General features: G+C 44.0%; 44 non-coding genes across 44 annotated transcripts; 18 read left to right on the top strand and 26 right to left on the bottom strand.

Moving 5' to 3' along the window:
* The first annotated feature begins 538 nt into the window (after positions 1-538).
* trnam-cau (transfer RNA methionine (anticodon CAU)) lies at positions 539-610 on the top strand. Its single transcript has one exon. It is a non-coding gene; the product is annotated as a tRNA-Met (tRNA).
* Positions 611-2,424: 1,814 nt separating this feature from the next.
* Positions 2,425-2,506, bottom strand: trnal-aag (transfer RNA leucine (anticodon AAG)). Its single transcript has one exon. It is a non-coding gene; the product is annotated as a tRNA-Leu (tRNA).
* A 1,923-nt stretch (positions 2,507-4,429) lies between these two features.
* trnam-cau (transfer RNA methionine (anticodon CAU)) lies at positions 4,430-4,501 on the top strand. Its single transcript has one exon. It is a non-coding gene; the product is annotated as a tRNA-Met (tRNA).
* A 1,814-nt stretch (positions 4,502-6,315) lies between these two features.
* Positions 6,316-6,397, bottom strand: trnal-uag (transfer RNA leucine (anticodon UAG)). The gene has a single exon. It is a non-coding gene; the product is annotated as a tRNA-Leu (tRNA).
* A 3,431-nt stretch (positions 6,398-9,828) lies between these two features.
* trnal-uag (transfer RNA leucine (anticodon UAG)) lies at positions 9,829-9,910 on the bottom strand. The gene has a single exon. It is a non-coding gene; the product is annotated as a tRNA-Leu (tRNA).
* Positions 9,911-13,540: 3,630 nt separating this feature from the next.
* Positions 13,541-13,612, top strand: trnam-cau (transfer RNA methionine (anticodon CAU)). Its single transcript has one exon. It is a non-coding gene; the product is annotated as a tRNA-Met (tRNA).
* Positions 13,613-15,426: 1,814 nt separating this feature from the next.
* On the bottom strand, positions 15,427-15,508 carry trnal-uag (transfer RNA leucine (anticodon UAG)). Its single transcript has one exon. It is a non-coding gene; the product is annotated as a tRNA-Leu (tRNA).
* Positions 15,509-17,074: 1,566 nt separating this feature from the next.
* On the top strand, positions 17,075-17,146 carry trnam-cau (transfer RNA methionine (anticodon CAU)). The gene has a single exon. It is a non-coding gene; the product is annotated as a tRNA-Met (tRNA).
* Positions 17,147-18,960: 1,814 nt separating this feature from the next.
* trnal-uag (transfer RNA leucine (anticodon UAG)) lies at positions 18,961-19,042 on the bottom strand. The gene has a single exon. It is a non-coding gene; the product is annotated as a tRNA-Leu (tRNA).
* Positions 19,043-22,473: 3,431 nt separating this feature from the next.
* Positions 22,474-22,555, bottom strand: trnal-uag (transfer RNA leucine (anticodon UAG)). Its single transcript has one exon. It is a non-coding gene; the product is annotated as a tRNA-Leu (tRNA).
* Positions 22,556-24,121: 1,566 nt separating this feature from the next.
* Positions 24,122-24,193, top strand: trnam-cau (transfer RNA methionine (anticodon CAU)). Its single transcript has one exon. It is a non-coding gene; the product is annotated as a tRNA-Met (tRNA).
* A 3,479-nt stretch (positions 24,194-27,672) lies between these two features.
* trnal-uag (transfer RNA leucine (anticodon UAG)) lies at positions 27,673-27,754 on the bottom strand. The gene has a single exon. It is a non-coding gene; the product is annotated as a tRNA-Leu (tRNA).
* A 2,799-nt stretch (positions 27,755-30,553) lies between these two features.
* On the bottom strand, positions 30,554-30,635 carry trnal-aag (transfer RNA leucine (anticodon AAG)). Its single transcript has one exon. It is a non-coding gene; the product is annotated as a tRNA-Leu (tRNA).
* A 28,490-nt stretch (positions 30,636-59,125) lies between these two features.
* Positions 59,126-59,207, bottom strand: trnal-aag (transfer RNA leucine (anticodon AAG)). The gene has a single exon. It is a non-coding gene; the product is annotated as a tRNA-Leu (tRNA).
* A 1,922-nt stretch (positions 59,208-61,129) lies between these two features.
* On the top strand, positions 61,130-61,201 carry trnam-cau (transfer RNA methionine (anticodon CAU)). The gene has a single exon. It is a non-coding gene; the product is annotated as a tRNA-Met (tRNA).
* A 1,814-nt stretch (positions 61,202-63,015) lies between these two features.
* Positions 63,016-63,097, bottom strand: trnal-aag (transfer RNA leucine (anticodon AAG)). The gene has a single exon. It is a non-coding gene; the product is annotated as a tRNA-Leu (tRNA).
* Positions 63,098-65,020: 1,923 nt separating this feature from the next.
* Positions 65,021-65,092, top strand: trnam-cau (transfer RNA methionine (anticodon CAU)). Its single transcript has one exon. It is a non-coding gene; the product is annotated as a tRNA-Met (tRNA).
* Positions 65,093-66,906: 1,814 nt separating this feature from the next.
* On the bottom strand, positions 66,907-66,988 carry trnal-uag (transfer RNA leucine (anticodon UAG)). The gene has a single exon. It is a non-coding gene; the product is annotated as a tRNA-Leu (tRNA).
* A 1,566-nt stretch (positions 66,989-68,554) lies between these two features.
* Positions 68,555-68,626, top strand: trnam-cau (transfer RNA methionine (anticodon CAU)). Its single transcript has one exon. It is a non-coding gene; the product is annotated as a tRNA-Met (tRNA).
* Positions 68,627-69,775: 1,149 nt separating this feature from the next.
* On the bottom strand, positions 69,776-69,857 carry trnal-aag (transfer RNA leucine (anticodon AAG)). Its single transcript has one exon. It is a non-coding gene; the product is annotated as a tRNA-Leu (tRNA).
* Positions 69,858-71,779: 1,922 nt separating this feature from the next.
* trnam-cau (transfer RNA methionine (anticodon CAU)) lies at positions 71,780-71,851 on the top strand. The gene has a single exon. It is a non-coding gene; the product is annotated as a tRNA-Met (tRNA).
* A 1,814-nt stretch (positions 71,852-73,665) lies between these two features.
* On the bottom strand, positions 73,666-73,747 carry trnal-uag (transfer RNA leucine (anticodon UAG)). Its single transcript has one exon. It is a non-coding gene; the product is annotated as a tRNA-Leu (tRNA).
* Positions 73,748-75,313: 1,566 nt separating this feature from the next.
* On the top strand, positions 75,314-75,385 carry trnam-cau (transfer RNA methionine (anticodon CAU)). Its single transcript has one exon. It is a non-coding gene; the product is annotated as a tRNA-Met (tRNA).
* Positions 75,386-78,538: 3,153 nt separating this feature from the next.
* On the top strand, positions 78,539-78,610 carry trnam-cau (transfer RNA methionine (anticodon CAU)). Its single transcript has one exon. It is a non-coding gene; the product is annotated as a tRNA-Met (tRNA).
* A 1,812-nt stretch (positions 78,611-80,422) lies between these two features.
* trnal-uag (transfer RNA leucine (anticodon UAG)) lies at positions 80,423-80,504 on the bottom strand. The gene has a single exon. It is a non-coding gene; the product is annotated as a tRNA-Leu (tRNA).
* Positions 80,505-83,299: 2,795 nt separating this feature from the next.
* trnal-aag (transfer RNA leucine (anticodon AAG)) lies at positions 83,300-83,381 on the bottom strand. Its single transcript has one exon. It is a non-coding gene; the product is annotated as a tRNA-Leu (tRNA).
* A 15,261-nt stretch (positions 83,382-98,642) lies between these two features.
* trnal-uag (transfer RNA leucine (anticodon UAG)) lies at positions 98,643-98,724 on the bottom strand. Its single transcript has one exon. It is a non-coding gene; the product is annotated as a tRNA-Leu (tRNA).
* Positions 98,725-100,301: 1,577 nt separating this feature from the next.
* Positions 100,302-100,373, top strand: trnam-cau (transfer RNA methionine (anticodon CAU)). The gene has a single exon. It is a non-coding gene; the product is annotated as a tRNA-Met (tRNA).
* Positions 100,374-101,522: 1,149 nt separating this feature from the next.
* On the bottom strand, positions 101,523-101,604 carry trnal-aag (transfer RNA leucine (anticodon AAG)). Its single transcript has one exon. It is a non-coding gene; the product is annotated as a tRNA-Leu (tRNA).
* A 1,923-nt stretch (positions 101,605-103,527) lies between these two features.
* On the top strand, positions 103,528-103,599 carry trnam-cau (transfer RNA methionine (anticodon CAU)). The gene has a single exon. It is a non-coding gene; the product is annotated as a tRNA-Met (tRNA).
* A 1,814-nt stretch (positions 103,600-105,413) lies between these two features.
* On the bottom strand, positions 105,414-105,495 carry trnal-aag (transfer RNA leucine (anticodon AAG)). The gene has a single exon. It is a non-coding gene; the product is annotated as a tRNA-Leu (tRNA).
* Positions 105,496-107,418: 1,923 nt separating this feature from the next.
* Positions 107,419-107,490, top strand: trnam-cau (transfer RNA methionine (anticodon CAU)). The gene has a single exon. It is a non-coding gene; the product is annotated as a tRNA-Met (tRNA).
* A 1,814-nt stretch (positions 107,491-109,304) lies between these two features.
* On the bottom strand, positions 109,305-109,386 carry trnal-uag (transfer RNA leucine (anticodon UAG)). Its single transcript has one exon. It is a non-coding gene; the product is annotated as a tRNA-Leu (tRNA).
* A 3,431-nt stretch (positions 109,387-112,817) lies between these two features.
* Positions 112,818-112,899, bottom strand: trnal-uag (transfer RNA leucine (anticodon UAG)). The gene has a single exon. It is a non-coding gene; the product is annotated as a tRNA-Leu (tRNA).
* A 1,577-nt stretch (positions 112,900-114,476) lies between these two features.
* Positions 114,477-114,548, top strand: trnam-cau (transfer RNA methionine (anticodon CAU)). The gene has a single exon. It is a non-coding gene; the product is annotated as a tRNA-Met (tRNA).
* A 1,814-nt stretch (positions 114,549-116,362) lies between these two features.
* On the bottom strand, positions 116,363-116,444 carry trnal-uag (transfer RNA leucine (anticodon UAG)). The gene has a single exon. It is a non-coding gene; the product is annotated as a tRNA-Leu (tRNA).
* A 1,566-nt stretch (positions 116,445-118,010) lies between these two features.
* Positions 118,011-118,082, top strand: trnam-cau (transfer RNA methionine (anticodon CAU)). Its single transcript has one exon. It is a non-coding gene; the product is annotated as a tRNA-Met (tRNA).
* A 1,814-nt stretch (positions 118,083-119,896) lies between these two features.
* On the bottom strand, positions 119,897-119,978 carry trnal-uag (transfer RNA leucine (anticodon UAG)). Its single transcript has one exon. It is a non-coding gene; the product is annotated as a tRNA-Leu (tRNA).
* Positions 119,979-123,409: 3,431 nt separating this feature from the next.
* Positions 123,410-123,491, bottom strand: trnal-uag (transfer RNA leucine (anticodon UAG)). Its single transcript has one exon. It is a non-coding gene; the product is annotated as a tRNA-Leu (tRNA).
* Positions 123,492-125,057: 1,566 nt separating this feature from the next.
* trnam-cau (transfer RNA methionine (anticodon CAU)) lies at positions 125,058-125,129 on the top strand. The gene has a single exon. It is a non-coding gene; the product is annotated as a tRNA-Met (tRNA).
* A 3,479-nt stretch (positions 125,130-128,608) lies between these two features.
* Positions 128,609-128,690, bottom strand: trnal-uag (transfer RNA leucine (anticodon UAG)). Its single transcript has one exon. It is a non-coding gene; the product is annotated as a tRNA-Leu (tRNA).
* A 1,577-nt stretch (positions 128,691-130,267) lies between these two features.
* On the top strand, positions 130,268-130,339 carry trnam-cau (transfer RNA methionine (anticodon CAU)). The gene has a single exon. It is a non-coding gene; the product is annotated as a tRNA-Met (tRNA).
* Positions 130,340-132,153: 1,814 nt separating this feature from the next.
* trnal-uag (transfer RNA leucine (anticodon UAG)) lies at positions 132,154-132,235 on the bottom strand. Its single transcript has one exon. It is a non-coding gene; the product is annotated as a tRNA-Leu (tRNA).
* A 2,799-nt stretch (positions 132,236-135,034) lies between these two features.
* On the bottom strand, positions 135,035-135,116 carry trnal-aag (transfer RNA leucine (anticodon AAG)). The gene has a single exon. It is a non-coding gene; the product is annotated as a tRNA-Leu (tRNA).
* Positions 135,117-141,470: the final 6,354 nt, after the last annotated feature.

Raw genomic sequence — 141,470 nt, 5'->3', positions numbered from 1 at the left:
CACAGAAGTGTCTAGTAGGGTCACCCATGGCAAAAGGGTCCTAGGTGAGAGGCCAGATAAAGCACGGCTCACAAAAAACCCTAATGATAAGAAACAAAATTGGATTTGGTTTTCCCTCGCCTGGACGCGGATCACCGGGGCCCCCCTCAATCCGTATTTGAGACTCACAATGGCTTGATCCTTCAAAAATCTCTTCAGAAACATTTTACAGTCAACTCAATCTTAAAAACATAATATATTTATACATGTTTAATATTTTTATATTTTAATCCATTATATAATATATTAGACTCATCTTTAAAATGGGAGCTTAAGATCAGGGGATGCTTTTGAGAATAATTGTCAATTTGTTTTGTATGTGTGAAGCCCTTTGAGACTGCTTAATTGTTAGATCAGGGACTAGTTGTTTTTTAAACCATAGCATATGATCGCATCCACGTTAGTGCTGCCCGACTGAGCTTTGATCATAAACTAATGAAGCCTGGAACCGAATGCTTGTTTGCCAATTGGAGGACATCATGAGTAACCAGTGTTATGCAGCAGAGTGGCGCAGCGGAAGCGTGCTGGGCCCATAACCCAGAGGTCGATGGATCGAAACCATCCTCTGCTATTTGGACCTTAGTGAAGTTTGCAAAGCTTTGGACATTCTCTTAAGTCATACTTTTGAGAAGAAGTGCTGTGGGGATAATATTTTCCACACGTTGGCTGTGCTGCGTGGAGGTTGATCCATCCTCAATGCATACAGATTGCGAGGCATGTATGTGACTTCTTTCACCATTCTCAGTCCAAATACACAATGTCCTTACCTATTACAGTGATCCCTCGCTACTTCGCATTTCGTTTATCGCGGGTTCACTATATCGCGGAGTTTTTTTTCCAAATTAAAAAATCATTTAAAAGACCTTCTGCAGTTTCTACATCTGTGTCAGGTTTATTTCGCTGACTGAATAACTATTAAGAAGAGCAACAGCAAACAAACCACAAGTGAGACAGTATATTAAGTCTTTTCTCGCGAGGAGTGCAGTACAGATAGCTTAATACAATCTCTACACACACTGAATATCTGTAGGCACTCCCGCTCTTTTTATTTGGATTTGCCCTACCCACAGTGTGAGACATAAGCCACTAAAAGGGGAGGAGGAAAGCATGTGGGCTTTGTCTTGTAAGCAAAAATCACTAGGTGTTTACATACTGATAAGAACATCTGGGAAGAGTTTGAGTGGACTGGATACAGAAGAAAAACCCTTTGACCTCTAGTTAAAACATAGCAAGGGAAGTTTTACGACATTGTGTAGGATGCAACAAGCTAAGTTATTTATTACTGGTTATATACATTCCAACCTAATCCTACGATCAAGATAGTTGGGAAACCCTGACTTTAATGGTCACTTGGAGGTTCATCTGGGGTGCAGGACAGCAATGAGGCATGTTGTCTAACAAAGTGGTCTTTGTTAGAAAGGAACTGTCCTTCTGTGGTACATCATAAAAACAGCAAGGCCAAACAGCAAGCATATATTGCAGTAATATTGCGGTAAGGCATTGATTAGAAAACGCATGATAACATATATATACATTTTTCTAACAATCTGTTAAAATAAGATAAGAGGAACTTTATTAATCTCACGTGTGAGAAACTGCATGTAACAACAGCTCGATTTACAGGAAGGTACAAGTTAGGGGATAAAGGTGCAAAAAGAGACTTCTGGACCGTAGTCCTCCGGCATAAAAAATAGAATACAATATAAAAAGAAAAATATGGAAAAATAACAGCAATTGTAGTAAAACTAGAAATATAAGCTATGAATATTTACAAAAAGAAGATAAAATAGTGGTAAAGTGTCGTAAAGTGTATGAAGAGTATGAAGTTTAGTAATGCTAATAACAAAAAGAAATAGTGCACGGGTTATCGAAGTGAAATAGATCCATGCATTGTGTGGCAGAGGATATTGCACATTGGGCTTAGATTGCACATTGGGGTTAAGAATTGCACGTTACGTGGAAAAGTATTGCACAGAAGGATGTGTTTACAGGTTGTCATTGTACAGCCTAATTGCGGTGGGGATGAAGGAGCTGCGGTAGCGTTCCTTCTTACACGGGGGGAGTCTGAGTCTCTGACTGAAGGGGCTGCTCAAGTTCTCAAAGGTCAGATGCAGTGGGTGAGAGGGGTTGTTCCTGATGGATGCTAGCCTGGCTAGCACCCTCCTCTCGCCCACCTCCTCAACAGTGTCAAGAGGGCAGCCCACCACAGAGCTCGCCCTCTTAACCAGTTTGTTGAGCCTCTTCCTATCCCTCTCTGTGCTGCTCGGAGCACAACAGACCACAGCGTAGAGGATAGCAGAGGCTACCACTTCTGAGTCCTGATACTTTACACAGCTGCACTGACAGGAGTTGGGCAAGAAGAAAACACCTGAATTGATGCACAAGTGGCAGTGGTGGGATTTGAACCCACGCCTCATGAGAGACTGGAGCCTTAATCCAGCGCCTTAGACCGCTCGGCCACACTACCGACCTTCTGCGTTTCTCCATTTGTTGATCATTCTATTAAGACGTGAAATTGGAGGATACCTAGTTGGTTTCTTCACCAGCATCCAGGTTAGTGCTGGCCGACGGAGCTTTGTTCATAATGTAATGAAGCCTGTACACAACAGATGCGAAAAAATATGAGTGACAATCAGAAGATTAAAACTTTGAAATCGGAAGACACATAGCTAGTTTCCCCACACAGCACCCAAATTAGTGCTGTCCTACACCGCCTTGTTGATAATGTAACAAAGAAGAAACATTCCATCCTCAACAACGAACAGGCTGGACATACTAAGCCAACTCCTACATTCGGAAACGGCTCGGTTTACCGAAAGGCTTCTCTGAAACGGGCTTGTTCGAGGCAACCGCGCTGCAACTGCCGATCCAGTCCATAATCTTGAGCTACAAGCAGGAGAAGGTCAGGTTCGTTCTTGAGTTAAAAGAATCCTCAGATCTTACTGTGAGAATTGCACTTGTGGTGCTATCGGCAGGCTTCAACATCAGGAAATAATTGGCAAGGTGCAAGAAAGGAGAGTGGGGCTTGGCTGGGAAGAGCCTCCACGACTCTGGTCCAAGGCCACAAAGAGGGAACGAAAAGCTTGGTTGTGGAAGAGGTTTCAAGATCAAAGCAGGAGCAGTCCACCATCAAGGCCGTGTCACAGGGTGGCCAAAGGAGATGGACCACTTGGGAAGGGGAGTCCTCTCAGCTGGGCTTACCTGTGGAAGATCCCGCAAGCCAGACAGCTTTCTGATCAGGTCAACTTATCCACAGAAAGCTCCGCCAGTGATTTGACAAGGAAGGGAGCTGTCCCTCTTGCAGCGCACCAAACGCAAGCCTACAGCACCTACTGTCAGGCTGCAAAAGAGCACTGACACAGGCACGCTATAGACGGCGCCAGTCCTGACGAAGCTGGCCGAAGTTCTCGAGACCAGCAGAAAAGAGTTCCAACAACCAGTCTGCAGCCAAACAGCTCCCTGTTAGGTTTGTGAGGAAAGGGGAGAGAAGCGGAGACACCAGCCCTCCTGTTCCAGTTTCAGGCAAGGGACTGGAACATGAGGGCTGGTGTCTCCACTGCACAGCTGAACTTTCCCCATGAAATCACCACCACTCCACGTCAATTAGGTTTCACATGGAATATGTCTCCTCATGAGAGACTGAAGGCTTAATTCAGTGCTTTAAACCGCTCGGCCACACTACCTACCTAGAATCCTCAACTTCAATTTAAAATGCAGAAGCCATAGTCATATAAACACCAAGGATCAGGAACAACACTTTTTTTCAATCTTTGTTGAACTTAAGTGTCGGTCGTTGCCTGTACAGATAGACTTCTCACCTCATGGTGTTCAGTATGGACAATCCGTGTCGAGCACAGAAGTGTCTAGTAGGGTCACCCATGGCAAAAGGGTCCTAGGTGAGAGGCCAGATAAAGCACGGCTCACAAAAACCCCTAATGATAAGAAACAAAATTGGATTTGGTTTTCCCTCGCCTGGACGCGGATCACCGGGGCCCCCCTCAATCCGTATTTGAGACTCACAATGGCTTGATCCTTCAAAAATCTCTTCAGAAACATTTTACAGTGAACTCAATCTTAAAAACATAATATATTTATACATGTTTAATATTTTTATATTTTAATCCATTATATAATATATTAGACTCATCTTTAAAATGGGAGCTTAAGATCAGGGGATGCTTTTGAGAATAATTGTCAATTTGTTTTGTATGTGTGAAGCCCTTTGAGACTGCTTAATTGTTAGATCAGGGACTAGTTGTTTTTTAAACCATAGCATATGATCGCATCCACGTTAGTGCTGCCCGACTGAGCTTTGATCATAAACTAATGAAGCCTGGAACCGAATGCTTGTTTGCCAATTGGAGGACATCATGAGTAACCAGTGTTGTGCAGCAGAGTGGCGCAGCGGAAGCGTGCTGGGCCCATAACCCAGAGGTCGATGGATCGAAACCATCCTCTGCTATTTGGACCTTAGTGAAGTTTGCAAAGCTTTGGACATTCTCTTAAGTCATACTTTTGAGAAGAAGTGCTGTGGGGATAATATTTTCCACACGTTGGCTGTGCTGCGTGGAGGTTGATCCATCCTCAATGCATACAGATTGCGAGGCATGTATGTGACTTCTTTCACCATTCTCAGTCCAAATACACAATGTCCTTACCTATTACAGTGATCCCTCGCTACTTCGCATTTCGTTTATCGCGGGTTCACTATATCGCGGAGTTTTTTTTCCAAATTAAAAAATCATTTAAAAGACCTTCTGCAGTTTCTACATCTGTGTCAGGTTTATTTCGCTGACTGAATAACTATTAAGAAGAGCAACAGCAAACAAACCACAAGTGAGACAGTATATTAAGTCTTTTCTCGCGAGGAGTGCAGTACAGATAGCTTAATACAATCTCTACACACACTGAATATCTGTAGGCACTCCCGCTCTTTTTATTTGGATTTGCCCTACCCACAGTGTGAGACATAAGCCACTAAAAGGGGAGGAGGAAAGCATGTGGGCTTTGTCTCGTAAGCAAAAATCACTAGGTGTTTACATACTGATAAGAACATCTGGGAAGAGTTTGAGTGGACTGGATACAGAAGAAAAAACCTTTGACCTCTAGTTAAAACATAGCAAGGGAAGTTTTACGACATTGTGTAGGATGCAACAAGCTAAGTTATTTATTACTGGTTATATACATTCCAACCTAATCCTACGATCAAGATAGTTGGGAAACCCTGACTTTAATGGTCACTTGGAGGTTCATCTGGGGTGCAGGACAGCAATGAGGCATGTTGTCTAACAAAGTGGTCTTTGTTAGAAAGGAACTGTCCTTCTGTGGTACATCATAAAAACAGCAAGGCCAAACAGCAAGCATATATTGCAGTAATATTGCGGTAAGGCATTGATTAGAAAACGCATGATAACATATATATAAATTTTTCTAACAATCTGTTAAAATAAGATAAGAGGAACTTTATTAATCTCACGTGTGAGAAACTGCATGTAACAACAGCTCGATTTACAGGAAGGTACAAGTTAGGGGATAAAGGTGCAAAAAGAGACTTCTGGACCGTAGTCCTCCGGCATAAAAAATAGAATACAATATAAAAAGAAAAATATGGAAAAATAACAGCAATTGTAGTAAAACTAGAAATATAAGCTATGAATATTTACAAAAAGAAGATAAAATAGTGGTAAAGTGTCGTAAAGTGTATGAAGAGTATGAAGTTTAGTAATGCTAATAACAAAAAGAAATAGTGCACGGGTTATCGAAGTGAAATAGATCCATGCATTGTGTGGCAGAGGATATTGCACATTGGGCTTAGATTGCACATTGGGGTTAAGAATTGCACGTTACGGGGAAAAGTATTGCACAGAAGGATGTGTTTAGAGGTTGTCATTGTACAGCCTAATTGCGGTGGGGATGAAGGAGCTGCGGTAGCGTTCCTTCTTACACGGGGGGAGTCTGAGTCTCTGACTGAAGGGGCTGCTCAAGTTCTCCAAGGTCAGATGCAGTGGGTGAGAGGGGTTGTTCCTGATGGATGTTAGCCTGGCTAGCACCCTCCTCTCGCCCACCTCCTCAACAGTGTCAAGAGGGCAGCCTACCACAGAGCTGGCCCTCTTAACCAGTTTCTTGAGCCTCTTCCTATCCCTCTCTGTGCTGCTCGGAGCCCAACAGACCACAGCGTAGAGGATAGCAGAGGCTACCACTTCTGAGTCCTGATACTTTACACAGCTGCACTGACAGGAGTTGGGCAAGAAGAAAACACCTGAATTGATGCATAAGTGGCAGTGGTGGGATTTGAACCCACGCCTCAGGAGAGACTGGAGCCTAAATCCAGCGCCTTAGACCGCTCGGCCACACTACCGACCTTCTGCAGTTTCTACATTTATTGATCATTCTATTAAGACGTGAAATTGGAGGATACCTAGTTGGTTTCTTCACCAGCATCCAGGTTAGTGCTGGCCGACGGAGCTTTGTTCATTATGTAATGAAGCCTGTACACAACAGATGCGAAACAATATGAGTGACAATCAGAAGATTAAAACTTTGAAATCGGAAGACACATAGCTAGTTTCCCCACACAGCACCCAAATTAGTGCTGTCCTAAACCGCCTTGTTGATAATGTAACAAAGAAGAAACATTCCATCCTCAACAACGAACAGGCTGGACATACTAAGCCAACTCCTACATTCGGAAATGCCTCGGTTTACCGAAAGGCTTCTCTGACACGGGCTTGTTCGGGGCAACCGCGCTGCAACTGCCGATCCAGTCCATAACCTTGGACTACAAGCAGGAGAAGGCAGGAAGGGAGCTGTCCCTCTTGCAGCGCACCAAATGCAAGCCTACAGCACCTACTGTCAGGCTGCAAAAGAGCACTGACACAGGCACGCTATAGACGGCGCCAGTCCTGACGAAGCTGGCCGAAGTTCTCGAGACCAGCAGAAAAGAGTTCCAACAACCAGTCTGCAGCCAAACAGCTCCCTGTTAGGTTTGTGAGGAAAGGGGAGAGAAGCGGAGACACCAGCCCTCCTGTTCCAGTTTCAGGCAAGGGACTGGAACATGAGGGCTGGTGTCTCCGCTGCACAGCTGAACTTTCCCCATGAAATCACCACCACTCCACGTCAATTAGGTTTCACATGGAATATGTCTCCTCATGAGAGACTGAAGGCTTAATTCAGTGCTTTACCGCTCGGCCACACTACCTACCTAGAATCCTCAACTTCAATTTAAAATGCAGAAGCCATAGTCATATAAACACCAAGGATCAGGAACAACACTTTTTTTCAATCTTTGTTGAACTTAAGTGTCGGTCGTTGCCTGTACAGATAGACTTCTCACCTCATGGTGTTCATTATGGACAATCCGTGTCGAGCACAGAAGTGTCTAGTAGGGTCACCCATGGCAAAAGGGTCCTAGGTGAGAGGCCAGATAAAGCACGGCTCACAAAAACCCCTAATGATAAGAAACAAAATTGGATTTGGTTTTCCCTCGCCTGGACGCGGATCACCGGGGCCCCCCTCAATCCGTATTTGAGACTCACAATGGCTTGATCCTTCAAAAATCTCTTCAGAAACATTTTACAGTGAACTCAATCTTAAAAACATAATATATTTATACATGTTTAATATTTTTATATTTTAATCCATTATATAATATATTAGACTCATCTTTAAAATGGGAGCTTAAGATCAGGGGATGCTTTTGAGAATAATTGTCAATTTGTTTTGTATGTGTGAAGCCCTTTGAGACTGCTTAATTGTTAGATCAGGGACTAGTTGTTTTTTAAACCATAGCATATGATCGCATCCACGTTAGTGCTGCCCGACTGAGCTTTGATCATAAACTAATGAAGCCTGGAACCGAATGCTTGTTTGCCAATTGGAGGACATCATGAGTAACCAGTGTTATGCAGCAGAGTGGCGCAGCGGAAGCGTGCTGGGCCCATAACCCAGAGGTCGATGGATCAAAACCATTCTCTGCTATTTTGACCTTAGTGAAGTTTGCAAAGCTTCGGACATTCTCTTAAGTCATACTTTTGAGAAGAAGTGCTGTGGGGATAATATTTTCCACACGTTGGCTGTGCTGCGTGGAGGTTGATCCATCCTCAATGCATACAGATTGCGAGGCATGTATGTGACTTCTTTCACCATTCTCAGTCCAAATACACAATGTCCTTACCTATTACAGTGATCCCTCGCTACTTCGCATTTCGTTTATCGCGGGTTCACTATATCGCGGAGTTTTTTTTCCAAATTAAAAAATCATTTAAAAGACCTTCTGCAGTTTCTACATCTGTGTCAGGTTTATTTTGCTGACTGAATAACTATTAAGAAGAGCAACAGCAAACAAACCACAAGTGAGACAGTATATTAAGTCTTTTCTCGCGAGGAGTGCAGTACAGATAGCTTAATACAATCTCTACACACACTGAATATCTGTAGGCACTCCCGCTCTTTTTATTTGGATTTGCCCTACCCACAGTGTGAGACATAAGCCACTAAAAGGGGAGGAGGAAAGCATGTGGGCTTTGTCTCGTAAGCAAAAATCACTAGGTGTTTACATACTGATAAGAACATCTGGGAAGAGTTTGAGTGGACTGGATACAGAAGAAAAAACCTTTGACCTCTAGTTAAAACATAGCAAGGGAAGTTTTACGACATTGTGTAGGATGCAACAAGCTAAGTTATTTATTACTGGTTATATACATTCCAACCTAATCCTACGATCAAGATAGTTGCGAAACCCTGACTTTAATGGTCACTTGGAGGTTCATCTGGGGTGCAGGACAGCAATGAGGCATGTTGTCTAACAAAGTGGTCTTTGTTAGAAAGGAACTGTCCTTCTGTGGTACATCATAAAAACAGCAAGGCCAAACAGCAAGCATATATTGCAGTAATATTGCGGTAAGGCATTGATTAGAAAACGCATGATAACATATATATACATTTTTCTAACAATCTCTTAAAATAAGATAAGAGGAACTTTATTAATCTCACGTGTGAGAAACTGCATGTAACAACAGCTCGATTTACAGGAAGGTACAAGTTAGGGGATAAAGGTGCAAAAAGAGACTTCTGGACCGTAGTCCTCCGGCATAAAAAATAGAATACAATATAAAAAGAAAAATATGGAAAAATAACAGCAATTGTAGTAAAACTAAAAATATAAGCTATGAATATTTACAAAAAGAAGATAAAATAGTGGTAAAGTGTCGTAAAGTGTATGAAGAGTATGAAGTTTAGTAATGCTAATAACAAAAAGAAATAGTGCACGGGTTATCGAAGTGAAATAGATCCATGCATTGTGTGGCAGAGGATATTGCACATTGGGCTTAAATTGCACATTGGGGTTAAGAATTGCACGTTACGGGGAAAAGTATTTCACAGAAGGATGTGTTTAGAGGTTGTCATTGTACAGCCTAATTGCGGTGGGGATGAAGGAGCTGCGGTAGCGTTCCTTCTTACACGGGGGGAGTCTGAGTCTCTGACTGAAGGGGCTGCTCAAGTTCTCCAAGGTCAGATGCAGTGGGTGAGAGGGGTTGTTCCTGATGGATGTTAGCCTGGCTAGCACCCTCCTCTCGCCCACCTCCTCAACAGTGTCAAAAGGGCAGCCTACCACAGAGCTGGCCCTCTTAACCAGTTTCTTGAGCCTCTTCCTATCCCTCTGTGCTGCTCGGAGCCCAACAGACCACAGCGTAGAGGATAGCAGAGGCTACCACTTCTGAGTCCTGATACTTTACACAGCTGCACTGACAGGAGTTGGGCAAGAAGAAAACACCTGAATTGATGCATAAGTGGCAGTGGTGGGATTTGAACCCACGCCTTAGGAGAGACTGGAGCCTAAATCCAGCGCCTTAGACCGCTCGGCCACACTACCGACCTTCTGCAGTTTCTACATTTATTGATCATTCTATTAAGACGTGAAATTGGAGGATACCTAGTTGGTTTCTTCACCAGCATCCAGGTTAGTGCTGGCCGACGGAGCTTTGTTCATTATGTAATGAAGCCTGTACACAACAGATGCGAAACAATATGAGTGACAATCAGAAGATTAAAACTTTGAAATCGGAAGACACATAGCTAGTTTCCCCACACAGCACCCAAATTAGTGCTGTCCTAAACCGCCTTGTTGATAATGTAACAAAGAAGAAACATTCCATCCTCAACAACGAACAGGCTGGACATACTAAGCCAACTCCTACATTCGGAAATGCCTCGGTTTACCGAAAGGCTTCTCTGACACGGGCTTGTTCGGGGCAACCGCGCTGCAACTGCCGATCCAGTCCATAACCTTGGACTACAAGCAGGAGAAGGCAGGAAGGGAGCTGTCCCTTGTGCAGCGCACCTAACGCAAGCCTACAGCACCTACTGTCAGGCTGCAAAAGAGCACTGACACAGGCACGCTATAGACGACGCCAGTCCTGACGAAGCTTGCCGAAGTTCTCAAGACCAGCAGAAAATAGTTCCAACAACCAGTCTGCAGCCAAACAGCTCCCTGTTAGGTTTGTGAGGAAAGGGGAGAGAAGCAGAGACACCAGCCCTTCTGTTCCAGTTCCAGGCAAGGGACTCAAACATGAGGGCTGGTGTCTCCGCTGCACAGCTGAACTTTCCCCATGAAATCACCACCACTCCACATCAATTAGGTTTCACATGGAATATGTCTCCTCATGAGAGACTGAAGGCTTAATTCAGTGCTTTAAACCGCTCGGCCATTCTACCTTAGGCTTACACAAATTGTTAGTGCGGCTAAACAAACAACATGTTTACTCGACCCTCTTCCAGCCAAACTACTTAAAGAATTATTTCAAATTTTAGGACCGTCCGTCTTAAATATAATCAATCTGTCTGTCTCCTCTGGGATAGTGCCAACAGCCTTTAAAACCGCTATCATTAAACCGTTACTTAAGCGACCAAATCTTGACCCGGACTGTCTCAGTAATTATAGGCCAGTTTCAAACCTCCCATTCATAGCAAAACTTCTTGAAAAAGTAGTAGCGCAGCAGCTTATTGATTACATGGTCGCCAATAATCGATACGACACTTTTCAGTCTGGTTTTAGAGCTAATCATTCCACTGAGACAGCACTTGCGAAAGTGACTAATGATCTCCTCGTAGCTATGGATTCAAACATTTCGTCTGTACTGTTACTACTCGATCTTAGTGCTGCCTTCGACACTGTAGACTTCGATATTTTATTAGGGCGTCTTAAAAGTTGTGTTGGTATTTCAGGGTCAGCACTAGGCTGGTTCCATTCCTATCTATCAAACAGGACGCACCGAGTGGTCCATGGCAATGCGTCCTCGGAGCTCTATAATGTTACATGTGGTGTCCCACAGGGATCGGTTCTCGGACCAATTCTTTTTAATATTTATATGATTCCGCTTGGGGACATAATACGTAAATATAATATTAGTTTTCAATGCTATGCGGATGACACCCAATTATATATGCCGTTATCGATGACAGATCCGCGGGATTGTTGTAATCTTGAGAAGTGCCTTGCGGAGATCAAGCAATGGATGTCTCTCAACTTCCTTCGTCTTAACCCAGATAAAACTGAGATGTTGATAATTGGTCCAGCTCGTTATCAACACTTATTCAAGGAAACCGCTATAACTATAGATAACCGTACTATCACTCAAAGCGATACTGTAACTAATCTCGGGGTAATATTTGACCAAACTCTCTCCTTTCAAAAGCACATTAAGAATATAACCAGAATTGCGTTTTTTCACCTTCGTAATATTGCAAAGATTCGTCCGATCCTCTCGACCGGTGATGCGGAAACTATTATACATGCGTTCGTCACGTCGCGCCTGGACTACTGTAATGTACTATTTTCGGGTCTTCCTAAGTCCCGCATCAAAAGTCTACAGTTAGTACAAAATGCCGCTGCAAGGCTGCTCTCTCGGACAAGAAAATTTGATCACATTACCCCAATACTAGCCAACTTACATTGGCTTCCGGTCCATTTAAGATGTGACTTCAAGGTTCTTCTATTAACCTATAAATCGCTGCATGGCTTAGCGCCTTCATATCTCGTCGACCTAGTTGTTCCTTATGTTCCGTCTCGTAACCTTCGTTCGCAAAACGCTACCCTTTTAGCGACACCGAGGGCTAAGAAAATGTCTGCAGGCTCTAGAGCATTTTCTATTCGGGCTCCAGAGCTTTGGAATGCCCTACCAATGGATATTAGGACTGCTACCTCAGTAGAAACATTTAAGACACGTTTAAAGACACATTTCTATGACATGGCCTTTAACTAACCTGTAGTGGCCGATTCGGCTGGAGTTTGTTTTCTCTCCCTCTACACCCCCTCCCTCCCCCCTCCCCGGCCGGGGAGGTGGTTAGGTGGTACCCATGCTGACAGCGGCTATCTGGATTCTCGTGGCCAATTCAGGATAGGGGAACTGCAGCTCAACCTCCTCGAAGAGCACTGCCAGGACAATTGAGGGCTCCTTTCGGCAGCCCTCTGCTGTGACATGGACATCCACTTTTTATTTAATTGATTTTCATGTTGTATCATTTGTGCCCTCTCTGCATCCATTTCAACCTGGTGATCCTGAAAGGGGGATCCTTCCATCTGTGGTCCCTTCTCAAGGTTTCTCATTTTCCCCCTGCTAGGGGTTTTTAAGTTTTTCCTTGCCCTTTTGGGAGCTTAAGATCAGGGGATGCTTTGAGAATAATTGTCAATTTCTGTCTATGTGAAGCCCTTTGAGACTGCTTGTGATTTAGGGCTATACAAATAAACTTGACTTGACTTGACTTGACCTACCTAGAATCCTCAACTTCAATTTAAAATGCAGAAGCCATAGTCATATAAACACCAAGGATCAAGAACAACACTTTTTTTCAATCTTTGTTGAACTTAAGTGTCGGTCGTTGCCCGTACAGATAGACTTCTCACCTCATGGTGTTCAGTATGGACAATCCGTGTCGAGCACAGAAGTGTCTAGTAGGGTCACCCATGGCAAATGGGTCCTAGGTGAGGGGCCAGATAAAGCACGGCTCACAAAAACTCCTAATGATAAGAAACAAAATTGGATTTGGTTTTCCCTCGCCTGGACGCGGATCACCGGGGCCCCCCTCAATCCGTATTTGAGACTCACAATGGCTTGATCCTTCAAAAATCTCTTCAGAAACATTTTACAGTGAACTCAATCTTAAAAACATAATATATTTATACAATTTTTATATTTTAACCCATTATATATTATATTAGACTCAACTTTAAAATGGGAGCTTAAGATCAGGGGATGCTTTGAGAATAATTGTCAATTTGTTTTGTATGTGTGAAGCCCTTTGAGACTGCTTGTGATTTAGGGCTATATAAATAAACTTGACTTGACTTAATTGTTAGATCAGGGACTAGTTGTTTTTTAAACCATAGCATATGATAGCATCCAGGTTAGTGCTGCCCGACTGAGCTTTGATCATAAACTAATGAAGCCTGGAACCGAATGCTTGTTTGCCAATTGGAGGACATCATCAGTAACCTGTGTTATGCAGCAGAGTGGCGCAGCGGAAGCGTGCTGGGCCCATAACCCAGAGGTCGATGGATCGAAACCATCCTCTGCTATTTGGACCTTAGTGAAGTTTGCAAAGCTTTGGACATTCTCTTAAGTCATACTTTTGAGAAGAAGTGCTGTGGGGATAATATTTTCCACACGTTGGCTGTGCTGCGTGGAGGTTGATCCATCCTCAATGCATACAGATTGCGAGGCATGTATGTGACTTCTTTCACCATTCTCAGTCCAAATACACAATGTCCTTACCTATTACAGTGATCCCTCGCTACTTCGCATTTCGTTTATCGCGGGTTCACTATATCGCGGAGTTTTTTTTCCAAATTAAAAAATCATTTAAAAGACCTTCTGCAGTTTCTACATCTGTGTCAGGTTTATTTCGCTGACTGAATAACTATTAAGAAGAGCAACAGCAAACAAACCACAAGTGAGACAGTATATTAAGTCTTTTCTCGCGAGGAGTGCAGTACAGATAGCTTAATACAATCTCTACACACACTGAATATCTGTAGGCACTCCCGCTCTTTTTATTTGGATTTGCCCTACCCACAGTGTGAGACATAAGCCACTAAAAGGGGAGGAGGAAAGCATGTGGGCTTTGTCTCGTAAGCAAAAATCACTAGGTGTTTACATACTGATAAGAACATCTGGGAAGAGTTTGAGTGGACTGGATACAGAAGAAAAAACCTTTGACCTCTAGTTAAAACATAGCAAGGGAAGTTTTACGACATTGTGTAGGATGCAACAAGCTAAGTTATTTATTACTGGTTATATACATTCCAACCTAATCCTACGATCAAGATAGTTGGGAAACCCTGACTTTAATGGTCACTTGGAGGTTCATCTGGGGTGCAGGACAGCAATGAGGCATGTTGTCTAACAAAGTGGTCTTTGTTAGAAAGGAACTGTCCTTCTGTGGTACATCATAAAAACAGCAAGGCCAAACAGCAAGCATATATTGCAGTAATATTGCGGTAAGGCATTGATTAGACAACGCATGATAACATATATATACATTTTTCTAACAATCTGTTAAAATAAGATAAGAGGAATTTTATTAATCTCACGTGTGAGAAACTGCATGTAACAACAGCTCGATTTACAGGAAGGTACAAGTTAGGGGATAAAGGTGCAAAAAGAGACTTCTGGACCGTAGTCCTCCGGCATAAAAAATAGAATACAATATAAAAAGAAAAATATGGAAAAATAACAGCAATTGTAGTAAAACTAAAAATATAAGCTATGAATATTTACAAAAAGAAGATAAAATAGTGGTAAAGTGTCGTAAAGTGTATGAAGAGTATGAAGTTTAGTAATGCTAATAACAAAAAGAAATAGTGCACGGGTTATCGAAGTGAAATAGATCCATGCATTGTGTGGCAGAGGATATTGCACATTGGGCTTAAATTGCACATTGGGGTTAAGAATTGCACGTTACGGGGAAAAGTATTGCACAGAAGGATGTGTTTAGAGGTTGTCATTGTACAGCCTAATTGCGGTGGGGATGAAGGAGCTGCGGTAGCGTTCCTTCTTACACGGGGGGAGTCTGAGTCTCTGACTGAAGGGGCTGCTCAAGTTCTCCAAGGTCAGATGCAGTGGGTGAGAGGGGTTGTTCCTGATGGATGTTAGCCTGGCTAGCACCCTCCTCTCGCCCACCTCCTCAACAGTGTCAAGAGGGCAGCCTACCACAGAGCTGGCCCTCTTAACCAGTTTCTTGAGCCTCTTCCTATCCCTCTCTGTGCTGCTCGGAGCCCAACAGACCACAGCGTAGAGGATAGCAGAGGCTACCACTTCTGAGTCCTGATACTTTACACAGCTGCACTGACAGGAGTTGGGCAAGAAGAAAACACCTGAATTGATGCATAAGTGGCAGTGGTGGGATTTGAACCCACGCCTCAGGAGAGACTGGAGCCTAAATCCAGCGCCTTAGACCGCTCGGCCACACTACCGACCTTCTGCAGTTTCTACATTTATTGATCATTCTATTAAGACGTGAAATTGGAGGATACCTAGTTGGTTTCTTCACCAGCATCCAGGTTAGTGCTGGCCGACGGAGCTTTGTTCATTATGTAATGAAGCCTGTACACAACAGATGCGAAACAATATGAGTGACAATCAGAAGATTAAAACTTTGAAATCGGAAGACACATAGCTAGTTTCCCCACACAGCACCCAAATTAGTGCTGTCCTAAACCGCCTTGTTGATAATGTAACAAAGAAGAAACATTCCATCCTCAACAACGAACAGGCTGGACATACTAAGCCAACTCCTACATTCGGAAATGCCTCGGTTTACCGAAAGGCTTCTCTGACACGGGCTTGTTCGGGGCAACCGCGCTGCAACTGCCGATCCAGTCCATAACCTTGGACTACAAGCAGGAGAAGGCAGGAAGGGAGCTGTCCCTTGTGCAGCGCACCTAACGCAAGCCTACAGCACCTACTGTCAGGCTGCAAAAGAGCACTGACACAGGCACGCTATAGACGACGCCAGTCCTGACGAAGCTTGCCGAAGTTCTCAAGACCAGCAGAAAAGAGTTCCAACAACCAGTCTGCAGCCAAACAGCTCCCTGTTAGGTTTGTGAGGAAAGGGGAGAGAAGCAGAGACACCAGCCCTCCTGTTCCAGTTCCAGGCAAGGGACTGGAACATGAGGGCTGGTGTCTCCGCTGCACAGCTGAACTTTCCCCATGAAATCACCACCACTCCACATCAATTAGGTTTCACATGGAATATGTCTCCTCATGAGAGACTGAAGGCTTAATTCAGTGCTTTAAACCGCTCGGCCACACTACCTACCTAGAATCCTCAACTTCAATTTAAAATGCAGAAGCCATAGTCAAGGATCAAGAACAACACTTTTTTTCAATCTTTGTTGAACTTAAGTGTCGGTCGTTGCCCGTACAGATAGACTTCTCACCTCATGGTGTTCAGTATGGACAATCCGTGTCGAGCACAGAAGTGTCTAGTAGGGTCACCCATGGCAAATGGGTCCTAGGTGAGGGGCCAGATAAAGCACGGCTCACAAAAACTCCTAATGATAAGAAACAAAATTGGATTTGGTTTTCCCTCGCCTGGACGCGGATCACCGGGGCCCCCCTCAATCCGTATTTGAGACTCACAATGGCTTGATCCTTCAAAAATCTCTTCAGAAACATTTTACAGTGAACTCAATCTTAAAAACATAATATATTTATACAATTTTTATATTTTAACCCATTATATATTATATTAGACTCAACTTTAAAATGGGAGCTTAAGATCAGGGGATGCTTTGAGAATAATTGTCAATTTGTTTTGTATGTGTGAAGCCCTTTGAGACTGCTTGTGATTTAGGGCTATATAAATAAACTTGACTTGACTTAATTGTTAGATCAGGGACTAGTTGTTTTTTAAACCATAGCATATGATAGCATCCAGGTTAGTGCTGCCCGACTGAGCTTTGATCATAAACTAATGAAGCCTGGAACCGAATGCTTGTTTGCCAATTGGAGGACATCATGAGTAACCTGTGTTATGCAGCAGAGTGGCGCAGCGGAAGCGTGCTGGGCCCATAACCCAGAGGTCGATGGATCGAAACCATCCTCTGCTATTCGGACCTTAGTGAAGTTTGCAAAGCTTTGGACATTCTCTTAAGTCATACTTTTGAGAAGAAGTGCTGTGGGGATAATATTTTCCACACGTTGGCTGTGCTGCGTGGAGGTTGATCCATCCTCAATGCATACAGATTGCGAGGCATGTATGTGACTTCTTTCACCATTCTCAGTCCAAATACACAATGTCCTTACCTATTACAGTGATCCCTCGCTACTTCGCATTTCGTTTATCGCGGGTTCACTATATCGCGGAGTTTTTTTTCCAAATTAAAAAATCATTTAAAAGACCTTCTGCAGTTTCTACATCTGTGTCAGGTTTATTTCGCTGACTGAATAACTATTAAGAAGAGCAACAGCAAACAAACCACAAGTGAGACAGTATATTAAGTCTTTTCTCGCGAGGAGTGCAGTACAGATAGCTTAATACAATCTCTACACACACTGAATATCTGTAGGCACTCCCGCTCTTTTTATTTGGATTTGCCCTACCCACAGTGTGAGACATAAGCCACTAAAAGGGGAGGAGGAAAGCATGTGGGCTTTGTCTCGTAAGCAAAAATCACTAGGTGTTTACATACTGATAAGAACATCTGGGAAGAGTTTGAGTGGACTGGATACAGAAGAAAAAACCTTTGACCTCTAGTTAAAACATAGCAAGGGAAGTTTTACGACATTGTGTAGGATGCAACAAGCTAAGTTATTTATTACTGGTTATATACATTCCAACCTAATCCTACGATCAAGATAGTTGGGAAACCCTGACTTTAATGGTCACTTGGAGGTTCATCTGGGGTGCAGGACAGCAATGAGGCATGTTGTCTAACAAAGTGGTCTTTGTTAGAAAGGAACTGTCCTTCTGTGGTACATCATAAAAACAGCAAGGCCAAACAGCAAGCATATATTGCAGTAATATTGCGGTACGGCATTGATTAGAAAACGCATGATAACATATATATACATTTTTCTAACAATCTGTTAAAATAAGATAAGAGGAACTTTATTAATCTCACGTGTGAGAAACTGCATGTAACAACAGCTCGATTTACAGGAAGGTACAAGTTAGGGGATAAAGGTGCAAAAAGAGACTTCTGGACCGTAGTCCTCCGGCATAAAAAATAGAATACAATATAAAAAGAAAAATATGGAAAAATAACAGCAATTGTAGTAAAACTAAAAATATAAGCTATGAATATTTACAAAAAGAAGATAAAATAGTGGTAAAGTGTCGTAAAGTGTATGAAGAGTATGAAGTTTAGTAATGCTAATAACAAAAAGAAATAGTGCACGGGTTATCGAAGTGAAATAGATCCATGCATTGTGTGGCAGAGGATATTGCACATTGGGCTTAAATTGCACATTGGGGTTAAGAATTGCACGTTACGGGGAAAAGTATTGCACAGAAGGATGTGTTTAGAGGTTGTCATTGTACAGCCTAATTGCGGTGGGGATGAAGGAGCTGCGGTAGCGTTCCTTCTTACACGGGGGGAGTCTGAGTCTCTGACTGAAGGGGCTGCTCAAGTTCTCCAAGGTCAGATGCAGTGGGTGAGAGGGGTTGTTCCTGATGGATGTTAGCCTGGCTAGCACCCTCCTCTCGCCCACCTCCTCAACAGTGTCAAGAGGGCAGCCTACCACAGAGCTGGCCCTCTTAACCAGTTTCTTGAGCCTCTTCCTATCCCTCTCTGTGCTGCTCGGAGCCCAACAGACCACAGCGTAGAGGATAGCAGAGGCTACCACTTCTGAGTCCTGATACTTTACACAGCTGCACTGACAGGAGTTGGGCAAGAAGAAAACACCTGAATTGATGCATAAGTGGCAGTGGTGGGATTTGAACCCACGCCTCAGGAGAGACTGGAGCCTAAATCCAGCGCCTTAGACCGCTCGGCCACACTACCGACCTTCTGCAGTTTCTACATTTATTGATCATTCTATTAAGACGTGAAATTGGAGGATACCTAGTTGGTTTCTTCACCAGCATCCAGGTTAGTGCTGGCCGACGGAGCTTTGTTCATTATGTAATGAAGCCTGTACACAACAGATGCGAAACAATATGAGTGACAATCAGAAGATTAAAACTTTGAAATCGGAAGACACATAGCTAGTTTCCCCACACAGCACCCAAATTAGTGCTGTGCTAAACCGCCTTGTTGATAATGTAACAAAGAAGAAACATTCCATCCTCAACAACGAACAGGCTGGACATACTAAGCCAACTCCTACATTCGGAAATGCCTCGGTTTACCGAAAGGCTTCTCTGACACGGGCTTGTTCGGGGCAACCGCGCTGCAACTGCCGATCCAGTCCATAACCTTGGACTACAAGCAGGAGAAGGCAGGAAGGGAGCTGTCCCTCTTGCAGCGCACCAAACGCAAGCCTACAGCACCTACTGTCAGGCTGCAAAAGAGCACTGACACAGGCACGCTATAGACGGCGCCAGTCCTGACGAAGCTGGCCGAAGTTCTCGAGACCAGCAGAAAAGAGTTCCAACAACCAGTCTGCAGCCAAACAGCTCCCTGTTAGGTTTGTGAGGAAAGGGGAGAGAAGCGGAGACACCAGCCCTCTTGTTCCAGTTTCAGGCAAGGGACTGGAACATGAGGGCTGGTGTCTCCGCTGCACAGCTGAACTTTCCCCATGAAATCGCCACCACTCCACGTCAATTACGTTTCACATGGAATATGTCTCCTCATGAGAGACTGAAGGCTTAATTCAGTGCTTTACTGCTCTGCCACACTACCTACCTAGAATCCTCAACTTCAATTTAAAATGCAGAAGCCATAGTCATACAAACACCAAGGATCAGGAACAACACTTTTTTTCAATCTTTGTTGAACTTAAGTGTCGGTCGTTGCCTGTACAGATAGACTTCTCACCTCATGGTGTTCAGTATGGACAATCCGTGTCGAGCACAGAAGTGTCTAGTAGGGTCACCCATGGCAAAAGGGTCCTAGGTGAGAGGCCAGATAAAGCACGGCTCACAAAAACCCCTAATGATAAGAAACAAAATTGGATTTGGTTTTCCCTCGCCTGGACGCGGATCACCGGGGCCCCCCTCAATCCGTATTTGAGACTCACAATGGCTTGATCCTTCAAAAATCTCTTCAGAAACATTTTACAGTGAACTCAAGCTTAAAAACATAATATATTTATACATGTTTAATATTTTTATATTTTAATCCATTATATAATATATTAGACTCATCTTTAAAATGGGAGCTTAAGATCAGGGGATGCTTTTGAGAATAATTGTCAATTTGTTTTGTATGTGTGAAGCCCTTTGAGACTGCTTAATTGTTAGATCAGGGACTAGTTGTTTTTTAAACCATAGCATATGATCGCATCCACGTTAGTGCTGCCCGACTGAGCTTTGATCATAAACTAATGAAGCCTGGAACCGAATGCTTGTTTGCCAATTTGAGGACATCATGAGTAACCAGTGTTATGCAGCAGAGTGGCGCAACGGAAGTGTGCTGGGCCCATAACCCAGAGGTCGATGGATCGAAACCATCCTCTGCTATTTGGACCTTAGTGAAGTTTGCAAAGCTTTGGACATTCTCTTAAGTCATACTTTTGAGAAGAAGTGCCGTGGGGATAATATTTTCCACACGTTGGCTGTGCTGCGTGGAGGTTGATCCATCCTCAATGCATACAGATTGCGAGGCATGTATGTGACTTCTTTCACCATTCTCAGTCCAAATACACAATGTCCTTACCTATTACAGTGATCCCTCGCTACTTCGCATTTCGTTTATCGCGGGTTCACTATATCGCGGAGTTTTTTTTCCAAATTAAAAAATCATTTAAAAGACCTTCTGCAGTTTCTACATCTGTGTCAGGTTTATTTCGCTGACTGAATAACTATTAAGAAGAGCAACAGCAAACAAACCACAAGTGAGACAGTATATTAAGTCTTTTCTCGCGAGGAGTGCAGTACAGATAGCTTAATACAATCTCTACACACACTGAATATCTGTAGGCACTCCCGCTCTTTTTATTTGGATTTGCCCTACCTACAGTGTGAGACATAAGCCACTAAAAGGGGAGGAGGAAAGCATGTGGGCTTTGTCTCGTAAGCAAAAATCACTAGGTGTTTACATACTGATAAGAACATCTGGGAAGAGTTTGAGTGGACTGGATACAGAAGAAAAAACCTTTGACCTCTAGTTAAAACATAGCAAGGGAAGTTTTACGACATTGTGTAGGATGCAACAAGCTAAGTTACTTATTACTGGTTATATACATTCCAACCTAATCCTACGATCAAGATAGTTGGGAAACCCTGACTTTAATGGTCACTTGGAGGTTCATCTGGGGTGCAGGACAGCAATGAGGCATGTTGTCTAACAAAGTGGTCTTTGTTAGAAAGGAACTGTCCTTCTGTGGTACATCATAAAAACAGCAAGGCCAAACAGCAAGCATATATTGCAGTAATATTGCGGTAAGGCATTGATTAGAAAACGCATGATAACATATATATACATTTTTCTAACAATCTGTTAAAATAAGATAAGAGGAACTTTATTAATCTCACGTGTGAGAAACTGCATGTAACAACAGCTCGATTTACAGGAAGGTACAAGTTAGGGGATAAAGGTGCAAAAAGAGACTTCTGGACCGTAGTCCTCCGGCATAAAAAATAGAATACAATATAAAAAGAAAAATATGGAAAAATAACAGCAATTGTAGTAAAACTAAAAATATAAGCTATGAATATTTACAAAAAGAAGATAAAATAGTGGTAAAGTGTCGTAAAGTGTATGAAGAGTATGAAGTTTAGTAATGCTAATAACAAAGAGAAATAGTGCACGGGTTATCGAAGTGAAATAGATCCATGCATTGTGTGGCAGAGGATATTGCACATTGGGCTTAAATTGCACATTGGGGTTAAGAATTGCACGTTACGGGGAAAAGTATTGCACAGAAGGATGTGTTTAGAGGTTGTCATTGTACAGCCTAATTGCGGTGGGGATGAAGGAGCTGCGGTAGCGTTCCTTCTTACACGGGGGGAGTCTGAGTCTCTGACTGAAGGGGCTGCTCAAGTTCTCCAAGGTCAGATGCAGTGGGTGAGAGGGGTTGTTCCTGATGGATGTTAGCCTGGCTAGCACCCTCCTCTCGCCCACCTCCTCAACAGTGTCAAGAGGGCAGCCTACCACAGAGATGGACCTCTTAACCAGTTTCTTGAGCCTCTTCCTATCCCTCTGTGCTGCTCGGAGCCCAACAGACCACAGCGTAGAGGATAGCAGAGGCTACCACTTCTGAGTCCTGATACTTTACACAGCTGCACTGACAGGAGTTGGGCAAGAAGAAAACACCTGAATTGATGCATAAGTGGCAGTGGTGGGATTTGAACCCACGCCTCAGGAGAGACTGGAGCCTAAATCCAGCGCCTTAGACCGCTCGGCCACACTACCGACCTTCTGCAGTTTCTACATTTATTGATCATTCTATTAAGACGTGAAATTGGAGGATACCTAGTTGGTTTCTTCACCAGCATCCAGGTTAGTGCTGGCCGACGGAGCTTTGTTCATTATGTAATGAAGCCTGTACACAACAGATGCGAAACAATATGAGTGACAATCAGAAGATTAAAACTTTGAAATCGGAAGACACATAGCTAGTTTCCCCACACAGCACCCAAATTAGTGCTGTCCTAAACCGCCTTGTTGATAATGTAACAAAGAAGAAACATTCCATCCTCAACAACGAACAGGCTGGACATACTAAGCCAACTCCTACATTCGGAAATGCCTCGGTTTACCGAAAGGCTTCTCTGACACGGGCTTGTTCGGGGCAACCGCGCTGCAACTGCCGATCCAGTCCATAACCTTGGACTACAAGCAGGAGAAGGCAGGAAGGGAGCTGTCCCTTGTGCAGCGCACCTAACGCAAGCCTACAGCACCTACTGTCAGGCTGCAAAAGAGCACTGACACAGGCACACTATAGACGACGCCAGTCCTGACGAAGCTTGCCGAAGTTTTCAAGACCAGCAGAAAAGAGTTCCAACAACCAGTCTGCAGCCAAACAACTCCCTGTTAGGTTTGTGAGGAAAGGGGAGAGAAGCAGAGACACCAGCCCTCCTGTTCCAGTTCCAGGCAAGGGACTGGAACATGAGGGCTGGTGTCTCCGCTGCACAGCTGAACTTTCCCCATGAAATCACCACCACTCCACATCAATTAGGTTTCACATGGAATATGTCTCCTCATGAGAGACTGAAGGCTTAATTCAGTGCTTTAAACCGCTCGGCCACACTACCTACCTAGAATCCTCAACTTCAATTTAAAATGCAGAAGCCATAGTCAAGGATCAAGATCAACACTTTTTTTCAATCTTTGTTGAACTTAAGTGTCGGTCGTTGCCCGTACAGATAGACTTCTCACCTCATGGTGTTCAGTATGGACAATCCGTGTCGAGCACAGAAGTGTCTAGTAGGGTCACCCATGGCAAATGGGTCCTAGGTGAGGGGCCAGATAAAGCACGGCTCACAAAAACTCCTAATGATAAGAAACAAAATTGGATTTGGTTTTCCCTCGCCTGGACGCGGATCACCGGGGCCCCCCTCAATCCGTATTTGAGACTCACAATGGCTTGATCCTTCAAAAATCTCTTCAGAAACATTTTACAGTGAACTCAATCTTAAAAACATAATATATTTATACAATTTTTATATTTTAACCCATTATATATTATATTAGACTCAACTTTAAAATGGGAGCTTAAGATCAGGGGATGCTTTGAGAATAATTGTCAATTTGTTTTGTATGTGTGAAGCCCTTTGAGACTGCTTGTGATTTAGGGCTATATAAATAAACTTGACTTGACTTAATTGTTAGATCAGGGACTAGTTGTTTTTTAAACCATAGCATATGATAGCATCCAGGTTAGTGCTGCCCGACTGAGCTTTGATCATAAACTAATGAAGCCTGGAACCGAATGCTTGTTTGCCAATTGGAGGACATCATGAGTAACCAGTGTTATGCAGCAGAGTGGCGCAGCGGAAGCGTGCTGGGCCCATAACCCAGAGGTCGATGGATCGAAACCATCCTCTGCTATTTGGACCTTAGTGAAGTTTGCAAAGCTTTGGACATTCTCTTAAGTCATACTTTTGAGAAGAAGTGCCGTGGGGATAATATTTTCCACACGTTGGCTGTGCTGCGTGGAGGTTGATCCATCCTCAATGCATACAGATTGCGAGGCATGTATGTGACTTCTTTCACCATTCTCAGTCCAAATACACAATGTCCTTACCTATTACAGTGATCCCTCGCTACTTCGCATTTCGTTTATCGCGGGTTCACTATATCGCGGAGTTTTTTTTCCAAATTAAAAAATCATTTAAAAGACCTTCTGCAGTTTCTACATCTGTGTCAGGTTTATTTCGCTGACTGAATAACTATTAAGAAGAGCAACAGCAAACAAACCACAAGTGAGACAGTATATTAAGTCTTTTCTCGCGAGGAGTGCAGTACAGATAGCTTAATACAATCTCTACACACACTGAATATCTGTAGGCACTCCCGCTCTTTTTATTTGGATTTGCCCTACCCACAGTGTGAGACATAAGCCACTAAAAGGGGAGGAGGAAAGCATGTGGGCTTTGTCTCGTAAGCAAAAATCACTAGGTGTTTACATACTGATAAGAACATCTGGGAAGAGTTTGAGTGGACTGGATACAGAAGAAAAAACCTTTGACCTCTAGTTAAAACATAGCAAGGGAAGTTTTACGACATTGTGTAGGATGCAACAAGCTAAGTTATTTATTACTGGTTATATACATTCCAACCTAATCCTACGATCAAGATAGTTGGGAAACCCTGACTTTAATGGTCACTTGGAGGTTCATCTGGGGTGCAGGACAGCAATGAGGCATGTTGTCTAACAAAGTGGTCTTTGTTAGAAAGGAACTGTCCTTCTGTGGTACATCATAAAAACAGCAAGGCCAAACAGCAAGCATATATTGCAGTAATATTGCGGTAAGGCATTGATTAGAAAACGCATGATAACTGTCATGCCTCGTCTCCAGTTTTGGTTATGTGTCTGTGTGCTCGCCCCTCCCTTCCTGTGTGCCCATGATTATTGTAACCACACGCACCTGCCTCTCGTTACCTGTCGCGTATTTAAGTTCTGTTTGTGTGTTAGTCCCTGTCGGAGCATTGCATGCCGTTGCTGCTGTCATGGAATGCCACCCTGTCCGTTTCGTCTCACGTCGCTGTTTGGTCAGTCCTGTTGTTAGTTTGTTAGTTAAGTCACGTCAGGTTGCCGAGTCTGTGTTTTGAGTTCCTGCAATAAACCCTGGTCCAAGCTGCACTTGGTCTCCCTGCTCCATTCCACACTCCGCCCGTGACAGAATGCTCCGACCATCACAGCGACCAGCGCTTGGACCTTCCAGGATCAGCTCCCGTCCGCGACGCGCAATCCACGCCCGTCGTTCGAGCAGGTTCCAGCGCCATCGGACTTCGCCCATCTGCGACGCCAGACTCGCGGCCGCCGTCAGACTTTGCTCCAGCGACGCCGGATCAGCAGCCGCCATCAGGGTTCCTCCCGGCGCCATCGGACTTTGCTCCAGCGACGCTGGACCCACGGCCGCCGTTGGTCCTTGTGCCAGCAGCGCCCGAACTTGCGATCATCACCCGACCCCACATCTAGGAAGGCAACATGCTCGACTCCTGCTGCTGCGCACAACTCCGCCTCCCAGAATGCCGATTGCGGCATGGACTCCCCGAATGCCGCCGATTGCGGTTCTGTTTCCCCGGGTGTCCGCCGATTGCGGCTTTGTTTCCCCGGGTGTCCGCCGATTGCGGTTCTGTTTCCCCGGGTGTCCGCCAATTGCGGCTCTGTTTGCCCAAGTCGCCGCCCGAGTGCGGTGCGATTCGGTGCCCCCCAAGTCGCCGCCCGAGTGCGGTGCGATTCGGTTCCCCCCAAGTCGCCGCCCGAGTGCGGTGCGATTCGGTTCCCCCCAAGTCGCCGCCCGAGTGCGGTGCGATTCGGTTCCCCCAAGTCGCAGCCCGAGTGCGGTTCTCTGCCCCTAGTCGCCGCCCCAGTGCGGTTCTCTGCCCCTAGTCGCCGCCCCAGTGCGGCTCTCTGCCCCTAGTCGCCGCCCCCCGAGTGCGGCTCTCTGCCCCTAGTCGCCGCCCCCGAGTGCGACTCTCTGCCCCTAGTCGCCCCCCCTGTGCGGCTCTCTGCCCCTAGTCGCCGCCCAAGTGCGGTTCTCTGCCCCTAGTCGTCGCCCGAGTGCGGCTCTCTGCCCCCCCGCCCCCCCGCGTGCCGTCGTGGGGGATTGGATTTTTGGGACGTCGGGAGCCGTCCCTTGTGGGGGGGGTTCTGTCATGCCTCGTCTCCAGTTTTGGTTATGTGTCTGTGTGCTCGCCCCTCCCTTCCTGTGTGCCCATGATTATTGTAACCACACGCACCTGCCTCTCGTTACCTGTCGCGTATTTAAGTTCTGTTTGTGTGTTAGTCCCTGTCGGAGCATTGCATGCCGTTGCTGCTGTCATGGAATGCCACCCTGTCCGTTTCGTCTCACGTCGCTGTTTGGTCAGTCCTGTTGTTAGTTTGTTAGTTAAGTCACGTCAGGTTGCCGAGTCTGTGTTTTGAGTTCCTGCAATAAACCCTGGTCCAAGCTGCACTTGGTCGCCCTGCTCCATTCCACACTCCGCCCGTGACAATAACATATATATAGATTTTTCTAACAATCTGTTAAAATAAGATAAGAGGAACTTTATTAATCTCACGTGTGAGAAACTGCATGTAACAACAGCTCGATTTACAGGAAGGTACAAGTTAGGGGATAAAGGTGCAAAAAGAGACTTCTGGACCGTAGTCCTCCGGCATAAAAAATAGAATACAATATAAAAAGAAAAATATGGAAAAATAACAGCAATTGTAGTAAAACTAGAAATATAAGCTATGAATATTTACAAAAAGAAGATAAAATAGTGGTAAAGTGTCGTAAAGTGTATGAAGAGTATGAAGTTTAGTAATGCTAATAACAAAAAGAAATAGTGCACGGGTTATCGAAGTGAAATAGATCCATGCATTGTGTGGCAGAGGATATTGCACATTGGGCTTAGATTGCACATTGGGGTTAAGAATTGCACGTTACGGGGAAAAGTATTGCACAGAAGGATGTGTTTAGAGGTTGTCATTGCACAGCCTAATTGCGGTGGGGATGAAGGAGCTGCGGTAGCGTTCCTTCTTACACGGGGGGAGTCTGAGTCTCTGACTGAAGGGGCTGCTCAAGTTCTCCAAGGTCAGATGCAGTGGGTGAGAGGGGTTGTTCCTGATGGATGTTAGCCTGGCTAGCACCCTCCTCTCGCCCACCTCCTCAACAGTGTCAAGAGGGCAGCCTACCACAGAGCTGGCCCTCTTAACCAGTTTCTTGAGCCTCTTCCTATCCCTCTCTGTGCTGCTCGGAGCCCAACAGACCACAGCGTAGAGGATAGCAGAGGCTACCACTTCTGAGTCCTGATACTTTACACAGCTGCACTGACAGGAGTTGGGCAAGAAGAAAACACCTGAATTGATGCATAAGTGGCAGTGGTGGGATTTGAACCCACGCCTCAGGAGAGACTGGAGCCTAAATCCAGCGCCTTAGACCGCTCGGCCACACTACCGACCTTCTGCAGTTTCTACATTTATTGATCATTCTATTAAGACGTGAAATTGGAGGATACCTAGTTGGTTTCTTCACCAGCATCCAGGTTAGTGCTGGCCGACGGAGCTTTGTTCATTATGTAATGAAGCCTGTACACAACAGATGCGAAACAATATGAGTGACAATCAGAAGATTAAAACTTTGAAATCGGAAGACACATAGCTAGTTTCCCCACACAGCACCCAAATTAGTGCTGTCCTAAACCGCCTTGTTGATAATGTAACAAAGAAGAAACATTCCATCCTCAACAACGAACAGGCTGGACATACTAAGCCAACTCCTACATTCGGAAATGCCTCGGTTTACCGAAAGGCTTCTCTGACACGGGCTTGTTCGGGGCAACCGCGCTGCAACTGCCGATCCAGTCCATAACCTTGGACTACAAGCAGGAGAAGGCAGGAAGGGAGCTGTCCCTTGTGCAGCGCACCTAACGCAAGCCTACAGCACCTACTGTCAGGCTGCAAAAGAGCACTGACACAGGCACGCTATAGACGACGCCAGTCCTGACGAAGCTTGCCGAAGTTCTCAAGACCAGCAGAAAATAGTTCCAACAACCAGTCTGCAGCCAAACAGCTCCCTGTTAGGTTTGTGAGGAAAGGGGAGAGAAGCAGAGACACCAGCCCTCCTGTTCCAGTTCCAGGCAAGGGACTCGAACATGAGGGCTGGTGTCTCCGCTGCACAGCTGAACTTTCCCCACGAAATCACCACCACTCCACATCAATTAGGTTTCACATGGAATATGTCTCCTCATGAGAGACTGAAGGCTTAATTCAGTGCTTTAAACCGCTCGGCCATTCTACCTACCTAGAATCCTCAACTTCAATTTAAAATGCAGAAGCCATAGTCATATAAACACCAAGGATCAAGAACAACACTTTTTTTCAATCTTTGTTGAACTTAAGTGTCGGTCGTTGCCCGTACAGATAGACTTCTCACCTCATGGTGTTCAGTATGGACAATCCGTGTCGAGCACAGAAGTGTCTAGTAGGGTCACCCATGGCAAATGGGTCCTAGGTGAGGGGCCAGATAAAGCACGGCTCACAAAAACTCCTAATGATAAGAAACAAAATTGGATTTGGTTTTCCCTCGCCTGGACGCGGATCACCGGGGCCCCCCTCAATCCGTATTTGAGACTCACAATGGCTTGATCCTTCAAAAATCTCTTCAGAAACATTTTACAGTGAACTCAATCTTAAAAACATAATATATTTATACAATTTTTATATTTTAACCCATTATATATTATATTAGACTCAACTTTAAAATGGGAGCTTAAGATCAGGGGATGCTTTGAGAATAATTGTCAATTTGTTTTGTATGTGTGAAGCCCTTTGAGACTGCTTGTGATTTAGGGCTATATAAATAAACTTGACTTGACTTAATTGTTAGATCAGGGACTAGTTGTTTTTTAAACCATAGCATATGATAGCATCCAGGTTAGTGCTGCCCGACTGAGCTTTGATCATAAACTAATGAAGCCTGGAACCGAATGCTTGTTTGCCAATTGGAGGACATCATGAGTAACCTGTGTTATGCAGCAGAGTGGCACAGCGGAAGCGTGCTGGGCCCATAACCCAGAGGTCGATGGATCGAAACCATCCTCTGCTATTTGGACCTTAGTGAAGTTTGCAAAGCTTTGGACATTCTCTTAAGTCATACTTTTGAGAAGAAGTGCTGTGGGGATAATATTTTCCACACGTTGGCTGTGCTGCGTGGAGGTTGATCCATCCTCAATGCATACAGATTGCGAGGCATGTATGTGACTTCTTTCACCATTCTCAGTCCAAATACACAATGTCCTTACCTATTACATTGATCCCTCGCTACTTAGCATTTCGTTTATCGCGGGTTCACTATATCGCAGAGTTTTTTTTCCAAATTAAAAAATCATTTAATGGACCTTCTGCAGTTTCTACATCTGTTAAGATAAGATAAGAGGAACTTTATTAATCTCACGTGTGAGAAACTGCATGTAACAACAGCTCGATTCACAGGAAGGTACAAGTTGGGGGATAAAGGTGCAAAAAGAGACTTCTGGACCGTAGTCCTCCTTTCATAAAAAAATAGAATACAATATAAAAAGAAAAATATGGAAAAATAACAGCAATTGTAGTAAAACTAAAAATATAAGCTATGAATATTTGCAAAAAGAAGATAAAATAGTGGTAAAGTGTCGTAAAGTGTATGAAGAGTATGAAGTTTAGTAATGCTAATAACAAAAATAAATAGTGCACGGGTTATCGAAGTGAAATAGATCCATGCATTGTGTGGCAGAGGATATTGCACATCGGGCTTAAATTGCACATTGGGGTTAAGAATTGCACGTTACGGGGAAAAGTATTGCACAGAAGGATGTGTTTACAGGTTGTCATTGTACAGCCTAATTGTGGTGGGGATGAAGGAGCTGCGGTAGCGTTCCTTCTTACACGGGGGGAGTCTGAGTCTCTGACTGAAGGGGCTGCTCAAGTTCTCCAAGGTCAGATGCAGTGGGTGAGAGGGGTTGTTCCTGATGGATGCTAGCCTGGCTAGCACCCTCCTCTCGCCCACCTCCTCAACAGTGTCAAGAGGGCAGCCCACCACAGAGCTCGCCCTCGTAACCAGTTTGTTGAGCCTCTTCCTATCCCTCTCTGTGCTGCTCGGAGCACAACAGACCACAGCGTAGAGGATAGCAGAGGCTACCACTTCTGAGTCCTGATACTTTACACAGCTGCACTGACAGGAGTTGGGCAAGAAGAAAACACCTGAATTGATGCATAAGTGGCAGTGGTGGGATTTGAACCCACGCCTCATGAGAGACTGGAGCCTTAATCCAGCGCCTTAGACCGCTCGGCCACACTACCGACCTTCTGCAGTTTCTCCATTTGTTGATCATTCTATTAAGACGTGAAATTGGAGGATACCTAGTTGGTTTCTTCACCAGCATCCAGGTTAGTGCTGGCCGACGGAGCTTTGTTCATAATGTAATGAAGCCTGTACACAACAGATGCGAAACAATATGAGTGACCTCAGCAACCGCCGAAGCCGCGTTCCGTTTGGCCATCCCGTACCTGTCGGCTGCCTCTGGAGTCCCACAGGCCAAAATGGCCCGATAGGACTCCTTCTTCAGCTTGACGTCATCCCCTACCACCTGTGTCCCCCAGCGGGTTCGGGGGTTGCCGCCACGACAGGCACTGACCACCTCACGGCCACAGCTCTGGTCGGCTGCCTCAACAATGGAGGCACGGAACATGGTCCACTCGAACTCAATGACCCCCGCCTCCACCGGGACGTGGGAAAAGCTCTGCCGGAGGTGGGAGTTGAAGCTCTTCCTGACAGGGGATTCTGCCAGACATTCCCAGCAGACCCTCACAGTACATTTGGGTCTGCTAGGTCGGACCGGCATCTTCCCCCACTGTAAATGATGTAAGTTTGTGCATGAAGCGTTCGCTGATTCCAGTGGATGGCGCTCTTGCGATCGATGTAGGTTTACACTAATTATTTTGATTTATTTTGTTTGTACATTGTTTAAGTTGTGTACATTGTTTATGGCACTATTATCTCCATATTAGTAAATATATTCTATTTTTTGTAGAGAATTAGTCTAAAATTTGGTGAGTTTTGGCTCGAACTTCCGATTCCCGTCCTGTAGCGATCAGTATAAGTGTATGGCGGACTCCGACGCTTGCGTTTAAATCCATATAAAGACTCATGTTTCAAGAAGATTAACCCCGGCCCTAGCCACAAGCAGGCAAAGTGGTGTGTTCGTTACTCTTTATTCGTGTGTAATGTGTTTATTTGCGTAATATGTATGTATGTACGAACTAATGGTTTTGTTGTTTCTATTTCTGTTAGTTCTACGGTGATATCAAGTCAAGTCAAGTTTATTTGTATAGCCCTAAATCACAAGCAGTCTCAAAGGGCTTCACATAGACAGAAATTGACAATTATTCTCAAAGCATCCCCTGATCTTAAGCTCCCAAAAGGGCAAGGAAAAACTTAAAAACCCCTACCAGGGGAAAATGAGAAACCTTGAGAAGGGACCACAGATGGAAGGATCCCCCTTTCAGGATCACCAGGTTGAAATGGATGCAGAGAGGGCACAAATGATACAACATGAAAATCAATTAAATAAAAAGTGGATGTCTATGTCATAGCAGAGGGCTGCCGAAGGAGCCCTCAATTGTCCTGGCAGTGTCTTCGAGGAGGTTGAGCTGCAGTTCCCCCATCCTGAATTGGCCCACGAGAATCCAGATAGCCGCTGTCAGCATGGGTGCCACCTAACCACCTCCCCGGCCGGGGAGGGGGGAGGGAGGGGGTGGAGAGGGAGAGAAAACAAACTCCAGCCGAATCGGCCACTACAGGTTAGTTAAAGGCCATGTCATAGAAATGTGTCTTTAAACGTGTCTTAAATGTTTCTACTGAGGTAGCAGTCCTAATATCCATTGGTAGGGCATTCCAAAGCTCTGGAGCCCGAATAGAAAATGCTCTAGAGCCTGCAGACATTTTCTTGGCCCTCGGTGTCGCTAAAAGGGTAGCGTTTTGCGAACGAAGGTTACGAGACGGAACATAAGGAACAACTAGGTCGACGAGATATGAAGGCGCTAAGCCATGCAGCGATTTATAGGTTAGTAGAAGAACCTTGAAGTCACATCTTAAATGGACCGGGAGCCAATGTAAGTTGGCTAGTATTGGGGTAATGTGATCAAATTTTCTTGTCCGAGAAAGCAGCCTTGCAGCAGCATTTTGTACTAACTGTAGACTTTTGATGCGGGACTTAGGAAGACCCGAAAATAGTACATTACAGTAGTCCAGGCGCGACGTGACGAACGCATGTACAATAGTTTCCGCATCACCAGTCGAGAGGATCGGACGAATCTTTGCAATATTACGAAGGTGAAAAAACGCAATTCTGGTTATATTCTTAATGTGCTTTTGAAAGGAGAGAGTTTGGTCAAATATTACCCCGAGATTAGTTACAGTATCGCTTTGAGTAATAGTACGGTTATCTATAGTTATAGCGGTTTCCTTGAATAAGTGTTGATAACGAGTTGGACCAATTATCAACATCTCAGTTTTATCTGGGTTAAGACGAAGGAAGTTGAGAGACATCCATTGCTTGATCTCCGCAAGGCACTTCTCAAGATTACAACAATCCCGCGGATCTGTCATCGATAACGGCATATATAATTGGGTGTCATCCGCATAGCATTGAAAACTAATATTATATTTACGTATTATGCCCCCAAGCGGAATCATATAAATATTAAAAAGAATTGGTCCGAGAACCGATCCCTGTGGGACACCACATGTAACATTATAGAGCTCGGAGGACGCATTGCCATGGACCACTCGGTGCGTCCTGTTTGATAGATAGGAATGGAACCAGCCTAGTGCTGACCCTGAAATACCAACACAACTTTTAAGACGCCCTAATAAAATATCGAAGTCTACAGTGTCGAAGGCAGCACTAAGATCGAGTAGTAACAGTACAGACGAAATATTTGAATCCATAGCTATGAGGAGATCGTTAGTCACTTTAACAAGTGCTGTCTCAGTGGAATGATTAGCTCTAAAACCAGACTGAAAAGTGTCATATCGATTATTGGCGACCATGTAATCAATAAGCTGCTGCGCTACTACTTTTTCAAGAAGTTTTGCTATGAATGGGAGGTTTGAAACTGGCCTATAATTACTGAGACAGTCCGGGTCAAGATTTGGTCGCTTAAGTAACGGTTTAATGATAGCGGTTTTAAAGGCTGTTGGCACTATCCCAGAGGAGACAGACAGATTGATTATATTTAAGACGGATGGTCCTAAAATTTGAAATAATTCTTTAAGTAGTTTGGCTGGAAGAGGGTCGAGTAAACATGTTGTTTTTTTAGCCGCACTAACCAATTGTGTAAGCCTTTCAAGAGACACGCTTTTAAAAGTTGAGAGGGTTGTTGCATGATCATCAGCGTTGGTAAAGGGCGGGCTCGACCGAGCGATTGGAATGGTATTCTTGATCTCATCCCTAATGGATTCAATCTTTTGACCAAAAAATTTCATGAACTCGTCAGCTGAGTGGAAGGAACTATCGGGGGTCGGCTGGCGCAGAGTCAGCTTTGCCACTGTATCAAATAGGTGTTTCGGATTGTTTTTATTGAGATTAATAACTTGCGAAAAATATCGAGTTTTTGCTAAGATAAGCGCATCTTTATATTTCAGGAGGCTATCCTGCCATGCCTGATGGAAAACCTCAAGTTTGGTTAGACGCCATCTGCGCTCATGCTTTCTACATAATTGCTTAAGCGTACGCGTTTCATCTGTGAACCACGGAGTAGGCACTCTACGGCGAGTTTTCAGACGTAACGGCGCCACAGAGTCAATGGCATTTAACAATGTCGCATTGAATTCATTTGTAAGATTATCAATAGAGCCGGCGTACGTGAGAAAATTAGTGGTTGCCGGCGACAGTATTTCAGATAGCGCAGTTGCAGTCATGGAGTTGAAATGACGGCTCCTATAATGCTGATTGCTCTCTTGTCTTTGACAAGGAACTAGAATTTCAAACTTTATTAAGTAATGATCAGACAAAACAGTAGTGTATGGCAGTACTGCTATATTTGAGGTTGCAAGTCCTCGGGATAATACCAGATCTATGGTATTTCCATTCTTATGCGTTGCTGCCTGTACAGCTTGCGTAAAACCAAAGGTATCAGTTAAAGTCTGAAACGCCGAAGTAAGTGGCTCTGACGGTAAATTCATGTGGATGTTGAAATCGCCCATGATAATTATATTATCCGCATTGGTTACTAGATCAGCCACAAATTCTGAAAATTCATCCAGGAAGCCAGAGTAAGCCCCGGGTGGACGGTAAATAACAACAAGATAAAATGACGGTAAAGCGGTGGATCGGACAATGAGAACCTCAAATGTTTTAAATACGTTGATCGAACGAGGCCTAAAACTAAGCTCGGAATTCAAGATGAGGGCGACACCCCCACCCTTTTTTCGAGGACGCGCCACATGCGAGCTCACAAAATTTGGAGGCGAGGCCTCATTAAGCGGCATCAGTTCATTAGGTTTTAACCAGGTCTCGCATAGACCAAAAGCGTTTAGATTATGTTCTGTGATGAGATCATTAGAATGGCTTTCGTATGAAGCGATCTAATATTCATAAAACCAAGTTTAAGTGTAATTGGTCGATCCGGGTGCTCTTTGGCGAAGATCATTAAAATCATCTGTAAAAGGAACTCTAGTCTTCCCTTTGTGACTGAGGCTGGCATAGTAGAACACTTCACTGCTCCCGGTGAAGACCAGTGCGAAGAGATCGACGCCAGGTGACGGAGCTGCTAGCAAGAAACGGGACTGCAACACGTGGCTGGACATAACGCATTGAGCAAGTAAAGCAGCAAGTGGGCGAGTGACAAGGCTAAAGAAGCAAGCACTCAAGTTCGTGTCTTGAAAGAAGCAAAAGCACTCGTGAACGGTCTGTAAAGCCTCAAGTGTTATTAATAGAGCACGCAAATAAGCAGTAAAGGATAAATTACACAATAATTATTTAAGAGTCAAAGAAAGTAATGACTACATTAAGTAATTAAGATAATAAGAAATCAAAGTTAAGTGTTATATTTCATTTATTTAATTTGATACAGAGCATTGTGAGGTATTTTCAGTTTGTAAAAGTGCTAGTATTGAAGTTTAAACTTTGTTAATTGTAAATGAAACACCTTTTGGGCATTTTAGTTCATTTTGCTGACTGCGACATCTTATGTTAATTGCATACAAGCATATCCTCACAGAGCATTAAAGCATTTACACATTTCACACCATTATAAGCCAAATACAAGTTAATGTTAATATACAGGTTGTATTAACATGGCAGACAAAAATCAGATTACAACACACTCCACACAGAAAGACAGTTGTGTAGAGTCTGCTGTCCAAGAAGACCGTGATGACCAAATCACACAAGAGCAGGACATCAGAGAGGATGTTCAACAACCCCACGGATCCAAAGACGATAATGCTCCACAGGACATTTGCAGAAGTCAGCGTAGACGCACCCTCACTGAAAAGGGAAAAGCACTGCAAGATGCAAAGGTAAAAGATTGCAAAAGAGATTTAGAGCGAACATACAAAAAATGGAAACATCATATAAATTGTTAGAAGAATTTCCTAAAGAGAAAAGACACTGATATGATACTGGAAGCTCTAAATGTCATAGAAAGTCACCAATCAGACATAAGTTATCTGTATGAAGAAGTAAGGGACATTGAAGTTCCAGATGCTGAGCTAAGAAGGAAATGTGATGTATACTGGGCTATTACTAAGGCACCCAAAGAAAAGGCACAATGTCTTATTGAAGGAAATGGTGATCCAAGCGACATTCCTTGGCCTGACCCAGAATCAGTATTTCAAGACACACTGTCCAATGCTTCATCTGAACTCACATTCATGTCAAAACCCAAGTCCAGACTGTCCAATTGTTCCTGTCCTGATTCACTGCAACAAAGACATCAAGCAGCAGCGGAAGTTGCGGCTACAGAAGAAGTAATAAAATTAATGAGAACACAACATCAATATGAGGTGGAGATAAGAGAACTTGAAATAGAGGATGCAAAGAAAAGGGCACAGTTTTTAACGGAAAGTACCAACATAAAGACCAGGTTAGAAGAAAGGAGAAAGGAAGTTGAGCTATTGAAAGAGTTACAAAAGCATAACGCAGCACAAGCAAGGCTAAAGGTTTATGCTGAAAGTATTGCCAGTGAGAATGAAGACAAACCTCCTGTCATTGAAACTCCAGTAAAGCAAGAGGGCTTAACAAAACCAAGTTTTCCCAATATAGATGCACAACCATTTTCTCCTTTTCAAGCACCAAATCCTACCAGCCCGTCCTTGTATTCCTTTCCAACTCCAAGAACTCAAGCTCCTGTGCCTCAGCCAACCATTATGGTGAGCCAAATACCTCCTGTTACATCTTCAGTAGCATCTATTGATCTTGTACAAAACCTTACAGAAGCTATTACAGCCAATAGAATCCCAATACCAGAACCAGCAGTATTTCTGGGAGATCCTTTGCAGTATAATGATTGGAAGTTATCTTTTCAAACATTAGTTGATCGTAAGAACCTGCCAACACAAGAAAAGCTCTTCTTCTTGAGACAGTATGTTGGAGGTGCAGCCAAAAAAGCGATAGAAGGTCACTTTCTAGTTGGGACAGATACAGCCTATAGTAGTGCTTGGAAAACACTCAAGGAGAGATTTGGAGACCCATTTGTCATAGGCAAGGCATATCGTGACAAGATTCAGTCCTGGCCTAAAATCACTAAGGACAGTAAAGATCTACGTGAATTTGCAGATTTCCTGAGCAGTGTAGAATCAGCCATTCCTTATGTACAAGGACTACAAATTTTGAATGACTGTGTTGAAAATCAAAGAGTAGCAGCTAAGCTACCCGATTGGCTAAGTTCACGCTGGAATAGAAAAGTGACTGAATACCAGGTTGAATATAAAACATTCCCCAGTTTCAGCCATTTTGTCAATTTCCTCAATAAGGAGGCAAGAATTGCCTGTAATCCTATCACATCACTGCAAGCAATAAAGCCAGCTGAATCAGACTACAAGCAAGCCGTTAAACCCAAGCCAAAGGGAAACACTTTACATGCTAAAGCTCTTAGTACAAGTTCCAGTGAGAGGACAAACATGACCTGTACTTTCTGCAAGAAATCTGGCCACACACTCCACAAGTGTCGAAAGATAATGGAAAAGCCAGTAGGAGAAAGAGTAAAGTTTGTGCAATCTGAGAAGTTGTGTTTTGGTTGCCTCAAGACCGGACATAACTCTAGAAATTGTACTTCCAGAAGTGTATGTGAAAAGTGTCAAAATTCTCACCCAACATGCTTACATCAAGATAGACAGAAAAAAGACAAAGAACAAAGATCACAAGCAAACCAGGAAGGGATCAAAGAGAATCAAGAACCAGAGAAGAAAGTCAGATCTACAAGCGATGAAGTCAAGGCAAGTGACAGCCAATAGAGTCGTGCAACAAAGATCAAAAGGTTGTACCTCTTCAGTCATTCCAGTTTATGTTTCAACTGTGGATGAACCAGACCAAGAGAAACTAGTCTATGCCTTGCTTGATACACAAAGTGACACTACTTTCATTCTGAAGGACACAGCTGAGATGTTAAATGCAAAGATTGAGCCTGTCAAACTCAAGATTTCCACAATAACATCCCAAAGTAAGACTGTACACAGTACTAAGCTAAGTAATTTACAAGTCAGAGGCATTAATTCTGAAGCAAGAATCAAATGGCCCCCAACCTATACTAGAGACTACATACCTGCCAATAGATCTCATATTCCCACAAGCAAGACAGCAGAAAACTGGTCTCACCTCAGACATCTAGCAAATGAGATGGCTCCAGAACTCGATTGTGAAGTCGGCTTACTAATTGGCTTTAACTGCCCACAGACTTTATTGCCCATTGAAGTTGTGACCGGAGAAAGAAATCAGCCATTTGGACAGAAATCTATACTAGGATGGAGCATCATTGGCTCCAGTAATTCTGAGTGTGAATTTGAAGACGAGATTGGTGTTAGTCATCACATTACTGTAAAACAAGTCCTGCCAGCTGTTGAGTTTCACAACCTTAAAGATGAAGTACATTTTGTAAGCAGGAACAAAGTTAAGGAAGTAATCTCTCCAGCTGATATAATTAAAGTACTTGAAAGGGACTTTGTTGAAAGGACCACTGAAGAAGATCCCATGTCACAAGAAGACATGCTTGAAATGGACATTTTGAAATACCATTACCTTTCAAAGATGAAAGACCTAATCTACCAAACAATAGGCCATGTGCAGATCATAGACTGAAATGTCTGGAGAAGCGTCTGAGAAAAGATGAAAGCTATTTTAAAGACTATGTGGCATTCATGGAAGACATAATAAAGAGAGGAGATGCTGAGAGAGTGCCAGAAACGGAGATAAACAAAGAACCAGCCTGGTATATCCCTCACCATGGCATCTATCATCACCTAAAGCCAGGTAAAATCCGTGTAGTCTTTGATTGCTCAGCAAAGTTCCAGAACACATCTCTTAATGAACATCTTCTGAACTCACAAACACTCTCGTTGGAGTTCTGTGTCGCTTTAGAAAAGGACAAGTGGCAATTATGTGTGATGTGGAGCGCATGTTTCACCAGTTTCATGTTGTTGCTGAAGACCAGGATTACCTCAGATTCCTATGGTGGGAGGAGGGTAATATGGACAAGCCACCAACAGTGTTAAGATAAGATAAGATAAGATAATCCTTTATTATTCCCTCAATGGGGAAACTCCTATGTTAGCAGCAGTACACGTAACATATACACACACACACGCATGCGGGGAAGGGGGTAAAAGATTTAAGTAGAAGGTATATATAATTTAAAAAAAATATGGACAGTGTATACAAAATACACAATACACAATATACAGTGGAGATAAAAAAAATATTAGATAAAAAAATAGTGCAAAAAAGTGCAAAGAAAGCAGGTAAAAGAGTGTGAGGTAGACAAATATTGCACATAGTGTGATTGCACATATGGTTATTGCACGTTATTGCATGTTATTTTGTCCGTTAGCTACGATGGTCGGCCTGGTTGTACAGTCTGATGGCGGCAGGGAGGAAGGACCTGCGATGCCTCTCGGTGGTGCATCGTGGGTGACGAAGCCGGTCGCTGATGGAGCTCTCCAGGGCTCTGACAGTCTCATGAAGGGGGTGGAAGACATTGTCCATGATGGAGGACAGCTTAGCCACCATCCTCCTCTCCCCCACCACCTCCACCCGGTCCAGACTGCAGCCCAGGACAGCGCCGGCTTTCTTCACCACCTTGTCCAGCCTCTTCCTCTCCGCTGCAGTGATGCCGCTGCTCCAGCAGACCACCCCATAAAAAATGGCGGACGCCACCACAGAGTCATAGAAGGTCCTCAGGAGGCCGTCCCTCACTCCGAAGGACCTCAGTCTGCGCAGCAGGTGGAGTCTGCTTTGGCCCTTCTTGTATAGGGCCTGAGTGTTAACGGTCCAGTCCAGTTTATTGTTCAGGTGAACACCCAGGAACTTGTAAGAGTCCACAATCTCTATGTCCGTTCCCTGGATGTTCACCGGCGAGGGGGGGACTTTGCGCCGGCGGAAGTCCACCACCAGCTCTTTCGTTTTCCCAGGGTTAATCTGGAGGCGGTTCCGCCGGCACCAGTCCCCGAATCTGTGATTCAGTTCTCGGTACTCCGTCTCGTCTCCGTTGTTAATGAGACCAACGATGGCGGAGTCATCCGAGAACTTCTGGAGGTGGCAGGTTGATGTGTGGTGGGTGAAGTCAGCTGTGTAGATGGTGAAGAGGAGGGGGGCCAGGACGGTCCCCTGTGGAGCTCCTGTGCTGCAGACCACTGTGTCAGACACACGGCCTCCTGTCCTCACAAACTGCGGTCTGTTTGTGAGGAAGTCCAGGACCCATGATGTCAGCTGCTGGCAGGCTCCAGCATGGTGCAGTTTGTTCCCCAGCAGTTCTGGCTGGATGGTGTTGAAGGCACTGGAGAAATCATAAAACATGATCCTCACAGTGCTTCCAGCCCGCTCCAGGTGAGCCAGGGACCTCTGCATGAGGAAGATGACGGCGTCCTCAACCCCGATGCTCGGCCGGTAGGCGAACTGCAGGGGGTCGGCGGAGGAGCTCACCAGGGGGCGCAGGTGGTGGAGGACCAGCCTCTCCAGGGTCTTCGCCAGGTGGGATGTCAGGGCCACCGGCCGGTAGTGGTTGAAGTCACTGGGGCGAGATGACTTGGGCACTGGTACCACGCAGGACGTCTTCCACAGCTGTGGTACCCTGTGCAGCCTCAGGCTCAGGTTGAATATGTGCTCCACGATCCCGCACAGTTGCCCGGAGCAGGATCTGAGCAGCCTGGAGGTGATGCCATCTGGACCCGTCGCCTTCTTCACCTTGAGCCTGGCCAGTCCTCTCTCCACCTGGGCTGTGGAGAGCACCATGCTGGGTGGTGGGGTGGTGGGTGGGGTGGGGTGGGCTGCAGGGGGGATGGTTGGTGGGTTCGGTGGAGTTGAGAATGGGCTGGGGGGTCTTGGAGGGGGTGTAGCAGGGGGCGGGGTTGAGGTGAGAGTCCTCGGAGCAGAAGAGGCTCCAGTCGGGGAAAGTTGCAGCAGGGCTGGGTGGGTGGGGGGAGGAGTGGATGTTTGTTCAAACCGGTTGAAGAACCGGTTCAGGTCATTCACCCACTCCTGATCCCTGTCCAGCGCAGGTCTGGAGTTGCTACGTCCTGAGATGGTGTTCAGGCTCCTCCAGACCCCGCTGATGTCGTCCCGCTGCAGTTGGTCTTCCATCCTCCTCCTGTAGTTGCTCTTCCCCTCCCTGATCTTCTTCCTCAAGTCCCTCTGCACCGTTTTCAGCAGGTCCCTGTCTCCCGATTTAAAGACCCTCCTTTTGTCCCTGAGCAGGTCTTTGATCTCAGGGGTGATCCAAGGTTTGCTGTTTGCAAAAATTCTGACTGTTTTGGTGGGTATGGTGGAGTCTACACAAAAGTTAATGTAGTCCGTGACGCAGCTGGTGAGACCGTCGATGTCGTCCCCGTAGTCCTCACAGAACACGTCCCACATCGTGGTCTCAAAACAGTCCTGAAGAGTCTCCAGAGATTCTTCAGACCAGATCTGTCTGGTGTGGGTGACTGCTGGTTGCCTGTGCACCAGAGGCTGATACAGGGGGAGAAGGTGGATCAGATCGTGATCAGATCTTCCAAGGGGGGGGAGGGGGGATGATGTATATGCCTCCTTAAGGTTGGCATAAAAGAGGTCCAGTGTTTTATTTCCTCTGGTACTGCAGGTGACATATTGGCTGAAAGTTGGAAGCGTGGATGAAGGAGAGGCATGGTTGAAGTCCCCGGTAACAAGGAGGAGGGCATGTGGATGCTGTGTTTGCAGCCTGCTTACACTGCTGTGCAGGACATCGCGGGCTGCGTCGGCATTAGCATTTGGGGGGACATACGCAGTTATGTGAATGAGAGTTCACCTATTCGGAGCAGCGTCCTCACCTGGATGTGCAAATTTCGGACTCAAGCATCTAGCATCACAAGGTGAAGGAAAGTTCAGTCAAGCTGCCATTAAATTCATACAACGTAATTTTTATGTGGATGATGGGTTGGCAAGCGTTGATACTGAAGAGGAAGCTATCCAGCTTGTTACAGAAGCAAGAGGCCTATGTAACTCTGGAAGGTTACACTTACACAAGTTCATCAGTAACAATAAGAAAGTGCTCTCTTCTGTCCCAAAAGAGGAATGTTCAGGAGGAGCTAATGATTTGGACCTAGCTTTTGGAGAACAAAAACTCGAAAGAGTTTTAGGAGTCCAGTGGTGTTTAACATCAGACACATTTCACTTCAGAGTCGTCATGCCAACCAATCCCTGCACTAGAAGAGGAGTTCTATCTACAGTAGCCTCAATTTTCGATCCTCTCGGATTTGTCACGTCTTTCATTCTAGTTGGAAGTAGAATTCTTCAAAGGATGTGCCAAGACAAGTTAGACTGGGATGAACCGCTTCCAGATGACCTTAAGCCGCACTGGGAAGCCTGGCTACAAGACCTCGTCAACCTATTTTCAATAAAGATACCACGTTGCTATGTACCTGCAACATTCAAAGACATTCAACAGTATCAATTGCACAGTTCTTCTGATGCTAGTACTTCGGGGTATGGAGTATGCTCATACCTTAGAGCTGTAACCACATCCGGAGAAGTTCACTGTACTCTTGTGATGGGCAAGGCAAGAGTTGCTCCAACAAAAGTGACAACAATTCCAAGGCTTGAGCTCTCTGCTGCGGTAGTGGCTACAAGAACAGCTTGCTTCCTGAAGAGAGAGTTAGAGATTGAAGACCTCCAAGAATACTTTTGGACTGACTCCAAGGTCGTTCTTGGTTACATTAACAGTGACGCAAGACGATTCCATGTATTTGTAGCAAATCGCATTCAAAGAATCAGATCAAGTACTGAACCAAGTCAATGGCGATGTGAGTGTCAGTTTCAAAGGTTAGATGTTGTATAGTTCTTGTCACACGCTTATCTTAAAACACTGTGTACAGCTGTTGCTCATACCCTTTTGAAGGTGGAGGTAGAATGTCCAAATGGAGGCAAGCAGGCATGCAGGCCGAGGTAGAGAGGCGATGGCAGGCAGGCAAAGGTGGTAGGCCAAGCAAGGATAGGGGGGAGAGGGAATGGCAGGCAGGCAAACAGGTGGCACACAGGTACAAATCCAAATCGTTTGTAAATCAACTAAGGTTTCAACATAAAGGGTTCAAAGAAGTAAACTAAAGTTTGGTTCCTAAATTCCAAGAGCTACAAGCCTGGGGCAAACTTGAAGTAGCTTGAAGCGGGCTTTTTAGCGGTAAAAAACTATGTCACTACTGTCTTCCTTCCTTGTCTAACTGAGACTAACTACCAAGTGGGAGCAGCCTATTTATTTCCCTGATCAGGTGACTGATCAGGTGACCAAATGCTTTGTCAAATAACGGTCCATGGCCCAAGGCCAGCGAATCTTAAACAAAAGTAAGAATTTAATCTAAGGTAACTAAATTGGCTCCAACATATCCGGCCCCTTATAGCTACCACGTGTGGCTATAACAAAATATTCACAATGGGGGCAATTTTCAAAAAATAAACAATGTTAATTTCTTAATTCTAATTTTAAATTTTACGTCCACTTATACTACAAATGTGTGCAAGTATCAGTGTATGAATGTGATGCAAATGTAAGCACATGCGCAGTCTTTGTTCAATGTTGGTTGTTGGCTTTTACCAACAGGTAGATCTTGCTGATGGGCCGTAAGAGCTGGTTGGTTCTTGTTTGCAGTCTCACAGAACGAACAAGGCCCTTGTAATCTGCTATGGCTTCGATTACTCTTCCGATCACCCATGAGCCTCGCGGTGCTGTAGGATCAGCTATCACAACAATGTCTCCCACACCAAAGTTGGGCCTGATGCGGGACCATTTGGATCGTTCTTGCATGAGTGGAACATATTCCCGTATCCACCGTGTCCAGAAAAGATCTGCGATATACTGTGTTTGCCGCCATCGCCTTCGGGCGTACAAGTCTTCCTGTTTGAATGTTCCTGGTGGAAGCACGGGCTGGACCTTTAGCTGCAGTAGGTGATTAGGCGTCAGTGGTTCCAAGTCATTAGGGTCACTGGAAACGGTTGTCAAAGGACGGCTGTTCAGGATGGATTCAACCTCGCACATTACTGTTACTAAACCTTCATCATCCAAAGACTGCTGGTTTGTGATGGAGGATAATATCCTTTTCACCATTCTTATTATGCGCTCCCAGATGCCTCCATGGTGTGCACCAGCTGGAGGATTGAACGTCCACTTGACACCTTTCTGGATAAGACTACGCTCAATTTGATCCATGTTCCATCGTTTCAGTGCTTCCCGTAGCTCCTTTTCAGCAGAGATCAAGTTAGTTCCATTGTCCGACCTTAATTCTTTCACTTGGCCTCTTCTGGCTATGAAGCGCCTAAACGCATTCACGCAAGAGTCTGTATCCAATGAGTGTGCTACTTCCAAATGGACTGCTCTAGTAGTCAGGCAAGTAAATAGCACGCCATAACGTTTTGCCATGCCACGCCCTCTTCTCACCTCTATTGGTCCAAAGTAATCCACTCCAACATGTGAGAATGGAGGGAGGTCAGGGGTCAAACGATCAATTGGCAGATCGGCCATCTTTTGTTCACCTGCACGTGCAAAGTTCCGCCTGCAGGGGACACAATTGTTTATTCCAAGTGGAGAAGTAATTCAGCAACACACTAGTTGGATCATGGGTACTGGCTAACGTGGCATGTACTTGAACTTCTCTTCTCAATTCTGAGTCATCTGGAGGAATAGCAAGGTCGACAGGTACGTTGGGCCAGTGCTGGGTTAAGTCTTTCAGGAATTTGGGACCATTGATCCAGTTGTTGCCTTTCAGAAAGTCTGCAGTGTTTAATCCGCGGGATGCATAGTCTGCTGGGTTCAATTTTCCAGGAATGTGTTTCCACTGTAATACATCAGACCTGCTTCTGATTGTATTTACACGATTTGCAACAAATGTGTGAAATCGTCTATTGTCATTCTTTATGTATTTCAACACTGTCGTACTGTCTGTCCAAAACACGGCTGGTTCCAAGTCCATTTTTAATTCCTCTACGAGCATCCCTTCTACACGAACTGCCAGCACTGCAGCAGTCAGCTCCAGACATGGGATTGTCATAAATTTCAACGGTGCCACTCTTGATTTCCCTATCACAAACTTCACATGTACCTGCTCCTTACTGCTGACCAACCTCAGATACGTCACCATGCCATATCCTACTTCACTTGCATCGCAAAAGTGGTGAAATTGTGCATGTTCAACTTTTCCAAAGTTCTTTGGTTTGAAACTGCGGGTGATGTTGAAGGCTGTAAGAGTCCGAAGGCTATGCAGCCAACGTTTCCAGGATTGTGCATGAGTGTTCGGTATGTCTTCGTCCCAGGTAAGGTTCAGCTTGCAAAGTTCCTGCAACAGATGTTTTGCTGGGAAAGTCACTGGGGCAAGAAATCCTAGCGGGTCATAGATTGAACTAACCGTGGACAGGATGCCTCGCCTGGTGCATGGTTGCTCTTTGAGAGCCACGTGGAATTTGAAGACATCATCTTCTGCACTCCAGTGCACACCAAGGGTCCTTTCTAGTGGCAGGTCGTCCAGGTCTAGGTCCAAGTCCTTCACTCCCTTAGCCCTTTCACATTCAGGAATGTGGACCAAGACGTTTCGGCTGTTACTGGACCACTTGGTGAGATTGAAACCTCCTGCTGCACACAGAGCTTTCAACTCCTTGCACAGTTGAATGGCATTGGTCTCTGTATCCACAGACTTCAGCAAATCATCAACATAGAAGTTGTTGAGGACTGTGTTCACTGCTTCAGCTGAAAAGCTTCCTTTGTTATCCTCAGCTGTCCTCTTTAAGGCATAACTGGCACAACTGGCTGATGATGTTGCGCCAAAGATGTGCACTGTCATCCTGTATTGCATGAGAGGCTGAGACGTGTTGCCATCCTCCCACCACAAGAAGCGCAAAAAGTCAACATGCTCTGGTGGTATCTTTACCTGATGATACATCTTCTCCACATCTGCCAGTATGGCTACATTCCCGTGGCAGAAACGTAGCAGGACACCAATTAAGGAGTTTGCAAGATTTGGGCCCTTCAAGAGTTCATTGTTGAGAGATGTTCCTTGGTAAGATGCGGAGCAATCAAAAACCACTCGCAAGTTTCCTTTTTTGGGATGACGTACTCCATGGTGGGGTATGTACCAGCCTTTGCCATTCTGTGGCTCTTCCTGGTTTGGGACGAGTTCAGCATGTCCACATTTCACCATGGTGTTCATGAACAATGTGTATTCTTCCCAAAAAATGGTGTTCCTTCCAAACTTGCGCCTCAAAGGCTCAGCCCTCTGTGCTGCCATCATACGGTTGTTGGGCATTCTGGGATGTCCTTTAAATGGCAGCGGCAATTGGTAGTGTCCATCTTGTACTTTGACTGAGGTGTTCATTATGTTTAGAAATCTCAGATCCTCTTGAGACATTTCTTCCTTTTCATATGTACTCTCCGGAAAGTCATGGTTGAGTTGCTGCACCAGAAGGTCACGTACAATTTCCACAGAAATCCTATTGGTGTAAACATATGTCTTGCCTTGCTTACTCAGACTTGTGTGCTCATCATGGAGGAGACCACTGACAACCCAGCCCAGCAGGGTTTTGGTTGCAAAAGGTCCATTGCCGTTACTATTAATCACCCTCCATGGCTCCATGAGTTTGGGCACATTTGTTCCAATCAAGAGATCGATGTCAGCATCAATGGTAGGCAGAAATACATCCTTCAAGTGTGGCCATTTCTTCACATCCTTCTGTTTTGGTATGTGGCCTTTGCTGACTGGGATTTCTTTCTGTGTGTAAACATCAGGCAGTCCATAGAACAATTTCCCTTCCAGACTGCTTACTTCTAAGCCGCTGACGACGATGCTGTCGGTGGGTTTCTCTTGACCCATAGTTCGCAAAAGGATCCTGTGATTTCTTCCTCTTGCATTTAGACGTCGTCGGAGACTCTCAGTGCAAAATGTGGCGGAGCTGCCTGGATCAAGGAATGCATACGTCTGGACAACATGGTTGGACTTACTCAGCTTCACTTGAACGGGTACAATAGCTAAGGTGCAGTGATCGTCACTGGATCCAATGTTTCCATTTTCCAGTGAGACCAATCCACTATTTATTGCCATCTCAGATCCACTGGGGTTCCCCTTGTGGTCTGTGATTCCATCAGCTGTCCTTTGAATATGCAGTATGTCTGGATGCCTTTTAGAACACACAGAACAAGTAAGGCGCCGTTTACAATCTTTGCTCAAGTGGCCCTTTACCAAACAGCCAAAACAGACACCTTTTCTCTTCAAAATATCAACACGCTCTTCATGTGTCTTAGAGAGCAACTCTTTACATGAAGTCAATGAATGCGTTTCATTACAAATCGCACAACTGCTTGTAACAGGAGACTTGTTATTAGCAGATTGTTGCTTGGGGACATCATTTTTGGCCGAGGCGGAAGTATTTGCCACAGCAGTTACAAAACTACCTTTGGTTTTAAATGGAAGCTTTGAATCTGACGTAGGTTTAGGTTGCAGGAACTTCTTTGTAGAAACTGACACTCACAAATAAGTAAAAAACTTTCATGAAGTGCTTAAAACATGGAAACCCAACTTGAAATAGGATTTGTTTGACAATGGGATGTGGATTTATTTGAATTGTGTGTAGCCACACACTTGGACATACTGGATTTTGGAACACATCCTTGCATTTAAGTGGAATTTCCGGTGTTATCATCACTTCAATTGAAATTGTTGGAAGATGTCTCGGTCTGGGTCACCTGAAGTTGAAGTTGCTCGTTCTCACACAGAGGATGTTAATGTGCAAATCATGGCTGAACAGCTGTTGAGGCAGCACATTGCAACCCGAAAGGGAAAACTGAGTTTTTGCACAAGAAAACAAAATGAGTTAAAGCAATTTATGGATAATGCCAGCGTTGCTGATATAGACAAAGGCATTAAAGATCTAGGCGATATGTTCCCTCTGAACAAAATCCCGCTGGTCATGCGTCTCGAGGAGTTATGACCAAGGAACCCAAAGAATCAAATTGGTTCACTGGGCCGAATTTTCTATGGCAAAAGGAACTTCCAAAAGACCAAGACAAATTCAAAGATATTGACAGTAAAGACCCAGAACTAAAAATGTCACACGTTTTCAAAGTAGAAGCAAAAGAAGAGAATTCATTTATCAAAAGAATGCAAAACCTTTCAGATTGGAAAAGATTGGTAAGGGCCATAGCAAGACACAAACGCTTGGCAAAGTGTGTAAAGAGCAAGACAAAAATGTCACATGAAACGAGTACTTTGGAAGAGAGAAAGGATGCAGAAGAATTCATAATTCGAACTGTACAAAATGAAGCATTCAGCAAAGAAATCAAGTCACTGAAACGGAAGGGTGAAGTTCAGACAGCACAAACTAACCTTCACAAGTTAAGTCCCTTCATTGACAAGTAAGATGTCTTGAGAGTAGGAGGACGACTAACTGGTGCATCACTACATCCAAATGTCAAACATCCTGCTATCCTTCCAAAGGAACACCATGTGTCAAACTTACTCATTAAGCATTTCCATGAAAAGATTCATCATCAAGGCCGTGGAATAACTCTTAATGAAATACGGGCCAATGGAATATGGATTATTGGCTGCAGTAGTAGTGTGTCATCATTCATTCACAAATGTGTGAAATGCAGAAAATTCCGAAGATGTAATCAAGAACAAAGTATGGCAAACCTACCTCCAGAAAGGTTGGAAGCTACACCTCCATTTGTGTACACTGGTGTAGTGTCGTGATAATTAGACGCTACCCCTTTAAGAGGGCGTTAAACAGTGGGACCGAGAGTCGTAGTTGAACAGGACGAGCGAGGAGTCAATGTTGTACTACCTGTAACTGTGAATGAAAGTTATTAAAGCTTCAACTTCAAAGATCTAAACTGAGAGGACATCCAGTTTCTACAACTGGTATGGATTGTTTCGGACCATTTTGTTAGGGTTTGGAGAATATCTTCATCGTATGATTATGTTGGAATGTAACCTGTAATAATTTAACTAGTTTGTCCTGTCTAGACAAAATTAGTTTACCAAAGTGCTAAGATCTTTTCAACTTATTGACTAGCTGCAGAGGAAGCAATCAAAGTTGCTTTGTTTACAGAACGTCGTAAAAGGTCCCCTGCTATGCTTTGATCAGCAGGGACCGGCTGCTTCACCCCAACCTGTGTATTCTCAAACCCCCACTTGCAACCCCACTTTGTTTCTCTCAATAAATAAGCGCCTGACGAGGCCTGAGTCAGATTTCATTCGACTATCGCTGAGAGCACAGCGACGAGTGAACTCTCCGCCTGCAGGTGTCTAAAACGACTAACTTGTCTCCAGTGTGGTCCTTGCAAAATAAGTTAGAGTGAACACCACCCTAACATTTTTGGTGCCGAAACCCGGGACCCTCATACCCGCCATCTGGCTGACGGAGGAGGACGTGCTGCATTGTCGACAAGCCAGCGTCCTTTATGGGGACCTGGAAAAGAAAGTCCTGGGAAGAGAATTTCTTCGCTGGGCCAGCATCTTAGGTCTGCCTTCGTCTGTCAGAGGTGGTTTGACGGGGTCCCACATTGCAGCGGACCGAGGAGACGAGTAAGTCATGGAAAAAAGCGCAGATACGGCTTAGGTTTGTCCGAGCTATGAGATACGGCTTTGGTTTGTCCGAGCTATGAGATACGGCTTTGGTTTGTCCTAGCTATGAGATACGGCTTTGGTGTTTCCAAGCTATGAGATACGGCTTTGGTGTTTCCAAGCTATGAAACAGCTGGGTTTCAAGTCCCAGTGGAAGGAACGGGCTAAGAACAAGAACAGAGCTTCTTTTTCTTAAGTGAAGAAGGGCGTGGATTCTTTTTTTTGTCCGTTGTTCCAAGCTGTTTGCATGAATGTTGTGTGGTTGAGAGAGTGCGACTGGTAGGATAAACTGACTGCAAAGAGAATTTGGTGGAAGGTCAATTTAAACCTGCATTAGAGACCAACAAGGCGGCAGGCCGCCATTCAATTCAAACTCCAGCTCAAATTTGGACTGTTGGAACTGTGGGAAACGGGGCCACTTGGCGAGAGCGTGTCGTCGTGCAAAACAATACCAATCAAAGGGTGGAGGAAGAGGCAGAGGAAAAGCCAAATTTTCAACATGTCAAGCTCCCCCCCCCTTTTTGACCGCTCATGCTAATACAGAGACATTGTATGCTACATTTAATAGAAATTATTGATTGGTTGTGTTGTAAGATTATACGATCTTCTATATGCAAGCTGAATCTGAGAGATTGAGTTCTTTAAATTTGAAAACAAAGAAAAAACTTAATTTAATTAATTTGCCAGCCGTTTTTATTGTATTGAGTTTTTTTGGGGGATTAGTGGATTGTTCTATCAGGAACCTTGAATTGAAAATGGTATGTGAATGTTGTGTGGAGTGCTTGGATGAATTGGGACCAATGTGATGGAAAGACTCCTTTTTGGAGACTGTGTGTGAGATGCAAATGAGCATTGATGACTGAATGCCCGACTGAAGGGAAAATACAGGTTGAATGGTTGAAGTTGTTGGAGACTGCTATGGGCGAGTAGTTGAGCGACTTTGAAGGAAGAATTAGTTTGAGTAAGTTAGATGCTAGGAAGGGAAATAAAAAACCCGAGCAAATACAAACGAAAGAAAAATAAAGGTTGCTTTTGACAAGAGTTGCAAAGAACAGACGAAGAACAGTCCTTGACCCGGCATTTGCGTTTGGCGGTCGTCGATGTGGTTCCGAGACCTGCGTCTTGTGGTTTGTCATTTGTAACGTTTGGCTGTTGTGATCCTCCCAAACAGACATAAGTGATTTGTGCTTTTGTTGTCTGTTGTAATTGGTTACTGGGAGGACTGCTGGATCTTGCTCCTACGGTGTCTCACCTGTGCCTTCCTGCCTTCCATTGTCTCCACTTAGGCTGGACTGTGGAGGGGGGAGTGTGGTATTGTGGTGTGAAAAGGGTGTAGGAGCCGGCTCCTGTGGTGATTGATATTGTAATTTGATTGTGGGGGGGACTGATGTAGGTGTGGGGCTCTGGACTCTGCGGGTAGCTGTTTGCTGGGTTGGCGGGGGATGGGGGACGACGGCATTGGTTTGTCCCAGTACTGGCCAGGCTGGAATAAATCAGTATGAAAATGCCGGGCCCCCCCCCTCTTGCTTCCCTTGCTGTGGCTGCGCGCGGAGTAGGGTCGTACCCACTCCAGGGGTGTGCTGAGTGCGTGGTGGCAAGTGATATTGAAGCAGGGTGATGCCTAGGGAAGGTGTGACAATAGTTGCACGAAGGATAAAAGGCACTGAGGAAAGAAAAAAGAAAAAGAAAAAGTATAACCAACACGTCAAAATAGAGGATGACGTCTGCGCAGCGTTGTTTTTTGGTGTTGTTTGTGAGCTGTGTCTCTGCTGTTTTTGTGTTGTCTGTGTGTTGTGTTATGTGTTAAAAGGATGAAATTCGTTAATATAGGTGCACTAAAGAATTTATTTATCTGTAGTCTATCTGATTTGCACCGCAAGACAAAACCGAATTTGTTAAGATAGGAAGGAAAAATAGAAAAGCGAGCAATTTGTTTATGGGCAGAAACTGGTCCACGCTCCTTTAATGCCTAGCTTTGATTAAACAAAATTTGAGAGATGGTAAGAACTTGCTTTCTGGGATTGAATGATGTACAATTATGAAATACCGACATTTCAAAGCTAAATTTAAAATTTGAGAATGAGAGAGCGATTGAGTTAGTTAAAGTTATGAAACTACAACAGTTAACTATTATATTATTTTACCAGCAGTTATTTTGTTTATTTTTTTTTTTTTTTTTTATTCGATTGGTGGATTGGGTTGTTACGTTGAGAAAGGAAAGGAAACGATACAAATGGGCAGCTGTATTGAGCCATGGGGTTGTCACGTGCCGTTGACACCTGGCTCAACAGGGGGGATGGAAGGGCAGTTCAGTCAGCTTTATACAACATATGAATTTGATTCATATTCAAAAGTTTATAAAAAAAAAAATTGTAGAGCTTGTTTAACATGTGCTTACAGTCCACAGGGTTATAATGCCTGGTCATAATAGATGCATTCTAAAAATGGATTGAATTGGCTTCAAAATAAACACTGAAGGCCTTAACGGTGGCAAAAACGTTATGTAAAGAAATAATAGTTTGTCAACAACTGCTGTAGATGTTAAAGAATGGAATCAATAGCTCGAAAATGAATGTGGATAGTTTTTTTACTGATTGTGAAATGTGCGACAGAGTGTTCTATATAATATCCGTTGAATGGAAGAAAAAGAAAAGAAACCATTGCTTTTAGAGAATGTAGTCAACCAAAATTATATATGTACCGACATGCCAAGATCTGGGAAAAAGCTGGAAAAAACAAAAACATAATATCTTTAAATTTGAGAGGTGACGATGATCTGACTGAAATTGATGCAATTAAAGTCCCCAGAGGAGTTCCTGATTAATAAGAATTAATTGACCAAATTGAAGCGGGATGGGAGTCCTCCATTTGCTGCTGGTGGACGATGAACAAGAACGTTGACAGGATAAATTACATCCATTGCAACATGCAGAAATTGGGCAAACGGACACAAGCGGGACTTGAGGCAGTGCACGAACAGATAGCCATGCCTTCCCTAATGTCAATCCAGAACCGCAATGCTCTTGTTATGTTGTTGTCTGGGAAAGGAAGGGTCTGCGCAATGTTCAGGGAACAATGCTGCACCTTCATCCAGAATGACACCGCCCCTGATGGGAGCCTGACGAAGGTGATTGCAAACTTGCGATCTCTCAACACGAAGATGAAAGAGCACAAGTGGATGACTGCTTTTGGGAAGTATAAAGCCCTTGTGTCCTCAATTACTGCTATACTCACTTTGTGTGGATGTTGTTGTATTCCATGTCTCCGTGCTCTTTTTAATCGTCTTATCACTACAGCAATCTCGCCCATGGACGACGAGATGGCCCGGGTATGCCTAATGTCTGAACGGCAGCATGTTGATGATAACGGTGATGATAATGCAATTTTTGCACTTGAGTTTACAGACTTTTTCCCAGATCTGTGTGTTTCCGAATGATGATGTTGCAACATTTATCCTTTTTTGGTGTAAACTTATTTGTGCGCATACTTGTGATCCGACAACTGAAAATCAAGAGAAGTGGTTGTTTTTGGTAATGTAAAAATTTAGCAAATGTGTGATAAACAGGAGGGAAATGTTGGAATAATTTAAGTGAAGCCTTGGCCTGCCAGACCTGTAGGCCTTGTCTTTACGAGTTTATGGCTTTCCTTTTATCTACGTTCTTCCTCTTTAGTGACAGGGATGTCTTTTGATCCCTGTGAGAGGCCTTCACTAACAATGAGCAGAGCTTATTTGCGTAGGCGAAATGTTCTTGTTTGGTTGAATGAAACTCCATTCCTTTTAGTTAACTGTAGGTTTGGTTCGTAGATCAGAACTGTTTTTTTTGTTAAGTGTTAAACACAGTTTGAGGTAGTTGCGTACAAGTTATCCTATATTTACTCAATGTTTGTTTAAGGAACTGCATACCAGTTACCTTACATTTATTTAACATTTGTTTTAGTGTTTAGGACAAGTTACTTATTGTTATTGAGTGTTAATTTGCTAAGTAGATAAAGTCTAGCAAAGGTCTAGTTGCATTGTTCCACAGGAAAGCGGCAATTGAAGTTATCTGATCTCACTCGCGGACTACTCGGCCAACAACTGGAGAAGAACAGATGGACAAACTCTGCGGGGGTCACGGGCCGACAATGAAGTGCTAGTTCACACCACACGACATTCCTTAGCTAATCAACGTTGCTACAGACACAATCTTCCCTCCCTTTGGTGTAGCAACGCCTCTGTAACCAGGGCAACCAAAACAGTGATGAGAGGAGCAGAAGAAACATCTCAAATGACTAATGCAAAGGTTGCAGAAAAGGTGCTGTTTTTTGTTGTTTTCCGGACGTGGTGCTGTCCTTTCGGTGGCGGATCCAGGTCCAGATCACCCCAACGTTCTGGCTGAAGGTCCCAAGAAGGAGGGGGACGGAGCCTGCGTCGACTGGACCCTATAAATCTGTGGAGCGCATCTCACATGCCGTCAAACAGCTTGCCGGCAAAGGAGGATCGTGGTATCATCTGTCCCAGTGCGCCCCAGTGAAGGGTTCCTGCAAGGAACCAGACCAGCCATCGACAGTCCCCGCCCCAGTTCATACAGAGGCAGAATAATCCTCTTCCCCCTTGGTGGCCAGGTAGTCCACCCTGAGCCACTGAAGACAACGACCACGCAGCAGACATTCCCAAGTTCTCCCCGGACGGAGCAGATCTGCGAAGGGGGTGAGAATCTGGCTCACCCTCCACCAGTGGGCGTGCCAAGCCCCCAACGACTGAACAATCGCGAGCAATTTTTATCTTGATTGATAACATTCTGGTCGCCTAAGGCAGAGGGACCGTGTAACTCTTTTCCTGCATTTAATCTGGCCGCAGTTTTTTTAAATTACACACACAATTTGAACTGGAGAATTGAGGAAAAACCTCATCTTCACTGGAAGTTATTGCTTTCATTGTATTTTCTTACTTATGTTTGATTGATCGAGGTTGACATAATCATATGATAAAACAGGAGGGATATGTTAGGGTTTGGAGAATATCTTCATCGTATGATTATGTTGGAATGTAACGTGTAATAATTTAACTAGTTTGTCCTGTCTAGACAAAATTAGTTTACCAAAGTGCTAAGATCTTTTCAACTTATTGACTAGCTGCAGAGGAAGCAATCAAAGTTGCTTTGTTTACAGAACGTCGTAAAAGGTCCCCTGCTATGCTTTGATCAGAAGGGGACCGTCTTCACCTTATCCTGTGTGTTCCCACACCCCCACTTTCAACCCCACTCTGTTTCTCTCAATAAATAAGCACCTGACGAGGCCTGAGTCAGACTTCATTCGACCATCGCTGTAAGCACAGCGACGAGTGAACTCTCCGCCTGCAGGTGTCTAAAATGACTTGCTTGACTCCAGTGTGGTCCTTGCAAAATAAGTTAGAGTGAGCACCACCCTAACACATTTTACATAAAGGAAGGAAAGAAAGAAATGAAAAGATACGGACTGTTACTCACCTGCATGTGTTCACGAGCTGTTCACATTGAAGTCTTAGATGATCTCAGTACAGATTGTTTCATCAATTCTCTACGCTGCTTCATAGTAATACGTGGCGATGTAAGTCAACTGCACTGTGATCAAGGCACTAGTTTTGTGGGTAAAAAATGAGTTTCAGAACCTCATGGAAACAAGTAAACAAAAGCTCAAAGACTTAGGTTGCAAATTTGTTCTCAACCCACCTGCTTCAAGTCACATGGGAGGAGTCTGGGAGAGACAAATAAGGACAATAAGAAATGTTTTGAAGTCCATTTTGGATCAAACTGCTCAAAGGCTTGACACCTCATCCTTGAGAACCTTTATGTATGAAGCCATGGCAATTGTTAATAGCAGACCACTGAGTGCAGAATGTATCAACGACCCTGTGGAACCTGAACCACTGACACCTAACCACATACTGACAATGAAATCTACAATAATTTCACCCCCTCCTGGAGAATTTGTCAAAGAAGATCTCTAGCTGCAGAAAAGATGGAAAAGAGTTCAATATTTGCCCAACATTTTCTGGACCAGGTGGAGGAAGGAATACCTGTTGAACCTACAACAGAGAAGAAAGTGGAACAAGACTCGAAGAGACATGAAAATAAATGACATTGTATTACTACAAGATGATTGTCTACCAAGAAACCAATGGAAACTAGCCAAAGTGGTGGAAGTGTTTCCAGGAGCTGACAACAAAGTTAGGAAGGTCAAACTTCTTGTTAGTGACACCACACACGATAATAACAAAACACATACAACTAAATCATTTTTGGAAAGACCAATACACAAGACTATACTTTTACTTGAAGCTAAGGACTAATAAGACACAGCACATATTTGACATTTCCACATGGTTTAATCAGTTTATTTTGTGTTAATTGTTAAAGAATCACACAGAGTGTGATGGTGGGAGTGTAAATGATGTAAGTTTGTGCATGAAGCGTTCGCTGATTCCAGTGGATGGCGCTCTTGCGATCGATGTAGGTTTACACTAATTATTTTGAGTTATTTTGTTTGTACATTGTTTAAGTTGTGTACATTGTTTATGGCACTATTATCTCCATATTAGTAAATATATTCTATTTTTTGTAGAGAATTAGTCTAAAATTTGGGGTTCTACGTCACGTGAGTTTTGGCTCGAACTTCCGGTTCCCGTCCTGTAGCGATCAGTATAAGTGTATGGCGGACTCCGACGCTGGTGTTTAAATCCATATAAAGACTCATCTTTCAAGAAGATTAACCCCAGCCCTAGCCACAAGCAGGCAAAGTGGTGTGTTCGTTCCTCTTTATTCGTGTGTAATGTGTTTATTTGTGTAATATGTATGTATGTACGAACTAATGGTTTCGTTGTTTCTATTTCTGTTAGTTCTACGGTGATATTTTTGGCGAAGATCAATAAAATCATCTGTAAAAGGAACTCTAGTCTTCCCTTCGTGACTGAGGCTGGCATACCCACTATCGGAGCCAACCCACCACCAGGTGGTGATCAGTTGACAGCTCCGCACCTCTCTTCACCCGAGTGTCCAAAACATGCGGCCGCAAATCCGATGACACGACTACAAAATCAATCTTCGAACTGCGGCCTAGGGTGTCTTGGTGCCAAGTGCACACAGGGACACCCTTATGTTTGAACATGGTGTTCAGTATGGACAATCCGTGTCGAGCACAGAAGTGTCTAGTAGGGTCACCCATGGCAAAAGGGTCCTAGGTGAGGGGCCAGATAAAGCCCGGCTCACAAAAACCCCTAATGATAAGAAACAAAATTGGATTTGGTTTTCCCTCGCCTGGACGCGGATCACCGGGGCCCCCCTCAATCCGTATTTGAGACTCACAATGGCTTGATCCTTCAAAAATCTCTTCAGAAACATTTTACAGTGAACTCAATCTTAAAAACATAATATATTTATACAATTTTTATATTTTAACCCATTATATAATATATGAAACTCAACTTTAAAATGGGAGCTTAAGATCAGGGGATGCTTTGAGAATAATTGTCAATTTGTTTTGTATGTGTGAAGCCCTTTGAGACTGCTTGTGATTTAGGGCTATATAAATAAACTTGACTTGACTTAATTGTTAGATCAGGGACTAGTTGTTTTTTAAACCATAGCATATGATAGCATCCAGGTTAGTGCTGCCCGACTGAGCTTTGATCATAAACTAATGAAGCCTGGAACCGAATGCTTGTTTGCCGATTGGAGGACATCATGAGTAAATTGTGTTGCGCAGCAGAAGCGTGCTGGGCCCATAACCCAGAGGTCGATGGATCGAAACCATCCTCTGCTATTTGGACCTTAGTGAATTTGCAAACATTCTCTTAAGTCATACTTTTGAGAAGAAGTGCTGTGGGGATCATATTTTCCACACGTTGGCTGTGCTGCGTGGAGGTTGATCCATCCTCAATGCATACAGATTGCGAGGCATGTATGTGACTTCTTTCACCATTCTCAGTCCAAATACACAATGTCCTTACCTATTACAGTGATCCCTCGCTACTTCGCATTTCGTTTATCGCGGGTTCACTATATCGCGGAGTTTTTTTTGATTGATTGATTGAATATTTATTGATCCCCAGGGGTGGGGAAATTCAGGCCCCAGCAGTATTCATACCACAGAGTGGGTATACAAAAGACACACAGATGGCATGAGCGCAACTCAATAGGCTCTCATAAGGCTGCCACACAACGGCGCCACAAAGAAAGCCAGAAAGTGCTCAAGATAAAAGCCATCGAAGCAAAACAAAGCTAAAAGACAAAGGAAAAAAAATAACTGTGGCCAACCAGCACCCCTCAATACAAGAGAACACCCCAAAACACACAAAATAGCCTCCACGGGGTCCATAGACAGGTGTAACGGCAGTCCAGTTCAACGGCGCCCAATGGACCGTGGTCGTGAATCGGTGAAAAACATCACAAAGCAGGCAAACGTGTGAGCAGCGTCCTGGGCACCCAGTCGGATACACGTGCAGATGGTCACCACGGGGCTAGCATGGCGAAAGTCGTTGGTTCCGACGAGCACGAGGGAGCGGAGTCCCCACAGGGGTTGCGGTTGCAAGGCCAAGGCGAGGGACCCGGTCATCACTGGCCGGATAGCCTGGCTAGCACCCTCCTCTCGCCCACCTCCTCATTCCAAATTAATTGAGTTCCAAATTAAAATATCATTTAAAAGACCTTCTGCAGTTTCTACATCTGTTAAGATAAGATAAGAGGAACTTTATTAATCTCACGTGTGAGAAACTGCATGTAACAACAGCTCGATTTACAGGAAGGTCCAAGTTGGGGGATAAAGGTGCAAAAAGAGACTTCTGGACCGTAGTCCTCCTTTCATAAAAAATAGAATACAATATAAAAAGAAAAATATGGAAAAATAACAGCAATTGTAGTAAAACTAAAAATATAAGCTATGAATATTTGCAAAAAGAAGATAAAATAGTGGTAAAGTGTCGTAAAGTGTATGAAGAGTATGAAGTTTAGTAATGCTAATAACAAAAAGAAATAGTGCACGGGTTATCGAAGTGAAATAGATCCATGCATTGTGTGGCAGAGGATATTGCACATCGGGCTTAAATTGCACATTGGGGTTAAGAATTGCACGTTACGGGGAAAAGTATTGCACAGAAGGATGTGTTTACAGGTTGTCATTGTACAGCCTAATTGTGGTGGGGATGAAGGAGCTGCGGTAGCGTTCCTTCATACACGGGGGGAGTCTGAGTCTCTGACTGAAGGGGCTGCTCAAGTTCTCCAAGGTCAGATGCAGTGGGTGAGAGGGGTTGTTCCTGATGGATGCTAGCCTGGCTAGCACCCTCCTCTCGCCCACCTCCTCAACAGTGTCAAGAGGGCAGCCCACCACAGAGCTCGCCCTCTTAACCAGTTTGTTGAGCCTCTTCCTATCCCTCTCTGTGCTGCTCGGAGCACAACAGACCACAGCGTAGAGGATAGCAGAGGCTACCACTTCTGAGTCCTGATACTTTACACAGCTGCACTGACAGGAGTTGGGCAAGAAGAAAACACCTGAATTGATGCACAAGTGGCAGTGGTGGGATTTGAACCCACGCCTCATGAGAGACTGGAGCCTTAATCCAGCGCCTTAGACCGCTCGGCCACACTACCGATCTTCTGCAGATTCTCCATTTGTTGATCATTCTATTAAGACGTGAAATTGGAGGATACCTAGTTGGTTTCTTCACCAGCATCCAGGTTAGTGCTGGCCGACGGAGCTTTGTTCATAATGTAATGAAGCCTGTACACAACAGATGCGAAAAAATATGAGTGACAATCAGAAGATTAAAACTTTGAAATCGGAAGACACATAGCTAGTTTCCCCACACAGCACCCAAATTAGTGCTGTCCTACACCGCCTTGTTGATAATGTAACAAAGAAGAAACATTCCATCCTCAACAACGAACAGGCTGGACATACTAAGCCAACTCCTACATTCGGAAACGGCTCGGTTTACCGAAAGGCTTCTCTGAAACGGGCTTGTTCGAGGCAACCGCGCTGCAGCTGCCGATCCAGTCCATAATCTTGAGCTACAAGCAGGAGAAGGTCAGGTTCGTTCTTGAGTTAAAAGAATCCTCAGATCGTACTGTGAGAATTGCACTTGTGGTGCTATCGGCAGGCTTCAACATCAGGAAATAATTGGCAAGGTGCAAGAAAGGAGAGTGGGGCTTGGCTGGGAAGAGCCTCCACGACTCTGGTCCAAGGCCACAAAGAGGGAACGAAAAGCTTGGTTGTGGAAGAGGTTTCAAGATCAAAGCAGGAGCAGTCCACCATCAAGGCCGTGTCACAGGGTGGCCAAAGGAGATGGACCACTTGGGAAGGGGAGACCTCTCAGCTGGGCTTACCTGTGGAAGATGCCGCAAGCCAGACAGCTTTCTGATCAGGTCAACTTATCCACAGAAAGCTCCGCCAGTGATTTGACAAGGAAGGGAGCTGTCCCTCTTGCAGCGCACCAAACGCAAGCCTACAGCACCTACTGTCAGGCTGCAAAAGAGCACTGACATAGGCACCCTATAGACGGCGCCAGTCCTGACGAAGCTGGCCGAAGTTCTCGAGACCAGCAGAAAAGAGTTCCAACAACCAGTCTGCAGCCAAACAGCTCCCTGTTAGGTTTGTGAGGAAAGGGGGGAGAAGCGGAGACACCAGCCCTCCTGTTCCAGTTTCAGGCAAGGGACTGGAACATGAGGGCTGGTGTCTCCGCTGCACAGCTGAACTTTCCGCATGAAATCACCACCACTCCACGTCAATTACGTTTCACATGGAATATGTCTCCTCATGAGAGACTGAAGGCTTAATTCAGTGCTTTACCGCTCTGCCACACTACCTACCTAGAATCCTCAACTTCAATTTAAAATGCAGAAGCCATAGTCATATAAACACCAAGGATCAGGAACAACACTTTTTTTCAATCTTTGTTGAACTTAAGTGTCGGTCGTTGCCTGTACAGATAGACTTCTCACCTCATGGTGTTCAGTATGGACAATCCGTGTCGAGCACAGAAGTGTCTAGTAGGGTCACCCATGGCAAAAGGGTCCTAGGTGAGAGGCCAGATAAAGCACGGCTCACAAAAACCCCTAATGATAAGAAACAAAATTGGATTTGGTTTTCCCTCGCCTGGACGCGGATCACCGGGGCCCCCCTCAATCCGTATTTGAGACTCACAATGGCTTGATCCTTCAAAAATCTCTTCAGAAACATTTTACAGTCAACTCAATCTTAAAAACATAATATATTTATACATGTTTGATATTTTTATATTTTAATCCATTATATAATATATTAGACTCATCTTTAAAATGGGAGCTTAAGATCAGGGGATGCTTTTGAGAATAATTGTCAATTTGTTTTGTATGTGTGAAGCTCTTTGAGACTGCTTAATTGTTAGATCAGGGACTAGTTGTTTTTTAAACCATAGCATATGATCGCATCCACGTTAGTGCTGCCCGACTGAGCTTTGATCATAAACTAATGAAGCCTGGAACCAAATGCTTGTTTGCCAATTGGAGGACATCATGAGTAACCAGTGTTATGCAGCAGAGTGGCGCAGCGGAAGCGTGCTGGGCCCATAACCCAGAGGTCGATGGATCGAAACCATCCTCTGCTATTTGGACCTTAGTGAAGTTTGCAAAGCTTTGGACATTCTCTTAAGTCATACTTTTGGGAAGAAGTGCTGTGGGGATAATATTTTCCACACGTTGGCTGTGCTGCGTGGAGGTTGATCCATCCTCAATGCATACAGATTGCGAGGCATGTATGTGACTTCTTTCACCATTCTCAGTCCAAATACACAATGTCCTTACCTATTACAGTGATCCCTCGCTACTTCACATTTCGTTTATCGCGGGTTCACTATATCGCGGAGTTTTTTTTCCAAATTAAAAAATCATTTAAAAGACCTTCTGCAGTTTCTACATCTGTGTCAGGTTTATTTCGCTGACTGAATAACTATTAAGAAGAGCAACAGCAAACAAACCACAAGTGAGACAGTATATTAAGTCTTTTCTCGCGAGGAGTGCAGTACAGATAACTTAATACAATCTCTACACACACTGAATATCTGTAGGCACTCCCGCTCTTTTTATTTGGATTTGCCCTACCCACAGTGTGAGACATAAGCCACTAAAAGGGGAGGAGGAAAGCATGTGGGCTTTGTCTCGTAAGCAAAAATCACTAGGTGTTTACATACTGATAAGAACATCTGGGAAGAGTTTGAGTGGACTGGATACAGAAGAAAAAACCTTTGACCTCTAGTTAAAACATAGCAAGGGAAGTTTTACGACATTGTGTAGGATGCAACAAGCTAAGTTATTTATTACTGGTTATATACATTCCAACCTAATCCTACGATCAAGATAGTTGGGAAACCCTGACTTTAATGGTCACTTGGAGGTTCATCTGGGGTGCAGGACAGCAATGAGGCATGTTGTCTAACAAAGTGGTCTTTGTTAGAAAGGAACTGTCCTTCTGTGGTACATCATAAAAACAGCAAGGCCAAACAGCAAGCATATATTGCAGTAATATTGCGGTAAGGCATTGATTAGAAAACGCATGATAACATATATATACATTTTTCTAACAATCTGTTAAAATAAGATAAGAGGAACTTTATTAATCTCACGTGTGAGAAACTGCATGTAACAACAGCTCGATTTACAGGAAGGTACAAGTTAGGGGATAAAGGTGCAAAAAGAGACTTCTGGACCGTAGTCCTCCGGCATAAAAAATAGAATACAATATAAAAAGAAAAATATGGAAAAATAACAGCAATTGTAGTAAAACTAGAAATATAAGCTATGAATATTTACAAAAAGAAGATAAAATAGTGGTAAAGTGTCGTAAAGTGTATGAAGAGTATGAAGTTTAGTAATGCTAATAACAAAAAGAAATAGTGCACGGGTTATCGAAGTGAAATAGATCCATGCATTGTGTGGCAGAGGATATTGCACATTGGGCTTAGATTGCACATTGGGGTTAAGAATTGCACGTTACGTGGAAAAGTATTGCACAGAAGGATGTGTTTACAGGTTGTCATTGTACAGCCTAATTGCGGTGGGGATGAAGGAGCTGCGGTAGCGTTCCTTCTTACACGGGGGGAGTCTGAGTCTCTGACTGAAGGGGCTGCTCAAGTTCTCAAAGGTCAGATGCAGTGGGTGAGAGGGGTTGTTCCTGATGGATGCTAGCCTGGCTAGCACCCTCCTCTCGCCCACCTCCTCAACAGTGTCAAGAGGGCAGCCCACCACAGAGCTCGCCCTCTTAACCAGTTTGTTGAGCCTCTTCCTATCCCTCTCTGTGCTGCTCGGAGCACAACAGACCACAGCGTAGAGGATAGCAGAGGCTACCACTTCTGAGTCCTGATACTTTACACAGCTGCACTGACAGGAGTTGGGCAAGAAGAAAACACCTGAATTGATGCACAAGTGGCAGTGGTGGGATTTGAACCCACGCCTCATGAGAGACTGGAGCCTTAATCCAGCGCCTTAGACCGCTCGGCCACACTACCGACCTTCTGCGTTTCTCCATTTGTTGATCATTCTATTAAGACGTGAAATTGGAGGATACCTAGTTGGTTTCTTCACCAGCATCCAGGTTAGTGCTGGCCGACGGAGCTTTGTTCATAATGTAATGAAGCCTGTACACAACAGATGCGAAAAAATATGAGTGACAATCAGAAGATTAAAACTTTGAAATCGGAAGACACATAGCTAGTTTCCCCACACAGCACCCAAATTAGTGCTGTCCTACACCGCCTTGTTGATAATGTAACAAAGAAGAAACATTCCATCCTCAACAACGAACAGGCTGGACATACTAAGCCAACTCCTACATTCGGAAACGGCTCGGTTTACCGAAAGGCTTCTCTGAAACGGGCTTGTTCGAGGCAACCGCGCTGCAACTGCCGATCCAGTCCATAATCTTGAGCTACAAGCAGGAGAAGGTCAGGTTCGTTCTTGAGTTAAAAGAATCCTCAGATCGTACTGTGAGAATTGCACTTGTGGTGCTATCGGCAGGCTTCAACATCAGGAAATAATTGGCAAGGTGCAAGAAAGGAGAGTGGGGCTTGGCTGGGAAGAGCCTCCACGACTCTGGTCCAAGGCCACAAAGAGGGAACGAAAAGCTTGGTTGTGGAAGAGGTTTCAAGATCAAAGCAGGAGCAGTCCACCATCAAGGCCGTGTCACAGGGTGGCCAAAGGAGATGGACCACTTGGGAATGGGAGTCCTCTCAGCTGGGCTTACCTGTGGAAGATCCCGCAAGCCAGACAGCTTTCTGATCAGGTCAACTTATCCACAGAAAGCTCCGCCAGTGATTTGACAAGGAAGGGAGCTGTCCCTCTTGCAGCGCACCAAACGCAAGCCTACAGCACCTACTGTCAGGCTGCAAAAGAGCACTGACACAGGCACGCTATAGACGGCGCCAGTCCTGACGAAGCTGGCCGAAGTTCTCGAGACCAGCAGAAAAGAGTTCCAACAACCAGTCTGCAGCCAAACAGCTCCCTGTTAGGTTTGTGAGGAAAGGGGAGAGAAGCGGAGACACCAGCCCTCCTGTTCCAGTTTCAGGCAAGGGACTGGAACATGAGGGCTGGTGTCTCCACTGCACAGCTGAACTTTCCCCATGAAATCACCACCACTCCACGTCAATTAGGTTTCACATGGAATATGTCTCCTCATGAGAGACTGAAGGCTTAATTCAGTGCTTTAAACCGCTCGGCCACACTACCTACCTAGAATCCTCAACTTCAATTTAAAATGCAGAAGCCATAGTCATATAAACACCAAGGATCAGGAACAACACTTTTTTTCAATCTTTGTTGAACTTAAGTGTCGGTCGTTGCCTGTACAGATAGACTTCTCACCTCATGGTGTTCAGTATGGACAATCCGTGTCGAGCACAGAAGTGTCTAGTAGGGTCACCCATGGCAAAAGGGTCCTAGGTGAGAGGCCAGATAAAGCACGGCTCACAAAAACCCCTAATGATAAGAAACAAAATTGGATTTGGTTTTCCCTCGCCTGGACGCGGATCACCGGGGCCCCCCTCAATCCGTATTTGAGACTCACAATGGCTTGATCCTTCAAAAATCTCTTCAGAAACATTTTACAGTGAACTCAATCTTAAAAACATAATATATTTATACATGTTTAATATTTTTATATTTTAATCCATTATATAATATATTAGACTCATCTTTAAAATGGGAGCTTAAGATCAGGGGATGCTTTTGAGAATAATTGTCAATTTGTTTTGTATGTGTGAAGCCCTTTGAGACTGCTTAATTGTTAGATCAGGGACTAGTTGTTTTTTAAACCATAGCATATGATCGCATCCACGTTAGTGCTGCCCGACTGAGCTTTGATCATAAACTAATGAAGCCTGGAACCGAATGCTTGTTTGCCAATTGGAGGACATCATGAGTAACCAGTGTTATGCAGCAGAGTGGCGCAGCGGAAGCGTGCTGGGCCCATAACCCAGAGGTCGATGGATCGAAACCATCCTCTGCTATTTGGACCTTAGTGAAGTTTGCAAAGCTTCGGACATTCTCTTAAGTCATACTTTTGAGAAGAAGTGCTGTGGGGATAATATTTTCCACACGTTGGCTGTGCTGCGTGGAGGTTGATCCATCCTCAATGCATACAGATTGCGAGGCATGTATGTGACTTCTTTCACCATTCTCAGTCCAAATACACAATGTCCTTACCTATTACAGTGATCCCTCGCTACTTCGCATTTCGTTTATCGCGGGTTCACTATATCGCGGAGTTTTTTTTCCAAATTAAAAAATCATTTAAAAGACCTTCTGCAGTTTCTACATCTGTGTCAGGTTTATTTCGCTGACTGAATAACTATTAAGAAGAGCAACAGCAAACAAACCACAAGTGAGACAGTATATTAAGTCTTTTCTCGCGAGGAGTGCAGTACAGATAGCTTAATACAATCTCTACACACACTGAATATCTGTAGGCACTCCCGCTCTTTTTATTTGGATTTGCCCTACCCACAGTGTGAGACATAAGCCACTAAAAGGGGAGGAGGAAAGCATGTGGGCTTTGTCTCGTAAGCAAAAATCACTAGGTGTTTACATACTGATAAGAACATCTGGGAAGAGTTTGAGTGGACTGGATACAGAAGAAAAAACCTTTGACCTCTAATTAAAACATAGCAAGGGAAGTTTTACGACATTGTGTAGGATGCAACAAGCTAAGTTATTTATTACTGGTTATATACATTCCAACCTAATCCTACGATCAAGATAGTTGCGAAACCCTGACTTTAATGGTCACTTGGAGGTTCATCTGGGGTGCAGGACAGCAATGAGGCATGTTGTCTAACAAAGTGGTCTTTGTTAGAAAGGAACTGTCCTTCTGTGGTACATCATAAAAACAGCAAGGCCAAACAGCAAGCATATATTGCAGTAATATTGCGGTAAGGCATTGATTAGAAAACGCATGATAACATATATATACATTTTTCTAACAATCTGTTAAAATAAGATAAGAGGAACTTTATTAATCTCACGTGTGAGAAACTGCATGTAACAACAGCTCGATTTACAGGAAGGTACAAGTTAGGGGATAAAGGTGCAAAAAGAGACTTCTGGACCGTAGTCCTCCGGCATAAAAAATAGAATACAATATAAAAAGAAAAATATGGAAAAATAACAGCAATTGTAGTAAAACTAAAAATATAAGCTATGAATATTTACAAAAAGAAGATAAAATAGTGGTAAAGTGTCGTAAAGTGTATGAAGAGTATGAAGTTTAGTAATGCTAATAACAAAAAGAAATAGTGCACGGGTTATCGAAGTGAAATAGATCCATGCATTGTGTGGCAGAGGATATTGCACATTGGGCTTAAATTGCACATTGGGGTTAAGAATTGCACGTTACGGGGAAAAGTATTTCACAGAAGGATGTGTTTAGAGGTTGTCATTGTACAGCCTAATTGCGGTGGGGATGAAGGAGCTGCGGTAGCGTTCCTTCTTACACGGGGGGAGTCTGAGTCTCTGACTGAAGGGGCTGCTCAAGTTCTCCAAGGTCAGATGCAGTGGGTGAGAGGGGTTGTTCCTGATGGATGTTAGCCTGGCTAGCACCCTCCTCTCACCCACCTCCTCAACAGTGTCAAGAGGGCAGCCTACCACAGAGCTGGCCCTCTTAACCAGTTTCTTGAGCCTCTTCCTATCCCTCTCTGTGCTGCTCGGAGCCCAACAGACCACAGCGTAGAGGATAGCAGAGGCTACCACTTCTGAGTCCTGATACTTTACACAGCTGCACTGACAGGAGTTGGGCAAGAAGAAAACACCTGAATTGATGCATAAGTGGCAGTGGTGGGATTTGAACCCACGCCTCAGGAGAGACTGGAGCCTAAATCCAGCGGCTTAGACCGCTCGGCCACACTACCGACCTTCTGCAGTTTCTACATTTATTGATCATTCTATTAAGACGTGAAATTGGAGGATACCTAGTTGGTTTCTTCACCAGCATCCAGGTTAGTGCTGGCCGACGGAGCTTTGTTCATTATGTAATGAAGCCTGTACACAACAGATGCGAAACAATATGAGTGACAATCAGAAGATTAAAACTTTGAAATCGGAAGACACATAGCTAGTTTCCCCACACAGCACCCAAATTAGTGCTTTCCTAAACCGCCTTGTTGATAATGTAACAAAGAAGAAACATTCCATCCTCAACAACGAACAGGCTGGACATACTAAGCCAACTCCTACATTCGGAAATGCCTCGGTTTACCGAAAGGCTTCTCTGACACGGGCTTGTTCGGGGCAACCGCGCTGCAACTGCCGATCCAGTCCATAACCTTGGACTACAAGCAGGAGAAGGCAGGAAGGGAGCTGTCCCTTGTGCAGCGCACCTAACGCAAGCCTACAGCACCTACTGTCAGGCTGCAAAAGAGCACTGACACAGGCACGCTATAGACGACGCCAGTCCTGACGAAGCTTGCCGAAGTTCTCAAGACCAGCAGAAAAGAGTTCCAACAACCAGTCTGCAGCCAAACAGCTCCCTGTTAGGTTTGTGAGGAAAGGGGAGAGAAGCAGAGACACCAGCCCTCCTGTTCCAGTTCCAGGCAAGGGACTGGAACATGAGGGCTGGTGTCTCCGCTGCACAGCTGAACTTTCCCCATGAAATCACCACCACTCCACATCAATTAGGTTTCACATGGAATATGTCTCCTCATGAGAGACTGAAGGCTTAATTCAGTGCTTTAAACCGCTCGGCCACACTACCTACCTAGAATCCTCAACTTCAATTTAAAATGCAGAAGCCATAGTCAAGGATCAAGAACAACACTTTTTTTCAATCTTTGTTGAACTTAAGTGTCGGTCGTTGCCCGTACAGATAGACTTCTCACCTCATGGTGTTCAGTATGGACAATCCGTGTCGAGCACAGAAGTGTCTAGTAGGGTCACCCATGGCAAATGGGTCCTAGGTGAGGGGCCAGATAAAGCACGGCTCACAAAAACTCCTAATGATAAGAAACAAAATTGGATTTGGTTTTCCCTCGCCTGGACGCGGATCACCGGGGCCCCCCTCAATCCGTATTTGAGACTCACAATGGCTTGATCCTTCAAAAATCTCTTCAGAAACATTTTACAGTGAACTCAATCTTAAAAACATAATATATTTATACAATTTTTATATTTTAACCCATTATATATTATATTAGACTCAACTTTAAAATGGGAGCTTAAGATCAGGGGATGCTTTGAGAATAATTGTCAATTTGTTTTGTATGTGTGAAGCCCTTTGAGACTGCTTGTGATTTAGGGCTATATAAATAAACTTGACTTGACTTAATTGTTAGATCAGGGACTAGTTGTTTTTTAAACCATAGCATTTGATAGCATCCAGGTTAGTGCTGCCCGACTGAGCTTTGATCATAAACTAATGAAGCCTGGAACCGAATGCTTGTTTGCCAATTGGAGGACATCATGAGTAACCTGTGTTATGCAGCAGAGTGGCGCAGCGGAAGCGTGCTGGGCCCATAACCCAGAGGTCGATGGATCGAAACCATCCTCTGCTATTTGGACCTTAGTGAAGTTTGCAAAGCTTTGGACATTCTCTTAAGTCATACTTTTGAGAAGAAGTGCTGTGGGGATAATATTTTCCACACGTTGGCTGTGCTGCGTGGAGGGTGATCCATCCTCAATGCATACAGATTGCGAGGCATGTATGTGACTTCTTTCACCATTCTCAGTCCAAATACACAATGTCCTTACCTATTACATTTATCCCTCGCTACTTAGCATTTCGTTTATCGCGGGTTCACTATATCGCGGAGTTTTTTTTCCAAATTAAAAAAACATTTAAAAGACCTTCTGCAGTTTCTACATCTGTTAAGATAAGATAAGAGGAACTTTATTAATCTCACGTGTGAGAAACTGCATGTAACAACAGCTCGATTCACAGGAAGGTACAAGTTGGGGGATAAAGGTGCAAAAAGAGACTTCTGGACCGTAGTCCTCCTTTCATAAAAAATAGAATACAATATAAAAAGAAAAATATGGAAAAATAACAGCAATTGTAGTAAAACTAAAAATATAAGCTATGAATATTTGCAAAAAGAAGATAAAATAGTGGTAAAGTGTCGTAAAGTGTATGAAGAGTATGAAGTTTAGTAATGCTAATAACAAAAAGAAATAGTGCACGGGTTATCGAAGTGAAATAGATCCATGCATTGTGTGGCAGAGGATATTGCACATCGGGCTTAAATTGCACATTGGGGTTAAGAATTGCACGTTACGGGGAAAAGTATTGCACAGAAGGATGTGTTTACAGGTTGTCATTGTACAGCCTAATTGTGGTGGGGATGAAGGAGCTGCGGTAGCGTTCCTTCATACACGGGGGGAGTCTGAGTCTCTGACTGAAGGGGCTGCTCAAGTTCTCCAAGGTCAGATGCAGTGGGTGAGAGGGGTTGTTCCTGATGGATGCTAGCCTGGCTAGCACCCTCCTCTCGCCCACCTCCTCAACAGTGTCAAGAGGGCAGCCCACCACAGAGCTCGCCCTCTTAACCAGTTTGTTGAGCCTCTTCCTATCCCTCTCTGTGCTGCTCGGAGCACAACAGACCACAGCGTAGAGGATAGCAGAGGCTACCACTTCTGAGTCCTGATACTTTACACAGCTGCACTGACAGGAGTTGGGCAAGAAGAAAACACCTGAATTGATGCATAAGTGGCAGTGGTGGGATTTGAACCCACGCCTCATGAGAGACTGGAGCCTTAATCCAGCGCCTTAGACCGCTCGGCCACACTACCGATCTTCTGCAGTTTCTCCATTTGTTGATCATTCTATTAAGACGTGAAATTGGAGGATACCTAGTTGGTTTCTTCACCAGCATCCAGGTTAGTGCTGGCCGACGGAGCTTTGTTCATAATGTAATGAAGCCTGTACACAACAGATGCGAAAAAATATGAGTGACAATCAGAAGATTAAAACTTTGAAATCGGAAGACACATAGCTAGTTTCCCCACACAGCACCCAAATTAGTGCTGTCCTACACCGCCTTGTTGATAATGTAACAAAGAAGAAACATTCCATCCTCAACAACGAACAGGCTGGACATACTAAGCCAACTCCTACATTCGGAAACGGCTCGGTTTACCGAAAGGCTTCTCTGAAACGGGCTTGTTCGAGGCAACCGCGCTGCAGCTGCCGATCCAGTCCATAATCTTGAGCTACAAGCAGGAGAAGGTCAGGTTCGTTCTTGAGTTAAAAGAATCCTCAGATCGTACTGTGAGAATTGCACTTGTGGTGCTATCGGCAGGCTTCAACATCAGGAAATAATTGGCAAGGTGCAAGAAAGGAGAGTGGGGCTTGGCTGGGAAGAGCCTCCACGACTCTGGTCCAAGGCCACAAAGAGGGAACGAAAAGCTTGGTTGTGGAAGAGGTTTCAAGATCAAAGCAGGAGCAGTCCACCATCAAGGCCGTGTCACAGGGTCGCCAAAGGAGATGGACCACTTGGGAAGGGGAGACCTCTCAGCTGGGCTTACCTGTGGAAGATGCCGCAAGCCAGACAGCTTTCTGATCAGGTCAACTTATCCACAGAAAGCTCCGCCAGTGATTTGACAAGGAAGGGAGCTGTCCCTCTTGCAGCGCACCAAACGCAAGCCTACAGCACCTACTGTCAGGCTGCAAAAGAGCACTGACATAGGCACCCTATAGACGGCGCCAGTCCTGACGAAGCTGGCCGAAGTTCTCGAGACCAGCAGAAAAGAGTTCCAACAACCAGTCTGCAGCCAAACAGCTCCCTGTTAGGTTTGTGAGGAAAGGGGGGAGAAGCGGAGACACCAGCCCTCCTGTTCCAGTTTCAGGCAAGGGACTGGAACATGAGGGCTGGTGTCTCCGCTGCACAGCTGAACTTTCCGCATGAAATCACCACCACTCCACGTCAATTACGTTTCACATGGAATATGTCTCCTCATGAGAGACTGAAGGCTTAATTCAGTGCTTTACCGCTCTGCCACACTACCTACCTAGAATCCTCAACTTCAATTTAAAATGCAGAAGCCATAGTCATATAAACACCAAGGATCAGGAACAACACTTTTTTTCAATCTTTGTTGAACTTAAGTGTCGGTCGTTGCCTGTACAGATAGACTTCTCACCTCATGGTGTTCAGTATGGACAATCCGTGTCGAGCACAGAAGTGTCTAGTAGGGTCACCCATGGCAAAAGGGTCCTAGGTGAGAGGCCAGATAAAGCACGGCTCACAAAAACCCCTAATGATAAGAAACAAAATTGGATTTGGTTTTCCCTCGCCTGGACGCGGATCACCGGGGCCCCCCTCAATCCGTATTTGAGACTCACAATGGCTTGATCCTTCAAAAATCTCTTCAGAAACATTTTACAGTCAACTCAATCTTAAAAACATAATATATTTATACATGTTTGATATTTTTATATTTTAATCCGTTATATAATATATTAGACTCATCTTTAAAATGGGAGCTTAAGATCAGGGGATGCTTTTGAGAATAATTGTCAATTTGTTTTGTATGTGTGAAGCTCTTTGAGACTGCTTAATTGTTAGATCAGGGACTAGTTGTTTTTTAAACCATAGCATATGATCGCATCCACGTTAGTGCTGCCCGACTGAGCTTTGATCATAAACTAATGAAGCCTGGAACCAAATGCTTGTTTGCCAATTGGAGGACATCATGAGTAACCAGTGTTATGCAGCAGAGTGGCGCAGCGGAAGCGTGCTGGGCCCATAACCCAGAGGTCGATGGATCGAAACCATCCTCTGCTATTTGGACCTTAGTGAAGTTTGCAAAGCTTTGGACATTCTCTTAAGTCATACTTTTGGTAAGAAGTGCTGTGGGGATAATATTTTCCACACGTTGGCTGTGCTGCGTGGAGGTTGATCCATCCTCAATGCATACAGATTGCGAGGCATGTATGTGACTTCTTTCACCATTCTCAGTCCAAATACACAATGTCCTTACCTATTACAGTGATCCCTCGCTACTTCACATTTCGTTTATCGCGGGTTCACTATATCGCGGAGTTTTTTTTCCAAATTAAAAAATCATTTAAAAGACCTTCTGCAGTTTCTACATCTGTGTCAGGTTTATTTCGCTGACTGAATAACTATTAAGAAGAGCAACAGCAAACAAACCACAAGTGAGACAGTATATTAAGTCTTTTCTCGCGAGGAGTGCAGTACAGATAACTTAATACAATCTCTACACACACTGAATATCTGTAGGCACTCCCGCTCTTTTTATTTGGATTTGCCCTACCCACAGTGTGAGACATAAGCCACTAAAAGGGGAGGAGGAAAGCATGTGGGCTTTGTCTCGTAAGCAAAAATCACTAGGTGTTTACATACTGATAAGAACATCTGGGAAGAGTTTGAGTGGACTGGATACAGAAGAAAAAACCTTTGACCTCTAGTTAAAACATAGCAAGGGAAGTTTTACGACATTGTGTAGGATGCAACAAGCTAAGTTATTTATTACTGGTTATATACATTCCAACCTAATCCTACGATCAAGATAGTTGGGAAACCCTGACTTTAATGGTCACTTGGAGGTTCATCTGGGGTGCAGGACAGCAATGAAGCATGTTGTCTAACAAAGTGGTCTTTGTTAGAAAGGAACTGTCCTTCTGTGGTACATCATAAAAACAGCAAGGCCAAACAGCAAGCATATATTGCAGTAATATTGCGGTAAGGCATTGATTAGAAAACGCATGATAACATATATATACATTTTTCTAACAATCTGTTAAAATAAGATAAGAGGAACTTTATTAATCTCACGTGTGAGAAACTGCATGTAACAACAGCTCGATTTACAGGAAGGTACAAGTTAGGGGATAAAGGTGCAAAAAGAGACTTCTGGACCGTAGTCCTCCGGCATAAAAAATAGAATACAATATAAAAAGAAAAATATGGAAAAATAACAGCAATTGTAGTAAAACTAAAAATATAAGCTATGAATATTTACAAAAAGAAGATAAAATAGTGGTAAAGTGTCGTAAAGTGTATGAAGAGTATGAAGTTTAGTAATGCTAATAACAAAAAGAAATAGTGCACGGGTTATCGAAGTGAAATAGATCCATGCATTGTGTGGCAGAGGATATTGCACATTGGGCTTAAATTGCACATTGGGGTTAAGAATTGCACGTTACGGGGAAAAGTATTGCACAGAAGGATGTGTTTACAGGTTGTCATTGTACAGCCTAATTGCGGTGGGGATGAAGGAGCTGCGGTAGCGTTCCTTCTTACACGGGGGGAGTCTGAGTCTCTGACTGAAGGGGCTGCTCAAGTTCTCCAAGGTCAGATGCAGTGGGTGAGAGGGGTTGTTCCTGATGGATGTTAGCCTGGCTAGCACCCTCCTCTCGCCCACCTCCTCAACAGTGTCAAGAGGGCAGCCTACCACAGAGCTGGCCCTCTTAACCAGTTTCTTGAGCCTCTTCATATCCCTCTCTGTGCTGCTCGGAGCCCAACAGACCACAGCGTAGAGGATAGCAGAGGCTACCACTTCTGAGTCCTGATACTTTACACAGCTGCACTGACAGGAGTTGGGCAAGAAGAAAACACCTGAATTGATGCATAAGTGGCAGTGGTGGGATTTGAACCCACGCCTCAGGAGAGACTGGAGCCTAAATCCAGCGGCTTAGACCGCTCGGCCACACTACCGACCTTCTGCAGTTTCTACATTTATTGATCATTCTATTAAGACGTGAAATTGGAGGATACCTAGTTGGTTTCTTCACCAGCATCCAGGTTAGTGCTGGCCGACGGAGCTTTGTTCATTATGTAATGAAGCCTGTACACAACAGATGCGAAACAATATGAGTGACAATCAGAAGATTAAAACTTTGAAATCGGAAGACACATAGCTAGTTTCCCCACACAACACCCAAATTAGTGCTTTCCTAAACCGCCTTGTTGATAATGTAACAAAGAAGAAACATTCCATCCTCAACAACGAACAGGCTGGACATACTAAGCCAACTCCTACATTCGGAAATGCCTCGGTTTACCGAAAGGCTTCTCTGACACGGGCTTGTTCGGGGCAACCGCGCTGCAACTGCCGATCCAGTCCATAACCTTGGACTACAAGCAGGAGAAGGCAGGAAGGGAGCTGTCCCTTGTGCAGCGCACCTAACGCAAGCCTACAGCACCTACTGTCAGGCTGCAAAAGAGCACTGACACAGGCACGCTATAGACGACGCCAGTCCTGACGAAGCTTGCCGAAGTTCTCAAGACCAGCAGAAAAGAGTTCCAACAACCAGTCTGCAGCCAAACAGCTCCCTGTTAGGTTTGTGAGGAAAGGGGAGAGAAGCAGAGACACCAGCCCTCCTGTTCCAGTTCCAGGCAAGGGACTGGAACATGAGGGCTGGTGTCCCCGCTGCACAGCTGAACTTTCCCCATGAAATCACCACCACTCCACATCAATTAGGTTTCACATGGAATATGTCTCCTCATGAGAGACTGAAGGCTTAATTCAGTGCTTTAAACCGCTCGGCCACACTACCTACCTAGAATCCTCAACTTCAATTTAAAATGCAGAAGCCATAGTCAAGGATCAAGAACAACACTTTTTTTCAATCTTTGTTGAACTTAAGTGTCGGTCGTTGCCCGTACAGATAGACTTCTCACCTCATGGTGTTCAGTATGGACAATCCGTGTCGAGCACAGAAGTGTCTAGTAGGGTCACCCATGGCAAATGGGTCCTAGGTGAGGGGCCAGATAAAGCACGGCTCACAAAAACTCCTAATGATAAGAAACAAAATTGGATTTGGTTTTCCCTCGCCTGGACACGGATCACCGGGGCCCCCCTCAATCCGTATTTGAGACTCACAATGGCTTGATCCTTCAAAAATCTCTTCAGAAACATTTTACAGTGAACTCAATCTTAAAAACATAATATATTTATACAATTTTTATATTTTAACCCATTATATATTATATTAGACTCAACTTTAAAATGGGAGCTTAAGATCAGGGGATGCTTTGAGAATAATTGTCAATTTGTTTTGTATGTGTGAAGCCCTTTGAGACTGCTTGTGATTTAGGGCTATATAAATAAACTTGACTTGACTTAATTGTTAGATCAGGGACTAGTTGTTTTTTAAACCATAGCATATGATAGCATCCAGGTTAGTGCTGCCCGACTGAGCTTTGATCATAAACTAATGAAGCCTGGAACCGAATGCTTGTTTGCCAATTGGAGGAAATCATGAGTAACCTGTGTTATGCAGCAGAGTGGCGCAGCGGAAGCGTGCTGGGCCCATAACCCAGAGGTCGATGGATCGAAACCATCCTCTGCTATTTGGACCTTAGTGAAGTTTGCAAAGCTTTGGACATTCTCTTAAGTCATACTTTTGAGAAGAAGTGCTGTGGGGATAATATTTTCCACACGTTGGCTGTGCTGCGTGGAGGTTGATCCATCCTCAATGCATACAGATTGCGAGGCATGTATGTGACTTCTTTCACCATTCTCAGTCCAAATACACAATGTCCTTACCTATTACATTGATCCCTCGCTACTTAGCATTTCGTTTATCGCGGGTTCACTATATCGCGGAGTTTTTTTTCCAAATTAAAAAATCATTTAAAAGACCTTCTGCAGTTTCTACATCTGTTAAGATAAGATAAGAGGAACTTTATTAATCTCACGTGTGAGAAACTGCATGTAACAACAGCTCGATTCACAGGAAGGTACAAGTTGGGGGATAAAGGTGCAAAAAGAGACTTCTGGACCGTAGTCCTCCTTTCATAAAAAATAGAATACAATATAAAAAGAAAAATATGGAAAAATAACAGCAATTGTAGTAAAACTAAAAATATAAGCTATGAATATTTGCAAAAAGAAGATAAAATAGTGGTAAAGTGTCGTAAAGTGTATGAAGAGTATGAAGTTTAGTAATGCTAATAACAAAAAGAAATAGTGCACGGGTTATCGAAGTGAAATAGATCCATGCATTGTGTGGCAGAGGATATTGCACATCGGGCTTAAATTGCACATTGGGGTTAAGAATTGCACGTTACGGGGAAAAGTATTGCACAGAAGGATGTGTTTACAGGTTGTCATTGTACAGCCTAATTGTGGTGGGGATGAAGGAGCTGCGGTAGCGTTCCTTCATACACGGGGGGAGTCTGAGTCTCTGACTGAAGGGGCTGCTCAAGTTCTCCAAGGTCAGATGCAGTGGGTGAGAGGGGTTGTTCCTGATGGATGCTAGCCTGGCTAGCACCCTCCTCTCGCCCACCTCCTCAACAGTGTCAAGAGGGCAGCCCACCACAGAGCTCGCCCTCTTAACCAGTTTGTTGAGCCTCTTCCTATCCCTCTCTGTGCTGCTCAGAGCACAACAGACCACAGCGTAGAGGATAGCAGAGGCTACCACTTCTGAGTCCTGATACTTTACACAGCTGCACTGACAGGAGTTGGGCAAGAAGAAAACACCTGAATTGATGCATAAGTGGCAGTGGTGGGATTTGAATCCACGCCTCATGAGAGACTGGAGCCTTAATCCAGCGCCTTAGACCGCTCGGCCACACTACCGACCTTCTGCAGTTTCTCCATTTGTTGATCATTCTATTAAGACGTGAAATTGGAGGATACCTAGTTGGTTTCTTCACCAGAATCCAGGTTAGTCCTGGCCGACGGAGCTTTGTTCATAATGTAATGAAGCCTGTACACAACAGATGCGAAAAAATACGAGTGACAATCAGAAGATTAAAACTTTGAAATCGGAAGACACATAGCTAGTTTCCCCACACAGCACCCAAATTAGTGCTGTCCTACACCGCCTTGTTGATAATGTAACAAAGAAGAAACATTCCATCCTCAACAACGAACAGGCTGGACATACTAAGCCAACTCCTACATTCGGAAACGGCTCGGTTTACCGAAAGGCTTCTCTGAAACGGGCTTGTTCGAGGCAACCGCGCTGCAGCTGCCGATCCAGTCCATAATCTTGAGCTACAAGCAGGAGAAGGTCAGGTTCGTTCTTGAGTTAAAATAATCCTCAGATCGTACTGTGAGAATTGCACTTGTGGTGCTATCGGCAGGCTTCAACATCAGGAAATAATTGGCAAGGTGCAAGAAAGGAGAGTGGGGCTTGGCTGGGAAGAGCCTCCACGACTCTGGTCCAAGGCCACAAAGAGGGAACGAAAAGCTTGGTTGTGGAAGAGGTTTCAAGATCAAAGCAGGAGCAGTCCACCATCAAGGCCGTGTCACAGGGTCGCCAAAGGAGATGGACCACTTGGGAAGGGGAGACCTCTCAGCTGGGCTTACCTGTGGAAGATGCCGCAAGCCAGACAGCTTTCTGATCAGGTCAACTTATCCACAGAAAGCTCCGCCAGTGATTTGACAAGGAAGGGAGCTGTCCCTCTTGCAGCGCACCAAACGCAAGCCTACAGCACCTACTGTCAGGCTGCAAAAGAGCACTGACACAGGCACGCTATAGACGGCGCCAGTCCTGACGAAGCTGGCCGAAGTTCTCGAGACCAGCAGAAAAGAGTTCCAACAACCAGTCTGCAGCCAAACAGCTCCCTGTTAGGTTTGTGAGGAAAGGGGAGAGAAGCGGAGACACCAGCCCTCTTGTTCCAGTTTCAGGCAAGGGACTGGAACATGAGGGCTGGTGTCTCCGCTGCACAGCTGAACTTTCCCCATGAAATCACCACCACTCCACGTCAATTACGTTTCACATGGAATATGTCTCCTCATGAGAGACTGAAGGCTTAATTCAGTGCTTTACTGCTCTGCCACACTACCTACCTAGAATCCTCAACTTCAATTTAAAATGCAGAAGCCATAGTCATACAAACACCAAGGATCAGGAACAACACTTTTTTTCAATCTTTGTTGAACTTAAGTGTCGGTCGTTGCCTGTACAGATAGACTTCTCACCTCATGGTGTTCAGTATGGACAATCCGTGTCGAGCACAGAAGTGTCTAGTAGGGTCACCCATGGCAAAAGGGTCCTAGGTGAGAGGCCAGATAAAGCACGGCTCACAAAAACCCCTAATGATAAGAAACAAAATTGGATTTGGTTTTCCCTCGCCTGGACGCGGATCACCGGGGCCCCCCTCAATCCGTATTTGAGACTCACAATGGCTTGATCCTTCAAAAATCTCTTCAGAAACATTTTACAGTGAACTCAAGCTTAAAAACATAATATATTTATACATGTTTAATATTTTTATATTTTAATCCATTATATAATATATTAGACTCATCTTTAAAATGGGAGCTTAAGATCAGGGGATGCTTTTGAGAATAATTGTCAATTTGTTTTGTATGTGTGAAGCCCTTTGAGACTGCTTAATTGTTAGATCAGGGACTAGTTGTTTTTTAAACCATAGCATATGATCGCATCCACGTTAGTGCTGCCCGACTGAGCTTTGATCATAAACTAATGAAGCCTGGAACCGAATGCTTGTTTGCCAATTGGAGGACATCATGAGTAACCAGTGTTATGCAGCAGAGTGGCGCAGCGGAAGCGTGCTGGGCCCATAACCCAGAGGTCGATGGATCGAAACCATCCTCTGCTATTTGGACCTTAGTGAAGTTTGCAAAGCTTTGGACATTCTCTTAAGTCATACTTTTGAGAAGAAGTGCCGTGGGGATAATATTTTCCACACGTTGGCTGTGCTGCGTGGAGGTTGATCCATCCTCAATGCATACAGATTGCGAGGCATGTATGTGACTTCTTTCACCATTCTCAGTCCAAATACACAATGTCCTTACCTATTACAGTGATCCCTCGCTACTTCGCATTTCGTTTATCGCGGGTTCACTATATCGCGGAGTTTTTTTTCCAAATTAAAAAATCATTTAAAAGACCTTCTGCAGTTTCTACATCTGTGTCAGGTTTATTTCGCTGACTGAATAACTATTAAGAAGAGCAACAGCAAACAAACCACAAGTGAGACAGTATATTAAGTCTTTTCTCGCGAGGAGTGCAGTACAGATAGCTTAATACAATCTCTACACACACTGAATATCTGTAGGCACTCCCGCTCTTTTTATTTGGATTTGCCCTACCCACAGTGTGAGACATAAGCCACTAAAAGGGGAGGAGGAAAGCATGTGGGCTTTGTCTCGTAAGCAAAAATCACTAGGTGTTTACATACTGATAAGAACATCTGGGAAGAGTTTGAGTGGACTGGATACAGAAGAAAAAACCTTTGACCTCTAGTTAAAACATAGCAAGGGAAGTTTTACGACATTGTGTAGGATGCAACAAGCTAAGTTATTTATTACTGGTTATATACATTCCAACCTAATCCTACGATCAAGATAGTTGCGAAACCCTGACTTTAATGGTCACTTGGAGGTTCATCTGGGGTGCAGGACAGCAATGAGGCATGTTGTCTAACAAAGTGGTCTTTGTTAGAAAGGAACTGTCCTTCTGTGGTACATCATAAAAACAGCAAGGCCAAACAGCAAGCATATATTGCAGTAATATTGCGGTAAGGCATTGATTAGAAAACGCATGATAACATATATATACATTTTTCTAACAATCTGTTAAAATAAGATAAGAGGAACTTTATTAATCTCACGTGTGAGAAACTGCATGTAACAACAGCTCGATTTACAGGAAGGTACAAGTTAGGGGATAAAGGTGCAAAAAGAGACTTCTGGACCGTAGTCCTCCGGCATAAAAAATAGAATACAATATAAAAAGAAAAATATGGAAAAATAACAGCAATTGTAGTAAAACTAAAAATATAAGCTATGAATATTTACAAAAAGAAGATAAAATAGTGGTAAAGTGTCGTAAAGTGTATGAAGAGTATGAAGTTTAGTAATGCTAATAACAAAAAGAAATAGTGCACGGGTTATCGAAGTGAAATAGATCCATGCATTGTGTGGCAGAGGATATTGCACATTGGGCTTAAATTGCACATTGGGGTTAAGAATTGCACGTTACGGGGAAAAGTATTTCACAGAAGGATGTGTTTAGAGGTTGTCATTGTACAGCCTAATTGCGGTGGGGATGAAGGAGCTGCGGTAGCGTTCCTTCTTACACGGGGGGAGTCTGAGTCTCTGACTGAAGGGGCTGCTCAAGTTCTCCAAGGTCAGATGCAGTGGGTGAGAGGGGTTGTTCCTGATGGATGTTAGCCTGGCTAGCACCCTCCTCTCGCCCACCTCCTCAACAGTGTCAAGAGGGCAGCCTACCACAGAGCTGGCCCTCTTAACCAGTTTCTTGAGCCTCTTCCTATCCCTCTGTGCTGCTCGGAGCCCAACAGACCACAGCGTAGAGGATAGCAGAGGCTACCACTTCTGAGTCCTGATACTTTACACAGCTGCACTGACAGGAGTTGGGCAAGAAGAAAACACCTGAATTGATGCATAAGTGGCAGTGGTGGGATTTGAACCTACGCCTCAGGAGAGACTGGAGCCTAAATCCAGCGCCTTAGACCGCTCGGCCACACTACCGACCTTCTGCAGTTTCTACATTTATTGATCATTCTATTAAGACGTGAAATTGGAGGATAGTTGGTTTCTTCACCAGCATCCAGGTTAGTGCTGGCCGACGGAGCTTTGTTCATTATGTAATGAAGCCTGTACACAACAGATGCGAAACAATATGAGTGACAATCAGAAGATTAAAACTTTGAAATCGGAAGACACATAGCTAGTTTCCCCACACAGCACCCAAATTAGTGCTGTCCTAAACCGCCTTGTTGATAATGTAACAAAGAAGAAACATTCCATCCTCAACAACGAACAGGCTGGACATACTAAGCCAACTCCTACATTCGGAAATGCCTCGGTTTACCGAAAGGCTTCTCTGACACGGGCTTGTTCGGGGCAACCGCGCTGCAACTGCCGATCCAGTCCATAACCTTGGACTACAAGCAGGAGAAGGCAGGAAGGGAGCTGTCCCTTGTGCAGCGCACCTAACGCAAGCCTACAGCACCTACTGTCAGGCTGCAAAAGAGCACTGACACAGGCACGCTATAGACGACGCCAGTCCTGACGAAGCTTGCCGAAGTTCTCAAGACCAGCAGAAAATAGTTCCAACAACCAGTCTGCAGCCAAACAGCTCCCTGTTAGGTTTGTGAGGAAAGGGGAGAGAAGCAGAGACACCAGCCCTCCTGTTCCAGTTCCAGGCAAGGGACTCGAACATGAGGGCTGGTGTCTCCGCTGCACAGCTGAACTTTCCCCACGAAATCACCACCACTCCACATCAATTAGGTTTCACATGGAATATGTCTCCTCATGAGAGACTGAAGGCTTAATTCAGTGCTTTAAACCGCTCGGCCATTCTACCTACCTAGAATTCTCAACTTCAATTTAAAATGCAGAAGCCATAGTCATATAAACACCAAGGATCAAGAACAACACTTTTTTTCAATCTTTGTTGAACTTAAGTGTCGGTCGTTGCCCGTACAGATAGACTTCTCACCTCATGGTGTTCAGTATGGACAATCCGTGTCGAGCACAGAAGTGTCTAGTAGGGTCACCCATGGCAAATGGGTCCTAGGTGAGGGGCCAGATAAAGCACGGCTCACAAAAACTCCTAATGATAAGAAACAAAATTGGATTTGGTTTTCCCTCGCCTGGACGCGGATCACCGGGGCCCCCCTCAATCCGTATTTGAGACTCACAATGGCTTGATCCTTCAAAAATCTCTTCAGAAACATTTTACAGTGAACTCAATCTTAAAAACATAATATATTTATACAATTTTTATATTTTAACCCATTATATATTATATTAGACTCAACTTTAACATGGGAGCTTAAGATCAGGGGATGCTTTGAGAATAATTGTCAATTTGTTTTGTATGTGTGAAGCCCTTTGAGACTGCTTGTGATTTAGGGCTATATAAATAAACTTGACTTGACTTAATTGTTAGATCAGGGACTAGTTGTTTTTTAAACCATAGCATATGATAGCATCCAGGTTAGTGCTGCCCGACTGAGCTTTGATCATAAACTAATGAAGCCTGGAACCGAATGCTTGTTTGCCAATTGGAGGACATCATGAGTAACCTGTGTTATGCAGCAGAGTGGCACAGCGGAAGCGTGCTGGGCCCATAACCCAGAGGTCGATGGATCAAAACCATCCTCTGCTATTTGGACCTTAGTGAAGTTTGCAAAGCTTTGGACATTCTCTTAAGTCATACTTTTGAGAAGAAGTGCTGTGGGGATAATATTTTCCACACGTTGGCTGTGCTGCGTGGAGGTTGATCCATCCTCAATGCATACAGATTGCGAGGCATGTATGTGACTTCTTTCACCATTCTCAGTCCAAATACACAATGTCCTTACCTATTACATTGATCCCTCGCTACTTAGCATTTCGTTTATCGCGGGTTCACTATATCGCAGAGTTTTTTTTCCAAATTAAAAAATCATTTAAAAGACCTTCTGCAGTTTCTACATCTGTTAAGATAAGATAAGAGGAACTTTATTAATCTCACGTGTGAGAAACTGCATGTAACAACAGCTCGATTCACAGGAAGGTACAAGTTGGGGGATAAAGGTGCAAAAAGAGACTTCTGGACCGTAGTCCTCCTTTCATAAAAAAATAGAATACAATATAAAAAGAAAAATATGGAAAAATAACAGCAATTGTAGTAAAACTAAAAATATAAGCTATGAATATTTGCAAAAAGAAGATAAAATAGTGGTAAAGTGTCGTAAAGTGTATGAAGAGTATGAAGTTTAGTAATGCTAATAACAAAAATAAATAGTGCACGGGTTATCGAAGTGAAATAGATCCATGCATTGTGTGGCAGAGGATATTGCACATCGGGCTTAAATTGCACATTGGGGTTAAGAATTGCACGTTACGGGGAAAAGTATTGCACAGAAGGATGTGTTTACAGGTTGTCATTGTACAGCCTAATTGTGGTGGGGATGAAGGAGCTGCGGTAGAGTTCCTTCTTACACGGGGGGAGTCTGAGTCTCTGACTGAAGGGGCTGCTCAAGTTCTCCAAGGTCAGATGCAGTGGGTGAGAGGGGTTGTTCCTGATGGATGCTAGCCTGGCTAGCACCCTCCTCTCGCCCACCTCCTCAACAGTGTCAAGAGGGCAGCCCACCACAGAGCTCGCCCTCGTAACCAGTTTGTTGAGCCTCTTCCTATCCCTCTCTGTGCTGCTCGGAGCACAACAGACCACAGCGTAGAGGATAGCAGAGGCTACCACTTCTGAGTCCTGATACTTTACACAGCTGCACTGACAGGAGTTGGGCAAGAAGAAAACACCTGAATTGATGCATAAGTGGCAGTGGTGGGATTTGAACCCACGCCTCATGAGAGACTGGAGCCTTAATCCAGCGCCTTAGACCGCTCGGCCACACTACCGACCTTCTGCAGTTTCTCCATTTGTTGATCATTCTATTAAGACGTGAAATTGGAGGATACCTAGTTGGTTTCTTCACCAGCATCCAGGTTAGTGCTGGCCGACGGAGCTTTGTTCATAATGTAATGAAGCCTGTACACAACAGATGCGAAACAATATGAGTGACCTCAGCAACCGCCGAAGCCGCGTTCCGTTTGGCCATCCCGTACCTGTCGGCTGCCTCTGGAGTCCCACAGGCCAAAATTGCCCGATAGGACTCCTTCTTCAGCTTGACGTCATCCCCTACCACCTGTGTCCCCCAGCGGGTTCGGGGGTTGCCGCCACGACAGGCACTGACCACCTCACGGCCACAGCTCTGGTCGGCTGCCTCAACAATGGAGGCACGGAACATGGTCCACTCGAACTCAATGACCCCCGCCTCCACCGGGACGTGGGAAAAGCTCTGCCGGAGGTGGGAGTTGAAGCTCTTCCTGACAGGGGATTCTGCCAGACATTCCCAGCAGACCCTCACAGTACATTTGGGTCTGCTAGGTCGGACCGGCATCTTCCCCCACTGTAAATGATGTAAGTTTGTGCATGAAGCGTTCGCTGATTCCAGTGGATGGCGCTCTTGCGATCGATGTAGGTTTACACTAATTATTTTGATTTATTTTGTTTGTACATTGTTTAAGTTGTGTACATTGTTTATGGCACTATTATCTCCATATTAGTAAATATATTCTATTTTTTGTAGAGAATTAGTCTAAAATTTGGTGAGTTTTGGCTCGAACTTCCGATTCCCGTCCTGTAGCGATCAGTATAAGTGTATGGCGGACTCCGACGCTTGCGTTTAAATCCATATAAAGACTCATGTTTCAAGAAGATTAACCCCGGCCCTAGCCACAAGCAGGCAAAGTGGTGTGTTCGTTACTCTTTATTCGTGTGTAATGTGTTTATTTGCGTAATATGTATGTATGTACGAACTAATGGTTTTGTTGTTTCTATTTCTGTTAGTTCTACGGTGATATCAAGTCAAGTCAAGTTTATTTGTATAGCCCTAAATCACAAGCAGTCTCAAAGGGCTTCACATAGACAGAAATTGACAATTATTCTCAAAGCATCCCCTGATCTTAAGCTCCCAAAAGGGCAAGGAAAAACTTAAAAACCCCTACCAGGGGAAAATGAGAAACCTTGAGAAGGGACCACAGATGGAAGGATCCCCCTTTCAGGATCACCAGGTTGAAATGGATGCAGAGAGGGCACAAATGATACAACATGAAAATCAATTAAATAAAAAGTGGATGTCTATGTCATAGCAGAGGGCTGCCGAAGGAGCCCTCAATTGTCCTGGCAGTGTCTTCGAGGAGGTTGAGCTGCAGTTCCCCCATCCTGAATTGGCCCACGAGAATCCAGATAGCCGCTGTCAGCATGGGTGCCACCTAACCACCTCCCCGGCCGGGGAGGGGGGAGGGAGGGGGTGGAGAGGGAGAGAAAACAAACTCCAGCCGAATCGGCCACTACAGGTTAGTTAAAGGCCATGTCATAGAAATGTGTCTTTAAACGTGTCTTAAATGTTTCTACTGAGGTAGCAGTCCTAATATCCATTGGTAGGGCATTCCAAAGCTCTGGAGCCCGAATAGAAATAGTAGTGTAATAGTGTAATAGTATACACTGTCCATATTTTTTTTTAATTATATATTTTTTTTAATTATATATACCTTCTACTTCTTAAAATCTTTACCCCCTTCCCCGCATGCGTGTGTGTGTGTATATGTTAAGTGTACTGCTGCTAACACAGGAGTTTCCCCATTGAGGGAATAATAAAGGATTATCTTATCTTATCTTATCTTAAAATGCTCTAGAGCCTGCAGACATTTTCTTGGCCCTCGGTGTCGCTAAAAGGGTAGCGTTTTGCGAACGAAGGTTACGAGACGGAACATAAGGAACAACTAGGTCGACGAGATATGAAGGCGCTAAGCCATGCAGCGATTTATAGGTTAGTAGAAGAACCTTGAAGTCACATCTTAAATGGACCGGGAGCCAATGTAAGTTGGCTAGTATTGGGGTAATGTGATCAAATTTTCTTGGCCGAGAAAGCAGCCTTGCAGCAGCATTTTGTACTAACTGTAGACTTTTGATGCGGGACTTAGGAAGACCCGAAAATAGTACATTACAGTAGTCCAGGCGCGACGTGACGAACGCATGTACAATAGTTTCCGCATCACCAGTCGAGAGGATCGGACGAATCTTTGCAATATTACGAAGGTGAAAAAACGCAATTCTGGTTATATTCTTAATGTGCTTTTGAAAGGAGAGAGTTTGGTCAAATATTACCCCGAGATTAGTTACAGTATCGCTTTGAGTAATAGTACGGTTATCTATAGTTATAGCGGTTTCCTTGAATAAGTGTTGATAACGAGTTGGACCAATTATCAACATCTCAGTTTTATCTGGGTTAAGACGAAGGAAGTTGAGAGACATCCATTGCTTGATCTCCGCAAGGCACTTCTCAAGATTACAACAATCCCGCGGATCTGTCATCGATAACGGCATATATAATTGGGTGTCATCCGCATAGCATTGAAAACTAATATTATATTTACTTATTATGCCCCCAAGCGGAATCATATAAATATTAAAAAGAATTGGTCCGAGAACCGATCCCTGTGGGACACCACATGTAACATTATAGAGCTCGGAGGACGCATTGCCATGGACCACTCGGTGCGTCCTGTTTGATAGATAGGAATGGAACCAGCCTAGTGCTGACCCTGAAATACCAACACAACTTTTAAGACGCCCTAATAAAATATCGAAGTCTACAGTGTCGAAGGCAGCACTAAGATCGAGTAGTAACAGTACAGACGAAATATTTGAATCCATAGCTATGAGGAGATCGTTAGTCACTTTAAGAAGTGCTGTCTCAGTGGAATGATTAGCTCTAAAACCAGACTGAAAAGTGTCATATCGATTATTGGCGACCATGTAATCAATAAGCTGCTGCGCTACTACTTTTTCAAGAAGTTTTGCTATGAATGGGAGGTTTGAAACTGGCCTATAATTACTGAGACAGTCCGGGTCAAGATTTGGTCGCTTAAGTAACGGTTTAATGATAGCGGTTTTAAAGGCTGTTGGCACTATCCCAGAGGAGACAGACAGATTGATTATATTTAAGACGGATGGTCCTAAAATTTGAAATAATTCTTTAAGTAGTTTGGCTGGAAGAGGGTCGAGTAAACATGTTGTTTTTTTAGCCGCACTAACCAATTGTGTAAGCCTTTCAAGAGACACGCTTTTAAAAGTTGAGAGGGTTGTTGCATGATCATCAGCGTTGGTAAAGGGCGGGCTCGACCGAGCGATTGGAATGGTATTCTTGATCTCATCCCTAATGGATTCAATCTTTTGACCAAAAAATTTCATGAACTCGTCAGCTGAGTGGAAGGAACTATCGGGGGTCGGCTGGCGCAGAGTCAGCTTTGCCACTGTATCAAATAGGTGTTTCGGATTGTTTTTATTGAGATTAATAACTTGCGAAAAATATCGAGTTTTTGCTAAGATAAGCGCATCTTTATATTTCAGGAGGCTATCCTGCCATGCCTGATGGAAAACCTCAAGTTTGGTTAGACGCCATCTGCGCTCATGCTTTCTACATAATTGCTTAAGCGTACGCGTTTCATCTGTGAACCACGGAGTAGGCACTCTACGGCGAGTTTTCAGACGTAACGGCGCCACAGAGTCAATGGCATTTAACAATGTCGCATTGAATTCATTTGTAAGATTATCAATAGAGCCGGCGTACGTGAGAAAATTAGTGGTTGCCGGCGACAGTATTTCAGATAGCGCAGTTGCAGTCATGGAGTTGAAATGACGGCTCCTATAATGCTGATTGCTCTCTTGTCTTTGACAAGGAACTAGAATTTCAAACTTTATTAAGTAATGATCAGACAAAACAGTAGTGTATGGCAGTACTGCTATATTTGAGGTTGCAAGTCCTCGGGATAATACCAGATCTATGGTATTTCCATTCTTATGCGTTGCTGCCTGTACAGCTTGCGTAAAACCAAAGGTATCAGTTAAAGTCTGAAACGCCGAAGTAAGTGGCTCTGACGGTAAATTCATGTGGATGTTGAAATCGCCCATGATAATTATATTATCCGCATTGGTTACTAGATCAGCCACAAATTCTGAAAATTCATCCAGGAAGCCAGAGTAAGCCCCGGGTGGACGGTAAATAACAACAAGATAAAATGACGGTAAAGCGGTGGATCGGACAATGAGAACCTCAAATGTTTTAAATACGTTGATCGAACGAGGCCTAAAACTAAGCTCGGAATTCAAGATGAGGGCGACACCCCCACCCTTTTTTCGAGGACGCGCCACATGCGAGCTCACAAAATTTGGAGGCGAGGCCTCATTAAGCGGCATCAGTTCATTAGGTTTTAACCAGGTCTCGCATAGACCAAAAGCGTTTAGATTATGTTCTGTGATGAGATCATTAGAATGGCTTTCGTATGAAGCGATCTAATATTCATAAAACCAAGTTTAAGTGTAATTGGTCGATCCGGGTGCTCTTTGGCGAAGATCATTAAAATCATCTGTAAAAGGAACTCTAGTCTTCCCTTTGTGACTGAGGCTGGCATAGTAGAACACTTCACTGCTCCCGGTGAAGACCAGTGCGAAGAGATCGACGCCAGGTGACGGAGCTGCTAGCAAGAAACGGGACTGCAACACGTGGCTGGACATAACGCATTGAGCAAGTAAAGCAGCAAGTGGGCGAGTGACAAGGCTAAAGAAGCAAGCACTCAAGTTCGTGTCTTGAAAGAAGCAAAAGCACTCGTGAACGGTCTGTAAAGCCTCAAGTGTTATTAATAGAGCACGCAAATAAGCAGTAAAGGATAAATTACACAATAATTATTTAAGAGTCAAAGAAAGTAATGACTACATTAAGTAATTAAGATAATAAGAAATCAAAGTTAAGTGGTATATTTCATTTATTTAATTTGATACAGAGCATTGTGAGGTATTTTCAGTTTGTAAAAGTGCTAGTATTGAAGTTTAAACTTTGTTAATTGTAAATGAAACACCTTTTGGGCATTTTAGTTCATTTTGCTGACTGCGACATCTTATGTTAATTGCATACAAGCATATCCTCACAGAGCATTAAACCATTTACACATTTCACACCATTATAAGCCAAATACAAGTTAATGTTAATATACAGGTTGTATTAACATGGCAGACAAAAATCAGATTACAACACACTCCACACAGAAAGACAGTTGTGTAGAGTCTGCTGTCCAAGAAGACCGTGATGACCAAATCACACAAGAGCAGGACATCAGAGAGGATGTTCAACAACCCCACGGATCCAAAGACGATAATGCTCCACAGGACATTTGCAGAAGTCAGCGTAGACGCACCCTCACTGAAAAGGGAAAAGCACTGCAAGATGCAAAGGTAAAAGATTGCAAAAGAGATTTAGAGCGAACATACAAAAAATGGAAACATCATATAAATTGTTAGAAGAATTTCCTAAAGAGAAAAGACACTGATATGATACTGGAAGCTCTAAATGTCATAGAAAGTCACCAATCAGACATAAGTTATCTGTATGAAGAAGTAAGGGACATTGAAGTTCCAGATGCTGAGCTAAGAAGGAAATGTGATGTATACTGGGCTATTACTAAGGCACCCAAAGAAAAGGCACAATGTCTTATTGAAGGAAATGGTGATCCAAGCGACATTCCTTGGCCTGACCCAGAATCAGTATTTCAAGACACACTGTCCAATGCTTCATCTGAACTCACATTCATGTCAAAACCCAAGTCCAGACTGTCCAATTGTTCCTGTCCTGATTCACTGCAACAAAGACATCAAGCAGCAGCGGAAGTTGCGGCTACAGAAGAAGTAATAAAATTAATGAGAACACAACATCAATATGAGGTGGAGATAAGAGAACTTGAAATAGAGGATGCAAAGAAAAGGGCACAGTTTTTAACGGAAAGTACCAACATAAAGACCAGGTTAGAAGAAAGGAGAAAGGAAGTTGAGCTATTGAAAGAGTTACAAAAGCATAACGCAGCACAAGCAAGGCTAAAGGTTTATGCTGAAAGTATTGCCAGTGAGAATGAAGACAAACCTCCTGTCATTGAAACTCCAGTAAAGCAAGAGGGCTTAACAAAACCAAGTTTTCCCAATATAGATGCACAACCATTTTCTCCTTTTCAAGCACCAAATCCTACCAGCCCGTCCTTGTATTCCTTTCCAACTCCAAGAACTCAAGCTCCTGTGCCTCAGCCAACCATTATGGTGAGCCAAATACCTCCTGTTACATCTTCAGTAGCATCTATTGATCTTGTACAAAACCTTACAGAAGCTATTACAGCCAATAGAATCCCAATACCAGAACCAGCAGTATTTCTGGGAGATCCTTTGCAGTATAATGATTGGAAGTTATCTTTTCAAACATTAGTTGATCGTAAGAACCTGCCAACACAAGAAAAGCTCTTCTTCTTGAGACAGTATGTTGGAGGTGCAGCCAAAAAAGCGATAGAAGGTCACTTTCTAGTTGGGACAGATACAGCCTATAGTAGTGCTTGGAAAACACTCAAGGAGAGATTTGGAGACCCATTTGTCATAGGCAAGGCATATCGTGACAAGATTCAGTCCTGGCCTAAAATCACTAAGGACAGTAAAGATCTACGTGAATTTGCAGATTTCCTGAGCAGTGTAGAATCAGCCATTCCTTATGTACAAGGACTACAAATTTTGAATGACTGTGTTGAAAATCAAAGAGTAGCAGCTAAGCTACCCGATTGGCTAAGTTCACGCTGGAATAGAAAAGTGACTGAATACCAGGTTGAATATAAAACATTCCCCAGTTTCAGCCATTTTGTCAATTTCCTCAATAAGGAGGCAAGAATTGCCTGTAATCCTATCACATCACTGCAAGCAATAAAGCCAGCTGAATCAGACTACAAGCAAGCCGTTAAACCCAAGCCAAAGGGAAACACTTTACATGCTAAAGCTCTTAGTACAAGTTCCAGTGAGAGGACAAACATGACCTGTACTTTCTGCAAGAAATCTGGCCACACACTCCACAAGTGTCGAAAGATAATGGAAAAGCCAGTAGGAGAAAGAGTAAAGTTTGTGCAATCTGAGAAGTTGTGTTTTGGTTGCCTCAAGACCGGACATAACTCTAGAAATTGTACTTCCAGAAGTGTATGTGAAAAGTGTCAAAATTCTCACCCAACATGCTTACATCAAGATAGACAGAAAAAAGACAAAGAACAAAGATCACAAGCAAACCAGGAAGGGATCAAAGAGAATCAAGAACCAGAGAAGAAAGTCAGATCTACAAGAGATGAAGTCAAGGCAAGTGACAGCCAATAGAGTCGTGCAACAAAGATCAAAAGGTTGTACCTCTTCAGTCATTCCAGTTTATGTTTCAACTGTGGATGAACCAGACCAAGAGAAACTAGTCTATGCCTTGCTTGATACACAAAGTGACACTACTTTCATTCTGAAGGACACAGCTGAGATGTTAAATGCAAAGATTGAGCCTGTCAAACTCAAGATTTCCACAATAACATCCCAAAGTAAGACTGTACACAGTACTAAGCTAAGTAATTTACAAGTCAGAGGCATTAATTCTGAAGCAAGAATCAAATGGCCCCCAACCTATACTAGAGACTACATACCTGCCAATAGATCTCATATTCCCACAAGCAAGACAGCAGAAAACTGGTCTCACCTCAGACATCTAGCAAATGAGATGGCTCCAGAACTCGATTGTGAAGTCGGCTTACTAATTGGCTTTAACTGCCCACAGACTTTATTGCCCATTGAAGTTGTGACCGGAGAAAGAAATCAGCCATTTGGACAGAAATCTATACTAGGATGGAGCATCATTGGCTCCAGTAATTCTGAGTGTGAATTTGAAGACGAGATTGGTGTTAGTCATCACATTACTGTAAAACAAGTCCTGCCAGCTGTTGAGTTTCACAACCTTAAAGATGAAGTACATTTTGTAAGCAGGAACAAAGTTAAGGAAGTAATCTCTCCAGCTGATATAATTAAAGTACTTGAAAGGGACTTTGTTGAAAGGACCACTGAAGAAGATCCCATGTCACAAGAAGACATGCTTGAAATGGACATTTTGAAATACCATTACCTTTCAAAGATGAAAGACCTAATCTACCAAACAATAGGCCATGTGCAGATCATAGACTGAAATGTCTGGAGAAGCGTCTGAGAAAAGATGAAAGCTATTTTAAAGACTATGTGGCATTCATGGAAGACATAATAAAGAGAGGAGATGCTGAGAGAGTGCCAGAAACGGAGATAAACAAAGAACCAGCCTGGTATATCCCTCACCATGGCATCTATCATCACCTAAAGCCAGGTAAAATCCGTGTAGTCTTTGATTGCTCAGCAAAGTTCCAGAACACATCTCTTAATGAACATCTTCTGAACTCACAAACACTCTCGTTGGAGTTCTGTGTCGCTTTAGAAAAGGACAAGTGGCAATTATGTGTGATGTGGAGCGCATGTTTCACCAGTTTCATGTTGTTGCTGAAGACCAGGATTACCTCAGATTCCTATGGTGGGAGGAGGGTAATATGGACAAGCCACCAACAGTGTTCCGAATGAGAGTTCACCTATTCGGAGCAGCGTCCTCACCTGGATGTGCAAATTTCGGACTCAAGCATCTAGCATCACAAGGTGAAGGAAAGTTCAGTCAAGCTGCCATTAAATTCATACAACGTAATTTTTATGTGGATGATGGGTTGGCAAGCGTTGATACTGAAGAGGAAGCTATCCAGCTTGTTACAGAAGCAAGAGGCCTATGTAACTCTGGAAGGTTACACTTACACAAGTTCATCAGTAACAATAAGAAAGTGCTCTCTTCTGTCCCAAAAGAGGAATGTTCAGGAGGAGCTAATGATTTGGACCTAGCTTTTGGAGAACAAAAACTCGAAAGAGTTTTAGGAGTCCAGTGGTGTTTAACATCAGACACATTTCACTTCAGAGTCGTCATGCCAACCAATCCCTGCACTAGAAGAGGAGTTCTATCTACAGTAGCCTCAATTTTCGATCCTCTCGGATTTGTCACGTCTTTCATTCTAGTTGGAAGGAGAATTCTTCAAAGGATGTGCCAAGACAAGTTAGACTGGGATGAACCGCTTCCAGATGACCTTAAGCCGCACTGGGAAGCCTGGCTACAAGACCTCGTCAACCTATTTTCAATAAAGATACCACGTTGCTATGTACCTGCAACATTCAAAGACATTCAACAGTATCAATTGCACAGTTTTTCTGATGCTAGTACTTCGGGGTATGGAGTATGCTCATACCTTAGAGCTGTAACCACATCCGGAGAAGTTCACTGTACTCTTGTGATGGGCAAGGCAAGAGTTGCTCCAACAAAAGTGACAACAATTCCAAGGCTTGAGCTCTCTGCTGCGGTAGTGGCTACAAGAACAGCTTGCTTCCTGAAGAGAGAGTTAGAGATTGAAGACCTCCAAGAATACTTTTGGACTGACTCCAAGGTCGTTCTTGGTTACATTAACAGTGACGCAAGACGATTCCATGTATTTGTAGCAAATCGCATTCAAAGAATCAGATCAAGTACTGAACCAAGTCAATGGCGATATGTTCCCTCTGAACAAAATCCCGCTGGTCATGCGTCTCGAGGAGTTATGACCAAGGAACCCAAAGAATCAAATTGGTTCACTGGGCCGAATTTTCTATGGCAAAAGGAACTTCCAAAAGACCAAGACAAATTCAAAGATATTGACAGTAAAGACCCAGAACTAAAAATGTCACACGTTTTCAAAGTAGAAGCAAAAGAAGAGAATTCATTTATCAAAAGAATGCAAAACCTTTCAGATTGGAAAAGATTGGTAAGGGCCATAGCAAGACACAAACGCTTGGCAAAGTGTGTAAAGAGCAAGACAAAAATGTCACATGAAACGAGTACTTTGGAAGAGAGAAAGGATGCAGAAGAATTCATAATTCGAACTGTACAAAATGAAGCATTCAGCAAAGAAATCAAGTCACTGAAACGGAAGGGTGAAGTTCAGACAGCACAAACTAACCTTCACAAGTTAAGTCCCTTCATTGACAAGTAAGATGTCTTGAGAGTAGGACGACTAACTGGTGCATCACTACATCCAAATGTCAAACATCCTGCTATCCTTCCAAAGGAACACCATGTGTCAAACTTACTCATTAAGCATTTCCATGAAAAGATTCATCATCAAGGCCGTGGAATAACTCTTAATGAAATACGGGCCAATGGAATATGGATTATTGGCTGCAGTAGTAGTGTGTCATCATTCATTCACAAATGTGTGAAATGCAGAAAATTCCGAAGATGTAATCAAGAACAAAGTATGGCAAACCTACCTCCAGAAAGGTTGGAAGCTACACCTCCATTTGTGTACACTGGTGTAGTGTCGTGATAATTAGACGCTACCCCTTTAAGAGGGCGTTAAACAGTGGGACCGAGAGTCGTAGTTGAACAGGACGAGCGAGGAGTCAATGTTGTACTACCTGTAACTGTGAATGAAAGTTATTAAAGCTTCAACTTCAAAGATCTAAACTGAGAGGACATCCAGTTTCTACAACTGGTATGGATTGTTTCGGACCATTTTGTTAGGGTTTGGAGAATATCTTCATCGTATGATTATGTTGGAATGTAACCTGTAATAATTTAACTAGTTTGTCCTGTCTAGACAAAATTAGTTTACCAAAGTGCTAAGATCTTTTCAACTTATTGACTAGCTGCAGAGGAAGCAATCAAAGTTGCTTTGTTTACAGAACGTCGTAAAAGGTCCCCTGCTATGCTTTGATCAGAAGGGGACCGTCTTCACCTTATCCTGTGTGTTCCCACACCCCCACTTTCAACCCCCACTTTCAACCCCACTCTGTTTCTCTCAATAAATAAGCACCTGACGAGGCCTGAGTCAGACTTCATTCGACCATTGCTGTAAGCACAGCGACGAGTGAACTCTCCGCCTGCAGGTGTCTAAAATGACTTGCTTGACTCCAGTGTGGTCCTTGCAAAATAAGTTAGAGTGAGCACCACCCTAACACATTTTACATAAAGGAAGGAAAGAAAGAAATGAAAAGATACGGACTGTTACTCACCTGCATGTGTTCACGAGCTGTTCACATTGAAGTCTTAGATGATCTCAGTACAGATTGTTTCATCAATTCTCTACGCTGCTTCATAGTAATACGTGGCGATGTAAGTCAACTGCACTGTGATCAAGGCACTAGTTTTGTGGGTAAAAAATGAGTTTCAGAACCTCATGGAAACAAGTAAACAAAAGCTCAAAGACTTAGGTTGCAAATTTGTTCTCAACCCACCTGCTTCAAGTCACATGGGAGGAGTCTGGGAGAGACAAATAAGGACAATAAGAAATGTTTTGAAGTCCATTTTGGATCAAACTGCTCAAAGGCTTGACACCTCATCCTTGAGAACCTTTATGTATGAAGCCATGGCAATTGTTAATAGCAGACCACTGAGTGCAGAATGTATCAACGACCCTGTGGAACCTGAACCACTGAAGCCTAACCACATATTGATAATGAAATCTACAATAATTTCACCCCCTCCTGGAGAATTTGTCAAAGAAGATCTCTATCTGCAGAAAAGATGGAAAAGAGTTCAATATTTGCCCAACATTTTCTGGACCAGGTGGAGGAAGGAATACCTGTTGAACCTACAACAGAGAAGAAAGTGGAACAAGACTCGAAGAGACATGAAAATAAATGACATTGTATTACTACAAGATGATTGTCTACCAAGAAACCAATGGAAACTAGCCAAAGTGGTAGAAGTGTTTCCAGGAGCTGACAACAAAGTTAGGAAGGTCAAACTTCTTGTTAGTGACACCACACACGATAATAACAAAACACATACAACTAAATCATTTTTGGAAAGACCAATACACAAGACTATACTTTTACTTGAAGCTAAGGACTAATAAGACACAGCACATATTTGACATTTCCACATGGTTTAATCAGTTTATTTTGTGTTAATTGTTAAAGAATCACACAGAGTGTGATGGTGGGAGTGTAAATGATGTAAGTTTGTGCATGAAGCGTTCGCTGATTCCAGTGGATGGCGCTCTTGCGATCGATGTAGGTTTACACTAATTATTTTGAGTTATTTTGTTTGTACATTGTTTAAGTTGTGTACATTGTTTATGGCACTATTATCTCCATATTAGTAAATATATTCTATTTTTTGTAGAGAATTAGTCTAAAATTTGGGGTTCTACGTCACGTGAGTTTTGGCTCGAACTTCCGGTTCCCGTCCTGTAGCGATCAGTATAAGTGTATGGCGGACTCCGACGCTGGTGTTTAAATCCATATAAAGACTCATCTTTCAAGAAGATTAACCCCAGCCCTAGCCACAAGCAGGCAAAGTGGTGTGTTCGTTCCTCTTTATTCGTGTGTAATGTGTTTATTTGTGTAATATGTATGTATGTACGAACTAATGGTTTTGTTGTTTCTATTTCTGTTAGTTCTACGGTGATATTTTTGGCGAAGATCAATAAAATCATCTGTAAAAGGAACTCTAGTCTTCCCTTCGTGACTGAAGCTGGCATACCCACTATCGGAGCCAACCCACCACCAGGTGGTGATCAGTTGACAGCTCCGCACCTCTCTTCACCCGAGTGTCCAAAACATGCGGCCGCAAATCCGATGACACGACTACAAAATCAATCTTCGAACTGCGGCCTAGGGTGTCTTGGTGCCAAGTGCACACAGGGACACCCTTATGTTTGAACATGGTGTTCAGTATGGACAATCCGTGTCGAGCACAGAAGTGTCTAGTAGGGTCACCCATGGCAAAAGGGTCCTAGGTGAGGGGCCAGATAAAGCCCGGCTCACAAAAACCCCTAATGATAAGAAACAAAATTGGATTTGGTTTTCCCTCGCCTGGACGCGGATCACCGGGGCCCCCCTCAATCCGTATTTGAGACTCACAATGGCTTGATCCTTCAAAAATCTCTTCAGAAACATTTTACAGTGAACTCAATCTTAAAAACATAATATATTTATACAATTTTTATATTTTAACCCATTATATAATATATTAAACTCAACTTTAAAATGGGAGCTTAAGATCAGGGGATGCTTTGAGAATAATTGTCAATTTGTTTTGTATGTGTGAAGCCCTTTGAGACTGCTTGTGATTTAGGGCTATATAAATAAACTTGACTTGACTTAATTGTTAGATCAGGGACTAGTTGTTTTTTAAACCATAGCATATGATAGCATCGAGGTTAGTGCTGCCCGACTGAGCTTTGATCATAAACTAATGAAGCCTGGAACCGAATGCTTGTTTGCCGATTGGAGGACATCATGAGTAAATTGTGTTATGCAGCAGAGTGGCGCAGCGGAAGCGTGCTGGGCCCATAACCCAGAGGTCGATGGATCGAAACCATCCTCTGCCATTTGGACCTTAGTGAATTTGCAAACATTCTCTTAAGTCATACTTTTGAGAAGAAGTGCTGTGGGGATCATATTTTCCACACGTTGGCTGTGCTGCGTGGAGGTTGATCCATCCTCAATGCATACAGATTGCGAGGCATGTATGTGACTTCTTTCACCATTCTCAGTCCAAATACACAATGTCCTTACCTATTACAGTGATCCCTCGCTACTTCGCATTTCGTTTATCGCGGGTTCCCTATATCGCGGAGTTTTTTTTCCAAATTAAAAAATCATTTAAAAGACCTTCTGCAGTTTCTACATCTGTGTCAGGTTTATTTCGCTGACTGAATAACTATTAAGAAGAGCAACAGCAAACAAACCACAAGTGAGACAGTATATTAAGTCTTTTCTCGCGAGGAGTGCAGTACAGATAGCTTAATACAATCTCTACACACACTGAATATCTGTAGGCACTCCCGCTCTTTTTATTTGGATTTGCCCTACCCACAGTGTGAGACATAAGCCACTAAAAGGGGAGGAGGAAAGCATGTGGGCTTTGTCTCGTAAGCAAAAATCACTAGGTGTTTACATACTGATAAGAACATCTGGGAAGAGTTTGAGTGGACTGGATACAGAAGAAAAAACCTTTGACCTCTAGTTAAAACATAGCAAGGGAAGTTTTACGACATTGTGTAGGATGCAACAAGCTAAGTTATTTATTACTGGTTATATACATTCCAACCTAATCCTACGATCAAGATAGTTGGGAAACCCTGACTTTAATGGTCACTTGGAGGTTCATCTGGGGTGCAGGACAGCAATGAGGCATGTTGTCTAACAAAGTGGTCTTTGTTAGAAAGGAACTGTCCTTCTGTGGTACATCATAAAAACAGCAAGGCCAAACAGCAAGCATATATTGCAGTAATATTGCGGTAAGGCATTGATTAGAAAACGCATGATAACATATATATACATTTTTCTAACAATCTGTTAAAATAAGATAAGAGGAACTTTATTAATCTCACGTGTGAGAAACTGCATGTAACAACAGCTCGATTTACAGGAAGGTACAAGTTAGGGGATAAAGGTGCAAAAAGAGACTTCTGGACCGTAGTCCTCCGGCATAAAAAATAGAATACAATATAAAAAGAAAAATATAGAAAAATAACAGCAATTGTAGTAAAACTAAAAATATAAGCTATGAATATTTACAAAAAGAAGATAAAATAGTGGTAAAGTGTCGTAAAGTGTATGAAGAGTATGAAGTTTAGTAATGCTAATAACAAAAAGAAATAGTGCACGGGTTATCGAAGTGAAATAGATCCATGCATTGTGTGGCAGAGGATATTGCAACATTGGGCTTAAATTGCACATTGGGGTTAAGAATTGCACGTTACGGGGAAAAGTATTGCACAGAAGGATGTGTTTACAGGTTGTCATTGTACAGCCTAATTGCGGTGGGGATGAAGGAGCTGCGGTAGCGTTCCTTCTTACACGGGGGGAGTCTGAGTCTCTGACTGAACGGGCTGCTCAAGTTCTCCAAGGTCAGATGCAGTGGGTGAGAGGGGTTGTTCCTGATGGATGTTAGCCTGGCTAGCACCCTCCTCTCGCCCACCTCCTCAACAGTGTCAAGAGGGCAGCCTACCACAGAGCTGGCCCTCTTAACCAGTTTCTTGAGCCTCTTCCTATCCCTCTCTGTGCTGCTCGGAGCCCAACAGACCACAGCGTAGAGGATAGCAGAGGCTACCACTTCTGAGTCCTGATACTTTACACAGCTGCACTGACAGGAGTTGGGCAAGAAGAAAACACCTGAATTGATGCATAAGTGGCAGTGGTGGGATTTGAACCCACGCCTCAGGAGAGACTGGAGCCTAAATCCAGCGCCTTAGACCGCTCAGCCACACTACCGACCTTCTGCAGTTTCTACATTTATTGATCATTCTATTAAGACGTGAAATTGGAGGATACCTAGTTGGTTTCTTCACCAGCATCCAGGTTAGTGCTGGCCGACGGAGCTTTGTTCATTATGTAATGAAGCCTGTACACAACAGATGCGAAACAATATGAGTGACAATCAGAAGATTAAAACTTTGAAATCGGAAGACACATAGCTAGTTTCCCCACACAGCACCCAAATTAGTGCTGTCCTAAACCGCCTTGTTGATAATGTAACAAAGAAGAAACATTCCATCCTCAACAACGAACAGGCTGGACATACTAAGCCAACTCCTACATTCGGAAATGCCTCGGTTTACCGAAAGGCTTCTCTGACACGGGCTTGTTCGGGGCAACCGCGCTGCAACTGCCGATCCAGTCCATAACCTTGGACTACAAGCAGGAGAAGGCAGGAAGGGAGCTGTCCCTTGTGCAGCGCACCTAACGCAAGCCTACAGCACCTACTGTCAGGCTGCAAAAGAGCACTGACACAGGCACGCTATAGACGACGCCAGTCCTGACGAAGCTTGCCGAAGTTCTCAAGACCAGCAGAAAAGAGTTCCAACAACCAGTCTGCAGCCAAACAGCTCCCTGTTAGGTTTGTGAGGAAAGGGGAGAGAAGCAGAGACACCAGCCCTCCTGTTCCAGTTCCAGGCAAGGGACTGGAACATGAGGGCTGGTGTCTCCGCTGCACAGCTGAACTTTCCCCATGAAATCACCACCACTCCACATCAATTAGGTTTCACATGGAATATGTCTCCTCATGAGAGACTGAAGGCTTAATTCAGTGCTTTAAACCGCTCGGCCACACTACCTACCTAGAATCCTCAACTTCAATTTAAAATGCAGAAGCCATAGTCATATAAACACCAAGGATCAAGAACAACACTTTTTTTCAATCTTTGTTGAACTTAAGTGTCGGTCGTTGCCCGTACAGATAGACTTCTCACCTCATGGTGTTCAGTATGGACAATCCGTGTCGAGCACAGAAGTGTCTAGTAGGGTCACCCATGGCAAATGGGTCCTAGGTGAGGGGCCAGATAAAGCACGGCTCACAAAAACTCCTAATGATAAGAAACAAAATTGGATTTGGTTTTCCCTCGCCTGGACGCGGATCACCGGGGCCCCCCTCAATCCGTATTTGAGACTCACAATGGCTTGATCCTTCAAAAATCTCTTCAGAAACATTTTACAGTGAACTCAATCTTAAAAACATAATATATTTATACAATTTTTATATTTTAACCCATTATATATTATATTAGACTCAACTTTAAAATGGGAGCTTAAGGTCAGGGGATGCTTTGAGAATAATTGTCAATTTGTTTTGTATGTGTGAAGCCCTTTGAGACTGCTTGTGATTTAGGGCTATATAAATAAACTTGACTTGACTTAATTGTTAGATCAGGGATTAGTTGTTTTTTAAACCATAGCATATGATAGCATCCAGGTTAGTGCTGCCCGACTGAGCTTTGATCATAAACTAATGAAGCCTGGAACCGAATGCTTGTTTGCCAATTGGAGGACATCATGAGTAACCTGTGTTATGCAGCAGAGTGGCGCAGCGGAAGCGTGCTGGGCCCATAACCCAGAGGTCGATGGATCGAAACCATCCTCTGCTATTTGGACCTTAGTGAAGTTTGCAAAGCTTTGGACATTCTCTTAAGTCATACTTTTGAGAAGAAGTGCTGTGGGGATAATATTTTCCACACGTTGGCTGTGCTGCGTGGAGGTTGATCCATCCTCAATGCATACAGATTGCGAGGCATGTATGTGACTTCTTTCACCATTCTCAGTCCAAATACACAATGTCCTTACCTATTACATTGATCCCTCGCTACTTAGCATTTCGTTTATCGCGGGTTCACTATATCGCGGAGTTTTTCTTCCAAATTAAAAAATCATTTAAAAGACCTTCTGCAGTTTCTACATCTGTTAAGATAAGATAAGAGGAACTTTATTAATATCACGTGTGAGAAACTGCATGTAACAACAGCTCGATTCACAGGAAGGTACAAGTTGGGGGATAAAGGTGCAAAAAGAGACTTCTGGACCGTAGTCCTCCTTTCATAAGAAATAGAATACAATATAAAAAGAAAAATATGGAAAAATAACAGCAATTGTAGTAAAACTAAAAATATAAGCTATGAATATTTGCAAAAAGAAGATAAAATAGTGGTAAAGTGTCGTAAAGTGTATGAAGAGTATGAAGTTTAGTAATGCTAATAACAAAAAGAAATAGTGCGCGGGTTATCGAAGTGAAATAGATCCATGCATTGTGTGGCAGAGGATATTGCACATCGGGCTTAAATTGCACATTGGGGTTACGAATTGCACGTTACGTGGAAAAGTATTGCACAGAAGGATGTGTTTACAGGTTGTCATTGTACAGCCTAATTGCGGTGGGGATGAAGGAGCTGCGGTAGCGTTCCTTCTTACACGGGGGGAGTCTGAGTCTCTGACTGAAGGGGCTGCTCAAGTTCTCAAAGGTCAGATGCAGTGGGTGAGAGGGGTTGTTCCTGATGGATGCTAGCCTGGCTAGCACCCTCCTCTCGCCCACCTCCTCAACAGTGTCAAGAGGGCAGCCCACCACAGAGCTCGCCCTCTTAACCAGTTTGTTGAGCCTCTTCCTATCCCTCTCTGTGCTGCTCGGAGCACAACAGACCACAGCGTAGAGGATAGCAGAGGCTACCACTTCTGAGTCCGGATACTTTACACAGCTGCACTGACAGGAGTTGGGCAAGAAGAAAACACCTGAATTGATGCACAAGTGGCAGTGGTGGGATTTGAACCCACGCCTCATGAGAGACTGGAGCCTTAATCCAGCGCCTTAGACCGCTCGGCCACACTACCGACCTTCTGCGTTTCTCCATTTGTTGATCATTCTATTAAGACGTGAAATTGGAGAATACCTAGTTGGTTTCTTCACCAGCATCCAGGTTAGTGCTGGCCGACGGAGCTTTGTTCATAATGTAATGAAGCCTGTACACAACAGATGCGAAAAAATATGAGTGACAATCAGAAGATTAAAACTTTGAAATCGGAAGACACATAGCTAGTTTCCCCACACAGCACCCAAATTAGTGCTGTCCTACACCGCCTTGTTGATAATGTAACAAAGAAGAAACATTCCATCCTCAACAACGAACAGGCTGGACATACTAAGCCAACTCCTACATTCGGAAACGGCTCGGTTTACCGAAAGGCTTCTCTGAAACGGGCTTGTTCGAGGCAACCGCGCTGCAACTGCCGATCCAGTCCATAATCTTGAGCTACAAGCAGGAGAAGGTCAGGTTCGTTCTTGAGTTAAAAGAATCCTCAGATCGTACTGTGAGAATTGCACTTGTGGTGCTATCGGCAGGCTTCAACATCAGGAAATAATTGGCAAGGTGCAAGAAAGGAGAGTGGGGCTTGGCTGGGAAGAGCCTCCACGACTCTGGTCCAAGGCCACAAAGAGGGAACGAAAAGCTTGGTTGTGGAAGAGGTTTCAAGATCAAAGCAGGAGCAGTCCACCATCAAGGCCGTGTCACAGGGTGGCCAAAGGAAATGGACCACTTGGGAAGGGGAGTCCTCTCAGCTGGGCTTACCTGTGGAAGATCCCGCAAGCCAGACAGCTTTCTGATCAGGTCAACTTATCCACAGAAAGCTCCGCCAGTGATTTGACAAGGAAGGGAGCTGTCCCTCTTGCAGCGCACCAAACGCAAGCCTACAGCACCTACTGTCAGGCTGCAAAAGAGCACTGACACAGGCACGCTATAGACGGCGCCAGTCCTGACGAAGCTGGCCGAAGTTCTCGAATCCAGCAGAAAAGAGTTCCAACAACCAGTCTGCAGCCAAACAGCTCCCTGTTAGGTTTGTGAGGAAAGGGGAGAGAAGCGGAGACACCAGCCCTCCTGTTCCAGTTTCAGGCAAGGGACTGGAACATGAGGGCTGGTGTCTCCACTGCACAGCTGAACTTTCCCCATGAAATCACCACCACTCCACGTCAATTAGGTTTCACATGGAATATGTCTCCTCATGAGAGACTGAAGGCTTAATTCAGTGCTTTAAACCGCTCGGCCACACTACCTACCTAGAATCCTCAACTTCAATTTAAAATGCAGAAGCCATAGTCATATAAACACCAAGGATCAGGAACAACACTTTTTTTCAATCTTTGTTGAACTTAAGTGTCGGTCGTTGCCTGTACAGATAGACTTCTCACCTCATGGTGTTCAGTATGGACAATCCGTGTCGAGCACAGAAGTGTCTAGTAGGGTCACCCATGGCAAAAGGGTCCTAGGTGAGAGGCCAGATAAAGCACGGCTCACAAAAAACCCTAATGATAAGAAACAAAATTGGATTTGGTTTTCCCTCGCCTGGACGCGGATCACCGGGGCCCCCCTCAATCCGTATTTGAGACTCACAATGGCTTGATCCTTCAAAAATCTCTTCAGAAACATTTTACAGTCAACTCAATCTTAAAAACATAATATATTTATACATGTTTAATATTTTTATATTTTAATCCATTATATAATATATTAGACTCATCTTTAAAATGGGAGCTTAAGATCAGGGGATGCTTTTGAGAATAATTGTCAATTTGTTTTGTATGTGTGAAGCCCTTTGAGACTGCTTAATTGTTAGATCAGGGACTAGTTGTTTTTTAAACCATAGCATATGATCGCATCCACGTTAGTGCTGCCCGACTGAGCTTTGATCATAAACTAATGAAGCCTGGAACCGAATGCTTGTTTGCCAATTGGAGGACATCATGAGTAACCAGTGTTATGCAGCAGAGTGGCGCAGCGGAAGCGTGCTGGGCCCATAACCCAGAGGTCGATGGATCGAAACCATCCTCTGCTATTTGGACCTTAGTGAAGTTTGCAAAGCTTTGGACATTCTCTTAAGTCATACTTTTGAGAAGAAGTGCTGTGGGGATAATATTTTCCACACGTTGGCTGTGCTGCGTGGAGGTTGATCCATCCTCAATGCATACAGATTGCGAGGCATGTATGTGACTTCTTTCACCATTCTCAGTCCAAATACACAATGTCCTTACCTATTACAGTGATCCCTCGCTACTTCGCATTTCGTTTATCGCGGGTTCACTATATCGCGGAGTTTTTTTTCCAAATTAAAAAATCATTTAAAAGACCTTCTGCAGTTTCTACATCTGTGTCAGGTTTATTTCGCTGACTGAATAACTATTAAGAAGAGCAACAGCAAACAAACCACAAGTGAGACAGTATATTAAGTCTTTTCTCGCGAGGAGTGCAGTACAGATAGCTTAATACAATCTCTACACACACTGAATATCTGTAGGCACTCCCGCTCTTTTTATTTGGATTTGCCCTACCCACAGTGTGAGACATAAGCCACTAAAAGGGGAGGAGGAAAGCATGTGGGCTTTGTCTTGTAAGCAAAAATCACTAGGTGTTTACATACTGATAAGAACATCTGGGAAGAGTTTGAGTGGACTGGATACAGAAGAAAAACCCTTTGACCTCTAGTTAAAACATAGCAAGGGAAGTTTTACGACATTGTGTAGGATGCAACAAGCTAAGTTATTTATTACTGGTTATATACATTCCAACCTAATCCTACGATCAAGATAGTTGGGAAACCCTGACTTTAATGGTCACTTGGAGGTTCATCTGGGGTGCAGGACAGCAATGAGGCATGTTGTCTAACAAAGTGGTCTTTGTTAGAAAGGAACTGTCCTTCTGTGGTACATCATAAAAACAGCAAGGCCAAACAGCAAGCATATATTGCAGTAATATTGCGGTAAGGCATTGATTAGAAAACGCATGATAACATATATATACATTTTTCTAACAATCTGTTAAAATAAGATAAGAGGAACTTTATTAATCTCACGTGTGAGAAACTGCATGTAACAACAGCTCGATTTACAGGAAGGTACAAGTTAGGGGATAAAGGTGCAAAAAGAGACTTCTGGACCGTAGTCCTCCGGCATAAAAAATAGAATACAATATAAAAAGAAAAATATGGAAAAATAACAGCAATTGTAGTAAAACTAGAAATATAAGCTATGAATATTTACAAAAAGAAGATAAAATAGTGGTAAAGTGTCGTAAAGTGTATGAAGAGTATGAAGTTTAGTAATGCTAATAACAAAAAGAAATAGTGCACGGGTTATCGAAGTGAAATAGATCCATGCATTGTGTGGCAGAGGATATTGCACATTGGGCTTAGATTGCACATTGGGGTTAAGAATTGCACGTTACGTGGAAAAGTATTGCACAGAAGGATGTGTTTACAGGTTGTCATTGTACAGCCTAATTGCGGTGGGGATGAAGGAGCTGCGGTAGCGTTCCTTCTTACACGGGGGGAGTCTGAGTCTCTGACTGAAGGGGCTGCTCAAGTTCTCAAAGGTCAGATGCAGTGGGTGAGAGGGGTTGTTCCTGATGGATGCTAGCCTGGCTAGCACCCTCCTCTCGCCCACCTCCTCAACAGTGTCAAGAGGGCAGCCCACCACAGAGCTCGCCCTCTTAACCAGTTTGTTGAGCCTCTTCCTATCCCTCTCTGTGCTGCTCGGAGCACAACAGACCACAGCGTAGAGGATAGCAGAGGCTACCACTTCTGAGTCCTGATACTTTACACAGCTGCACTGACAGGAGTTGGGCAAGAAGAAAACACCTGAATTGATGCACAAGTGGCAGTGGTGGGATTTGAACCCACGCCTCATGAGAGACTGGAGCCTTAATCCAGCGCCTTAGACCGCTCGGCCACACTACCGACCTTCTGCGTTTCTCCATTTGTTGATCATTCTATTAAGACGTGAAATTGGAGGATACCTAGTTGGTTTCTTCACCAGCATCCAGGTTAGTGCTGGCCGACGGAGCTTTGTTCATAATGTAATGAAGCCTGTACACAACAGATGCGAAAAAATATGAGTGACAATCAGAAGATTAAAACTTTGAAATCGGAAGACACATAGCTAGTTTCCCCACACAGCACCCAAATTAGTGCTGTCCTACACCGCCTTGTTGATAATGTAACAAAGAAGAAACATTCCATCCTCAACAACGAACAGGCTGGACATACTAAGCCAACTCCTACATTCGGAAACGGCTCGGTTTACCGAAAGGCTTCTCTGAAACGGGCTTGTTCGAGGCAACCGCGCTGCAACTGCCGATCCAGTCCATAATCTTGAGCTACAAGCAGGAGAAGGTCAGGTTCGTTCTTGAGTTAAAAGAATCCTCAGATCTTACTGTGAGAATTGCACTTGTGGTGCTATCGGCAGGCTTCAACATCAGGAAATAATTGGCAAGGTGCAAGAAAGGAGAGTGGGGCTTGGCTGGGAAGAGCCTCCACGACTCTGGTCCAAGGCCACAAAGAGGGAACGAAAAGCTTGGTTGTGGAAGAGGTTTCAAGATCAAAGCAGGAGCAGTCCACCATCAAGGCCGTGTCACAGGGTGGCCAAAGGAGATGGACCACTTGGGAAGGGGAGTCCTCTCAGCTGGGCTTACCTGTGGAAGATCCCGCAAGCCAGACAGCTTTCTGATCAGGTCAACTTATCCACAGAAAGCTCCGCCAGTGATTTGACAAGGAAGGGAGCTGTCCCTCTTGCAGCGCACCAAACGCAAGCCTACAGCACCTACTGTCAGGCTGCAAAAGAGCACTGACACAGGCACGCTATAGACGGCGCCAGTCCTGACGAAGCTGGCCGAAGTTCTCGAGACCAGCAGAAAAGAGTTCCAACAACCAGTCTGCAGCCAAACAGCTCCCTGTTAGGTTTGTGAGGAAAGGGGAGAGAAGCGGAGACACCAGCCCTCCTGTTCCAGTTTCAGGCAAGGGACTGGAACATGAGGGCTGGTGTCTCCACTGCACAGCTGAACTTTCCCCATGAAATCACCACCACTCCACGTCAATTAGGTTTCACATGGAATATGTCTCCTCATGAGAGACTGAAGGCTTAATTCAGTGCTTTAAACCGCTCGGCCACACTACCTACCTAGAATCCTCAACTTCAATTTAAAATGCAGAAGCCATAGTCATATAAACACCAAGGATCAGGAACAACACTTTTTTTCAATCTTTGTTGAACTTAAGTGTCGGTCGTTGCCTGTACAGATAGACTTCTCACCTCATGGTGTTCAGTATGGACAATCCGTGTCGAGCACAGAAGTGTCTAGTAGGGTCACCCATGGCAAAAGGGTCCTAGGTGAGAGGCCAGATAAAGCACGGCTCACAAAAACCCCTAATGATAAGAAACAAAATTGGATTTGGTTTTCCCTCGCCTGGACGCGGATCACCGGGGCCCCCCTCAATCCGTATTTGAGACTCACAATGGCTTGATCCTTCAAAAATCTCTTCAGAAACATTTTACAGTGAACTCAATCTTAAAAACATAATATATTTATACATGTTTAATATTTTTATATTTTAATCCATTATATAATATATTAGACTCATCTTTAAAATGGGAGCTTAAGATCAGGGGATGCTTTTGAGAATAATTGTCAATTTGTTTTGTATGTGTGAAGCCCTTTGAGACTGCTTAATTGTTAGATCAGGGACTAGTTGTTTTTTAAACCATAGCATATGATCGCATCCACGTTAGTGCTGCCCGACTGAGCTTTGATCATAAACTAATGAAGCCTGGAACCGAATGCTTGTTTGCCAATTGGAGGACATCATGAGTAACCAGTGTTGTGCAGCAGAGTGGCGCAGCGGAAGCGTGCTGGGCCCATAACCCAGAGGTCGATGGATCGAAACCATCCTCTGCTATTTGGACCTTAGTGAAGTTTGCAAAGCTTTGGACATTCTCTTAAGTCATACTTTTGAGAAGAAGTGCTGTGGGGATAATATTTTCCACACGTTGGCTGTGCTGCGTGGAGGTTGATCCATCCTCAATGCATACAGATTGCGAGGCATGTATGTGACTTCTTTCACCATTCTCAGTCCAAATACACAATGTCCTTACCTATTACAGTGATCCCTCGCTACTTCGCATTTCGTTTATCGCGGGTTCACTATATCGCGGAGTTTTTTTTCCAAATTAAAAAATCATTTAAAAGACCTTCTGCAGTTTCTACATCTGTGTCAGGTTTATTTCGCTGACTGAATAACTATTAAGAAGAGCAACAGCAAACAAACCACAAGTGAGACAGTATATTAAGTCTTTTCTCGCGAGGAGTGCAGTACAGATAGCTTAATACAATCTCTACACACACTGAATATCTGTAGGCACTCCCGCTCTTTTTATTTGGATTTGCCCTACCCACAGTGTGAGACATAAGCCACTAAAAGGGGAGGAGGAAAGCATGTGGGCTTTGTCTCGTAAGCAAAAATCACTAGGTGTTTACATACTGATAAGAACATCTGGGAAGAGTTTGAGTGGACTGGATACAGAAGAAAAAACCTTTGACCTCTAGTTAAAACATAGCAAGGGAAGTTTTACGACATTGTGTAGGATGCAACAAGCTAAGTTATTTATTACTGGTTATATACATTCCAACCTAATCCTACGATCAAGATAGTTGGGAAACCCTGACTTTAATGGTCACTTGGAGGTTCATCTGGGGTGCAGGACAGCAATGAGGCATGTTGTCTAACAAAGTGGTCTTTGTTAGAAAGGAACTGTCCTTCTGTGGTACATCATAAAAACAGCAAGGCCAAACAGCAAGCATATATTGCAGTAATATTGCGGTAAGGCATTGATTAGAAAACGCATGATAACATATATATAAATTTTTCTAACAATCTGTTAAAATAAGATAAGAGGAACTTTATTAATCTCACGTGTGAGAAACTGCATGTAACAACAGCTCGATTTACAGGAAGGTACAAGTTAGGGGATAAAGGTGCAAAAAGAGACTTCTGGACCGTAGTCCTCCGGCATAAAAAATAGAATACAATATAAAAAGAAAAATATGGAAAAATAACAGCAATTGTAGTAAAACTAGAAATATAAGCTATGAATATTTACAAAAAGAAGATAAAATAGTGGTAAAGTGTCGTAAAGTGTATGAAGAGTATGAAGTTTAGTAATGCTAATAACAAAAAGAAATAGTGCACGGGTTATCGAAGTGAAATAGATCCATGCATTGTGTGGCAGAGGATATTGCACATTGGGCTTAGATTGCACATTGGGGTTAAGAATTGCACGTTACGGGGAAAAGTATTGCACAGAAGGATGTGTTTAGAGGTTGTCATTGTACAGCCTAATTGCGGTGGGGATGAAGGAGCTGCGGTAGCGTTCCTTCTTACACGGGGGGAGTCTGAGTCTCTGACTGAAGGGGCTGCTCAAGTTCTCCAAGGTCAGATGCAGTGGGTGAGAGGGGTTGTTCCTGATGGATGTTAGCCTGGCTAGCACCCTCCTCTCGCCCACCTCCTCAACAGTGTCAAGAGGGCAGCCTACCACAGAGCTGGCCCTCTTAACCAGTTTCTTGAGCCTCTTCCTATCCCTCTCTGTGCTGCTCGGAGCCCAACAGACCACAGCGTAGAGGATAGCAGAGGCTACCACTTCTGAGTCCTGATACTTTACACAGCTGCACTGACAGGAGTTGGGCAAGAAGAAAACACCTGAATTGATGCATAAGTGGCAGTGGTGGGATTTGAACCCACGCCTCAGGAGAGACTGGAGCCTAAATCCAGCGCCTTAGACCGCTCGGCCACACTACCGACCTTCTGCAGTTTCTACATTTATTGATCATTCTATTAAGACGTGAAATTGGAGGATACCTAGTTGGTTTCTTCACCAGCATCCAGGTTAGTGCTGGCCGACGGAGCTTTGTTCATTATGTAATGAAGCCTGTACACAACAGATGCGAAACAATATGAGTGACAATCAGAAGATTAAAACTTTGAAATCGGAAGACACATAGCTAGTTTCCCCACACAGCACCCAAATTAGTGCTGTCCTAAACCGCCTTGTTGATAATGTAACAAAGAAGAAACATTCCATCCTCAACAACGAACAGGCTGGACATACTAAGCCAACTCCTACATTCGGAAATGCCTCGGTTTACCGAAAGGCTTCTCTGACACGGGCTTGTTCGGGGCAACCGCGCTGCAACTGCCGATCCAGTCCATAACCTTGGACTACAAGCAGGAGAAGGCAGGAAGGGAGCTGTCCCTCTTGCAGCGCACCAAATGCAAGCCTACAGCACCTACTGTCAGGCTGCAAAAGAGCACTGACACAGGCACGCTATAGACGGCGCCAGTCCTGACGAAGCTGGCCGAAGTTCTCGAGACCAGCAGAAAAGAGTTCCAACAACCAGTCTGCAGCCAAACAGCTCCCTGTTAGGTTTGTGAGGAAAGGGGAGAGAAGCGGAGACACCAGCCCTCCTGTTCCAGTTTCAGGCAAGGGACTGGAACATGAGGGCTGGTGTCTCCGCTGCACAGCTGAACTTTCCCCATGAAATCACCACCACTCCACGTCAATTAGGTTTCACATGGAATATGTCTCCTCATGAGAGACTGAAGGCTTAATTCAGTGCTTTACCGCTCGGCCACACTACCTACCTAGAATCCTCAACTTCAATTTAAAATGCAGAAGCCATAGTCATATAAACACCAAGGATCAGGAACAACACTTTTTTTCAATCTTTGTTGAACTTAAGTGTCGGTCGTTGCCTGTACAGATAGACTTCTCACCTCATGGTGTTCATTATGGACAATCCGTGTCGAGCACAGAAGTGTCTAGTAGGGTCACCCATGGCAAAAGGGTCCTAGGTGAGAGGCCAGATAAAGCACGGCTCACAAAAACCCCTAATGATAAGAAACAAAATTGGATTTGGTTTTCCCTCGCCTGGACGCGGATCACCGGGGCCCCCCTCAATCCGTATTTGAGACTCACAATGGCTTGATCCTTCAAAAATCTCTTCAGAAACATTTTACAGTGAACTCAATCTTAAAAACATAATATATTTATACATGTTTAATATTTTTATATTTTAATCCATTATATAATATATTAGACTCATCTTTAAAATGGGAGCTTAAGATCAGGGGATGCTTTTGAGAATAATTGTCAATTTGTTTTGTATGTGTGAAGCCCTTTGAGACTGCTTAATTGTTAGATCAGGGACTAGTTGTTTTTTAAACCATAGCATATGATCGCATCCACGTTAGTGCTGCCCGACTGAGCTTTGATCATAAACTAATGAAGCCTGGAACCGAATGCTTGTTTGCCAATTGGAGGACATCATGAGTAACCAGTGTTATGCAGCAGAGTGGCGCAGCGGAAGCGTGCTGGGCCCATAACCCAGAGGTCGATGGATCAAAACCATTCTCTGCTATTTTGACCTTAGTGAAGTTTGCAAAGCTTCGGACATTCTCTTAAGTCATACTTTTGAGAAGAAGTGCTGTGGGGATAATATTTTCCACACGTTGGCTGTGCTGCGTGGAGGTTGATCCATCCTCAATGCATACAGATTGCGAGGCATGTATGTGACTTCTTTCACCATTCTCAGTCCAAATACACAATGTCCTTACCTATTACAGTGATCCCTCGCTACTTCGCATTTCGTTTATCGCGGGTTCACTATATCGCGGAGTTTTTTTTCCAAATTAAAAAATCATTTAAAAGACCTTCTGCAGTTTCTACATCTGTGTCAGGTTTATTTTGCTGACTGAATAACTATTAAGAAGAGCAACAGCAAACAAACCACAAGTGAGACAGTATATTAAGTCTTTTCTCGCGAGGAGTGCAGTACAGATAGCTTAATACAATCTCTACACACACTGAATATCTGTAGGCACTCCCGCTCTTTTTATTTGGATTTGCCCTACCCACAGTGTGAGACATAAGCCACTAAAAGGGGAGGAGGAAAGCATGTGGGCTTTGTCTCGTAAGCAAAAATCACTAGGTGTTTACATACTGATAAGAACATCTGGGAAGAGTTTGAGTGGACTGGATACAGAAGAAAAAACCTTTGACCTCTAGTTAAAACATAGCAAGGGAAGTTTTACGACATTGTGTAGGATGCAACAAGCTAAGTTATTTATTACTGGTTATATACATTCCAACCTAATCCTACGATCAAGATAGTTGCGAAACCCTGACTTTAATGGTCACTTGGAGGTTCATCTGGGGTGCAGGACAGCAATGAGGCATGTTGTCTAACAAAGTGGTCTTTGTTAGAAAGGAACTGTCCTTCTGTGGTACATCATAAAAACAGCAAGGCCAAACAGCAAGCATATATTGCAGTAATATTGCGGTAAGGCATTGATTAGAAAACGCATGATAACATATATATACATTTTTCTAACAATCTCTTAAAATAAGATAAGAGGAACTTTATTAATCTCACGTGTGAGAAACTGCATGTAACAACAGCTCGATTTACAGGAAGGTACAAGTTAGGGGATAAAGGTGCAAAAAGAGACTTCTGGACCGTAGTCCTCCGGCATAAAAAATAGAATACAATATAAAAAGAAAAATATGGAAAAATAACAGCAATTGTAGTAAAACTAAAAATATAAGCTATGAATATTTACAAAAAGAAGATAAAATAGTGGTAAAGTGTCGTAAAGTGTATGAAGAGTATGAAGTTTAGTAATGCTAATAACAAAAAGAAATAGTGCACGGGTTATCGAAGTGAAATAGATCCATGCATTGTGTGGCAGAGGATATTGCACATTGGGCTTAAATTGCACATTGGGGTTAAGAATTGCACGTTACGGGGAAAAGTATTTCACAGAAGGATGTGTTTAGAGGTTGTCATTGTACAGCCTAATTGCGGTGGGGATGAAGGAGCTGCGGTAGCGTTCCTTCTTACACGGGGGGAGTCTGAGTCTCTGACTGAAGGGGCTGCTCAAGTTCTCCAAGGTCAGATGCAGTGGGTGAGAGGGGTTGTTCCTGATGGATGTTAGCCTGGCTAGCACCCTCCTCTCGCCCACCTCCTCAACAGTGTCAAAAGGGCAGCCTACCACAGAGCTGGCCCTCTTAACCAGTTTCTTGAGCCTCTTCCTATCCCTCTGTGCTGCTCGGAGCCCAACAGACCACAGCGTAGAGGATAGCAGAGGCTACCACTTCTGAGTCCTGATACTTTACACAGCTGCACTGACAGGAGTTGGGCAAGAAGAAAACACCTGAATTGATGCATAAGTGGCAGTGGTGGGATTTGAACCCACGCCTTAGGAGAGACTGGAGCCTAAATCCAGCGCCTTAGACCGCTCGGCCACACTACCGACCTTCTGCAGTTTCTACATTTATTGATCATTCTATTAAGACGTGAAATTGGAGGATACCTAGTTGGTTTCTTCACCAGCATCCAGGTTAGTGCTGGCCGACGGAGCTTTGTTCATTATGTAATGAAGCCTGTACACAACAGATGCGAAACAATATGAGTGACAATCAGAAGATTAAAACTTTGAAATCGGAAGACACATAGCTAGTTTCCCCACACAGCACCCAAATTAGTGCTGTCCTAAACCGCCTTGTTGATAATGTAACAAAGAAGAAACATTCCATCCTCAACAACGAACAGGCTGGACATACTAAGCCAACTCCTACATTCGGAAATGCCTCGGTTTACCGAAAGGCTTCTCTGACACGGGCTTGTTCGGGGCAACCGCGCTGCAACTGCCGATCCAGTCCATAACCTTGGACTACAAGCAGGAGAAGGCAGGAAGGGAGCTGTCCCTTGTGCAGCGCACCTAACGCAAGCCTACAGCACCTACTGTCAGGCTGCAAAAGAGCACTGACACAGGCACGCTATAGACGACGCCAGTCCTGACGAAGCTTGCCGAAGTTCTCAAGACCAGCAGAAAATAGTTCCAACAACCAGTCTGCAGCCAAACAGCTCCCTGTTAGGTTTGTGAGGAAAGGGGAGAGAAGCAGAGACACCAGCCCTTCTGTTCCAGTTCCAGGCAAGGGACTCAAACATGAGGGCTGGTGTCTCCGCTGCACAGCTGAACTTTCCCCATGAAATCACCACCACTCCACATCAATTAGGTTTCACATGGAATATGTCTCCTCATGAGAGACTGAAGGCTTAATTCAGTGCTTTAAACCGCTCGGCCATTCTACCTACCTAGAATCCTCAACTTCAATTTAAAATGCAGAAGCCATAGTCATATAAACACCAAGGATCAAGAACAACACTTTTTTTCAATCTTTGTTGAACTTAAGTGTCGGTCGTTGCCCGTACAGATAGACTTCTCACCTCATGGTGTTCAGTATGGACAATCCGTGTCGAGCACAGAAGTGTCTAGTAGGGTCACCCATGGCAAATGGGTCCTAGGTGAGGGGCCAGATAAAGCACGGCTCACAAAAACTCCTAATGATAAGAAACAAAATTGGATTTGGTTTTCCCTCGCCTGGACGCGGATCACCGGGGCCCCCCTCAATCCGTATTTGAGACTCACAATGGCTTGATCCTTCAAAAATCTCTTCAGAAACATTTTACAGTGAACTCAATCTTAAAAACATAATATATTTATACAATTTTTATATTTTAACCCATTATATATTATATTAGACTCAACTTTAAAATGGGAGCTTAAGATCAGGGGATGCTTTGAGAATAATTGTCAATTTGTTTTGTATGTGTGAAGCCCTTTGAGACTGCTTGTGATTTAGGGCTATATAAATAAACTTGACTTGACTTAATTGTTAGATCAGGGACTAGTTGTTTTTTAAACCATAGCATATGATAGCATCCAGGTTAGTGCTGCCCGACTGAGCTTTGATCATAAACTAATGAAGCCTGGAACCGAATGCTTGTTTGCCAATTGGAGGACATCATCAGTAACCTGTGTTATGCAGCAGAGTGGCGCAGCGGAAGCGTGCTGGGCCCATAACCCAGAGGTCGATGGATCGAAACCATCCTCTGCTATTTGGACCTTAGTGAAGTTTGCAAAGCTTTGGACATTCTCTTAAGTCATACTTTTGAGAAGAAGTGCTGTGGGGATAATATTTTCCACACGTTGGCTGTGCTGCGTGGAGGTTGATCCATCCTCAATGCATACAGATTGCGAGGCATGTATGTGACTTCTTTCACCATTCTCAGTCCAAATACACAATGTCCTTACCTATTACAGTGATCCCTCGCTACTTCGCATTTCGTTTATCGCGGGTTCACTATATCGCGGAGTTTTTTTTCCAAATTAAAAAATCATTTAAAAGACCTTCTGCAGTTTCTACATCTGTGTCAGGTTTATTTCGCTGACTGAATAACTATTAAGAAGAGCAACAGCAAACAAACCACAAGTGAGACAGTATATTAAGTCTTTTCTCGCGAGGAGTGCAGTACAGATAGCTTAATACAATCTCTACACACACTGAATATCTGTAGGCACTCCCGCTCTTTTTATTTGGATTTGCCCTACCCACAGTGTGAGACATAAGCCACTAAAAGGGGAGGAGGAAAGCATGTGGGCTTTGTCTCGTAAGCAAAAATCACTAGGTGTTTACATACTGATAAGAACATCTGGGAAGAGTTTGAGTGGACTGGATACAGAAGAAAAAACCTTTGACCTCTAGTTAAAACATAGCAAGGGAAGTTTTACGACATTGTGTAGGATGCAACAAGCTAAGTTATTTATTACTGGTTATATACATTCCAACCTAATCCTACGATCAAGATAGTTGGGAAACCCTGACTTTAATGGTCACTTGGAGGTTCATCTGGGGTGCAGGACAGCAATGAGGCATGTTGTCTAACAAAGTGGTCTTTGTTAGAAAGGAACTGTCCTTCTGTGGTACATCATAAAAACAGCAAGGCCAAACAGCAAGCATATATTGCAGTAATATTGCGGTAAGGCATTGATTAGACAACGCATGATAACATATATATACATTTTTCTAACAATCTGTTAAAATAAGATAAGAGGAATTTTATTAATCTCACGTGTGAGAAACTGCATGTAACAACAGCTCGATTTACAGGAAGGTACAAGTTAGGGGATAAAGGTGCAAAAAGAGACTTCTGGACCGTAGTCCTCCGGCATAAAAAATAGAATACAATATAAAAAGAAAAATATGGAAAAATAACAGCAATTGTAGTAAAACTAAAAATATAAGCTATGAATATTTACAAAAAGAAGATAAAATAGTGGTAAAGTGTCGTAAAGTGTATGAAGAGTATGAAGTTTAGTAATGCTAATAACAAAAAGAAATAGTGCACGGGTTATCGAAGTGAAATAGATCCATGCATTGTGTGGCAGAGGATATTGCACATTGGGCTTAAATTGCACATTGGGGTTAAGAATTGCACGTTACGGGGAAAAGTATTGCACAGAAGGATGTGTTTAGAGGTTGTCATTGTACAGCCTAATTGCGGTGGGGATGAAGGAGCTGCGGTAGCGTTCCTTCTTACACGGGGGGAGTCTGAGTCTCTGACTGAAGGGGCTGCTCAAGTTCTCCAAGGTCAGATGCAGTGGGTGAGAGGGGTTGTTCCTGATGGATGTTAGCCTGGCTAGCACCCTCCTCTCGCCCACCTCCTCAACAGTGTCAAGAGGGCAGCCTACCACAGAGCTGGCCCTCTTAACCAGTTTCTTGAGCCTCTTCCTATCCCTCTCTGTGCTGCTCGGAGCCCAACAGACCACAGCGTAGAGGATAGCAGAGGCTACCACTTCTGAGTCCTGATACTTTACACAGCTGCACTGACAGGAGTTGGGCAAGAAGAAAACACCTGAATTGATGCATAAGTGGCAGTGGTGGGATTTGAACCCACGCCTCAGGAGAGACTGGAGCCTAAATCCAGCGCCTTAGACCGCTCGGCCACACTACCGACCTTCTGCAGTTTCTACATTTATTGATCATTCTATTAAGACGTGAAATTGGAGGATACCTAGTTGGTTTCTTCACCAGCATCCAGGTTAGTGCTGGCCGACGGAGCTTTGTTCATTATGTAATGAAGCCTGTACACAACAGATGCGAAACAATATGAGTGACAATCAGAAGATTAAAACTTTGAAATCGGAAGACACATAGCTAGTTTCCCCACACAGCACCCAAATTAGTGCTGTCCTAAACCGCCTTGTTGATAATGTAACAAAGAAGAAACATTCCATCCTCAACAACGAACAGGCTGGACATACTAAGCCAACTCCTACATTCGGAAATGCCTCGGTTTACCGAAAGGCTTCTCTGACACGGGCTTGTTCGGGGCAACCGCGCTGCAACTGCCGATCCAGTCCATAACCTTGGACTACAAGCAGGAGAAGGCAGGAAGGGAGCTGTCCCTTGTGCAGCGCACCTAACGCAAGCCTACAGCACCTACTGTCAGGCTGCAAAAGAGCACTGACACAGGCACGCTATAGACGACGCCAGTCCTGACGAAGCTTGCCGAAGTTCTCAAGACCAGCAGAAAAGAGTTCCAACAACCAGTCTGCAGCCAAACAGCTCCCTGTTAGGTTTGTGAGGAAAGGGGAGAGAAGCAGAGACACCAGCCCTCCTGTTCCAGTTCCAGGCAAGGGACTGGAACATGAGGGCTGGTGTCTCCGCTGCACAGCTGAACTTTCCCCATGAAATCACCACCACTCCACATCAATTAGGTTTCACATGGAATATGTCTCCTCATGAGAGACTGAAGGCTTAATTCAGTGCTTTAAACCGCTCGGCCACACTACCTACCTAGAATCCTCAACTTCAATTTAAAATGCAGAAGCCATAGTCAAGGATCAAGAACAACACTTTTTTTCAATCTTTGTTGAACTTAAGTGTCGGTCGTTGCCCGTACAGATAGACTTCTCACCTCATGGTGTTCAGTATGGACAATCCGTGTCGAGCACAGAAGTGTCTAGTAGGGTCACCCATGGCAAATGGGTCCTAGGTGAGGGGCCAGATAAAGCACGGCTCACAAAAACTCCTAATGATAAGAAACAAAATTGGATTTGGTTTTCCCTCGCCTGGACGCGGATCACCGGGGCCCCCCTCAATCCGTATTTGAGACTCACAATGGCTTGATCCTTCAAAAATCTCTTCAGAAACATTTTACAGTGAACTCAATCTTAAAAACATAATATATTTATACAATTTTTATATTTTAACCCATTATATATTATATTAGACTCAACTTTAAAATGGGAGCTTAAGATCAGGGGATGCTTTGAGAATAATTGTCAATTTGTTTTGTATGTGTGAAGCCCTTTGAGACTGCTTGTGATTTAGGGCTATATAAATAAACTTGACTTGACTTAATTGTTAGATCAGGGACTAGTTGTTTTTTAAACCATAGCATATGATAGCATCCAGGTTAGTGCTGCCCGACTGAGCTTTGATCATAAACTAATGAAGCCTGGAACCGAATGCTTGTTTGCCAATTGGAGGACATCATGAGTAACCTGTGTTATGCAGCAGAGTGGCGCAGCGGAAGCGTGCTGGGCCCATAACCCAGAGGTCGATGGATCGAAACCATCCTCTGCTATTCGGACCTTAGTGAAGTTTGCAAAGCTTTGGACATTCTCTTAAGTCATACTTTTGAGAAGAAGTGCTGTGGGGATAATATTTTCCACACGTTGGCTGTGCTGCGTGGAGGTTGATCCATCCTCAATGCATACAGATTGCGAGGCATGTATGTGACTTCTTTCACCATTCTCAGTCCAAATACACAATGTCCTTACCTATTACAGTGATCCCTCGCTACTTCGCATTTCGTTTATCGCGGGTTCACTATATCGCGGAGTTTTTTTTCCAAATTAAAAAATCATTTAAAAGACCTTCTGCAGTTTCTACATCTGTGTCAGGTTTATTTCGCTGACTGAATAACTATTAAGAAGAGCAACAGCAAACAAACCACAAGTGAGACAGTATATTAAGTCTTTTCTCGCGAGGAGTGCAGTACAGATAGCTTAATACAATCTCTACACACACTGAATATCTGTAGGCACTCCCGCTCTTTTTATTTGGATTTGCCCTACCCACAGTGTGAGACATAAGCCACTAAAAGGGGAGGAGGAAAGCATGTGGGCTTTGTCTCGTAAGCAAAAATCACTAGGTGTTTACATACTGATAAGAACATCTGGGAAGAGTTTGAGTGGACTGGATACAGAAGAAAAAACCTTTGACCTCTAGTTAAAACATAGCAAGGGAAGTTTTACGACATTGTGTAGGATGCAACAAGCTAAGTTATTTATTACTGGTTATATACATTCCAACCTAATCCTACGATCAAGATAGTTGGGAAACCCTGACTTTAATGGTCACTTGGAGGTTCATCTGGGGTGCAGGACAGCAATGAGGCATGTTGTCTAACAAAGTGGTCTTTGTTAGAAAGGAACTGTCCTTCTGTGGTACATCATAAAAACAGCAAGGCCAAACAGCAAGCATATATTGCAGTAATATTGCGGTACGGCATTGATTAGAAAACGCATGATAACATATATATACATTTTTCTAACAATCTGTTAAAATAAGATAAGAGGAACTTTATTAATCTCACGTGTGAGAAACTGCATGTAACAACAGCTCGATTTACAGGAAGGTACAAGTTAGGGGATAAAGGTGCAAAAAGAGACTTCTGGACCGTAGTCCTCCGGCATAAAAAATAGAATACAATATAAAAAGAAAAATATGGAAAAATAACAGCAATTGTAGTAAAACTAAAAATATAAGCTATGAATATTTACAAAAAGAAGATAAAATAGTGGTAAAGTGTCGTAAAGTGTATGAAGAGTATGAAGTTTAGTAATGCTAATAACAAAAAGAAATAGTGCACGGGTTATCGAAGTGAAATAGATCCATGCATTGTGTGGCAGAGGATATTGCACATTGGGCTTAAATTGCACATTGGGGTTAAGAATTGCACGTTACGGGGAAAAGTATTGCACAGAAGGATGTGTTTAGAGGTTGTCATTGTACAGCCTAATTGCGGTGGGGATGAAGGAGCTGCGGTAGCGTTCCTTCTTACACGGGGGGAGTCTGAGTCTCTGACTGAAGGGGCTGCTCAAGTTCTCCAAGGTCAGATGCAGTGGGTGAGAGGGGTTGTTCCTGATGGATGTTAGCCTGGCTAGCACCCTCCTCTCGCCCACCTCCTCAACAGTGTCAAGAGGGCAGCCTACCACAGAGCTGGCCCTCTTAACCAGTTTCTTGAGCCTCTTCCTATCCCTCTCTGTGCTGCTCGGAGCCCAACAGACCACAGCGTAGAGGATAGCAGAGGCTACCACTTCTGAGTCCTGATACTTTACACAGCTGCACTGACAGGAGTTGGGCAAGAAGAAAACACCTGAATTGATGCATAAGTGGCAGTGGTGGGATTTGAACCCACGCCTCAGGAGAGACTGGAGCCTAAATCCAGCGCCTTAGACCGCTCGGCCACACTACCGACCTTCTGCAGTTTCTACATTTATTGATCATTCTATTAAGACGTGAAATTGGAGGATACCTAGTTGGTTTCTTCACCAGCATCCAGGTTAGTGCTGGCCGACGGAGCTTTGTTCATTATGTAATGAAGCCTGTACACAACAGATGCGAAACAATATGAGTGACAATCAGAAGATTAAAACTTTGAAATCGGAAGACACATAGCTAGTTTCCCCACACAGCACCCAAATTAGTGCTGTGCTAAACCGCCTTGTTGATAATGTAACAAAGAAGAAACATTCCATCCTCAACAACGAACAGGCTGGACATACTAAGCCAACTCCTACATTCGGAAATGCCTCGGTTTACCGAAAGGCTTCTCTGACACGGGCTTGTTCGGGGCAACCGCGCTGCAACTGCCGATCCAGTCCATAACCTTGGACTACAAGCAGGAGAAGGCAGGAAGGGAGCTGTCCCTCTTGCAGCGCACCAAACGCAAGCCTACAGCACCTACTGTCAGGCTGCAAAAGAGCACTGACACAGGCACGCTATAGACGGCGCCAGTCCTGACGAAGCTGGCCGAAGTTCTCGAGACCAGCAGAAAAGAGTTCCAACAACCAGTCTGCAGCCAAACAGCTCCCTGTTAGGTTTGTGAGGAAAGGGGAGAGAAGCGGAGACACCAGCCCTCTTGTTCCAGTTTCAGGCAAGGGACTGGAACATGAGGGCTGGTGTCTCCGCTGCACAGCTGAACTTTCCCCATGAAATCGCCACCACTCCACGTCAATTACGTTTCACATGGAATATGTCTCCTCATGAGAGACTGAAGGCTTAATTCAGTGCTTTACTGCTCTGCCACACTACCTACCTAGAATCCTCAACTTCAATTTAAAATGCAGAAGCCATAGTCATACAAACACCAAGGATCAGGAACAACACTTTTTTTCAATCTTTGTTGAACTTAAGTGTCGGTCGTTGCCTGTACAGATAGACTTCTCACCTCATGGTGTTCAGTATGGACAATCCGTGTCGAGCACAGAAGTGTCTAGTAGGGTCACCCATGGCAAAAGGGTCCTAGGTGAGAGGCCAGATAAAGCACGGCTCACAAAAACCCCTAATGATAAGAAACAAAATTGGATTTGGTTTTCCCTCGCCTGGACGCGGATCACCGGGGCCCCCCTCAATCCGTATTTGAGACTCACAATGGCTTGATCCTTCAAAAATCTCTTCAGAAACATTTTACAGTGAACTCAAGCTTAAAAACATAATATATTTATACATGTTTAATATTTTTATATTTTAATCCATTATATAATATATTAGACTCATCTTTAAAATGGGAGCTTAAGATCAGGGGATGCTTTTGAGAATAATTGTCAATTTGTTTTGTATGTGTGAAGCCCTTTGAGACTGCTTAATTGTTAGATCAGGGACTAGTTGTTTTTTAAACCATAGCATATGATCGCATCCACGTTAGTGCTGCCCGACTGAGCTTTGATCATAAACTAATGAAGCCTGGAACCGAATGCTTGTTTGCCAATTTGAGGACATCATGAGTAACCAGTGTTATGCAGCAGAGTGGCGCAACGGAAGTGTGCTGGGCCCATAACCCAGAGGTCGATGGATCGAAACCATCCTCTGCTATTTGGACCTTAGTGAAGTTTGCAAAGCTTTGGACATTCTCTTAAGTCATACTTTTGAGAAGAAGTGCCGTGGGGATAATATTTTCCACACGTTGGCTGTGCTGCGTGGAGGTTGATCCATCCTCAATGCATACAGATTGCGAGGCATGTATGTGACTTCTTTCACCATTCTCAGTCCAAATACACAATGTCCTTACCTATTACAGTGATCCCTCGCTACTTCGCATTTCGTTTATCGCGGGTTCACTATATCGCGGAGTTTTTTTTCCAAATTAAAAAATCATTTAAAAGACCTTCTGCAGTTTCTACATCTGTGTCAGGTTTATTTCGCTGACTGAATAACTATTAAGAAGAGCAACAGCAAACAAACCACAAGTGAGACAGTATATTAAGTCTTTTCTCGCGAGGAGTGCAGTACAGATAGCTTAATACAATCTCTACACACACTGAATATCTGTAGGCACTCCCGCTCTTTTTATTTGGATTTGCCCTACCTACAGTGTGAGACATAAGCCACTAAAAGGGGAGGAGGAAAGCATGTGGGCTTTGTCTCGTAAGCAAAAATCACTAGGTGTTTACATACTGATAAGAACATCTGGGAAGAGTTTGAGTGGACTGGATACAGAAGAAAAAACCTTTGACCTCTAGTTAAAACATAGCAAGGGAAGTTTTACGACATTGTGTAGGATGCAACAAGCTAAGTTACTTATTACTGGTTATATACATTCCAACCTAATCCTACGATCAAGATAGTTGGGAAACCCTGACTTTAATGGTCACTTGGAGGTTCATCTGGGGTGCAGGACAGCAATGAGGCATGTTGTCTAACAAAGTGGTCTTTGTTAGAAAGGAACTGTCCTTCTGTGGTACATCATAAAAACAGCAAGGCCAAACAGCAAGCATATATTGCAGTAATATTGCGGTAAGGCATTGATTAGAAAACGCATGATAACATATATATACATTTTTCTAACAATCTGTTAAAATAAGATAAGAGGAACTTTATTAATCTCACGTGTGAGAAACTGCATGTAACAACAGCTCGATTTACAGGAAGGTACAAGTTAGGGGATAAAGGTGCAAAAAGAGACTTCTGGACCGTAGTCCTCCGGCATAAAAAATAGAATACAATATAAAAAGAAAAATATGGAAAAATAACAGCAATTGTAGTAAAACTAAAAATATAAGCTATGAATATTTACAAAAAGAAGATAAAATAGTGGTAAAGTGTCGTAAAGTGTATGAAGAGTATGAAGTTTAGTAATGCTAATAACAAAGAGAAATAGTGCACGGGTTATCGAAGTGAAATAGATCCATGCATTGTGTGGCAGAGGATATTGCACATTGGGCTTAAATTGCACATTGGGGTTAAGAATTGCACGTTACGGGGAAAAGTATTGCACAGAAGGATGTGTTTAGAGGTTGTCATTGTACAGCCTAATTGCGGTGGGGATGAAGGAGCTGCGGTAGCGTTCCTTCTTACACGGGGGGAGTCTGAGTCTCTGACTGAAGGGGCTGCTCAAGTTCTCCAAGGTCAGATGCAGTGGGTGAGAGGGGTTGTTCCTGATGGATGTTAGCCTGGCTAGCACCCTCCTCTCGCCCACCTCCTCAACAGTGTCAAGAGGGCAGCCTACCACAGAGATGGACCTCTTAACCAGTTTCTTGAGCCTCTTCCTATCCCTCTGTGCTGCTCGGAGCCCAACAGACCACAGCGTAGAGGATAGCAGAGGCTACCACTTCTGAGTCCTGATACTTTACACAGCTGCACTGACAGGAGTTGGGCAAGAAGAAAACACCTGAATTGATGCATAAGTGGCAGTGGTGGGATTTGAACCCACGCCTCAGGAGAGACTGGAGCCTAAATCCAGCGCCTTAGACCGCTCGGCCACACTACCGACCTTCTGCAGTTTCTACATTTATTGATCATTCTATTAAGACGTGAAATTGGAGGATACCTAGTTGGTTTCTTCACCAGCATCCAGGTTAGTGCTGGCCGACGGAGCTTTGTTCATTATGTAATGAAGCCTGTACACAACAGATGCGAAACAATATGAGTGACAATCAGAAGATTAAAACTTTGAAATCGGAAGACACATAGCTAGTTTCCCCACACAGCACCCAAATTAGTGCTGTCCTAAACCGCCTTGTTGATAATGTAACAAAGAAGAAACATTCCATCCTCAACAACGAACAGGCTGGACATACTAAGCCAACTCCTACATTCGGAAATGCCTCGGTTTACCGAAAGGCTTCTCTGACACGGGCTTGTTCGGGGCAACCGCGCTGCAACTGCCGATCCAGTCCATAACCTTGGACTACAAGCAGGAGAAGGCAGGAAGGGAGCTGTCCCTTGTGCAGCGCACCTAACGCAAGCCTACAGCACCTACTGTCAGGCTGCAAAAGAGCACTGACACAGGCACACTATAGACGACGCCAGTCCTGACGAAGCTTGCCGAAGTTTTCAAGACCAGCAGAAAAGAGTTCCAACAACCAGTCTGCAGCCAAACAACTCCCTGTTAGGTTTGTGAGGAAAGGGGAGAGAAGCAGAGACACCAGCCCTCCTGTTCCAGTTCCAGGCAAGGGACTGGAACATGAGGGCTGGTGTCTCCGCTGCACAGCTGAACTTTCCCCATGAAATCACCACCACTCCACATCAATTAGGTTTCACATGGAATATGTCTCCTCATGAGAGACTGAAGGCTTAATTCAGTGCTTTAAACCGCTCGGCCACACTACCTACCTAGAATCCTCAACTTCAATTTAAAATGCAGAAGCCATAGTCAAGGATCAAGATCAACACTTTTTTTCAATCTTTGTTGAACTTAAGTGTCGGTCGTTGCCCGTACAGATAGACTTCTCACCTCATGGTGTTCAGTATGGACAATCCGTGTCGAGCACAGAAGTGTCTAGTAGGGTCACCCATGGCAAATGGGTCCTAGGTGAGGGGCCAGATAAAGCACGGCTCACAAAAACTCCTAATGATAAGAAACAAAATTGGATTTGGTTTTCCCTCGCCTGGACGCGGATCACCGGGGCCCCCCTCAATCCGTATTTGAGACTCACAATGGCTTGATCCTTCAAAAATCTCTTCAGAAACATTTTACAGTGAACTCAATCTTAAAAACATAATATATTTATACAATTTTTATATTTTAACCCATTATATATTATATTAGACTCAACTTTAAAATGGGAGCTTAAGATCAGGGGATGCTTTGAGAATAATTGTCAATTTGTTTTGTATGTGTGAAGCCCTTTGAGACTGCTTGTGATTTAGGGCTATATAAATAAACTTGACTTGACTTAATTGTTAGATCAGGGACTAGTTGTTTTTTAAACCATAGCATATGATAGCATCCAGGTTAGTGCTGCCCGACTGAGCTTTGATCATAAACTAATGAAGCCTGGAACCGAATGCTTGTTTGCCAATTGGAGGACATCATGAGTAACCAGTGTTATGCAGCAGAGTGGCGCAGCGGAAGCGTGCTGGGCCCATAACCCAGAGGTCGATGGATCGAAACCATCCTCTGCTATTTGGACCTTAGTGAAGTTTGCAAAGCTTTGGACATTCTCTTAAGTCATACTTTTGAGAAGAAGTGCCGTGGGGATAATATTTTCCACACGTTGGCTGTGCTGCGTGGAGGTTGATCCATCCTCAATGCATACAGATTGCGAGGCATGTATGTGACTTCTTTCACCATTCTCAGTCCAAATACACAATGTCCTTACCTATTACAGTGATCCCTCGCTACTTCGCATTTCGTTTATCGCGGGTTCACTATATCGCGGAGTTTTTTTTCCAAATTAAAAAATCATTTAAAAGACCTTCTGCAGTTTCTACATCTGTGTCAGGTTTATTTCGCTGACTGAATAACTATTAAGAAGAGCAACAGCAAACAAACCACAAGTGAGACAGTATATTAAGTCTTTTCTCGCGAGGAGTGCAGTACAGATAGCTTAATACAATCTCTACACACACTGAATATCTGTAGGCACTCCCGCTCTTTTTATTTGGATTTGCCCTACCCACAGTGTGAGACATAAGCCACTAAAAGGGGAGGAGGAAAGCATGTGGGCTTTGTCTCGTAAGCAAAAATCACTAGGTGTTTACATACTGATAAGAACATCTGGGAAGAGTTTGAGTGGACTGGATACAGAAGAAAAAACCTTTGACCTCTAGTTAAAACATAGCAAGGGAAGTTTTACGACATTGTGTAGGATGCAACAAGCTAAGTTATTTATTACTGGTTATATACATTCCAACCTAATCCTACGATCAAGATAGTTGGGAAACCCTGACTTTAATGGTCACTTGGAGGTTCATCTGGGGTGCAGGACAGCAATGAGGCATGTTGTCTAACAAAGTGGTCTTTGTTAGAAAGGAACTGTCCTTCTGTGGTACATCATAAAAACAGCAAGGCCAAACAGCAAGCATATATTGCAGTAATATTGCGGTAAGGCATTGATTAGAAAACGCATGATAACTGTCATGCCTCGTCTCCAGTTTTGGTTATGTGTCTGTGTGCTCGCCCCTCCCTTCCTGTGTGCCCATGATTATTGTAACCACACGCACCTGCCTCTCGTTACCTGTCGCGTATTTAAGTTCTGTTTGTGTGTTAGTCCCTGTCGGAGCATTGCATGCCGTTGCTGCTGTCATGGAATGCCACCCTGTCCGTTTCGTCTCACGTCGCTGTTTGGTCAGTCCTGTTGTTAGTTTGTTAGTTAAGTCACGTCAGGTTGCCGAGTCTGTGTTTTGAGTTCCTGCAATAAACCCTGGTCCAAGCTGCACTTGGTCTCCCTGCTCCATTCCACACTCCGCCCGTGACAGAATGCTCCGACCATCACAGCGACCAGCGCTTGGACCTTCCAGGATCAGCTCCCGTCCGCGACGCGCAATCCACGCCCGTCGTTCGAGCAGGTTCCAGCGCCATCGGACTTCGCCCATCTGCGACGCCAGACTCGCGGCCGCCGTCAGACTTTGCTCCAGCGACGCCGGATCAGCAGCCGCCATCAGGGTTCCTCCCGGCGCCATCGGACTTTGCTCCAGCGACGCTGGACCCACGGCCGCCGTTGGTCCTTGTGCCAGCAGCGCCCGAACTTGCGATCATCACCCGACCCCACATCTAGGAAGGCAACATGCTCGACTCCTGCTGCTGCGCACAACTCCGCCTCCCAGAATGCCGATTGCGGCATGGACTCCCCGAATGCCGCCGATTGCGGTTCTGTTTCCCCGGGTGTCCGCCGATTGCGGCTTTGTTTCCCCGGGTGTCCGCCGATTGCGGTTCTGTTTCCCCGGGTGTCCGCCAATTGCGGCTCTGTTTGCCCAAGTCGCCGCCCGAGTGCGGTGCGATTCGGTGCCCCCCAAGTCGCCGCCCGAGTGCGGTGCGATTCGGTTCCCCCCAAGTCGCCGCCCGAGTGCGGTGCGATTCGGTTCCCCCCAAGTCGCCGCCCGAGTGCGGTGCGATTCGGTTCCCCCAAGTCGCAGCCCGAGTGCGGTTCTCTGCCCCTAGTCGCCGCCCCAGTGCGGTTCTCTGCCCCTAGTCGCCGCCCCAGTGCGGCTCTCTGCCCCTAGTCGCCGCCCCCCGAGTGCGGCTCTCTGCCCCTAGTCGCCGCCCCCGAGTGCGACTCTCTGCCCCTAGTCGCCCCCCCTGTGCGGCTCTCTGCCCCTAGTCGCCGCCCAAGTGCGGTTCTCTGCCCCTAGTCGTCGCCCGAGTGCGGCTCTCTGCCCCCCCGCCCCCCCGCGTGCCGTCGTGGGGGATTGGATTTTTGGGACGTCGGGAGCCGTCCCTTGTGGGGGGGGTTCTGTCATGCCTCGTCTCCAGTTTTGGTTATGTGTCTGTGTGCTCGCCCCTCCCTTCCTGTGTGCCCATGATTATTGTAACCACACGCACCTGCCTCTCGTTACCTGTCGCGTATTTAAGTTCTGTTTGTGTGTTAGTCCCTGTCGGAGCATTGCATGCCGTTGCTGCTGTCATGGAATGCCACCCTGTCCGTTTCGTCTCACGTCGCTGTTTGGTCAGTCCTGTTGTTAGTTTGTTAGTTAAGTCACGTCAGGTTGCCGAGTCTGTGTTTTGAGTTCCTGCAATAAACCCTGGTCCAAGCTGCACTTGGTCGCCCTGCTCCATTCCACACTCCGCCCGTGACAATAACATATATATAGATTTTTCTAACAATCTGTTAAAATAAGATAAGAGGAACTTTATTAATCTCACGTGTGAGAAACTGCATGTAACAACAGCTCGATTTACAGGAAGGTACAAGTTAGGGGATAAAGGTGCAAAAAGAGACTTCTGGACCGTAGTCCTCCGGCATAAAAAATAGAATACAATATAAAAAGAAAAATATGGAAAAATAACAGCAATTGTAGTAAAACTAGAAATATAAGCTATGAATATTTACAAAAAGAAGATAAAATAGTGGTAAAGTGTCGTAAAGTGTATGAAGAGTATGAAGTTTAGTAATGCTAATAACAAAAAGAAATAGTGCACGGGTTATCGAAGTGAAATAGATCCATGCATTGTGTGGCAGAGGATATTGCACATTGGGCTTAGATTGCACATTGGGGTTAAGAATTGCACGTTACGGGGAAAAGTATTGCACAGAAGGATGTGTTTAGAGGTTGTCATTGCACAGCCTAATTGCGGTGGGGATGAAGGAGCTGCGGTAGCGTTCCTTCTTACACGGGGGGAGTCTGAGTCTCTGACTGAAGGGGCTGCTCAAGTTCTCCAAGGTCAGATGCAGTGGGTGAGAGGGGTTGTTCCTGATGGATGTTAGCCTGGCTAGCACCCTCCTCTCGCCCACCTCCTCAACAGTGTCAAGAGGGCAGCCTACCACAGAGCTGGCCCTCTTAACCAGTTTCTTGAGCCTCTTCCTATCCCTCTCTGTGCTGCTCGGAGCCCAACAGACCACAGCGTAGAGGATAGCAGAGGCTACCACTTCTGAGTCCTGATACTTTACACAGCTGCACTGACAGGAGTTGGGCAAGAAGAAAACACCTGAATTGATGCATAAGTGGCAGTGGTGGGATTTGAACCCACGCCTCAGGAGAGACTGGAGCCTAAATCCAGCGCCTTAGACCGCTCGGCCACACTACCGACCTTCTGCAGTTTCTACATTTATTGATCATTCTATTAAGACGTGAAATTGGAGGATACCTAGTTGGTTTCTTCACCAGCATCCAGGTTAGTGCTGGCCGACGGAGCTTTGTTCATTATGTAATGAAGCCTGTACACAACAGATGCGAAACAATATGAGTGACAATCAGAAGATTAAAACTTTGAAATCGGAAGACACATAGCTAGTTTCCCCACACAGCACCCAAATTAGTGCTGTCCTAAACCGCCTTGTTGATAATGTAACAAAGAAGAAACATTCCATCCTCAACAACGAACAGGCTGGACATACTAAGCCAACTCCTACATTCGGAAATGCCTCGGTTTACCGAAAGGCTTCTCTGACACGGGCTTGTTCGGGGCAACCGCGCTGCAACTGCCGATCCAGTCCATAACCTTGGACTACAAGCAGGAGAAGGCAGGAAGGGAGCTGTCCCTTGTGCAGCGCACCTAACGCAAGCCTACAGCACCTACTGTCAGGCTGCAAAAGAGCACTGACACAGGCACGCTATAGACGACGCCAGTCCTGACGAAGCTTGCCGAAGTTCTCAAGACCAGCAGAAAATAGTTCCAACAACCAGTCTGCAGCCAAACAGCTCCCTGTTAGGTTTGTGAGGAAAGGGGAGAGAAGCAGAGACACCAGCCCTTCTGTTCCAGTTCCAGGCAAGGGACTCAAACATGAGGGCTGGTGTCTCCGCTGCACAGCTGAACTTTCCCCATGAAATCACCACCACTCCACATCAATTAGGTTTCACATGGAATATGTCTCCTCATGAGAGACTGAAGGCTTAATTCAGTGCTTTAAACCGCTCGGCCATTCTACCTACCTAGAATCCTCAACTTCAATTTAAAATGCAGAAGCCATAGTCATATAAACACCAAGGATCAAGAACAACACTTTTTTTCAATCTTTGTTGAACTTAAGTGTCGGTCGTTGCCCGTACAGATAGACTTCTCACCTCATGGTGTTCAGTATGGACAATCCGTGTCGAGCACAGAAGTGTCTAGTAGGGTCACCCATGGCAAATGGGTCCTAGGTGAGGGGCCAGATAAAGCACGGCTCACAAAAACTCCTAATGATAAGAAACAAAATTGGATTTGGTTTTCCCTCGCCTGGACGCGGATCACCGGGGCCCCCCTCAATCCGTATTTGAGACTCACAATGGCTTGATCCTTCAAAAATCTCTTCAGAAACATTTTACAGTGAACTCAATCTTAAAAACATAATATATTTATACAATTTTTATATTTTAACCCATTATATATTATATTAGACTCAACTTTAAAATGGGAGCTTAAGATCAGGGGATGCTTTGAGAATAATTGTCAATTTGTTTTGTATGTGTGAAGCCCTTTGAGACTGCTTGTGATTTAGGGCTATATAAATAAACTTGACTTGACTTAATTGTTAGATCAGGGACTAGTTGTTTTTTAAACCATAGCATATGATAGCATCCAGGTTAGTGCTGCCCGACTGAGCTTTGATCATAAACTAATGAAGCCTGGAACCGAATGCTTGTTTGCCAATTGGAGGACATCATCAGTAACCTGTGTTATGCAGCAGAGTGGCGCAGCGGAAGCGTGCTGGGCCCATAACCCAGAGGTCGATGGATCGAAACCATCCTCTGCTATTTGGACCTTAGTGAAGTTTGCAAAGCTTTGGACATTCTCTTAAGTCATACTTTTGAGAAGAAGTGCTGTGGGGATAATATTTTCCACACGTTGGCTGTGCTGCGTGGAGGTTGATCCATCCTCAATGCATACAGATTGCGAGGCATGTATGTGACTTCTTTCACCATTCTCAGTCCAAATACACAATGTCCTTACCTATTACAGTGATCCCTCGCTACTTCGCATTTCGTTTATCGCGGGTTCACTATATCGCGGAGTTTTTTTTCCAAATTAAAAAATCATTTAAAAGACCTTCTGCAGTTTCTACATCTGTGTCAGGTTTATTTCGCTGACTGAATAACTATTAAGAAGAGCAACAGCAAACAAACCACAAGTGAGACAGTATATTAAGTCTTTTCTCGCGAGGAGTGCAGTACAGATAGCTTAATACAATCTCTACACACACTGAATATCTGTAGGCACTCCCGCTCTTTTTATTTGGATTTGCCCTACCCACAGTGTGAGACATAAGCCACTAAAAGGGGAGGAGGAAAGCATGTGGGCTTTGTCTCGTAAGCAAAAATCACTAGGTGTTTACATACTGATAAGAACATCTGGGAAGAGTTTGAGTGGACTGGATACAGAAGAAAAAACCTTTGACCTCTAGTTAAAACATAGCAAGGGAAGTTTTACGACATTGTGTAGGATGCAACAAGCTAAGTTATTTATTACTGGTTATATACATTCCAACCTAATCCTACGATCAAGATAGTTGGGAAACCCTGACTTTAATGGTCACTTGGAGGTTCATCTGGGGTGCAGGACAGCAATGAGGCATGTTGTCTAACAAAGTGGTCTTTGTTAGAAAGGAACTGTCCTTCTGTGGTACATCATAAAAACAGCAAGGCCAAACAGCAAGCATATATTGCAGTAATATTGCGGTAAGGCATTGATTAGACAACGCATGATAACATATATATACATTTTTCTAACAATCTGTTAAAATAAGATAAGAGGAATTTTATTAATCTCACGTGTGAGAAACTGCATGTAACAACAGCTCGATTTACAGGAAGGTACAAGTTAGGGGATAAAGGTGCAAAAAGAGACTTCTGGACCGTAGTCCTCCGGCATAAAAAATAGAATACAATATAAAAAGAAAAATATGGAAAAATAACAGCAATTGTAGTAAAACTAAAAATATAAGCTATGAATATTTACAAAAAGAAGATAAAATAGTGGTAAAGTGTCGTAAAGTGTATGAAGAGTATGAAGTTTAGTAATGCTAATAACAAAAAGAAATAGTGCACGGGTTATCGAAGTGAAATAGATCCATGCATTGTGTGGCAGAGGATATTGCACATTGGGCTTAAATTGCACATTGGGGTTAAGAATTGCACGTTACGGGGAAAAGTATTGCACAGAAGGATGTGTTTAGAGGTTGTCATTGTACAGCCTAATTGCGGTGGGGATGAAGGAGCTGCGGTAGCGTTCCTTCTTACACGGGGGGAGTCTGAGTCTCTGACTGAAGGGGCTGCTCAAGTTCTCCAAGGTCAGATGCAGTGGGTGAGAGGGGTTGTTCCTGATGGATGTTAGCCTGGCTAGCACCCTCCTCTCGCCCACCTCCTCAACAGTGTCAAGAGGGCAGCCTACCACAGAGCTGGCCCTCTTAACCAGTTTCTTGAGCCTCTTCCTATCCCTCTCTGTGCTGCTCGGAGCCCAACAGACCACAGCGTAGAGGATAGCAGAGGCTACCACTTCTGAGTCCTGATACTTTACACAGCTGCACTGACAGGAGTTGGGCAAGAAGAAAACACCTGAATTGATGCATAAGTGGCAGTGGTGGGATTTGAACCCACGCCTCAGGAGAGACTGGAGCCTAAATCCAGCGCCTTAGACCGCTCGGCCACACTACCGACCTTCTGCAGTTTCTACATTTATTGATCATTCTATTAAGACGTGAAATTGGAGGATACCTAGTTGGTTTCTTCACCAGCATCCAGGTTAGTGCTGGCCGACGGAGCTTTGTTCATTATGTAATGAAGCCTGTACACAACAGATGCGAAACAATATGAGTGACAATCAGAAGATTAAAACTTTGAAATCGGAAGACACATAGCTAGTTTCCCCACACAGCACCCAAATTAGTGCTGTCCTAAACCGCCTTGTTGATAATGTAACAAAGAAGAAACATTCCATCCTCAACAACGAACAGGCTGGACATACTAAGCCAACTCCTACATTCGGAAATGCCTCGGTTTACCGAAAGGCTTCTCTGACACGGGCTTGTTCGGGGCAACCGCGCTGCAACTGCCGATCCAGTCCATAACCTTGGACTACAAGCAGGAGAAGGCAGGAAGGGAGCTGTCCCTTGTGCAGCGCACCTAACGCAAGCCTACAGCACCTACTGTCAGGCTGCAAAAGAGCACTGACACAGGCACGCTATAGACGACGCCAGTCCTGACGAAGCTTGCCGAAGTTCTCAAGACCAGCAGAAAATAGTTCCAACAACCAGTCTGCAGCCAAACAGCTCCCTGTTAGGTTTGTGAGGAAAGGGGAGAGAAGCAGAGACACCAGCCCTCCTGTTCCAGTTCCAGGCAAGGGACTCGAACATGAGGGCTGGTGTCTCCGCTGCACAGCTGAACTTTCCCCACGAAATCACCACCACTCCACATCAATTAGGTTTCACATGGAATATGTCTCCTCATGAGAGACTGAAGGCTTAATTCAGTGCTTTAAACCGCTCGGCCATTCTACCTACCTAGAATCCTCAACTTCAATTTAAAATGCAGAAGCCATAGTCATATAAACACCAAGGATCAAGAACAACACTTTTTTTCAATCTTTGTTGAACTTAAGTGTCGGTCGTTGCCCGTACAGATAGACTTCTCACCTCATGGTGTTCAGTATGGACAATCCGTGTCGAGCACAGAAGTGTCTAGTAGGGTCACCCATGGCAAATGGGTCCTAGGTGAGGGGCCAGATAAAGCACGGCTCACAAAAACTCCTAATGATAAGAAACAAAATTGGATTTGGTTTTCCCTCGCCTGGACGCGGATCACCGGGGCCCCCCTCAATCCGTATTTGAGACTCACAATGGCTTGATCCTTCAAAAATCTCTTCAGAAACATTTTACAGTGAACTCAATCTTAAAAACATAATATATTTATACAATTTTTATATTTTAACCCATTATATATTATATTAGACTCAACTTTAAAATGGGAGCTTAAGATCAGGGGATGCTTTGAGAATAATTGTCAATTTGTTTTGTATGTGTGAAGCCCTTTGAGACTGCTTGTGATTTAGGGCTATATAAATAAACTTGACTTGACTTAATTGTTAGATCAGGGACTAGTTGTTTTTTAAACCATAGCATATGATAGCATCCAGGTTAGTGCTGCCCGACTGAGCTTTGATCATAAACTAATGAAGCCTGGAACCGAATGCTTGTTTGCCAATTGGAGGACATCATGAGTAACCTGTGTTATGCAGCAGAGTGGCACAGCGGAAGCGTGCTGGGCCCATAACCCAGAGGTCGATGGATCGAAACCATCCTCTGCTATTTGGACCTTAGTGAAGTTTGCAAAGCTTTGGACATTCTCTTAAGTCATACTTTTGAGAAGAAGTGCTGTGGGGATAATATTTTCCACACGTTGGCTGTGCTGCGTGGAGGTTGATCCATCCTCAATGCATACAGATTGCGAGGCATGTATGTGACTTCTTTCACCATTCTCAGTCCAAATACACAATGTCCTTACCTATTACATTGATCCCTCGCTACTTAGCATTTCGTTTATCGCGGGTTCACTATATCGCAGAGTTTTTTTTCCAAATTAAAAAATCATTTAATGGACCTTCTGCAGTTTCTACATCTGTTAAGATAAGATAAGAGGAACTTTATTAATCTCACGTGTGAGAAACTGCATGTAACAACAGCTCGATTCACAGGAAGGTACAAGTTGGGGGATAAAGGTGCAAAAAGAGACTTCTGGACCGTAGTCCTCCTTTCATAAAAAAATAGAATACAATATAAAAAGAAAAATATGGAAAAATAACAGCAATTGTAGTAAAACTAAAAATATAAGCTATGAATATTTGCAAAAAGAAGATAAAATAGTGGTAAAGTGTCGTAAAGTGTATGAAGAGTATGAAGTTTAGTAATGCTAATAACAAAAATAAATAGTGCACGGGTTATCGAAGTGAAATAGATCCATGCATTGTGTGGCAGAGGATATTGCACATCGGGCTTAAATTGCACATTGGGGTTAAGAATTGCACGTTACGGGGAAAAGTATTGCACAGAAGGATGTGTTTACAGGTTGTCATTGTACAGCCTAATTGTGGTGGGGATGAAGGAGCTGCGGTAGCGTTCCTTCTTACACGGGGGGAGTCTGAGTCTCTGACTGAAGGGGCTGCTCAAGTTCTCCAAGGTCAGATGCAGTGGGTGAGAGGGGTTGTTCCTGATGGATGCTAGCCTGGCTAGCACCCTCCTCTCGCCCACCTCCTCAACAGTGTCAAGAGGGCAGCCCACCACAGAGCTCGCCCTCGTAACCAGTTTGTTGAGCCTCTTCCTATCCCTCTCTGTGCTGCTCGGAGCACAACAGACCACAGCGTAGAGGATAGCAGAGGCTACCACTTCTGAGTCCTGATACTTTACACAGCTGCACTGACAGGAGTTGGGCAAGAAGAAAACACCTGAATTGATGCATAAGTGGCAGTGGTGGGATTTGAACCCACGCCTCATGAGAGACTGGAGCCTTAATCCAGCGCCTTAGACCGCTCGGCCACACTACCGACCTTCTGCAGTTTCTCCATTTGTTGATCATTCTATTAAGACGTGAAATTGGAGGATACCTAGTTGGTTTCTTCACCAGCATCCAGGTTAGTGCTGGCCGACGGAGCTTTGTTCATAATGTAATGAAGCCTGTACACAACAGATGCGAAACAATATGAGTGACCTCAGCAACCGCCGAAGCCGCGTTCCGTTTGGCCATCCCGTACCTGTCGGCTGCCTCTGGAGTCCCACAGGCCAAAATGGCCCGATAGGACTCCTTCTTCAGCTTGACGTCATCCCCTACCACCTGTGTCCCCCAGCGGGTTCGGGGGTTGCCGCCACGACAGGCACTGACCACCTCACGGCCACAGCTCTGGTCGGCTGCCTCAACAATGGAGGCACGGAACATGGTCCACTCGAACTCAATGACCCCCGCCTCCACCGGGACGTGGGAAAAGCTCTGCCGGAGGTGGGAGTTGAAGCTCTTCCTGACAGGGGATTCTGCCAGACATTCCCAGCAGACCCTCACAGTACATTTGGGTCTGCTAGGTCGGACCGGCATCTTCCCCCACTGTAAATGATGTAAGTTTGTGCATGAAGCGTTCGCTGATTCCAGTGGATGGCGCTCTTGCGATCGATGTAGGTTTACACTAATTATTTTGATTTATTTTGTTTGTACATTGTTTAAGTTGTGTACATTGTTTATGGCACTATTATCTCCATATTAGTAAATATATTCTATTTTTTGTAGAGAATTAGTCTAAAATTTGGTGAGTTTTGGCTCGAACTTCCGATTCCCGTCCTGTAGCGATCAGTATAAGTGTATGGCGGACTCCGACGCTTGCGTTTAAATCCATATAAAGACTCATGTTTCAAGAAGATTAACCCCGGCCCTAGCCACAAGCAGGCAAAGTGGTGTGTTCGTTACTCTTTATTCGTGTGTAATGTGTTTATTTGCGTAATATGTATGTATGTACGAACTAATGGTTTTGTTGTTTCTATTTCTGTTAGTTCTACGGTGATATCAAGTCAAGTCAAGTTTATTTGTATAGCCCTAAATCACAAGCAGTCTCAAAGGGCTTCACATAGACAGAAATTGACAATTATTCTCAAAGCATCCCCTGATCTTAAGCTCCCAAAAGGGCAAGGAAAAACTTAAAAACCCCTACCAGGGGAAAATGAGAAACCTTGAGAAGGGACCACAGATGGAAGGATCCCCCTTTCAGGATCACCAGGTTGAAATGGATGCAGAGAGGGCACAAATGATACAACATGAAAATCAATTAAATAAAAAGTGGATGTCTATGTCATAGCAGAGGGCTGCCGAAGGAGCCCTCAATTGTCCTGGCAGTGTCTTCGAGGAGGTTGAGCTGCAGTTCCCCCATCCTGAATTGGCCCACGAGAATCCAGATAGCCGCTGTCAGCATGGGTGCCACCTAACCACCTCCCCGGCCGGGGAGGGGGGAGGGAGGGGGTGGAGAGGGAGAGAAAACAAACTCCAGCCGAATCGGCCACTACAGGTTAGTTAAAGGCCATGTCATAGAAATGTGTCTTTAAACGTGTCTTAAATGTTTCTACTGAGGTAGCAGTCCTAATATCCATTGGTAGGGCATTCCAAAGCTCTGGAGCCCGAATAGAAAATGCTCTAGAGCCTGCAGACATTTTCTTGGCCCTCGGTGTCGCTAAAAGGGTAGCGTTTTGCGAACGAAGGTTACGAGACGGAACATAAGGAACAACTAGGTCGACGAGATATGAAGGCGCTAAGCCATGCAGCGATTTATAGGTTAGTAGAAGAACCTTGAAGTCACATCTTAAATGGACCGGGAGCCAATGTAAGTTGGCTAGTATTGGGGTAATGTGATCAAATTTTCTTGTCCGAGAAAGCAGCCTTGCAGCAGCATTTTGTACTAACTGTAGACTTTTGATGCGGGACTTAGGAAGACCCGAAAATAGTACATTACAGTAGTCCAGGCGCGACGTGACGAACGCATGTACAATAGTTTCCGCATCACCAGTCGAGAGGATCGGACGAATCTTTGCAATATTACGAAGGTGAAAAAACGCAATTCTGGTTATATTCTTAATGTGCTTTTGAAAGGAGAGAGTTTGGTCAAATATTACCCCGAGATTAGTTACAGTATCGCTTTGAGTAATAGTACGGTTATCTATAGTTATAGCGGTTTCCTTGAATAAGTGTTGATAACGAGTTGGACCAATTATCAACATCTCAGTTTTATCTGGGTTAAGACGAAGGAAGTTGAGAGACATCCATTGCTTGATCTCCGCAAGGCACTTCTCAAGATTACAACAATCCCGCGGATCTGTCATCGATAACGGCATATATAATTGGGTGTCATCCGCATAGCATTGAAAACTAATATTATATTTACGTATTATGCCCCCAAGCGGAATCATATAAATATTAAAAAGAATTGGTCCGAGAACCGATCCCTGTGGGACACCACATGTAACATTATAGAGCTCGGAGGACGCATTGCCATGGACCACTCGGTGCGTCCTGTTTGATAGATAGGAATGGAACCAGCCTAGTGCTGACCCTGAAATACCAACACAACTTTTAAGACGCCCTAATAAAATATCGAAGTCTACAGTGTCGAAGGCAGCACTAAGATCGAGTAGTAACAGTACAGACGAAATATTTGAATCCATAGCTATGAGGAGATCGTTAGTCACTTTAACAAGTGCTGTCTCAGTGGAATGATTAGCTCTAAAACCAGACTGAAAAGTGTCATATCGATTATTGGCGACCATGTAATCAATAAGCTGCTGCGCTACTACTTTTTCAAGAAGTTTTGCTATGAATGGGAGGTTTGAAACTGGCCTATAATTACTGAGACAGTCCGGGTCAAGATTTGGTCGCTTAAGTAACGGTTTAATGATAGCGGTTTTAAAGGCTGTTGGCACTATCCCAGAGGAGACAGACAGATTGATTATATTTAAGACGGATGGTCCTAAAATTTGAAATAATTCTTTAAGTAGTTTGGCTGGAAGAGGGTCGAGTAAACATGTTGTTTTTTTAGCCGCACTAACCAATTGTGTAAGCCTTTCAAGAGACACGCTTTTAAAAGTTGAGAGGGTTGTTGCATGATCATCAGCGTTGGTAAAGGGCGGGCTCGACCGAGCGATTGGAATGGTATTCTTGATCTCATCCCTAATGGATTCAATCTTTTGACCAAAAAATTTCATGAACTCGTCAGCTGAGTGGAAGGAACTATCGGGGGTCGGCTGGCGCAGAGTCAGCTTTGCCACTGTATCAAATAGGTGTTTCGGATTGTTTTTATTGAGATTAATAACTTGCGAAAAATATCGAGTTTTTGCTAAGATAAGCGCATCTTTATATTTCAGGAGGCTATCCTGCCATGCCTGATGGAAAACCTCAAGTTTGGTTAGACGCCATCTGCGCTCATGCTTTCTACATAATTGCTTAAGCGTACGCGTTTCATCTGTGAACCACGGAGTAGGCACTCTACGGCGAGTTTTCAGACGTAACGGCGCCACAGAGTCAATGGCATTTAACAATGTCGCATTGAATTCATTTGTAAGATTATCAATAGAGCCGGCGTACGTGAGAAAATTAGTGGTTGCCGGCGACAGTATTTCAGATAGCGCAGTTGCAGTCATGGAGTTGAAATGACGGCTCCTATAATGCTGATTGCTCTCTTGTCTTTGACAAGGAACTAGAATTTCAAACTTTATTAAGTAATGATCAGACAAAACAGTAGTGTATGGCAGTACTGCTATATTTGAGGTTGCAAGTCCTCGGGATAATACCAGATCTATGGTATTTCCATTCTTATGCGTTGCTGCCTGTACAGCTTGCGTAAAACCAAAGGTATCAGTTAAAGTCTGAAACGCCGAAGTAAGTGGCTCTGACGGTAAATTCATGTGGATGTTGAAATCGCCCATGATAATTATATTATCCGCATTGGTTACTAGATCAGCCACAAATTCTGAAAATTCATCCAGGAAGCCAGAGTAAGCCCCGGGTGGACGGTAAATAACAACAAGATAAAATGACGGTAAAGCGGTGGATCGGACAATGAGAACCTCAAATGTTTTAAATACGTTGATCGAACGAGGCCTAAAACTAAGCTCGGAATTCAAGATGAGGGCGACACCCCCACCCTTTTTTCGAGGACGCGCCACATGCGAGCTCACAAAATTTGGAGGCGAGGCCTCATTAAGCGGCATCAGTTCATTAGGTTTTAACCAGGTCTCGCATAGACCAAAAGCGTTTAGATTATGTTCTGTGATGAGATCATTAGAATGGCTTTCGTATGAAGCGATCTAATATTCATAAAACCAAGTTTAAGTGTAATTGGTCGATCCGGGTGCTCTTTGGCGAAGATCATTAAAATCATCTGTAAAAGGAACTCTAGTCTTCCCTTTGTGACTGAGGCTGGCATAGTAGAACACTTCACTGCTCCCGGTGAAGACCAGTGCGAAGAGATCGACGCCAGGTGACGGAGCTGCTAGCAAGAAACGGGACTGCAACACGTGGCTGGACATAACGCATTGAGCAAGTAAAGCAGCAAGTGGGCGAGTGACAAGGCTAAAGAAGCAAGCACTCAAGTTCGTGTCTTGAAAGAAGCAAAAGCACTCGTGAACGGTCTGTAAAGCCTCAAGTGTTATTAATAGAGCACGCAAATAAGCAGTAAAGGATAAATTACACAATAATTATTTAAGAGTCAAAGAAAGTAATGACTACATTAAGTAATTAAGATAATAAGAAATCAAAGTTAAGTGTTATATTTCATTTATTTAATTTGATACAGAGCATTGTGAGGTATTTTCAGTTTGTAAAAGTGCTAGTATTGAAGTTTAAACTTTGTTAATTGTAAATGAAACACCTTTTGGGCATTTTAGTTCATTTTGCTGACTGCGACATCTTATGTTAATTGCATACAAGCATATCCTCACAGAGCATTAAAGCATTTACACATTTCACACCATTATAAGCCAAATACAAGTTAATGTTAATATACAGGTTGTATTAACATGGCAGACAAAAATCAGATTACAACACACTCCACACAGAAAGACAGTTGTGTAGAGTCTGCTGTCCAAGAAGACCGTGATGACCAAATCACACAAGAGCAGGACATCAGAGAGGATGTTCAACAACCCCACGGATCCAAAGACGATAATGCTCCACAGGACATTTGCAGAAGTCAGCGTAGACGCACCCTCACTGAAAAGGGAAAAGCACTGCAAGATGCAAAGGTAAAAGATTGCAAAAGAGATTTAGAGCGAACATACAAAAAATGGAAACATCATATAAATTGTTAGAAGAATTTCCTAAAGAGAAAAGACACTGATATGATACTGGAAGCTCTAAATGTCATAGAAAGTCACCAATCAGACATAAGTTATCTGTATGAAGAAGTAAGGGACATTGAAGTTCCAGATGCTGAGCTAAGAAGGAAATGTGATGTATACTGGGCTATTACTAAGGCACCCAAAGAAAAGGCACAATGTCTTATTGAAGGAAATGGTGATCCAAGCGACATTCCTTGGCCTGACCCAGAATCAGTATTTCAAGACACACTGTCCAATGCTTCATCTGAACTCACATTCATGTCAAAACCCAAGTCCAGACTGTCCAATTGTTCCTGTCCTGATTCACTGCAACAAAGACATCAAGCAGCAGCGGAAGTTGCGGCTACAGAAGAAGTAATAAAATTAATGAGAACACAACATCAATATGAGGTGGAGATAAGAGAACTTGAAATAGAGGATGCAAAGAAAAGGGCACAGTTTTTAACGGAAAGTACCAACATAAAGACCAGGTTAGAAGAAAGGAGAAAGGAAGTTGAGCTATTGAAAGAGTTACAAAAGCATAACGCAGCACAAGCAAGGCTAAAGGTTTATGCTGAAAGTATTGCCAGTGAGAATGAAGACAAACCTCCTGTCATTGAAACTCCAGTAAAGCAAGAGGGCTTAACAAAACCAAGTTTTCCCAATATAGATGCACAACCATTTTCTCCTTTTCAAGCACCAAATCCTACCAGCCCGTCCTTGTATTCCTTTCCAACTCCAAGAACTCAAGCTCCTGTGCCTCAGCCAACCATTATGGTGAGCCAAATACCTCCTGTTACATCTTCAGTAGCATCTATTGATCTTGTACAAAACCTTACAGAAGCTATTACAGCCAATAGAATCCCAATACCAGAACCAGCAGTATTTCTGGGAGATCCTTTGCAGTATAATGATTGGAAGTTATCTTTTCAAACATTAGTTGATCGTAAGAACCTGCCAACACAAGAAAAGCTCTTCTTCTTGAGACAGTATGTTGGAGGTGCAGCCAAAAAAGCGATAGAAGGTCACTTTCTAGTTGGGACAGATACAGCCTA

Source organism: Syngnathus typhle, linkage group LG4, assembly GCF_033458585.1.
Source record: "Syngnathus typhle isolate RoL2023-S1 ecotype Sweden linkage group LG4, RoL_Styp_1.0, whole genome shotgun sequence".
Lineage (NCBI taxonomy): Eukaryota > Metazoa > Chordata > Actinopteri > Syngnathiformes > Syngnathidae > Syngnathus > Syngnathus typhle.
Note: the sequence above shows the minus strand (reverse complement) of the source record. Positions and strands in the feature narration are given on the sequence as shown.